This window comes from Lepidochelys kempii, chromosome 2 (assembly GCF_965140265.1).
Source record: "Lepidochelys kempii isolate rLepKem1 chromosome 2, rLepKem1.hap2, whole genome shotgun sequence".
Lineage (NCBI taxonomy): Eukaryota > Metazoa > Chordata > Testudines > Cheloniidae > Lepidochelys > Lepidochelys kempii.
The window spans coordinates 109,091,088-109,235,266 of NC_133257.1; the positions used below are offsets into that span (position 1 = coordinate 109,091,088).

Sequence of the window (144,179 nt, forward strand, 5' to 3'; positions counted from 1 at the left end):
TTATAACCAGGGTCAACTGTAATTAGAATCATTTTCTTTATATTTGACTGTGAAAAGATGTTCCTGTATTTCTGAGAAAGTGTGTACTATACTGATGCTTGCCAGTTTGGCAGAGATTTATATATTGACTATAAACATTTCCTCTGGGCTGCAACTTATATAATAAAACTGTTATCCAGGCAGGAAGTATATTTTATGAATTTTTTATTTTTTGCGTCTGTTCAGTAAATTTCATACTAAATTGTGAAAGTGCAAAACAAAATTTAAAAGTTTATCATGATCATATGTTTTGTTGTAGTCAAAAACAATTTTGTCTTTCAAAATGGAATGCTAACAGCTTATTGATGGTGAGGTTCTAGGACCTCTTGAATGGATCAGCTGAATTTTAAACAATTTGAAAATAGATATATGCATGTACAGCAACTTTTCATTGTTTTTATTCTGCTCATCTGTAGCAAATGACGAAGTCCTGAAGAGGTTAACACAAACAAGGTACACCTAGAAGTAAGACTGTTTAAACTGGGTAAGTGAGGCAGAACATTCATACAGGTAAATTACTCTGCCAGTAATGTTTAGCATTCCCATCCCTATTGTTGTAGCCATTTGTGTTTGAATGGACTTTATCTCCCTCAGCCCAGCTTTGCTTCCTTCATGATCTTGCATTGAGGTTATAGGATTGTCTTATCTATATGGGCCACTCATGTTTAAGGAACTGGAAACTGTTACATTCCCCTCACAGTTTCTTACACATTCTTCCATTTAGGTGGAACTGTTAACCACCCAATTGAAAAAGAAGGGTGTGTGGCCCCTAATGTTATTCTTTAATATCTGAAGTTGCACAGAGTCATCAACATGGAGGCCCTGTGTCTGTGCACTGATTCCTGGCCCCTCTCTGCCCAAAGTAGTCCCATCCCACCATGGTTCCTGAAAGATCCAGTCCAGTGGGTTTCCCCACTAGCCCCACAGTCCCCATTGACTTCCCATCCCCATCATAAATTGGGGAAAGGAAGTGAGTTGACACTGATACCGTCATCATTTACCTTAACTACTAAAGTTACACAGGGCTGGGAAGTCTGATGCTGCCCTCATGGCCATTTCCTCAGCAAGCTTTCTACATGTGAAGCCCATCCTCCAATTAGCCCATAGGAGCTTCAGCAGGGTCAAAGGGAAAGATGATGATGTGAATATAGCACGCTGCCCTTCTGCTCCCCTGAGGCCAGGATCTGCCATATCCTCCGCTTGTGGAAGCATAGGGTTCATTCTAGCCTGTAATCCTGCATTTCTGACGTCAGCATGTTTACACAAGATGTCACAAATGCAGCTCAATGACTCTACTGCCAGTAAGTGAAGAACAGGATACACTGTCAAGAAGGAAAAAAAATTCTGAAGAAAAGAACATGAAAAGTTAAATAGGTTTATGTTAGTCTGCTTCATTTGAAAGTTTTCTCCTCTTTAACGTTTGCAGAGGAGCTCTTCCAATCTGTTGAATACATAGAGTGATATTTATTTTTAAATGATGTAAATACATATTTAGATGATAGACTGTAGACTCTCTGAATGAAGTGGTAGCCTGTTGAATAAATAATACACTTTCAAAAAGTCTAAATATGAATTTACAAGATAAAGTGTAATGGCTTCAAAGGAGCCATTGATCTATGGAGTACATAACATGCATGTTAGAAGTCATTGAAATACTTATTTACATGACATGCTGCTCACAAGGAGCCATTATGGCCTTTAAGTAAATGGTATGCAGTGTAAAAATTGTCTAAGCAAATCATTTCTTTTATCAGACATTAGTGTATCATGTCAGCTGATAAACACATACTTTTTTGAAAAAAACAAACCCAAGGCTAAAAGGAGGTGAAATCAGAAAAACATGTCAAAGGGTGTTTCCAGCCCATCAAAGGAAGGAAAATTAGGGTATGTCTACAGTGCAATTACGCACCCGTGGCTTGCCCGTGGTAGCTGACTCCAGCTCTTGTGGCTCGGCCTAAGGGGCTGTTTAACTGTGGTGTAGACATTCAGGCTTGGGCTGGAACCTGGGTTGTTGGACCCTGCGAGGTGAGAGGGTCCCACAGCTCAGGCTGCAGCCCAAGCCTGAACATCTACACTGCAATTAAACAGCCCTCTGAGCCCAAGTCAGCTGGCACAGGCCAGCCCTGGGTTTTTAATTACAATGTAAACACAGCCGCAGAGGCAAGAGTCTAGGCTCTGCTCCTGGCCTACGCTATCCTACACAATGGTTCTTCCACCATTGTTAGGACTGGTGCTAGACCACCAGTGGAAGAATTGCTAGTATTTCTCAGTGTACACAAGCCCTATGGGCCATATTTTCCCCTTTCAAGCCAAAAGTGCAAATGGGAACACCCTCATACCAGCCACCCCCGGACTTCGTAAAAGTTACGGTACACTTGTTTTTCTTCCCGCTGATGTGTTTATCCTCTCTCTGTGTTTGTTATAAGCAGAGAGTAGGGCTACAAAAACCACTGAGGGTTAAGGATCCATGCACCAATACCCTAACTGTGCCAATCGTGGCCAGCTGTAAAAAGGGGGCCCCCTCTGGATGCCATCTTCCACAGTGACCACTAGCCATAGCAGCACAGCTGGCGTGCTAACTTTGCTGCCATTGGCTGAATGGCACACTGTTGAACTCTTTGACACCTCTGATGGGGAAAGTATTAACATACAACACATAGGACCCTATCCAAAGCCCATTAAGATAAATAGGACTCCTAGCATTGACTTCAATACGCTTTGGATCAGGCCCCTAATTTTTGCGTATAGGAGCATACCACTTAGTGGAGTTCATTCCCAGGACAATGCCCCTTTCTGTATGTTCTGTTCACTGCATGACTGTTGTGGAAGGGATTTAGCTAGTTACACAGGGGAGTGGGGGACAGCATCATACAACGCAGCTTTTTCCCCCAAACTGCTTTTTATCCGGTTTTGCTCTACTCTGCACTAGATTGGGTGGGTGATGTTGGTTGGAGCGTAGGGGCTTTTGTCCTTAAATCACCCTCTTGTGCCTAGAAACTGCAGGGTCTAAGAACAGTACCATGGATCATAAACTGTATGTAACTCCTATTTGTGGTGTTGGAAGAACAGACTTCTGTATGTACTGCACAACATAAGGGCAACAGTAAGAGTTAAGTAAGAGCAGTGTTTACCACAAGTGTCAGTCTTAACTCTTCTTGCCTTTATGCATTTAGGAGAGATCTGTAACATTAATGTGTCTTGTGGTTTTGTTACAATGTGGATCTGCTCAGTGTAAGATGCAAGAATAAATTAGGAAGGCATTTTATATAGACAAATACATTTGTGAATCTTTTTCAATTAAATGGACCAAACAGTGTTGGTTCACTGGTGTAAATCTAGAATATCTCCATTAATTTATATGTATATGCGTCAGGCATAAATTTAGCTCAGTGTGTCTTAAACAGGATATTTAATATTGCTTTGAGAATAATGTAGGTAATGGTGTCTGCATTCCTACAGAACAAACCATGAGATGGTATTGCAACTAAAATCACTGTTTTTATACCATTACTTTTTTTTGATACCATAAAGATTTAGGTAAAATTTAAACACACACAACTATTCATTCATTCAAAAAGAAATAGTAAACTAATATCTTATGTTTACATAATGCTTTTCACTCTATGATCTCAAAGTACTTTTCAAATGTTTAATTAATCTAGCATTAGAACACATCTGTAAGGTAGCTAAGGAATATATTACAAGCACTTCTTCTATGACTGAAATGCCTCAACTGTTTAACACACTACACGACAATTTAGGAAGTGAAAACAAATGCCATAGCCATCTGAAATGGCAGATAATAATTAATAAACAGGATGAATTTGACTAGAACACTGCAGTAAACACTTTCATGCTTATGAAATTGGAAAGGGCTCCTTAATGACTGCAAGTGATCAGAACTTTAATATTGCACCTAATCTAAAACACACACAGTGTGACATATCTAATAATCATTGACATTCAATGGATATTATATAAGTTAAGGATAGAAAAGACCTATGCAGTCACCTCATCTGTCCCTCCTTCCAATGCATTTTCCAGCCCCTTTTCTAATGTAGTTTTAAATGGTCTCAAGCAACGGAGAAGCAGTGTCTCGTGACTTCCCTTAAGAATCCATTCTGGAATCAATTAACTGATCCTGATAATCAGCCTAAATTTTCCTAAAGTTAATTTCCTTCCATATCTGAAACTTTTGTCTCACAGCAAGATTAAATAAATAATAATATCTAAGAGTTTGTCCATTCATCCCAATGTACTTTAATGATGTGTACTTATCTTTGTAAAGACATATAAGTGGAAAACTGAAACACAGAAAATAAGTTAGACAGCAGCTTGCTCCAGAGCAGGGAACAGAACACAGTTCTCCCGATTCCTAATCTGACAGCCACTCCACTGATCAACCATAACTTTTGTCAATGAAATGGCTCCCTTTAAGGAACAATTTAGGTACTGTCTAACAATAAATCAGACATTTTGGGAAAGATTTTTTTTAATTCTATGAATATTCATTGGGGTGTGGAGCAAGTGAAACTATGTATAGGGTTAAATAAAAGTTATTTTGTAAGAAGCTAAAAGTGGTGACAAATAAACTTTGTAAGTAAAAAAACCCCAGTAGTTAGGTGTGTACTGATGTTAATAATCCATAAACAAGCTGTTAAGTTGTCCTTGTTTACAGTTTCACACATTGCATAAGAAATAAACCAAGAACAGCATCTCCTATGTGTGGAATATTTTTCCCTTTTAACATTGCATTGAAGCCTTTAAATCTGGAGCGTTAAGGACATTTATAGAACAACAAAAGATTTCTCATGGCATTTAAAAAAATTAATTTTTCTAACTGATCTAAATTGTTGCATAGCACCATTTTTTAAAAAAGCTATGGCCAAAGCCTTGTCCCATTTAATTCCATGGGAATTTGCCTTAACGTGGCACCAGAATTTGATACTGAAGAGTGCATTCTATATTGTTAAAGAGACGTAGGGGTACAGGTTCCAGCAGGAGCTCTCCCAATAAACTCTTTATTTGTGCAAACATTACAAAGTGGTTTCATATTTTTGAGGCAGCTCGTTTTGCTTTTTCCTTCCTACTACCCCGAAGTAGCAGAACAGTGTTTAACTGGCAACAAAAAATATGACTTGAAAATTAAGTCTTGTTGACTTCTGGGGAGAAAAAAAAACATACATAGTATGTCCATCTATGTAAGATAAAATAGGTGGGCACTACAAATGCCAAATTTTAACAACAAACAACAACAAAAAAATCCAACAAACAAAACAAGCCTGTCTCACAAAATGAATGGATTAAACAACTCCATGGGGCAGGTAAAGGGTTTTTTGAATTTTCCTATTTCTGTAACATGAGAAAAACAGACTTCAGTACAAAATTCTAGTATTAGTGTTTTTATTACTTACTCTCATTGCATTATTTGAAGAAAACAGCATTAAATGTTTTTACTTCAGAGAAGCATTACTTGATATTACAAGCACTTATATTTTGTTTATTAAACTAACAGTATTACAACTTCAAAGGTGGGACTATAGGAAGTTTCAGAACCTGTTTCTTGTCTCTTAAACCAGTTTTACACGTATGAAACTCCATTGATTTTAATGGATATGCAGTGGCATGTTTGCAGATAAGTGTTTGCTGTTTTTTTGGCTTGTTTGATCTTAATGCAATTATTTTAAGAAAATATTCATCTTGTTAACACATTACCACTTTAGTTGTTAGCTAGCCACCACAGCAGTTGATTTCCTCATAAATATTTAACATAATAAAAAAAGTCCCTTGGGCCCTAACACTTTTGACACTTGTATAATCTAAAACAAATCCTCCCACTTTTTAAATCAAACAGACCATGTTACACATAGTTGGCTAACTATTTACAAAGCACCCAATTAAATTCTGCTTAATTCTCCCACTGTCTGAAAATCCCACCTCACTGATCCGTGGACTACTGATCACACAAAATGCATAACTTTCTCATAGCTTGGACATTACTTTACAGACTGTAAAACTTTATTGTACATAAGACTGCTATAAAATGAACTCATCCATTAAGCAACACGTATAAGAAAATGAAGCAATTGTATAAATTTAGAGGATTGAAGAAATAAGCAGAAGAATCACAGTACAAAGACACGTAAATCTAGTTTAATGTTCACATGTAGAATTTACACATCACAGAGATTAAACAGGATTTTAACTGTAACATAGCTGCAATGAAATGAAAGTCATTTTGTATTAGAAAAATAATCTTGATGCAGTTATCTGATTTTTGGTCTACTTAAGTTCATTTTAAGATGGATTTACATCACTGATCATAATGATTTTGCTTGTGTGCTTTTCCACAATCCCATATCAATATTCTTTGGACGAAACAGTAACTGTTCATTTGTTAATGGTTTGCCCTTTGGTTGCAAGCAGAGAACTGTTTTCACTTTTTAAAAGTAATATGCAATAAGAATGAAAGTTTGTGACAATAAGCCTTTTGTTGTTAAATGAAGTTCCACAGTAAGTTTCTTGATTTTGATGCAACAGCAGATTTTATAAAAGCTGATTAAAGACCTAAAGCATTGCCTTCAATATGAAAAAGTAGATAGAATTTGTTTTTCTAATCTCAGTAAAAAAAAAAACACTGTCTTAACACTACTTGTATATAATGCACTAAAAACCCGTGTGCCTAATTGACAAAAGTGTAGTTTCAAAATGTATAATACAATTATCAACATTTTAATCTAGATTGAAGAAAAACACGTTTGTATGGACTCAACACAAGTTTATTTGCAATTAGACATCTCATGCAATCATGCAGGACCACTAGCTATAGCTGTAACTTCCAAGTCTAAAAAGACACTGGGCAAAAACCTTAACTGTCAAGATATTTTCATATTAGCAGCTCTGTACCTGAGCTGTAAATAATGTTCTAAAGAAATATTCCCACACATTAAAAAAAACATACACACCTTTATAATATTTACAAAAAATATTTAATTAAAAATATTTTATAATTACAGTAGTCTATTAAAGCATATACTTTTCTCACTTACACTTATAGAACATCTCTATATATACACAGTATGAAATGTCACTCATTTATCTATACAATATGTAACATTCCTGCAGGGAGAAGAAAGTTCCCTGGGCCCCAATAAAATCATCTATTTTAAACAATAGATGTCAAATATATCTACAATGCTCTGGTAGATTAGTAAAGCTTCAAAATTCAGCTGCTCGGTCCCTTACAGTTATAGTTCTAAAGTTTGATTTACTCTCCATCTTCTATCCAACAGAAGAGTCACACTTTTCTGCTTAAGTTTTAAGTCTCATCCCACCAAAATAAACAAACAATTCACATCTGCTATAAAATGCACAGAAAAAAGACATGTTTAAAATGCTATGAACGTGCAAAACGGTGAAAGGTTCTCTCTCAGAAGGAAGCATGGAAACGATTCTGGGGTTGAATTATTTTTTCCTCTCATCTGATGGCTGATATTTCTTTTTCCCCCTCCCTCTCTAATGTGTTTTTCTCTGCTCCTCTGGCTCTGGGTCTGCCTGCTGCACACCTGTGGAAGAGGAATGAATAGAGGGGGTGTGTGAACCGTTTTTGCTCCAGACTGAGTGGCGCCACCAACAAAACACAAGACATGCTTGATCAACAACCCAAAACAAACCAGGTCAAACAACAACCTCAGCTCCCATGCTAGGCCAAACCAGAGGAATACACAGCTGCAAGCCCCAGTGATAAGCGCTTGACACAGGGGGTTTAAATAATAATAATAAAATAGGCTTCCAGCAAACCTTGTTTGCTCAGTCCAGACCCCATTTCTGCACTCCAGATGAGACAAAAAGGAAAGACGGTCTCAATGCTAGGAAAAGAGACTTTCTTTAGAAAAGAATGTAGGTGCACTCAGGTCAGAGAGGCACTAGTGCTTCTAGAATAATACATGATTCATGCGTTTAATGGAGAAGAAATTAACTCCTAAGGAATGCGCAAGACTCCAACCCCTTTGAAAAAAAGAGCTAGCTGAAACATTTACAGTACAAAGGGCACTGGTGTAACAATCCTACAGATGGCAGAGATGCAGCCTTTTCTCTAGATGCCCAATAATTAACTGAGACTCACCTTGAGAGTGCAGTTCAGCGGCACAGAATACTGTCCCCCTGCTTGTTAACAGCGCCAGCCTGCACAACAAAACACCAGTAAAAAAAAAAAATAAAAATGAGTGCAAATAATTAGCTTGGCCATGATACCTGTGCTTGTGTCTGGATCACGCACACGGGCAGAGACCAGCCTAGAGAGGTGACAAGCTCCACAATGGAGAGCGCAAGCCACAAGGACTGCCAGCCTGGGCCAGCCAAGTCCTACCGCCCACAGATCAGTGCACCCCACAGCAGGTTGCTAGATTCTCAGCGTGACACCTCCTGGCTCCGACACAGGCAGGGACACCAGGGGCTGCTGAGTGTCACATTCCGAGCACACAGCTGGACCCATCACCCTGGCACCGCCGGCTGGAGAGTCACAGGTTCCTTTCTGTCCCTCAGAAGCAAACACCTTCTGCTGCTAAGGGTGGATCCTGGAGAAGAAAGATCCTTCCCGCTCCCAGCCACAGCCTTTTTTATATACAGAAGGGTTTATAAAGGGTTTCAGGGTGTGTGTATACATATATACATATACCCTCAAACAGTTAAATGTGCACACTCCCCTTAAGTGTTTAGATCAGCTATAGTACCCGTAAGTGTGTCCAGAATCATTGTACGGATTCCTGTGTGTACACACATTAGCTATACTTCCCTGACTGGCTGTAACTATACAGGAAGGGGAGATGTGTGTGCGTGTGTCTATATACACACAAGCGTACAGCTCATCATTCTAAGGGGAAGCGTGTGCCCCGGTACAAAGTGTGTGAGATGCACACACTGAATGGATCACACAACGGAAGTACGCTGAACAGCGGCTATCGGTGCATTCTTGCGGACAGATCCTGCTCGCACTAAAGTCAATGGCAAGACTCCCGCTGACTCCCGATCGGGTCTCGGGCGCCCGTAGCACGAACACACGGATACCGTCCGTGTAGCACTCACACGCCTAAAGGGAATCTCTGTCGACGCCGGAGTCCGGGGTACCCTGGCCACACACCCTTCACGGAGCGCCCAGTATGAGCCCTGCAGTCCCTAGCTGGCTGGCCAACGCTACACGTACACATCCCTGCCCAGCGTGGGCAACACGGCCAGGGCAGCGCCTCGCGTTTTCCCTGCCACGGCGCTTACCGGGTCGGTGTTGAGGGCTGTAAGCGGGGTCCGGGGGGTGGCTGCGGGACAGCTCCCTGGGTGCAGCGGGGGTGGCTGCTGTTGCTGCTGCCTGAGCAGAGCCGGGTGCGTCTCCAGAGCCAGCTGCAGGTCGAGGATGTAGTCGATGACATGCTGCAGGATCTCCACTTTGCTGACCCGCTTATTGGGCGGGATGGTGGGCACTAGCTTCCGGAGCCGGCTGTAACAGTCATTCATATCGCACTGCAGGCACAGCGACGCCGGCTCCTCGCCCGACGGGGCCCCCTTGCAGCCGTGTTCGGCCAGGCAGCGCAGAGCCAACTGCCCGCCTCCGCCGCCTCCTCCGCCGCCGCCGCCTCCCCCAGCGCCGCCGCAGCAGCCCGCCTGTGCCTTCCTGCTGGGGTGGCGGATGGGGCTGACCGCTTTCATGGTGCACAGGGAGAGGTCCCCTCGGGCACCGATGCACACCGCGTACCGCCCGCAACGCAACAAGAGCAAGAGGCAGCGCTCAGCCAACGCAGCGATCCCTTCCTAACGCAACCACGCAGGGGCAGCCCGTCTCTGGATACAATCTCCGGGCTTTGCCAGAGGGGATGCCAGACCGTGCGAAGAAAAGCCACCCGCCCAGCCTAGTCATTCACTACCCTTCCCCTTCGCTCCCACTACAGCCCAGCCGCCTCTGCTCAGCCCGGCTTGCAGCGCCGCCCTATATATATAGCACGGGGTACAGACAGGCGGGGCTCGCGCTGCCCTGGCCCGGGGAAAGGAGGAGGTAAGAGGCGCGCGGGGGAGGGGAAATGTGTGCAAAGGAGAGGGGAGAAGGGGGTGCGGAGCGCCGCGTTTTGGCCAATCACCGCCGCTTCCTCCCTCCATGGAACGCCGCTCTGGCCAATGGCGAGGACGCTCCATGCCGTCAATGCTGTGGGGTCTCGGGCTGGGGAGAGTGCTGAACCCAAGGGAGCGGAGGGAGGAGGAGGAGGAGAGAGAAGTTCCTAGGAAGGAAGAACTGCGGGAATGCGAATGGAATTCACTCTGCTGCTGAATGAGGCTGCTGAATCCTGCCATTCCCATCGGCACTCACAACTGGCTGTGCCAGCAGTAGGCATCCCCTCCTCTGATCTATCCTTGAAGCCTGCAAGGAGCAATTGGAGATTGCTAATGTCATTTTACCGTACACACTTTTTTTTTTGCTGTCTATTTATTCTTCAGACTGCTTAATCATCACCAGCAAATATTTCTACAAATAACAGAGGTGGGGATGCTGTTTGCAATTTCTAGCCTCATTCAATGTATTTTTTTAACCTTTCACTGCTTTCCTCCCCCTACACGTAGACACACAGAGTCTTTTGAGGGACCTTGATTTAAAGAAAAAAAAATCCAAATTTGAGTGCGGGGGGGAGGGGTAGAAGATCAAGAAAAGCGATTGCTATGGAACATTAAATTAGAGCACATAATTATTAAAAATTCATGGAGATGGAGTATTTAAAATTCCTCTATGACATATAATATTAATCCATTTTATGTAAAATTCATACCTGTAAATTAATTTGGTCCATTAATGCATCAGATCACGTATTAGTAAATGTATCATGTTTTAAATATGATGCTAGAAACGTCCAGAGTTCTGTACTTTGAGACAGCACATTAAAATTAACAGGCACATACTCCAGAGTCCTGCCTAGGTCATTGTGTGGTGGATTGCAGCCTTTTAATTTAATCATGCCTTGCTTAAACTTTCTATTAACTCCTCATGAGGATTCAGAACAGATGCAGGTGAACTGAACATTAGAGTAAGAAATAAAAGGCACAATCTTGCAACTCATACAAACAGTCCTTACTCCTTACCCATGTAAACTGTCTCAATTATTTCAATAGAACTATTTACTTGAGTACAGTGCTGTTTGAATGAGCAAGGGCTGCAAGACTGGTGAGTAAAATTTAATAGAAGGAAAGAAATTCATAGTTAATGGTGACTGATGATTGCATTCCCCCACCACACCTAGTCACAGAGTGATGTACAAAGGATACAGAGGGAAACAGTTAAGCCTAGAACCTTGAATGGGAGGAGAGGTTGGGTCATCTTTTCATAACAGTATAAAGAGTGCATATTTTCCACCCCCTAAAAGGTACAATATCAGTCCCCAATCCTGCAAAGACTTATGCACATTCTTAACTGTACACACTATGAGTAGTGTGTACAATGGGGCTACTTACAGGGCATAAAATTAAGCACCTGTGTAAATCTTTGTAGGACTGGGATCTAAATTAGTGAGCTAAACAGTGACCATGTCATGACAGGCATATTGTCATCAGCTATATACTCTGCTATACCTTACACTGGTTTTACACCATGAAACTCCAGGAACTTCAGTGAAGTTACTCCTGATTTTCATCAGTGTGATACATCAGGCCCTAAATTATAGTTATGCCTTGTCTATTCCCCAGACTCCTGATGAGATGGACAGACGTAAGGTTTTTCATTTTCAAAAAAAATAATCTGTAGATAGTGTTAAGTATGTAGACTAAAATCTTGCTGATCTGATCTTAATTAAAATCTCTGTGAAACTAGGTACACTATAGAATTTAATTGATCTATTTGTATAGAATCAGAGCTGATTTGATCTCACTGAAAATTTGTGGGAAATCCTAGTATGTAACCATTTCTCCTGGAGCTGATCTGATGTGAACAGATGTGTATATATATAATAAACCCCATTGGCATCATGGAAATTCCATTGAGACTGATTTGGGTCCTAAAGATTAGTCAATATTTTTGGAAATTTGCGATATCTTGATATGTTACAGATCTATTTTTTCATCAGTCTACTTCCATAACACAGGAGCCAAATGGTACTGTATGGATTTTTGTGCATTGTTGCAGACTCATCTAAAATTTATGGGAAAATGTTATGTGTTCCCATTGCTGACCTATCAATATACATTGTGAAAAAAACTTGTCCTATAAATGTTCAGGGACTTCCTCTGGTAACTCCCTCTGGTAACTCCCTATAATACTAATGATACATGATAGTCTGCTGTGCATGGATGAGCAAGCAGACACCAGTTCCCTGTCAACAATTGGCCTGCTTCTGCTCTCATTGAAGTCATTGGCAGTTTTGCCATTGACTTCAATGGGAACAGGGCTGGGTCCAATGTTTTTTCTGTTTAGATTGGATGTGCCCCAGAAGTTAATTAAATTGCTCTAGTAGTGTATTGGGAACCTCAATCTGTTAGGAATCATGCATTGAGTTGAGCATAGTGAAACTCTTTATCCATACAAGAAGAGAGGGGGCAGTAACTGCTTTTCACTCCTTAGTCCTATTAATAGCAATATTTTTCAATGTTCGAATATATAGGCGTTAACTGCTCCTGTTTTGAACCATACCAATTATGGATTTATAAAAACTCCTCTGGATATCTTAAAACGAGTGGTCCCTTCCAGGTTAGCTGGAGGAGTTCTCCTCTGTTGGCTGAGTTACTCCGTGGATTAGAGTCCCAATTCCCAGTGTTACCAACTCTGGCTGTATATTTTGTGTTTGAAGTGATCATCTTATTTGAGAATGTCTAAATTCAAGTCAGATCATTAATATTAAATATAACAGTTTCTTTTGCTTTAAATATAAAAACAAAACAAGTTAAAAATGTAAACATCATTACTGGCTAATCTTCCTTGCGTGAATGGAGCCATTTAAATCAGTGAGACTTCTCTCGTGAACAAAGCAAGTTGAATTTGGTCAAACATTTCTGAATATGTGAACATATGATTCACTCCAATAGAAAAATAAACCCTTCCATTGACAGTGTATCAGGGTCACATGGCTCTTCAGGACCTCATACAGTGTCAAGGAACAGTTACAATTCTTCCAAGAGCCGAATGAATGAGACATTTCCACTGAGATCATACTTGATTCACAGGTCTTTTGTATACAATACTATGCCGTTGAACCAACTGCTGAATTGGATTGTAACATGTTATTTAAAATATTTGCAGCATATATAAATAGGGTTGCCAACCTCCAGGATTGTCCTGGAGTCTCCAGGAATTAAAGATTAATCTTTAATTAAAGATTGTCATGTGATGAAACCTCCAATGTCCAACCAAAATTGGCAACCCTATATATAAAATATTAAAAACCCCACATTTATGCATGTAGTGTGCAGTAACCGTTAAATAATTTAAGCCATTTACATTTTTTTAAACAGAAAAAGAATTGTATAGACACACAGCGAGTATTGTCTGCACACAAGATGCTGTGGGATATAGCTTTTGAAAATTGTGCAATTCTTACTTAACAAGAATTTTAAGAAGTGGCTTAGTTAACTGCTCTATTTTTTTTTTTTGACACAGTCTCTAAACAGCTCAGTGAAATCCAGAACATTATTTAGAATTATTTTGCATAAGGCTGATAAGTGGTATAATGAGTTTTATCCTGATGTGTGCCCAATCCTGCAAGGAGCTGAGCACCTCCTGCACAAGGTATCGAGAACCTCCAGTGCAAACTGACTTCAATGGGGGACGAGGATACTCAGCATCTCACAGGACTGAACATTAAAAAAGCATTATAAATCTCTGAATGGTTTATGGTTTATCAGGATAATAGCAATTGATCCCTCAGTGGTGCTATTACTGTATATTATTGCTATCACTTAAATGGCAATAATGTTGGTTATTTAACTTCAATTAAAATATCTAGCTAGTTGTGATGTCATTTATAATAACACAATAATGTGTACTGTGCTCTCCCACCCAACCCCACAGCTAATCTCCTGCTGGCAGCAGGGGTGAGGTAAAATGAAAAAAAGGGGAAAGGGGGGAAATGAAAAAAATGATTATTGGATGATTACTCCTACATGCATATATCCACTTGGATCTCCATATTAGGTGGTAAGAATGACATGCTGCCTCCTGGACTCACAAGGTGGGATCAGTGAAGATCCTTAGAATCAGGAGGAGGGCAAAGTATCATGGTACAGTACAATTGTTCACCACTTCTGCAATTCCTAAGAGACAGGTGGAATTCATCCCTTTTCTGGATACTGCTCTGCCATCCTTGCCAGAGAGATGACTCATCCCGTGGGCTCCTCAAACTACTTCTTTGAGCAAGTTTTCTGCTTCTGGAATCTGCCAGGTTACATTAACTGGAAGGTGTTTTAAAAACATGTTCTAGGAGAGGAAAACCCTGGAACACCCTGTCTCCAGCAAGTTTCTCACCTCCAGATGCCACTTTAAATTACACTAATTAAAGTCTGCTATTCTATATATGTTTCAGGAACAAAATCATAAACATAGCCAACAAACTCACTTAATATAAGTTTGTTTTCTCCTTCCCTGTTTATGGTAATAAAAAAGCTGTTTTGCCTTTAAACAAAAAACAGATTTCCAAATCCTTCACCTCTGTTCTTTATAGCATCCTCCCCTATCTCCCACCATATGCATGAAGTTTATCACAGAATAAAGAGGGAAAAAATTGTGAGAACCCCTTGTTAGAATACTGGCAACACATACCTACTGTTTCCAACCACCCATTCCACTGGTGGCATGGATACAGACTTAAAATAATATGCTTGTTCCACTTGCCCAAGATAGAATAAAAGGACAATATAACCTTGCTTTATAACTGCTTTCATATATTGCATTATATTTCCATTTTGAAAGTACTACAACATTTCAGAGTCAACAGATTTTTTTTTTGGATGATGAGGTATTTGTTCAATTTAAAGCATCCTTCCTTATCACAAATCAGAGGTGGCAGTATACTTATATACAGTCATATACCTTGTCATGTGTTTTTCCTTCAGTTTCTGTCTTCTGCAAATAGGTACAGAATAAGTACAATAAGGGTGACCATTTCAGTGAGCAGAAAAGGTAGGGGAAGTTTCCTTCACAGCATGATATTTGGACAGTTGCTTTTTTTTTTTTTTTAAAAATAGGTGGGGCTGGCAGTAACACCTATTATTAAGGTTACCTGATACTTCCTAGTATAAGATGCTGTTTTCAGTTGCTTATAACTTCACCCAAACTACTACTATTTGGGCTGAAATTTACAATCCTGGCTGTCTGCCTCGGGTTGAATTTTGGGGGAAAATTTTGGATATACATTGAAATAACTAAAAAGGTTGATTCCTTATGAGTTGATGGGATGGAGAGGAGAAAAAATTCGTAGTGGGAGTAGAATATTTTCTTCCTCCTTCTTGTTTCTTCTCTCCTTTCCTTTTCTTCTCCCATCATTTTTTGTCCTTCCATGTGACAGAATGAGCACTAGTCTAATAATTGCACAGGAATGTCCATTTCTTTAAACAATACTATTTTGTACACATTGCCTTAAAATATTGTAGTACATGAGGCATCAACATCCTTTTTCTGAGGAAATGTACTGAAAACAAATCCTTCTAAATGTCAGATATAAAATTCCAAGGTGCATGTTTTGGGGATTCAAATTAATTGAAGAGGAGAGGAAAGGAATTTAAGAGAATAGCTGAGTATTCCTAGCAACTTCTGTAAGAATAATATGCCAAATCCTAATACAAAGTAGCAGATTGAAGTTGAAGATCCAAACTTAACTTTGATTTTAATTCTTGTAGTTTTAGACCAGTCCAATGTGCTATATCATGCTACTGGTTTTAAAACAGAACTCCACAGCAAACCTATAGGAAGATCTGCTTGTAAACTGATAACATGGTATGGCCTCATTTTATTTTCATATGTTTGTTATGGGTTTGTATTAAGATTCATTTGATCACACACTTAATTCATCCTGCAGGGAGAATCTGCAAATAGCCCTAAATTAAATAAGTACCTGGATGTGTACATATTCACCTGTATATGTTATAGCTACATCAAGTGTATCAGAATCCATTTTCCTGGGAAAGGTACAGCTTTGTCAGTAAAGGCAACTAAGTTCAAGCTGCAAAAAAACTGCAGAAATAAAAATAATACTTAGCACTTATATAGCATTTTTTAAAGCTCTCTGTTAGCATTAACTTTTTAATTAATCTGTTCTCCTTGAGTATTTTACTGTTTTCTCCAGAATCTCAGCTTTCCCCCCCCCAAAAGGAAGCTTCTACCTTTACTTGACTCTGCAGGTAGGGTCCTTGAGGCATACAGGGTGTATATTACACACCATGATTTTAATCAAGTGCACAATGTTCTTGAGCTGTTGTTATGAATTGGCTCTCAGTGCCCCTTTATGTGTGTGTTTTACCAACTCACTTTCACACATTACCAGCCTCTTCTGTTTCTCCTACAACAGTTGGTGACAAGATAACCATAGTAAATCTAAAACAAAATATATTAGTAGATTTAAAACAACAAAAAGTAAAACAAAATAGTATACAGTTATCTCCTCTTTTATCTACCTGCCAAAGGTCTGGGTTTACAGTTCTGTTTTCCTGTAGAAGAGACAGCTTGTGAAGAAATGACTGAAAGAAAGCTACAATAAAGAAATGAGTGTTGCATTGAATTGTAATAGTGGTTAGTTCTCTGGTCATTGTCCATAGTCTAGATTCAGGTCACGTGAAAGTGCTGCCTCCTGAACTCATGAGCTTCCCCCATTTGTTTAAGTTAGCTGTTGTGGAGGTCATGGTTGTACAGAGAGAGAGAGAGAGAGAGAGACTCTTTCATATAGGTACGGTCAACCTCATTGGTTGCAATGTCTGCCAATACTGTTTCATTCAAATGGTCTGTTTAATTAATCAGTGACAACAGGATTGTCAAATGAAAATCTCTGTGCAGTGCAGCAGAGGTAGAAACGTGAGTGGATTAAAATCAAGTGATGCATTATAAATTAGGAGTGGTAGAATGGGAATAATAAAGAAAGGAGAAAGTGGAGAGAACGTAGGATGATATAAGGATCAGTAAACTGAGATTCTTCATAAATTAAATGTATGTACCAGATTTACCAAATTTCACTTATTAGAAGGAACATTCAGTTATTTTAATTTAAGTGTAAGGCAGGCCTCAATGTTTTCCCTTTTGTAATGAAGGATTTTGCAATGTGTTTCAAGGACACATTTGAAATTTCCTTGTCCCATAAAAAACCCTCCCATATGCAAACTGACTCCATTTTACAACTTTGACTTTATTTTCTTATAAATGATATGTATGCAGTTAGCAAATTTAAATAATCAGCCTGCCTATGTTAGATAACTAAATATTTCAAGTTATTTGCAATACCAGTGAATATTTCCACTTCATAAGTATTTTCTAAAAATCACCCTAAAGTGTTAAATGCATTGTTGTTTCAGCAATGCCTACACTCTATTAACTTGATACTTTGAGACTTTAAAGTACTGATCCTGCTCTCAATGGAGGGTTTGGCTTCTAGGGAGAGGTTGTCTTGAGGAAGCAACACAAACCCTTAGTTGGGTAGTTGTTCTTTAAATTAATGCTACTTCTTACCTGAATATGGGTCTATGAGTAAGGACTGCTCATCTGAGTAATGGTTTGCAGAATTATGTACTAAGTCATTAGCCTGTTTCAAGCTAAACACTTCAAGTAATTGTAATTATCTTAAGAGCACTTGAGAACAGTTTTTAAACATTTTCTTATATATATTCCAAAAACAAAAAAACTTAATTTAAAAGGGATTAAGATTGGTTAGGCTTGACAGCCCTCCAAGCCAAACTCTAGAAAGCAAGGAAATACCAAGTTATAGGTCCTCTCTTAACTGTACCCCAGTGCCCACATAGTGGATTTCCATTGACAGTAACAGAGTCCACATTGCTGCAAAGAGCTTTCTTCTGCCTCCAACTGATAAGAAAACATATTATATATTAATCTCCCTCAGAGTATAAATTAGTATAGTTCATTAATAGACTATTATATATACACAATCTCAATTTAAAGTACAGAATGTTTTATTTAAAACTTGCACCTCACCTCCTCCTCCTTCTTGTCCTCTAGTGTCTTCTTTTTCGTGAACGGTCTTGCACGTGTGGTATTAGCACTCCCTGTGGTATTTGATGTTTTAGTGAGGTACATTGTCTCTCCTTTCCCTCTTTTACTGTACAGTTTCATTTTGATGTGGAGAGAGATGCACGCTTATCTCCTTGCATTGTGACAAAATATACCCCATAAAGTGGGTGTCTGTTTCTTTCTCCCTCCACTGCTAAAAGAGCCAATTGCTTCAGCTAGAGACCCATGTTGCTATAACACATTTTTTAAAAGCTCACTTATGCCACTTGAAACTTAAACTGAGGTTGCATAAACAGAGCTCACAATGGTGTAGACTCTGGTTACATCATTTATTTCCAATTATTATTGATGACCTTTCATAACTTGCTCATAGCTCTACTTTGCTCTGTCACTTGTGAGCTATGAGGTCATCAATAACTCATGAAAATAAATGTCTTATTGATACTCAACACAGTGCATATCCAATATTTTGTTACACATACACACATACTCTGCAAACCATAGGGAAAAGACTTGTGATGTTATTCCTTTTATCTTTTAAAAACGGTGACTTTTAAGTAGCAAGGTGGTGGTGGTTGTTTTCCCCCCTGAATGGCATTTCACAAAGATATCTCACTAATTTATTTATAAGGGTAAGTCTTCAGAACAAGGTAGCATTACCGTGCTGGCCTAGTAGTGCCTCTATACACAAGTACATTTATAATTGATGAAATGGTCTATAGTGTTGTGGCTAGAATAAACTTAAGGTCAAATCTCTGGGAGAACAAATCTTGCCATTATTCTTGATGAGAAATAAATACATGCAGGAACTAAAAAGTGCTGAAAAGGAATAAAATCCAATGTATAAAGGCATTTTGAACAATTCATTCCTAAATGAAAGTGCTTTTACTTAGTTTTTCTTCATTGCCTTGATCTTCCTAAAACTGTTGTTGGGGCAAGTTAATGATTGACCTTTGAGGGAACCACATACCACTCTTTGTTTCCTAGCAGTCAGGATCTTGCAGAGGCTAGAAACTTTTGAGGGAGAGAATAGGATTAAACTGCTGTCTGAAGTCCAGTGCAGGTGATGGTCAATGGGAGCTGAGAAATGAGTTTTTCAGGACATTTCTACCCTCCTTCATTAGAAGGAGTTTATTTCATTTATTGTGGTTACCTGGTGGAGATAGCTGACTGTCAATGATTGTGGTCTGATTAATTTTCTTAAGTATAGTCATTAAAAAGTGCATTATTAAAATATCAAAACACTTTTAAACCATACAAATTGAATGAACAAATCATTTAGATTTAAGTTTCAAATTGATCACTAATGAAAAAGTTCCTTCTGGTATATTCTAACTTGATTCTCACATTAAAAGAAATCATATGTACATAGTTGTTTAATTGCCATTCTCAAATTCCAAAAATGAGCAGCAAACTGGAAAGATGTAAAGACTCAGTCCTGCAAAGCCTTGCTCACATGAATGGTTTCAGGTAAGCAAGGGTTTGCAGGATTAGTTCCTCAGGACCTGATTCTACAAATACTCACATGATTAGCTTTACGTATGTGAGTAGTACCACTGGTACTACTCATGATTAAGCACATGTATAAATGTTTGCAGGATCTGAGCCTTGATTGCAAACTCTTCAAGTCTGTAACTTTGGCCTTATATATAAACAAAAGTTGCACCAGTTTAACTTAAATTAGTTTAAAAACAAAGTTAGTTAAATCAGTGTACACATAAGTGTGAACATAAGAACGGCCATACTGGGTCAGCCCAAAGGTCCATCTAGCCCAGCCCAGTATCCTGTCCCAACAGCGGCCAATGCCAGGTGCCTCAGAGGGAATGAACAGAACAGGTAATCATCAAGTGATCCATCCCCTGTCATCCATTCCCAGCTTCTGGCAAACAGAGGCTAGGAACACCATCCCTGCCCATCTGGCTAATAGCCATTGATGGACTTATCCTCTATGAACTTATCTAGTTCTTTTCTTTATCCTGTTGTAGTCTTGGCCTTCACAATATCTTCTGGCAAGGAGTTCCACAGGTTGACTGTGCATTGTGTGAAAAAATACTTCCTTTTGTGTGCACATTCTTATATTGGTTTAAAAGTGGCTTATACTTTAACTGCTATAAGCTACATTTAAATTGATTTAAGAGTGTCCACACACACAGTTGTACTGGTTTAACTAAGTCAGTTTAGGATCCCTCTTTACTTTAGGCTATGTCTACACTGCACACCTTACAATGGCTGCAGTTGTGTCGTCGTAAGGTGCACAGTTTAGCTGCTCTTTATCACCAGGAAAGAGTTCTCCTGGCGTCAAAATAAACCATCTCCAACTAGGAGCCTGGCTCCTGCTGACGAAGTGCTGTCCACACCAGTGCTTTTTGTTGTTAAAATTTTTGTCGTTCAGGGGGTATTTTTTTCACACCCCTGAGCAACAAAAGTGTAGACAAAGCCTAACACTAATCAAGTTTTGTGTGTAGGGCAGGCCTTTGTCTCTTTATTGGTTATGAAGCACCTAGCACACATTTTGCATTATGGTGCTCAGCCTAAGCCCCCTGATATTAATGAGGTGACCAGATAGCAAGTTGTTCCTTTAGGAATTTATCCCATGATAAAGAGTAAGAATTACAATAAGAATTAATGATGAAAGTTATACTAAAACAAAATAAACAGAACATTGCAAGCTACTGTGCATGTTTGCAGAATCAGCCTAAATAAATATAATCAGTGTATCATTTTGAAAACCAGATTTATCACTTCACAATTAGCATTTCTTTGTGTTTCTCCCACTTTTGCAGTGATGGATGCATCTTGTTGCTAACAGGGCTCTACACTGTGGCAATCTGAAGGAGTAAAGTTTAAAAATATTGAGATTTTAAATCTAATTTAAAAAGTGAAAAAAACCCTTTATCCCATGAGTGAAATACTTTGAAAATTGTTTTTAAATTAATAAAAAATGAAGAAGTCTGCATTCAAATGATTAAGAATTGGTAGGTTTGGAACAAAAACATCCAGCAACTGACAGATTTAAAGGGGGATAAATGGTAGTGATCACTTTAAGAAGCATATAATAAACCATGAGGAACAAATTCACCTCCATTCACCACAAATAAAATAAAACCTATAATGGGGAAAAAATAACATGGGGGAAATATGCAGTGGGAAAGAAGACAAGACAATGAACCTGGGTACAATTTAGCTACTGGATGGGGAGGGATTCCCTCCTCAACTCATAAACAGAGGTCAATGTGAGTGTAAGGGCAAATTATTATTTATTATTCTGTATTGTTTAAAATGGACTAGGTGATGTGCAAACACATTATGACTGAGTATGCACTTGTGCATAACCAGTTGTAACTACATATATTTGCATTCTACACCTATGTGATATGGTCTGATATGTGCAATTGGGGAACTGTGAAGGGGCCAAATTCTGCAGTTACGTATGTGCAGTTCCAACCTGAGGCTGTGTGGCTGTAACTGAAAACAAAATTTGGCTCAGTAATGCTTTTACATGTGCAGCTAAAAGCTTAGTACCCAATCCTGCATTTCTTTACTGAGTCAAGTAGTTCATTAAAAGAAAAAGAGTACTTGTGGAACCTTAGAGACTAACAAATTTATTTGAGCATAAACTTTCGTGAGCTACAGCATCCGATGAAGTGAGCTGTAGCTCACAAAAGCTTACGCTCAAATAAATTGGTTAATCTCTAAGGTGCCACAAGTACTCCTTTTCTTTTTGTGAATACAGACGAACACGGCTGCTACTCTACATCAGCTACATCAGCCACACTATCAGAGGCTCGTTCACCTGCACATTCACCAATGTGATATATGCCATCATGTACCAGCAATGCCCCTCTGCCATGTACATTGGTCAAACTGGACGGTCTCTACGTAAAAGAATAAATGGACACAAATCAGATGTCAAGAATTATAACATTCAAAAATCAGTCGGAGAACACTTCAATCTCTCTGGTCACGCAATCACAGACATGAAGGTCGCTATCTTACAACAAAAAAACTTCAAATCCAGACTCCAGCAAGAAACTGCTGAATTGGAATTCATTTGCAAATTGGATACTATTAATTTAGGCTTAAATAGAGACTGGGAGTGGCTAAGTCATTATGCAAGGCAGCCTATTTCCCCTTGTTTTTTCCTAACCCCGCCCCCGACGTTTTGGTTAAACTTGGATTTATGCTGGAAATGGCCCACCTTGATTATCATACACGTTGTAAGGAGAGTGGTCAGTTTGGATGAGCTATTGCCAGCAGGAGAGTGAGTTTGTGTGTGTTGAGGGGACCTGGATTTGTGCTGGAAATGGCCCACCTTGTTTTTCATACACATTGTAAGGAGAGTGGCCACTTTGGATAAGCTATTACCAGCAGGAGAGTGAGTTTGTGTGTGTGTGGTTTTTGGAAAAAAAAAAAAAGGGGGGGGGTGAGAAAACCTGGATTTGTGCTGGAAATGGCCCACCTTGATTATCATACACATTGTAAGGAGAGTGATCACTTTAGATAAGCTATTACCAGCAGGAGAGTGGGGTGGGGGGAGGTATTGGTTCATGGTCTCTGTGTATATAATGTCTTCGAAGCAGGGGCCGCGGCAGCGCGTGGGAATGCGGGACGGCTAGCGACAGCCAGAGAACGCTGCGGGACACACAGCGCCTGCGGCTTCCCCGCGCGCGGCTCACCCCTCCCACCCCTCTCAGCTCCCCAGCTGATTCATTGGCTGTGACTGCCCAGACTGGCCGGCGCCGGGCGCGTGACATCATCCATTCACACTGCGGCCCAGCTGGCGCCGCCAGGGCGGTCGCCGTGGCGACGCGGACGCCAATCTCAGCACAATGACTTCCAGCTGCACGCAGCGAGCGGCGCTGGGCCCACGGCGCAGGCGCCGACGCCGCCTTCCACGGCCGCCGCTGGCGCGCGCTTTGCCCGTGCGGAAGCTTGGGGCTGCGCGCGCTCGCTGTGGGGCCCATCCCCTAGGGTCGTGCCTGCCCTGCGCCGCAACGTGCCGGAGGGACGGTGCAAAATGAGCCCCGCCCGGGGGAAGCGCGCTCACCCAGCGGCGTCGAATGTGGTGGCCCTGGCCAGGCTAAAAGGAGCGAGTGGGGTCAAAGGCGTTTGCAGCAATAATAAATAATAATGATAACGCAAATTAACTGATCTTTGCAAAGCCTTTTGGAAATGCCGAGTACGTTCCCGTGAAAGTGTGCTGCAGAGGGAAAAGGCCAACGCTTGAATCTCCTTGGAGTCTGAGGGTTCTCGCCAGCTTTTGGCCCCAAGCCACTGAAGAGTAGGAAGAAAACAGAGACTGAGTCTAGCTGCTCTTGTGGACGAAGCGCAAGGCAGACAATCCAGACCCTGGAACATGAATGCTGCAATAAAGCCAGCTGTGCCACTTGGATCCAACCAATTGTTGGCCCTCTCCTCCCAAAATTTCCATGGCACGAGTAGAGAACAGATGTAGCTGTTCCTGCTGCACCAAAACTTTTGGGCCTTGTTGCACCCAGGTGAATGAGGACCACAAAACCCCTGGAGTTGGCATCAGGTGACTGCAGGATCTTTACAACTTTTGGGCCCAAACTGTAAAACCTAAATAGAAACAAATGTAGCTACTTCTGCTTTACTGGAATAAAATCCCCTTTTGAAAATCTCAGTGTTTCCAACTTTCACAGTTTTATTGTCTTTTGTGATACTTAGTGTTTCTGTTGAAGCCCTAGATCGTGAACTCAAGTGATTGAGAACCACAGCTTTCATTTGAAAGTAGATAGTTTTCTAACCCTTGTGGTTGTGGAGAAAAGCTTGAAAACCTGATGTGACTGTAACCTAAGATTCAAAAATCAAGAGGCCAAATAAAAAGAATCCCTACTTGATTGTTCCTAAAAATCATGAGACTTTTAGCAAGCATAATCCTGTAATTTCTGGTGCCTGACTCTTTTTTCTTTTTTTAAAGGTTCAAGTCAGCAGTACTGTGACTTTCCCAAACCACTAGGAGCCTGTGTCAAATCAGGGTGTTTCCTTGCTCTTAATACTGTACTCAGCCAGCTCAAACTACTCTCTTCATCTAATGAATAGTAGTTACCTGTTGCCTTGCAATTTATTGATTCACACTTTATAACTGAAAACAACTACAAATAGTATTCTTTATTATGGGCAGCAATACTAAACTATGAGAACCCTATTTAAGAAAAAATAATTGCATTCCATGTGACTCAAAAAAATTAATAGTAGTATTTTGCACAATTTTAAAATACTGCCATTCTGATTTTTAATAAAATTGGGAATGCAGCAAAATGTTACTTTAAAAAAATTATGGACTATTTAAATTGGATTATAATTGCTCTTTTGTGTCTTTAATTTATAACATTGAAACCAAATTGTTTAGATGGGAAAGAGCCTGTCTGTCATAGTTGGCATCTTGATATAAATAGTCTGTGTATAATGATCACTGATTATCTTCTCCACATTATTTTGAGTTTGTTAAGCCCAAGGATTCAACATTTATTCAAAAGCAAACTCATGCTTACCTGTTTCAGGGTGAGGTCTGCCTGCAGGTGCTGTTGTTTACTCCTCCCTTCCTACTAAACAACTTAGTTTTCATTTAGCAGATTTCCATATGGGACACTCTCTTGCTCCCTGTGCCATTCATCACTTTTTAGCTTGCGCTTTTTTTATGTGCAACACTTGACACCTGCACTGTGCATGATCAAGCCTTTACTGTTGCTTATGCTTCAGGGGAGAGCTTCATATGGAAATCTGCTAAATGCTTAAGTGCTTTGCTGGATCAGTGCCTATGTCAGTACTTTCAAGATTAAGGCCTACAGCAGCCTGTGGTGATCTATAGCCAGGCAGCAGCAGTTGTGACTCAGTGTAATCTGGACCATTCTCCAGGAATTGAAATGATGAATATCCCGTATACAGTGTCAGGAGTCACATTTGAACTCAGCACTTCCACTGGCAGGGTCTGGTGCATAAACATGCCTATTAGGAATGTTCATGGTTTTCTTATGCTTTTTTTTCACATCCACTTAAGAAACAGTTCACATTTGCTACAACAGACTTATTCATATTATAATTATGGCAACACTAAGATAAGAAAATGTGGAAAGTGTCATATTCAGTGAGCACATTCCTTAACATAATATAGCATGGCCTATAGGATATGTTGTCTTCAAAGAGCAAGATATTGTCATTAATGTAAATATAAAAATATAGCTACATTTAAGAATGCTTAGACTTTAAAATGATTTGTTTACTGATTTGTAAACTGCTCTGTACTCATCCCAGGCATCAGTAACATCAAACAGTCACCATTATATGTTAGTGGCAGATGTCTGAGCTGGGCTAAAGATTTTCTCTCTTTATTTTTGATTTGTTTGTATCATTGGGTTTCATGTCTCATGCTTCTGATAACTGGAATGAATTCAAGCAGGTTGCCTTATCCTGATATACGTTTGTAGTTAATTTTTGTCAAGGTATCGAGGTCTTGAGTGCCAGTAAATCAAAAATTATTATTATTCTTTTATTTTGGGCTAGATTGTCACTAGCTCTACATGCCACATATAAGGGAGTAAGGCACTCCCATATTTTCATATGATGGGTTGCAGGGCAGGCTCTGCAAAGCCTCCAAATCCTCTTTTACCCCATGCAGCTGGGTGAGAGGGGGCAGAATGGGGCGTGGCCTTGGCTTTGCCACCCCTCCCCCCCCCATGTGCTGGCCAACATAGCTGTTCTGGCACACCAAGTAACTTACATGTGCCAGGTAAAGACTCATCACCATTTATATCCTCTCAGGAGTAATGAGGAGATTGTTACTCTGAGCCACAATTTGCCTCTGGGGCAGTGGAGCTAGGTGCTGCCCTTGTTCAGGGCAGATCATAAAGTGCCATCTAGCCCTTTACTAGTAAGTGCCACCCAAAATATGTTTGCCCCAAATTTTGTAGGATCCACAAGGAGTTTGCTTATTGGGTTGTAGGGAAAGATATGGGTCTGCTGTACATGGGATGTGCAACCACTGTGACGAATAGAGTTTGGCACCCCATGGTCTCGGGGGGTGCTATTGTGCAGCGGATTTGAGGTAGACAGGGCAAGGGCTGGAGGATCTGCCACTATGCTGATCTTCTGGTTCTTTCTCACTCTTGGTGGGGGGTAGCTCATGGCTGAGAAGTCTTCACTAGATTTTAGTTTGGGGGTAGTGGTTGTGCAACAGCTTCAGGTTTGATCCACAATCAGGGATGGGGGGGATCTTTTCCTTATGGAGTTCCCCAGTGACTAGCATGTGAGCTTCATGATTTCAAGGTGTCTGGCCATTAGTTGTGATTAATTCAACTGCAATTCTTTTTGTCTCAAGGTATCTTGGGTTCCGCTACCCCTTGCTCTAAAGAGTGCTTCCTCTTCACTTAGGTTGTGATCTTTTAAATTTTGCCTTGTGGGACCATGAACAAAGTTTTCACAGCCACGATAGTGTGATAGTTGCACCATTGTGAAAATACAGTGCCATCGTGAGTTAAAGATGAGTCGGCCTCAAAGTTACTTAATGTCTAGTAATATAAACTTACAAGATAGACTTGTGAAAACTGTAGAGGCCAACTTTAGAACCTTAAATCCAAATGCCTTTGAACTTTGGAGGCTCATGGGGAGTTGAATGCAAGTCCCAAAATCTGAACTTTTCACTATAGCTTTGGTTTTGGGTCAGTTTTGGGATTCTGGTTCAAATGTGACTGTATTTTTGGGAGATCATTGTGAGGACAATTTGAGGCCAAAATCTCATAATAACAGCTCCTGAATCTCAGTGCTTTCTGGCCTAAAGCCTAGATCTGACTGTACCTCAAACCCTGAAACTAACCTTAAACCTAATCAGATCTGAGTCCATATCTGAATGCTAGTCCCTTGGCTCAGTGATAGTTAAAATTTGAATGTTTAGTGTTGACCCAAAAAGACTATGCAACTAGGAATACAAATCTTTCAAAGGCCTCTCTAACCTTTTCTGTTTCCTATTATATCATCAAAGTTAAACACAAGCAGGCATACACACAAATTTCACATACTTGATAGGAGAATCATAGCTGAATTTGTTCAGATAGTTGCACAGTGTCATTTTGTTTACCTCTATTTGTGTGTGGGTAAATTTTGTGTCCATGAAATGTAATGGCTTGGATGCCCTGAAAACTGAAGCCCTCTGGTTATACATAGAAAAGATATAGCAACAGCATAAGCTTTCCCATACCCACACACCTCTGTGTCTCAGTCCTGTTCAAAAGGGACTAAGACTGAAAGGGGTAATTCAGTTTCCGTGTCCATTCCGTCCTTGGCCTCTGCTGAGACTGCCAACAAGGTTGCAATTTGTGGGGCCAGATGACTTTTAAACATAAAGCTTCCACAGGATAATGTATTCACTGGTTATTTTCCTTGCATTTCTGCCATCCACCAGATCTGGCCCACCCATTCAGGGAAGGAAATAACATTCATACTGCTCCTCTATTTAAATGATCAGGGACTGGCTGACAGTGTAAGCTCAGCTAGAGTCTTTCAGTATTTTTTTTCTTCAGCAGAGCCCTGTGGCACAAGCCACTTTGGGCACAATCCTTTCCAATACAGGTACAAATAGTTGCACAAATAAGCACAAGGTAAGCAATGATTGTGTAACCAAGCCCCTTATTTGGTTGATGAATATTATGTTTTAAGTCCTTTCTCTGCAGATCTACCCATTCTCCACCCATACGCCACTCCTCTTTTACCCTGTGAACTTATTCATAAAGGAGTTGGGTGCAGGTGATGTGAGACTTAGAACCACCCAGCAATGAGGATTGCACATAGTGCTAAATTTTATATTTGCCTTAGTAGCGTTAACTCACACTTGTCCTTAAATGTGGGGCCTCGTGCACCGTTCAAGGACTTGTAGGATCAAAGCCTTCATGGGGAGCTTGTTCTTCCAGAACAAGTAGTGTTTTATTTGAATTTTATGGCCACTCCATTAAAAATTGTATTGGACCCTTTAAAATGATTTGATTGAGGGTGGTCTGCCTATGATTTCTATATTAAATCAGCAGTAATATCCCTCTGTTTTTCACATGTTGGTTATTCTTTCACATTTTAGCGGCTCTGGTTTGACATCAGTAGATTGAGAGGTATGAAAGCCTAGATAACACTTATGGCTTGTCTTTGCGGGGAGGGATAGCTCAGTGGTTTGAGCATTGGCCTGCTAAACCCAGTGTTGTGAGTTCAATCCTTGAGGGGACCATTTAGGGATCTGGGGAGTTGGGGATTAGTCCTGCCTTGGGCAGGGGGTTGGACTAGATGACCTCCTGAGATCCCTTCCAACCCTAATGTTCTGTGATTCATGTACAGCGCTACAGTGGCGCATCTGCACTGGTGCAGTGTAGTGCTTTAGTGAAGACACTCCTTCTCCCATCAGTATAGTTAATCCACCTCCACGAGAGGTGGTAGTTATGTTGATGGGAGAAGCTTTCCTATTGACATAGCGCTGTCTACATGGGGAGGACTAGGTCAGTATAACTACGTTGCTCAGGGGTGTGGATTTTTCTCTCTCCTGAGTGACATAGTTATACTGATATAGGTCTGTTGTGTAGATCTGGTCTTAGGCTCATCTATAGTGGCTGTAAGCGTGTTCATCTTTTGCTGACGAATTTGCGCTTGGTGGGAGTTTTATTAGGTCTTGTATTTTCTTGAGTTGTTTCTTAACCTATGCTCCTCCGGGTTTCACATATTCCTGTCCAGGCCAGCTTATTCATAACATTGGATTGGGTGTCCCTTTTTGCCAAGATTCTTAAGGAATTTCTTTCTGCTGAACATTTTTTCCCCATCTGATCAGGCTAGTCTTCTGAAACAACTACTACTTCTTCTTTTTTTAAATCAGAGGGTTGAATCCCATTTTCTGTAGATAGTCTTTATATTCATCCAGGGTTGGATGAATGGCAATGGCAAAACTCCTATTGAGTTGAGTGGTGAAGAATCCGGCATCAAGGCTGTGCTGTTGTTTCTCTTTCTTCAAGAAGCCCTCTTGTTACCCCCTTAGTCAAAGTGTCATATCACCTAAATTTCAGTTTGGCTTGAAATTGGAAGCCTGGTATAATTGACAAGTAATGCACATTTGTTTTCTTGGAAGATCGTAGATTAGAATTTTTATATCCAATTTCCCCCCAAAACTTTTAAACCTCAGATCTCATTTTGCTCATACATGTAAATTTTATCAGCTAACTTTTTCTAAGGAATTATGAACATGTGTTGAATATCCGTTCCTACTGTCTGTGATTGATTTATTAGATCTTAATCTATAGTTACACTTTTGTCATCTTTAACTACTCCTTTTCTATCTAAGGCTTGTGCGGGAAATAGCTGCAGTTAAGGACTTGCAAAGAGTCCTTCTAAATTCAGATTTACTCACAAGAGGATATTTACAGATTAAGTAAACTTGTTCTTTGCTTGTGTCCTGAGCCAGACCATGAGGGACTTGGACCAGGGGATATACATCTGCTACCGATCCAATGGCTCCCTTCCTGCTCTTTGAAGACTCAGTGTATTACCAAGTTGTTGGAGAGGTTTCTTGTCGAGGCACTTTTTGCAGCTGACTGCGTCTTGATGGTCCGTAGAGACAACGACCTTCAGGTCAGCACTGACAGATTTTCTGAAGCATCCCAGCTCTTTGGCCTCACCATCAATCTCGGGAAGACAGAGGTCTTGTTCCAACCAGCACCTCATTCCAATGCCCCAGTGCCAGCCATCTTCATCAAAGGTGCACAGCTGAAAAATGTGGATCAGTTCAAGTATTTGGGCAGCACCATCTTGAGTGATGGTTCCCTTGATAAAATTTCCTCCAGAATTAGTAAAGCCATTCAGGTCCTTGGCTGACTCTGAACAAAAGTCCTTAACCAACGCAACATCCATCTCTCTGCCAAATTGAAGATCTACTGTGCAGTGGTTCTAACATCTCTCTTGTATGGATCTGAGATGTGGACTCTTTATAGACGTCACATTAAACAGCTCGAGCAATTTCACATGCGCTCCCTCTGCTCAATAATGAGCATTCGCTGGCAGGGCAGAGTGACCAATACTAAGGTCCTTGAAAGAGCAAACAACCAGCATTAAGGAAATGCTACTGAGAGCACATCTTAGGTGAACTGGACATGTCATCAGAATGGAAGACCACTGTCCCCCAAAACAGATCTTGTATGGGAAGCTGAGTCAGGGCAAAAGAAAGAAGGGTCATCCATATAAGTGTTTCAAAGATAACCTGAAGAGCGGTCTCCAATGGGCTGGCATCAGTCTCCAAGAACTTGAGCAAATGGCTCAGAACAGGACTCACTGGCAGTCTCTGATAACATGTAATATATTTGAATGGGTTCGACAAAATTATCTCCAGGCTGAATGTGAAGGGCGCCACAGAGCTACATCATCAAACATAGATACAGACTTCCCAGGCTCTGTGTGGCCGACTCTATCCATCAGGGTTTGGCCTTCAGAGTCATATGTGTAGTCAGAAATGAGAACTGCGACAATATTGTCAGCGATGGACTACCAACAAACTCTCAGCCTAAGTTTTGTAGCAGACTTTTGAGAACCTGTAAGAGGGGAGAGTATTGTAAAAATAGATACTTAGTTGTGGTGGTTAGAGGAGTTTCCCATGGAGCCCTGGTTTATAGCAGCTGTCAGCAGTAGTATGAGAAAAGTTGCTAGTCTGTAATCTGACAAAACTCACATTGAAATCAATGCGAGTTTTACCTAAGAAAGCTGTGGAGATTATAGTTCCTGACTTTTATAAAGGGCTTGTTCCTAAGAAGAAATAAGCCTGCTTCTGGTCTCACACCAGTTTTACACCATTTACCTTGGAGTTATTCCTTATTTACATCTATGAATGTGAATCAGGCTTCCTGGGTGCTCAGCAATAAGCAGGATCCAGTCTAAAATGAGTAAGTCTGGAATTTGAGTAGTCACAGGTTTTCTGTTCATTTGTCAAAACATGGGATTATTAATACAAAGCTTGCATGAATACTTTCTAAATGTGCAGAATGTGCTTTCCCTTTTGTCAGTTTTCAAAGAAGTTTAAAAAAGATGGACAGACACATTTTGGTTTCTTTAAATCAGAACATGTTTTGTTTAAAAAAAATCTATCAGAACAATTATTCTTTAATTTCCCCCCCAAATGAATTAAGGGCTTGTGAAAGATGCTGTTTTGACAGGCTTGGAGAATGAAGCCCTCTTTTTATCCACCAAATAGATACAAATGGCAATCAAAGCTTCTCCACACCACCGCACCAATCTAATGTATCACAACCCTGTCCTCAAGTCACAATTTCAAAGTTTAAACTACAATCGGAGGTGTGATTTCAGTTTGGGTAGCCATACCCACGCTGTCTTTAATCTAGCACTTCTAAGAATAGCAGTGAAGACACAGTGGCACAGACTTCAGAGTGGGCTGTACAAGCCTGCCTGGAACCCAGAACGTGTACTTGTGTTGATAGCCCATGCTTCTGCATCTTCACTGCTATTTTTAGGTGCGCTAGCTAGATTAAAGCTAGTGTTGGGTACGTGTACCTGAGCTGCAGTCACACCTTGGACTGCAATATAGACATACCGTAAGGGTAAGAGGGTATTATAGGCTACAAACCAATTCATTCTTTCTGCCGAGAATCCTAAGACAGGTCAATCGTTGTCTGTAGTGGTGATGGATATTACCTGTTTTCTAACAATTGGAGTGAGACTCCTAGCTTATTTCATATCGGCCACTGAATGGTGGTCAGATGGCAAGAACTTCAGATCGCTACTGATGTGGGTTAGAACTGAAGCAATGACCTGTCAGTGAAAGGATCAATATGAAAACACCCCGCTCTCCTTCTGCATGATGAATGTGATAGTTCTACTGCAACTCTAAATCCATAATGAACAGCAACCAACTATACATCATTTTCCCAGTTCTGTTCTTCATGTGCCTGTCATCAGCTTTGTACAGAGACTGAGTGCAATCTTGTTTAAAAACAGGAAGAAAAAAAGGAAGAAATAGCTACACGTTCATTAGAAGCAAAATCAATTATTACTTTTAAAAACTACCTGCTTTCAATTAAGTAGGAAATTATCTAACCGGTTACTTAATTTGCTCTGGCTGGTAGCCCCACAACTGCTTTATGCTGAGTGGAGCATGAAATTAAATATGCAACAACTCTCTTAATGGTTATGTTTTTAGAAACATAGGTGGAATCATAGGTATTCTGTATAGCATAAAAAAAACCTTCATAACGATAAACTGTTTTAGTGCACTGGATATCTTAAAAAAACTACCACATTTTAGATTCTTTCAATATCTGGTTTATAATAAAATGATCTTTAGTTTAACTGATGCAAATGTGCACGTGGGACTTTATATATATATTTTAAATTACTTATATAAGGGGAAGAGTGCCTCTGGTAATAGCCTGCTGATAAACCCTTTATATCGCACCATATAGAATCATGGAAGTGTGGGACTTGAAGGGACCTCAATAGGTAATCTGGTCCAGTCTTCTGTATTCAATGCAGGACTAAGTAATAACTAGAGCATTCTTGACAGGTGTCTGTCTAACCTGTTCTTAAAATCCTCCAATGATTGACATTCCACAATCCCCCTAGGCAATTTGTTCCAGTGCTTAACTACACTGATGGGAGTTTTTCTTAATGTCCAATCTCCATTTGAGAGATGGGGAAACTTAGGCACAGAAAGGCAAAGTAACTTCCCCAAGGTTACCCAGTCGTAGAGGTGGGAATAGAGCCCAGTTGTCCTGAGTCTAAGTCCTGGGCTTTATTCACTAAGCCACATGGGTATCTGATTTCAAAAAGAAGATAAGCATCTTCCTTAGCAATATTCCCAAAGATTGTTTGAATGACTTCAAGATCAGAGTTCAAAGCAGCACACTATGCAGTCACAGTTTGAGCCACTGAAGTAGTAAATGCCTCAGTGTTTGCTTCATGTCTCGACTCAATGTTCATTGCTTGCAAAATAATTTTTAAAGATTCCTCTCAAATTTGGTAGGGGTCAACTCTTCCACAAAAGTAACAGAGGACCAATAAGAGGAGCAGGCCACTGCTACAGAAGATGCATGGCTTGTAGTAGCAGCTTGCCTCTCAGCTGACCATAAAAACAGATCGGTACCTTTCAGTTGGCCATTAGCCTTCCCAGGAATCATCTGCTTTTCTTCTTTAAGGAGCCAGCATATCAAATACCCCAAAATAACAAAAACAAATTGTAACTACGTTACAAAAACTAAACTAAAACAGAGAAGGCTTGATTTTCATTTACATTAAGGTCAATTTACACAGGTCTGGCAATGAAAAGTCACCCCAAGATTCTCAAACAACCACCAGCGATACCCTTAACCAAAGCCATCGTGGCTTATACCAACCATTGGCATCAGCTCCCTTTCACCATTGTCTTCACTCAGAGTTGCTGAGAAGAACAATCACCTGCTCTCACTCAATGTCTTCCATTGAGGTTGACGACATTCTATTTGCAGCTTACCCCGACAGAACCACCGGTGCCATCTTCATTAGAGTAAAAGCTACTGGAAACACATAAAGGCGTTGGTGTAGATAGCAGGGTAAGATGAGTGTTACTGAAAAATGTTATGTGCATTCTGTTGCTATGCCTTTTAGTGTTAAAAATATCTAAATGTTATATGAGTCTGGGATCCCACTTTATTTACATAAAATATTTACACATGAAGCAAGACAATTTCACAACTTTAAAATGTATTTTCTTGTTAGATTAATCTTTTCATATGCTAACCACTTTTCAAGTAAACATTTTCATAGTCTCCTCTACATGAATATGGCTAAAAGCTTCCTTGTTATTTTATAGTTACAGCTTTTCAAATGTATCCCATTTTGACATGGTTAGGCAACCTGCCAGTTTTACCACTAAATTATAGCAGAGGAAACACTCAGAAGAATTTGATTAGTTTTCTTCTTTCTCTCTGAGTATAAGGAAGACAAATTTATATTGAAAATGGAAGTTAGATTCTGAAGAACTGCGGATATCCATATCTGTGGTGATAAAAATGTAGACACATTTTTGGAATTATAACTTATTTCTAATACTGCTTTCTATTAGTGCTGTATTTTTCATTTTTATTAACATCATCTACAGAAATGCTTGAAAAACACAAAGCTAGACAAAAGCTAAGATGTTGGGCTGTGAAGTTCAGGGAATTGGTAATGGGCAATGGAGTCTTTCCTTCACTAGTTCTATAGTGCCTTCAATCCAAGGATCTGAAATTCTTTACAAACGTTAATGAATGAAGTCGCATAAGATCCCTGTGAGGTAGGTAAGATTATTAATATTTTTACATATGGGGAAGCTGAGATATGGAGAGGTTAAGTGATCTGCACAAGGTGAAATAGCAAATCAGTGATATGAACGGGAATAGAAACTTGAGCTCCTGATCCTCAAATTTCCCTCCTATAGCTTCTAGAACAGTAGTTCTCAACCAGGGATACGTGTACTCATGTGGGTAATAGAGGTCACGGGTTACATCAACTCATCTAGAGATTTGTCTAGTTTTACAATAGGCTACATAAAAAGTCAGTACAAACTAAAATGTCATACAGACAATGACTTGTTTATACTGCTTCATATTACTATGCATTGAAATGTAAATACAATCTTTATATTCCACTTGATTTATTTTATAATTATAAATAATTATAAAAATGAGAAAGTAAGCAATTTTTCAGTAACAGTATGCTGTGACACTTTTGTATTTTTATGTTTGATTTTGTAAGCAAGTAGTTTTTAAATGAGGTGAAACTTGGGGGTATACAAGACAAATTAGACTCCTGAAAGGGGTACTGTAGTCTAGAAAGGTTGAGAGCCACTGTTCTAGAACATGATTCATCTAGGTCACCGATTTGAATTTAGTTGTTTGGTTTGGTGAATTATGGACAGTAGTGATCAAATATTGATGCTATATTAGATATTAGCTTTTTGGTAGCCTATATTCAATGAATTGATGGTCTCAGTCTATAGTCAAACACACAGATAAGTGCATCACAAAATTCACTCAATGTAAAAAAACAATAAATAGGCTATATAAAAGCAAAGTTGTTTGTATTATTGTCTCCCCACTATTCTGGGTAGTGTTTCCACCGATTTATAGGCTTTAAGGCGAGATGGGACCATTGTGATAATCTAGTCTGTCCCTGTGTACCACACAAGACAAGAAATTTCACTCAGTACTTTGTGCATCAAGCCCATACAGAGGTGCTGGAACTAGGGCTCCCACACCCCTTCGCTGGAAGTGGTTTCCATCAGATCCAGGGTTTACAGTTTGGTTCAATGGCTCGCAGCACCCCCACTATACAAATTGTTCCAGCACCCCATAGCCCATATCTCATGGTTGAGCAAGAGCTTAATTTTTAGAAGACAAGTTTAGTATAATGACCATAAGCTATACGGGACATGAACACTAAAGGGCTTGCTTGCCCTTAAATTATGTGTCCTCTCCATGTCACAATGGAGGCACAATAATTGGGTGGCGTAAAGAAGCTTGCCACTGCCTGTATTGTGTATGTTTTGTGGAAACATTTTAGTAGCTAGTGTTATCTAACACTTTAAACTTTGAGTCAAACAGCTACTTATTTTTAAATAGGAATAACAATACATATTTTCAATGTCAAAATGAATTTAAACTTTTATACACTGAAGGGTCAAGTCTCCATCTCTTATTGGCAGGGAGGAGAATGAAGTCTGTTATCTCAATTTAGGTTAAGAACGACCACACTAGGTCAGACCAGTGGTCCATCTAGCCCAATATCCTGTCTTCTGACAGTGGCCAATGCCAGGTGCTTCAGAGGGAATGAAAAGAACAGGTAATTGTCAAGTGATCCATCCCAGGTTGCCCATTCCCAGCTTCTGGCAAACAGAGTCTAGGGACACCATCCCTGCCCATCCTGGCTAATAGCCATTGATGGACCTATCCTCCATGAATGTATCTAGTTCTTTTTTGAGCCCTGTTATAGTCTTGGACTTCAGAACATCCTCTGGCAAGGAGTTCCACAGGTTGACTGTGCATTGTGTGAAGAAATACTTCACAATACAATTGGTTGATGAGTTAGTTCTGAACAATTTATAGATTGTGACATTAAAAACTGCTTTGTGTGTGAAAAACATCTTTAAAATCACAGTGTTGTCTGTTGTGCAAGATTACAAATAAGAATTAAATACAGTGTAATGAATGTGTAATATAGCCCTAAAGTACAAGATTCAGCTAGTCTGAAAAAGGTTAAATTGTTTTAGGATAGCTAATATAAGGGTTCCTCACCAGGATTCATGTGGGTGACATTTTGGAAGAGTCCGAAGCAGATGACTGAGACAGGGTTCCATGTTCATCTCTCTGTATGAAGATTTTGAAGTTTAGGGCTAGAATTTATTTACTTACCAAATCTGTTTGGAAAAAATGCTTACAAAGGCTTCAGGTGCCTGTACAAACAGTAAAACTATAAAGGATACTGTGATGGGGCACCTGCCCCACACTGTGCTCTAAGGGGTTAATAGAGCCCCCAGGAGGCTGTGCAGGAGGCAGCCTATCAGGGAAGGGCTAAGAGGAGCAGCCAATCAGGGTCAGCAGGCCCATATAAGAAGAGTTTCAGGGTAAAGCACCTTCAGTAGCTGCCTAGAGCTTGAGGAGGGAACCTCAGGCTCCTAGAAGGAGTGCTAGCACCCTGGACAGAGCAGTGCTGCTAGCAGCGACCAGAGGGGGTGCTAAAGATGGCTCTAGGTTGGCTGCAGGAATTTCCAAGCTGAGATCCTGAGGCAAGGGCAAAGACGGGGCTGTGGGGAAGTGCCCCAGGGATAGTTACTGAGAGGTTGGAGGGGTTGCAGTACATGGCTGCCATCTACAGGGTCCTTGGGCTGGGACCTAGAGTAGTAGGCAGGCCTTGATCTCTTCCCCCCACACCCTTCTTGCCATTGAGGAAGTGGCTATGCAATTGGCTGCAGTTGCCACTGAAGGAAGTGACTGGACAGTGGACTGCAGTTCCTCTGGAATGGGGGAGAACAGAGTGTGACATAGCCGGAGAGCTGTGTCATGAAGAGGATGTTGTGGTCCTGGGAGTGATGTGGGTCCTGGAGCAGAAGTGATGGCAGCGAAACACCACCAGAAGAGGCTGCACTGGCTAACAGAGCTAATCCCTGGGACAGCCAGCAGGAGGTGCCGCAGTGGTGAGTTGCACCCTATCACAGATACACACACCTTATCCCTGTCAGCAGGTTCAAGGAGTTCAGGTGGCCAGTGGAGCTGGAACTAGAGGTGCTGGGGATGTGGCAGCACCCCAACTTGAAGTGGCTTCTATCATGTACAGGGTTTACAGTTTGGTTCAACAGTTTTTTCCGTACCTCCACTATGCAAATAGTTCCAGCACCCCTGCAAGTGGCTGTTTAACTGCAGTGTAGATGTTCAGGCTTGAGCTGCAGCCTGAGCTCTGGGACCCTGCCACATCACAGGGTTTTAGAGCCCAAACTCCACTCCAAACATCTACACTGCAATTAAACAGCTCTAAGCCTGGGTGAGCCTCTTAGCCCAAGTCAGCTGGCATGGGACAGCCACAGGTTTCTAATTTCAGTGGAGATATATTCTAAGGGTCTGATCCAAAGCCTACTCATGTCAATCAGAATATTACCATTAACTTCGGTGGGCTTTGAATCAGACCCTGTCTGGGGAATAAAGTTAATGAGCAGACATTTGAGTTAAGTCATAGATTCATAGAGTCCAAGGTCAGAAGGTGCCATTGTGACCTGCATAACACAGGCCACAGAACCTCCCTAAAATAATTCCTAGAGCGATTGTTTAGAAAAACATCTAATCTTGATTTAAAAATTGTTTGTAGTTTTCAGTTGTGATGCACCAAACTTTCACATTGGGTAAATAGTACTTGTGATACACTGAGTCTTCAAACCATGTTCTTTACAGTATTTTAAAAGTTGACTATGTCTACATAGCAGTCAGTCAATAGCTAAGAAAAATATAACCCTGTCAGAAAGGAGAGAGTATGGAGGGGGTCGGTACTGTACACACAGAAATAATTATGTTTAAGCAGGACAGTAAAAATATCCACTTTTACTGCTTTTATTTATGTTATGTCATGCATCACTAGGGAAAGTGACTTGTAAGTGCCTCTTCTTTTATGTCTGCATGTTAATGTGATTTTTTGCTTCCATTGAAGTGAATAGTAAAACTCATATAGGTGTCTGTGGTGAAGGATCATGTCCTAAAGGCTGCAGTCCTACATGTAGGTAGTCCTTATTCACACATTTATTCCCACTGAGGTAAATGGGATTACTTATAGTTTGTGAGTAAGGATTTCTCACATGGGTAAGGGTTTGCTCAGGATCATAACCTAAGTGTATAACTTATTAATATGTTTAGAGAGAGTCAGGCCCTTACAGCTTTTGTGACACAGGCAGTCTTCAGTTATCCTCTAATATACTGTGTACTGAGGAGCACTGCTGTAAAAACATTACAAAATGGCATTGCATAAGAGGATAGAAAGCTACAGTAAAACTAGCCAGTCTTCTGTCCACTTTTCAAAGCACTTGTAGTTCACATTATAAAGCAGATGAACTCATAACAGATGTTAACCAAAGAAAGTTTCTCTGTAGCTAGAGCATCTTCTAAATTAATGTAGTATTCTGAGAGAACCTTGAGTTCTGTTTCCAGACTAACAGAAATACTAAGTGAAGATAAAAGTGTCTGTCTCTGTGCTGGGGTACTGGTAAAGCAGATACCCTGTAAACACGAATAGAGGACACTGATTAGCACTGTATAAGAACCTATATAGATAGGGCCCTACCAAATTCACAGTCCATTTTGGTCAATTTCATGGTCAGAGGATTTTAAAAATCGTAAATTTCATGATTTCAGCTATTTAAATCTGAAATTTAAGTGTTGTAATTGTAGGGGCCCTGACCCAAAAAGGAGGGGTGTGTGTGTAGGGGGGGGGGGCACAAGGTTATTGGGTGTGTGTGTGTGCGGTACTGCTACCCTTACTGCTGTGCTGCTGCTGATGGCTGTGGTGCTACCTTCAGAGCTGAGCAGCTGGAGAGCGGCAGCTGCTGGCCGGGAGCCCAGCTCGGAAGGCAGAGCTGCCACCAGCAGCAGCACAGAAGTAAGGATGGCACGGTATGGTATTGCCCCCTTATTTCTGTGCTGGGCCCTCAGTCAGCAGCCACGACTCTCCGCTTGCCCAGCTCTGAAGGCAGCAGCACAGAAGTAAGGGTGGCGTGTATTGTATGGTGTTGCCACCCTTACTTCTGTGCTGCTGCTGGTGGGGCGCTGCCGTCAGAGCTGGGCGTCCGGCCAACAGCCACCATTCTCCAGCCACCCAGCTCTGAAGGCAGCGTAGAAGCAAGGGTGGCAATACCGTGACACCCCTACCCCCCAAATAACTGTGACCTCCCTGCAACTCCTTTTTGAGTCAGGACCCCCAGTTTGAGAAACACTGGTCTCCTCCTGTGAAATCTATATAGTATAGGGTAAAAGCACACAAGACCAGATTTCACTGGGGAGGGAGAGACTAGATTTCAGTCTGTGACACATTTTTCATGGCCGTGAATATGGTAGGGCCCTATATATAGAATAGCATTGGACCCAATCCTACTTCCATTGACTTCAATGGGAGTTTTATCACTGATTTTCATGAGGGAAAAATTAAGACCACAGGTGTCGCATAGCAAAACAACATCTGACCCAGGGCTTTAGATCTCCCTTCCACAGTATGGTAGAATGACCATGGATCTTACCATCGTCAGGGGACCACATAAGCCTTCCTTCCTGTCTGAAACTTTCCTGCATTAAGAGCAATATTGAGAATTAAACAAAAATATTACACATCCTTGCCCTGCATCCAGGGGTTGAAGGGAGAGAAGAATCCAAAGTTCAATGGCATTTGGATTACATGTTGGATTTTTGTAATACCATAAAGTGTTTAGATACCACAAGGAATAAAGAGCATGCTTTTATTATAAAGGGTTATAAATAAAGTGAACAGACTGTTTTTTTTTTCTACTCAATTTAAATACATTTACTTTTCCTTCTATAACCTTAAAGTGATGACATCTAAACAGTTTTTTCTACCGCATGAAATGCTGTATGTAAAAATATAGAACTAGGAATATTCAGCTATGCAAGGGACTTAACTGGTTGATCATCCCTCACTGTTTATTGCTTAATCATAAAGATAGAGGTGCATGGCATTTCCTGGGGATTAATAACTGGTAGGGAGGAGTTAATGGTCTGAGGTGTGGCTGAGGGCCATTAACCCCAGCTGGTCATTAATCCTCATTATAAAGCACAGAAACTCAGCTCACCAAATACAGCAAAGGACAAACCAATCCTCTAATTATCCTTTTTGCTGCTGCCTATTCTCCTTAGATCTATTGGAACCTGTACTGTAATTTTTGGATTAGGTGCTATAGTTCTCACTGAGGCAGAACTCCAATTCATGGTAGAGTTGTCTAAATTACAATTGAGTGAGAACTGTAGGACTTGGTTCTTAATGTGTAAATGGGAGCAGAAATTAAAGGAGCAGTAGTATAGGCACTGATAAGAAGCATCTAGAAAAACTGAGCATTTAGGATGTTCCATTACTGAATTAAATGAAGAGGGGGTGAGTTAAAAAAACTAAATTACTTCAAGCTCACAAAAATAAATTTACTTCCAAATAGCTAAAATTTAATCTAGTCTCCTGTGGGCTGTAATTGTTCAGTCTAATTTCAGTTGTTGAGTTTACTGTGTGTGGGTGTGTAGATGCTAGTGGTGGTGGCCTGTGATATATAAGAGGTTGAACTAGATCATCTGTTGGCCCCTTCTGGCCTTAAACTAGAATCACTCAAATTTTGTCTGTATTTCAGTACTGAATGTATTTTAAAGGTCTCTCCTGCCTCTTTTATTCTGAGATTATAAAGCATTTTCTCTCATTAGACAGTTCCAAAAGCCACTCCTGTATGGCTTGTGGTAACTGGTATATAAAGTATCTATAATTCCAAAGTCCTTTCAGTATAACAAAATTCCAAGTGTTGCAGTCATTTTTACAATTATATAGGTAAATGTTGGGAACAAGAGTTTTAAAAGTTTGATTTGATGTATGCAAGAAATGCACATCACTGTATTGCACTAGACATGTCAAATTAATGGTAAACTCATTGGGCAGATTGTGTAGGTATGACATCTTGTATAATTTTTTTTAAAGAGACTGCAGATTCTGTGCTCTTGCATAATCTTACTTTAGTAAAACTTTGAACCTACTAAGAATATTACTTTTTGTTTTAAAAAAAAAATTCTAAAGTCCTTCACTCAGGCTCAAATTCTGTTGTGTTACATCAATACAATGCCCCATTAACCCATGGGTTTGCATAGTGAAACTGTGGAGAGAAGGTAGTCTTTAGTCCTTGGTCAGGTCAAATGAAAAGCACTGAGAATCTGATTCTTGACTGCCTTACACCTTGTGTAGTCTGATGGTACCAATCAGAATAGTATTTTTTTCTACCCACTTTGCACATATGTAAATAATTACACAAGATACATGGCAGTGGAGAATCCAGTCTTGGGGGTTTGACTTGAGTATAATTGAAGGCCTAGTCAAGTCAATTGAGGTTTTGCCCTTTAATGTGAGGATTTGGCTTCCATAGTCCTCTTTACAAAACAAAACCAACAATCTCACCTCCCACCCGGATAATGAGGATGAAAACCCATTTAGTCGGTATGATATCAGTGACAGAGGGTAATAAATTTTAGCACTTTACCTCATCAAAATGGACACTCAACTATGCATAGGTGGACTACAAGTATTTTAAGAAGGGTGTTGGAAATGGGAAGGGCCTATCCCTCTTAACTAGGGAGTACTGCTCTTCCTACATGACTGGGGTTGAATGACAAGTTCACTGTGGAGTTAGGGCTCAGTCCTGCCATCTACACTCATACAGGCTTTCACAGATAGCCTTGTATAATATGTAAATAAGGATCACAGGATCAGGCCTCTGCTCTCATCTGGCTGGGACTGTTAATCACTGTTACTGCCTTTTAAAGCCTGCTTCTCACTATGGACATTACAATTTAATACGTTTTCTGTTTCTGGGTAGGGACTCTCACATTTGGATGCCTGACCTGGTCTCTTCCTCCCCACTCTTCGTTAATAAAATTTTTTAACCCCTACCTTTATTCCGTCCCCATAAATCAAGCAAACAATACCTGCTGTTTAAAAAAAAAAAACTCAAGTAAAACAAACCGACCCTCTAAGCCGTTGCTTTTAAAGTCGCACCACGCTGAGAGCCCATTTCAGTCTGCTCTGTTTCACTGCACACACATGCAAATTATTTTGCAATCTGATGAGCTGGCCTTAAACAAAGAAACCTGCCTTAAATTCTTAGGCCAATTTTGCAAGGGGTGGGGGGAAATCCCCTCATCCCCGTTAGCTTTAGAATAAGCGAACCCCAGAAAGCGGTCTGGGATCGGTCACGCCCCTACTACAAAAAGCACGGCAAGGGGGCGGGCAGGCTGCTGCTCCCGCTGATCAGGGGGAAGTTTGAGCCTCCGCTACCTAGTCACGGCCAGAGCGAGAGGCTGCAGCCCTGGGGGAACCTAGGAGGGGCCGCTGTCGCGTGCCGGCCCAGCGCGTGCGGCTCCCTGGGAGGGGCGCTGGCTGCGCGGGAAAGGTGCGTGGGCTCCGTGGTGGCTCTGGAAGGCACCGGGAAGCTGTGAAAAGCCCCGCTCCCACCTGCTTGCCCCCTGCTGATGAGATGCACCGCTCCCTCCTTGCACGGACCGGCTCAGTGGTGTGAGGTGCTGGGCACCTTGCTGCACTCCGGCAGGGCTTGAGCCCTGGGCACCAGGTACCTCTGGCAGTCCCGGCTTCCTGCCCTGTGTGACTTCTGCCCTTCTGGTGTGGGGGCTGCACCAATACAAGCCACAGCACAGGAGTAACAAGAAGATGCCCAGTCTAGCTGGGGAGCTCCCTTGGGCAGTTGCAGGGCACAGGTGACCTCAGGAGGTGAGTGTCACTGAAAGCCTTTCTCCAGCTGATTTATCCCGAATCCCAGAGACTCATCAGATGCTGCTACAAAATAAAAATGGAGAGCCCCAGATCTACCTGCCCTTACATGGGCGTGATTCTCTCATGGAGCCTGGTCAGTGCTGAGGATGCTACCTTTGAACTCAGCAGCCCTGGGTTCAATCCCCAGCTCCTCCACTAGCTTCTTCTGTTACTTGGGGAAAATCACAACCTCTCTGGCCCAGATCCTCAAAGGTTTTTAGGCATCTAACTCCTGTTGATGTAGCACCCAAGTACTTGAGGATCTGGGCTGCTGGGCCTCAGTTTCCCATCTGTAAAAATGAGGATAAGAGGCACTTCCCTACCTCGCAGGGGTGTCCTGAGGATAGATACATTAAAGACTCAGGTGTTGTCAAAATCAGGTACATATGTGTACCTAAGATAGCTAGACTTCCATTAGAGTCATAGCTGTTTTAGTGTGGAAACCTAAATACAATTTGCCTGTTTTACCAAAGATTTGACCTGAATATTGTAAATAAAAATATAAATATTAATTTATAATTCCTATCTCTTATACACTCTGAGCAAGAGGTTAATGAACAAACTTGAGACTCCAGTGTGATGGTTTCAGGTTACCCAGGACTGAGAGTCCTTTTGTTGCCCTCTCTCCGCTGTCTCCAGCAAGAGGAAGGCTTGCTGGTGCTTAACGGGGTGTGAGCTCCATGACATGACATAACCTGTTAGCCACCCAGGCACTCTCTTATGGGCTATGCCAGCCCCTACTTTTCCTTGCAAGTTAACAATCTGTGCACCCAGTCCCTGAGTCCTTGAAGCAGTGGGGGGCAACTGCGGCCCATGGGCCGCATCCGGCCTGTCAGGGTAATCTGCTGGCGGGCCGTCAGACAAGTTTGTTTATATTGACTGTCCACAGGCACGGCCGCCCACAGCTCCCATTGGCTGGGAATGGCGAACCACGGTCACTGGGAGCTGTGGGCGGCCGTGCCTGTGGACGGTCAATGTAAACAAACTGTCTGACGGCCCGCCAGCAGATTACCCTGACTGGCCGGATGCGGCCCATGGGCCGCAGGTTGCCCCACACTGCTTTGAAGCATGCCCCTGTAGTGCTCTACCCTCTATATACTGAACACTCACAGAAATACCAGGTTTGTTGTCTTCAGGGGAACAGTGCACACATGAGCCTGTGAGAGTCAACTCAGGATCAGCACCTAGCTTAATATCACAGCACTTAAATATATTTATAGTGAAAACAATAAGTTTATTATCAAAGATTGAAGATTCAAGAGATAGCAAGTAAGAATAATGGAAACAAAATGTTATATGTAAATCAAAATAATAATATGCTTTCTAGAGACTAAACTTATCTGTTAAGCTTCCTGTCTAATGAAGTTTCTCTCACCCAAAGCTTTTTGCAGTGTTGTCTTCAACCAAGGCTGGTTGTGATTCTGTTTTCATGAATGTAAACACACTGCCTGTTTACTTCCTCGATACAGGATAAGAGGGTGTCTTCTTACCCTTCTACTTATATCCTCAAAGTTCATTGTCTGCACTCAGAGAGTGTAACTCCCATCGCTTGTTTTTACTCTTTGCTCTTCCCTATTAACTTTATATCTCTCTGTTGTAAATGTGCATCCATTGTGTTAGATTGCAATGTTTAATTTACATGCTGACAGGGAGACAGGTGAATATACATCTTTTGTCTGACAGGAAACCAGTTTCTCCATCTCTGTTGAGATACAGAAACCAAGAAGTTATTTTCAGTATTCATAATCATTCCTTATATAGTATCTGTACATACATTCATAACAATACCATTGTGACCCTGGATTTCATTTAAGACCTCACATGATATTCTGTGGTGAACCAGAATGTATATACTGGAATCAGGATATTCTTGTAACCTCCTTACTATTTGGAATTAAGGAGTTCTTGGGTCACACACTGTCCTGAAAATACTTACATGACTTCAGAGAACAACTCATATGAGTAAAGTTAGGCATGTGTTTGCAGGATCAGTACATTGAAATAACTGTAGTTTACATTTCACCTAAGACCATCCAAGCATCTTAAAACTATTACTTAATTAGGCCTCAATATATTATTGTTATAGCTGAAGAAATATACTCCCATATTAACTCTATGGGAATGGTAACTTTACTGCAGGTGGGGGGTTGAGGAGTGTGATAAGGCGCACAAGAGTGTTAAAAAGTCTAGTAGCTTTTTGTGTACACAGAAGTATTTCACTGTCGGCAGTTTGGACTGCTGTGAAGCTGCTGAATGTTATTTTTACTTTAGGAACAGTTCAGCATACTTTATTGAATGTTTTGTGGTTGCCTGGCATCTTGGGGATGCTATTTTTCTGCAGGAATGCAGGCATCCTCTCTTTTCATTCTTATTATTGTGGCTATAGTGGCTTTGGAGCAATGTCTTTCATTACATTTTCAGCGCTAGCTGTCAGCAGTACTAGTCCCATTTTATATGGTCGGGTACTTAGTGAGACCCAGTTCAGAGACTCTTTTAAGCATGTTTTTGGAGTATAAGGTATCTTGTATGAGACATGTTAGAATTACAGTATATAGGTTTATTTGTAGGCAAAATCTCTGCCTTTCCCTTCATTTCCTATAACCTTTCTTGTTTCTGGTTTGTATTTATTGCAGTTTTTGTAATTCTCGGGATTAACCTTTCATAAGTGTTCTTCTGGCCATACAAACTGTTTTATGGCAAAAAAGTGAAGTTTCTGAAATATCAGTTCACATGCAAAATTTCACTAGAAACTATTACACCCACAATAATCCTACAGCCCTTAGCTTTGTATATATGGAGAATTCTCTTTTGGTTTTGGAGATCATGCCTACCAAAGGCTGTGGGGACCTTGTGACATTTTGGGAATTACACAGATCAGCAAGGGGTTCTTACCATCTACCTTATATCTTTGGGTGCCTTAATGCTATGCTATTATGTCGCACGGCCTTGACGCCAGTAGCCAGCCTACCAACATAAAGGTCTCATCCTGGCTTCCACCAAACTAGTGGAGCCTTTTATTTTATTTAAAGTGAATTTTGTAATGTCGTATTACACCACTTTGGGTTCGACTCTGGCGGCTACAGTTTCAAGCTTAACAGTGAAAGTCACCTCTGCTACTTGCTTTAGATTTAGAATCTCTAGGAACACATAAAGACCAAGGGTAGTGACCACACATACATTCACAAGTACAAGGTTTAGTCTGTTTTGTAACTTTAATAAAAGTTACCATTGAAGTTATGATTACCCAAGCAAGTTACAAATATAATTATACTTACATCCTTAACAATAGTGTTAGGGTCTGATGCGTCTCATGGATTGATCATCAATAGAAGGATGGTTTCTGCTGGAGTTTCCCATAGGGAGCTCAGTTTTCCTGCTCTGGGGGCACTCTCGTTTATAATGTGATTCTGTCTATACCTACATTCTGCGCATGTCCATAAAAATGTCAACCTTCTTTTTCCTTATTGGTCTGATGTTCCCTAGAAACTTACGGGGCCCTGATTTCTAGGCTTGTGTAAAGGTTGCGTAGGCTCTCTTTACCCTCATTAGCACTGACACGAATCCTGTATCCTTTGGTTAAGACACATGCTGGAACAGATTACCTTTTACAGAATTTTTTTATGATTTAAAATTAATCTTCCAGCTAATTTTTTAGTACCTCTTCTCCCATAATCTTAGGGAATCTGGTTATTCTTTGGTCACATACTTATGTTAGCATTTCTTAGCTCCGAGGCCTAGTATGGCTAAGCGAAAATCTTACAGGCCTCAGCCTGTAGGCCTTGTGTTTCAGCTCTGCTTACTTAGATACCTAATACATGATTATTCCCTCTACCCATTGATCAATTTTATGCTTCTAGAATCCTACAACTCCACTCTATTTAGCATACAACTATATATAAATATGGGTTGTCAATTAATTGCAGTTAACTCACGTGATTAACTCAAATTAATTGTGATTAATCAGTTTTAATTGCATTGTTAAACAATAGAATTTATTGAATTATTAAATATTGAAATTTATTAAATATTTTTCAATGTTTCTACATTTTCAAATATATTGATTTCAATTACAACTCAGAATACGAAGTGTATAGTGCTCACTTTATACTTTGATTACAAATAATGCACTGTAAAAATGATAAATAAAAGAAACAGTATTTTTAATTCACCTCATACAAGTACTGTAGTGCAGTCTCTTTGTCATGAAAGTTGAACTTTCAAATGTAGAATTATGTACAAAAAATAACTGCATTAAAAAAACAAAACAAAGTCCACTCAGTCCTATTTCTTGTTCAGCCAATTGCTCAGACAAACAAGTTTGTTTACATTTGCAGGAGATAATGCTGCCTGCTTCTTGTTCACAGTGTCACCTGAAAGTGTGAACAGGTGTTTGCATGGCATTGTTACAGCTGGCATCACAAGATATTTACATGCCAGATGTACTAAAGATTCATATGTTCCTTCATGTTTCATCCACCATTCAAGAGGTCATATGAATGTTTAGCATATCTGGCATGTACATACCTTGCAAAAGTCCCGTGAGAACGCCTGTTCTCACTTTTTGGTGACATTGTAAATAAGAAGTGGGCAGCATTGTTTCTCGTAAATGTAAACAAACTCGTTCGTCTTAGTGATTGGCTGAACAAGAAGTAGGACTGGGTGGACTTGTAGGCTCTAAAGTTTTGCATTGTTTTGTTTGGATGTCATAAATATAAAGGGAAGGGTAAACCCCTTTAAAATCCCTCCTGGTCAGAGGAAAAATCCTCTCACCTGTAAAGGGTTAAGAAGCTAAAGGTAACCTCGCTGGCACCTGACCAAAATGACCAATGAGGAGACAAGATACTTTCAAAAGCTGGGAGGAGGGAGAGAAACAAAGGGTCTGCGTCTGTCTGTATGCTGCTTTTGCCAGGGATAGAACAGGAATGGAGTCTTAGAACTTTAGTAAGTAATCTAGCTAGGTATGTGTTAGATTATGATTTCTTTAAATGCTGAGAAAAGAACTGTGCTGAATAGAATGACTATTCCTGTCTGTGTGTCTTTTTTGTGACTTAAGGTTTTGCCTAGAGGGATTCTCTATGTTTTTGAATCTAATTACCCTGTAAGGTATCTACCATCCTGATTTTACAGAGGTGATTCCTTTACTTCTATTAAAAGTCGTCTTGTAAGAAAACTGAATGCTTTTTCATTGTTTCTAAGATCCAAGGGTTTGGGTCTGTGGTCACCTATGCAAATTGGTGAGGATTTTTACCAAACCTTCCCCAGTAAGTGGGGTGCAAGGGTTGGGAGGATTTTTGGGGGAAAGACGTGTCCAAACTACTTTTCCCAGCAAACCGAGTTAAAGTTTCGTGGTGGCAGTGGAAATCCAGGGGCAAAGGATACAATTAATTTGTACCTTGGGGAAGTTTTAACCTAAGCTGGTGAAAGTAAGCTTAGGAGGTTTTCATGCAGGTCCCCACATCTGTACCCTAGAGTTCAGAGTGGAGAAGGAACCTTGACAGGAGTGTAGTTATGTAACAAAATAAAACTCTACATTTGTAAGTTGTACTTTTGTGATAAAGAGACTGCACTACAGTACTTGTATGAGGTGAATTAAAAATACTGTTTCTTTTGTTTATCATTTTTACAGTGCAAATATTTGTAAACAAAGTATAAAGTGAGCACTGTACACTTTGTATTCTGAGTTGTAATTGAAATCAATATAATTGAAAATGTAGAAAACATTGAAAAATATTTAAATGGTATTCTATTATTGTTTATCAGTGCAATTAATCATGCGATTTAATGTTTTTAATTGTGCGATTGTTTTTAATCGCTTGACCAGCCTTAATGTGTGTGTGTGTGTGTGTGTGTGTGTATGTATGTATATAAAACATAACATGTTTGTTCATTTATTGTGTGATTTTTATAATTAACTATGAACTAAAATAATTGGCTATGCTAGTTACTCTTCTTCAGGATGATCTCAACAGTCATTCCAGTCCTGAGTCTCCCCAAAACTGTCTACTCTGCATTTTTAGCTACCAGACACTCAGACTTTACTCTTCTGATTCATCACCCTAGACAGAATGAAACCTATCCCCAGTTATCAGTTGACTTTCCACACGTACTCAACACAGTTTGCACACAGAGATCTATGTGGAGGCAAAAATAAACAAAAGATCTATTTAATAGAAAAATCAGACTCAGATGAAACAGCAAAGGAAGCAAATGTATACAAGTTACATAGAAAACAAACATGAGACGCAACTTCAGGTTTTACACTTGCATATATTGAGTACAGAGGACTGGACTAGATGACCTCTCGAGGTCCCTTCCAGTCCTATGATTCTATGATAAATTCCCCTTTTTAATACAAGTTACTTACTGCCTTTGAACAGTTTCCCAATGTGCCTTCTATCATAATGGGGATTAAGCATTTTGCAGACAGCACCCTGCCTAGATGCTGGTCCTTAGTTTTTTGGGTAACAAACACAAGTCTGCTTTTAAAAAAAAATGTTTTCTTTCTCCTAGCATGATGATGCATGGTTATTCAGAATGGGGAACACTGTCTCCCTCCTTTCTTAATTTTCTAAGACTTGGTTTTTTCTTCACTTTTAATGTTTCTATTAACTTTAATGGTTCACTTTTGTTTCTTCTTGTGTTGTATAATTCTAGGTGCTTGGAGCTAGTCTGATTTGGTTGGCGAGGCAGCCCCTCCCCGCCTGACTGCTTCACTGCCCAGCTGTGAGGTAAAGATGAATGTTGCAGCACAAATCATGAGCACAGCTCTACACATACCCAAATATATTAAACTCATAACCAGTCTATCTACATATCTCCTAATTCTTTCATAAAAGACGTTACTCAACATTTTTTATACACAATAACACTGTATACAGCCACTTGATTCAATTGCTTACTTTTTGGGGTTCAGACCCCATGTTCTCACCCTGCAGTATCTTGATTGTCACAGAGGTCACTGCAAATTAAAGCAGCTCAGTGGTGCAAGGGTGGCTCCCTCCCACCTACACTTGTCTCCTGTGAAATGTTGCACAGAATCTAGCCGACATGTTCTGATGCACCAGTTAAAAGTGGATAATATGGAGTCAATGTGGTTGAAGGAGAAGGTGGATGGTGAGAAATCCATGGATACTGCTCAGCAGAGGAACCACATCCTTTTTCTTTCCACAGAAGATATGATGTTCTCCAGCATCCCTATATGTGTAAGCCATAAAAAAAATAAGTTAATCTCGCTGTAGCTTTTGCTTCAGTTATCATTCATTGACCCATATGCTGCATAGTTCATTTTCTTCATTTCATCTTTTGGCATGACCAGTCCATTGCCTCTAGCTTTTTTTATATCATTCAAGAAAGTCTTCACCTTGGTTTGATGTTTCAGAAATTTATTTATTACCCTGAGGCAGGTCTGGATTAAGGCAGGGGCTTTAGGGGCTGCAGCCCAGGGCCCCGGCTCAAGGAGGGCCCCACAAAAATAAATCACAGACAGCGATCTACAACTCCGGGCCACTAAAAGTCCTGTGGTGCAGAGGGGCACTCAGGCAGGCTGCCTGTATGCCTGGGCCCCATGCTGCTCCCAGAAGCAGCTGGCTGCTAGCATGTCTCTGCAGCCCCTGGTGGGGGGAGAACGATGGCTCCATGCTCTGCCCCACACCCAGCACCATCCTCACAGCTCCCATTGGCAAGAAACAGGCCAATGGGAGCTACCAGGGTAGCGCTAGCAGTGCACGGAGACGCACTGTCCCCCTCCCACGCAGGGGCCACAGACTTGCTAGGAGCCAGCTGCTTCTGGGAGCAGCGGGGGCTATGGCAGGCAGGCAGGCAGCCTGCCTGAGCCCTGCTGCGCCACTGGTCGGGAGCCGCCTGTAGTAAGCGCCTCCTGGCTGGAGCCTGCAATGTGTCTTTGTCTGATTAAATACTTCAGCATGATACTTCATTTTCCAGACAAGCTTAAATATTAATATAAATGTATTTCAGGGTCCTTGCAGTACATATGTTTCTACTACTACTTCTCTTCCAGTACTTCTGAGATCACTCTTCATTCCATCCAGTCAAAGGGCTTCTCAGAGTTTAGAACACTGTTTCTTGCCCTCAGTGGTGTGTTCTATTTGGCTGTCCTTCCCAGAATATGATTGATTGGATTGTTAGCTCAATGAGCGATGTACAACTGTTTTATTATAGACCAGAATAATATTTGAATGTTGTTGTTGTTACTTCTGGACTTCCAGCTGTGCATGATTCCCACCCTCATATTTGATAGGTTTGACTGGAATGGAGTTGAGAATAGAGTGTGGGTGTGGCTCACATTTCATAAGCAAGCCCTCTTCCCAACTCAGAAAAGGTTTATTTCCTGTTTGCCCCATCCAGAGTAAAAAACTAATTAAAAAACCACCACATATTAAGAGACAAGAGACTACTGAACATGATGGGCTAAAATTCACCGCAGGAATAAGCAGACATAACTCACTGAACAACTGAATTTGGTTTGTGTTGGAAGTGAACTTGGCTGGTGGTTCCTCAGTCTGTCAGGATAAGAACTGTGAAAAATACCAGTCTTCCAGAAATGCTGCAAGGAGTCCAGATGTAAATTTGTGTCATTTGCATCAGATACAAACAAATGGTGCGCCAACACCTGTATAGTTGCAAATGTTTCAGGCATAGGAGATAGAGATCAAACTATGTGAATGAGCTGTATCCACCTATAGTATGGAAGAACTCTTAGGGAAGCACTGTGGGAAATTAAATTGATTTTTTTTTTATCTAGTTGAGTGAGGGGAGCAACTAGGGTTGCTGTATGCATTGTAGCAGATAGCTTTCAGATAAGAAAAGAAGGTAGCCTGCTTGCATTACCTCCTGAGCAGGAGTTAAAGACAATTGCAGCCTTTGTAGCTCCCGTAAGTGGAAAGATTGTTCTTGCATAATGATGCTAGTCAACCCAGAAAGTGTAGCAATGAGAGCGTGCTTCTTGCATGTCTGTTTGCTCTGGCAGAATGTCGCCTAGAATTACTGGTGATGGTATGGCTTTCACCTAATCCAGCACTAGTTAATGCATTAAAAGCACACTTGAGCCCATATATAGTTCTGAGATGACAGAGCCTGCCCTCACTTCTGATTCAGCTCTCACCTACTCCAGTATAAATCCAGTAGTTACTCTTGTGTAAAACTGAGATGAGATCAAAGTTGGATCCCAAATGCTGTAAATATTATAAGACACTAATATATTTTGTTAATTAAAATTCCAGTCACTGATGATGATAAACCCACCTCATTTATAAAGCATATCATGGGACATCTAATTTGGTAATCACCATACAGTGTATCAAAGATTCAATAGACATATATATTAGAAAATATATGTAATTAAGTGACTGGTGTCAAGTCATGTATTCATATACCATTTATTAATTGGAACTTGCATCTTCAAAACATTTTAGTCAATACACGAACTTTTCTCAGCAAGATGCAAGTTAGGTGTTTGTTTTAAATTGTGAGGCAATGCTAATGTTTCTTGTGAGAAAGATAAGAAATCAATACATGCTCCTCACTTTTGAAACCTCAAAGTAAAAGATAACCATGAAAAGCAACTGATATTCTTGTACAGGTTGAAATAGATATATAAGGAGAATGCTTCCATCTGGGGCTCTTGTATCAGCTCCAACTTTGGGCTACATCTTTGTCTCCAGCATTGCCAGTTTTACATCACCAGGTATCGGGGCAGGAAGGTATGGGAAAGCATTGTGCCAGGGCAAGAAGGAACTGGGGCAATGTGATCCTGGACCAGTGGAATGGCACTATTCTATATATTCTGTATGTATCTATAATTGAGAGACATTCTCTCATAAGGGACAGTATTATGAACATGGGAATTTAGAGATGTGCCCTGAAGGCAGGGGTTGGGAGCACCACATTGCTGTGTGCAGCAGGTCACCAGAGATGCTCTCTAGTTTGTTTTGTTAAAGTTTTTATTCCTTTCACATTCACTGGTTTGTTATTTAATGAAACCCAAGGTCGTTACATATCGCATTCAGCCCCCAACCAGTCTCATGATCAGGGCAGCAGAAAGCTGGCTTAAAACCACAATTGTCTCTCTCCATAAAGCTGTGTTGAGTATAAATTCAGCACAGCTTTTTTAGTGGCTTTTGAACCATGTGACTATAGTGTAGACAACAAGAACAACTCTTCCTGTTTTAACAGTATGATTTAGTAATGTGGGCGTACCACAGGAACTTTAATTTTGTTCTAAAAGTATCACTTGTGGCTTGAGCAACATTCCACCAGAAGTGTACTAAAATCACACTACTTATCTAAAAATGTTGTTAACAGTTCCCCAGTCTGATGGTGAGCTTATAATGAAAACCAGTCTTTACAAATTGCTGCTAAAGCTGGTCAGCAAAACTAAGGAGCACTTGAAGCAACTGGGAGTTAAGTTCCTGAATATTATGCTCTTGAATTAAATCAAAGACAGTAGAAGTTATACTTCTGAGGTAGGATTGGTTTCTAGATTAATAAAGTGTGGTTCTACTCTGAAAAGTGTGTAAAATGGCACCTTGTTACTCAGTGTTTACTCAAAATTACAGTCGCTGATGTTAGTGACAAAAATAAGATTTAACTTCTCTTTACTCTTGTTAGCACCTGCAGTGCCCAACACAACACGTGACCTGAGCTGTGATTTATTTATTTTAAATTTCATTTTATGTACTAGCAACAGGGCTAACTGAATGAAGGCTTGGGGTCTCCCAGGACATGTGACCATGTCACCTGGTACTGGAATCCATCTTAAACCTGGAGCTTTTCCATTTAGAAGGTGGAGTGGGGACCCAGAGAGACAAAAGATTACCACCTTGTGCCAAAGTTATATAAGGGGGTGGAGCAGAACAAAGGAGGTCATGAGAAATCCCCTAGCTACCACCTGAGCTGGAACAAGGACTGTACCGGGGAAAGGATTGGGCCCAGAATAGAAAGGCATCTACTCTGTGAAAGAAGCTTATTGGAACATCTCTGAGGGTGAGATTTATCTGCAATCAGTGTCTTAATGTATTAGGATTAGACTTGTGTGTTTTGTTTCATTTTGCTTGGTAACTTACTTTTTTCTGTCTGTTATTACTTGGAACCACTTAAATCCTACTTTTTATATTTAATAAAATCACTTTTGCTTATTATTGAACCCAGAGTTAGTGACTAATACCTGGGGGAGCAAACAGCTGTCCATATCTCTCTGTCAGTGTTATAGAGGGCAGACAATTTATGAGTTTACCCTGTATAAGCTTTATATCTTTGTATCTGGGTGCTGGAGACAGGAATACCTGCTAAGTGGTTTTCAGTTAAAGCCTGCAGCTTTGGGGTGTGTGGTTTAGACCCTGGGTCTGTGTTGGAGCAGACTGGCATGTCTGGCTTGACAAGGCAGGGTTCTGGAGGCCCAAACTAGCAGAGAAAATGGGCTCAGAGGTAGTCTCAGAACATCAGGTGACAGTCCCAAGGGGGTATCTATGACTGAACCCATCACAAACGCATCCTATTACACTGATATTTTAGACCTGCAGGGTTTTCCAGAGAAAGTGGAATCAGAAAACACATTATCTAATTCAGAGATGCTAGGACACAAGGCTAATCATCTTCCAAATCATTTTATTAAGACAAGGGAGTTACTTGTATTCTTTGTTGGGAGAATAGGACCCCAGGGTATGAAAGATTGTGGTGCCTCAGGACATAGGCCTTGTTGTAAGGCCTTTCTTTTGATCCTCTTGTGTTTGTGTCTGTAGGTAACTCATGGTAATCTTTTTCTGACACTTGTATTTTGGTTTTTAATGGTCATGACATATATTATGTGAAAGGTTTATAAGTAACTGTGAGCTGAGAGAACAGATGAGTTTGTTAGCAGCTTTTTAAATGGTATAGATAACATTAATGAACGTATGACGTATCCAATTTGTCAGCGTTGGGAGGGCCACAGATTTGTAATGTATGAATGCAGTCGTACATTATTTCTGATATGCAGACTCTGAGGATCTCTAGATATTTGAATTGTTTGCTGGTGTAATTGCCGTTAGACAAGATAAGGGGATAGTATGATCAGAGGCATGTCAAGAGATGAATGTATGGAAAGTATGTCAATGTTTTTTATAAATAGCATTGTTCATAGGTCATCACCTGCACAGAGCATTTACTTTACAAAACCAGTGTTTCCTACATATAACATAAGGAATGTTTCTGTTATAACTTCAATAGATGATCACAGTTGAGGGTACAAAGTAATGAGATATTCTCAATGTTTTCCTAATATAAATCCTGCACGAGAAACTCAGAAGGCAGGTTGAACCGAATTCTAGTTTCCTGAATAAGGATAGAGATCCTTACCTGAAAATAGAAATATGAGAAGCATTATTTCTCCCACTGAGTACAATGAAGCTTTCAGATTGATGAATTTTTTTAGTGCTGATACTTAAAAGGCCCAAAATATTTCATATCACTTCAATACTGATTGAAAAAAATGGAACTTCACCCTCCCCCACCCCCAAATGTCTGTGCAGTTAGAATGTTTGTCAAGTTATCAGGGTAGAGTGGAGAGAGAGTGTGTGTGAGCTTTCTCCTGGAAGCATGTTTATGCTGCAGTTAGACTCCACAAGTGGGAATCTAAATACATGATGCAATAGGAAGCAATGTGAATATGGAATGCACTGGACTCTGGAGCCAGAGTTTTTATAATCTAATATTGTACTGAATAACTTGGAGGAAATTTCTGTCTCCAGAAATTGCTATTCCCAGATAGTCTACTCTTATGGTTTACACAGAAACTGCCCTTCCAGAGGCTTTCCAAGTAGTAATGAGTCTCCTGGCCACTTCTAGCTACCTGAAAGGAAGGAAAATGCTACGGGTGGTTGGTGGTTTCACTGATTTCCACCCCCCCCTCCAATAACAAAGCCACAATAGGCAACAAGGCCTATGTCCTGAGGCACCACAATCTGTCTGTCTCTCTCTCTCTCTCTCTCTCTCTCCCTTTCTCTCTACTGTAAACTAAAGGAGTTATTATTTCTGTGGACATAATAGTCTTTTCTGCAATTATGGCAAAGGGTCCTGTGGCACCTTATAGACTAACAGATGTATTGGAGCATAAGCTTTCGTGGGTGAATATATGACATGCATCCGACAAAGTGGGTATTCACCCATGGAAGCTTATGCTCCAATATGTCTGTTAGTCTATAAGGTGCCACAGGACCCTTGGCCACTTTTACAGATCCAGACTAACACAGCTTCCCCTCTGATATTTTTGCAATTATGTTGCCACACTTTCTCCTGCTGCTTTATTAGGTTGGTCTCACTTGTAAACACTGTATCCAGGTAGTTCAATCATCTAGGCTGGCTCTACAGGAACACATTTGACCATCTTTGAACACTATGGTGAAGAACTGAGTTAGCTGACACAATGTTGACCACAATTTTGCATTTGCGAGTTAACCCTCTCCTGACACACTGCTGGACGCAAGTTGTCCTAGGCTACACTCGCTGCCAAGTGGTTTGCAACGTCTCAGCTGATGTGATTCTTCACAACTGCGTTCAGATATGGTAAAAGTAGTGAAGACAAACCCCTACCTTAAATTTCAGATATTTTAATTATAACATAGGCATCTAATTTAGCAGCTCTTTCATATATGTTGCTAGAATTGAACTTTTTACTCGCCACTTGCTTTTCACCGTCTCCCTCATTTGTTCATTCTTAATTTTTCCTGTAAAAACTTACTAGTAAGAATGTTGTCTTTAGCCCTGGTGAACCTCCTCCTCTCTCTCCATCTATTATTTTAAAAAATAGCAAGGTAATTATCTCTATTAATAGTCTGCTTGTGCTTGACTGAAATGGTGCCTGACTCTTCTATACCACTGATTTATTCCCAAGGAGCAGTTCCAGTTGTCTAAAAAGCCAACACCTTTGGACAGGCACCATCTGGTCAAGCACTTATTAACTCCCAAGATCCTACTCACTTCTACCAATGATCAGTATAATCTCCGAGAACACAACCTAAAGGATGCTGTCAATCTTGCTAGCCATCAAAATGTATCTTCCCTAAAGAAAGATAAATTCCATGCAGTATCCCTAGAGTAGGGGTAGTCAACAGGCAGACCATGGGCCAAATCCGGACCATCAGACACTTTTGAGCGGGCCCTGAAATCTTTATTTACTTTACTTTACTTTTCTCTGTAGTCTAGACCTTGACTATACCTTGAGCAAGAAATTTGGGCCATGACATAAAATTGACTACCCCTGTCCTAGAGGATACCATAGAAAGGTAATTATGATTGTGTAAAGGTAAACATAATTAAAAACAAAGACTTAAAAATCCCCAAAGTCTGTCTAAGATCTGCCTGAGGGAGGAGGAAAGGCAAAGGTGACTTCATACCATCAGTACATCTCCCCAATTTGTGGACTTGTGGGGATGCTGCTTTGGATCCAAGCACAGATCAGAGTGGTCTCAGGGCTGCTCTAATTTTTACCTGATTACCTCTGGCTCTGGCCATAGCCCATACATGCCCCTGTGCCAAGTGCTGCAAGAAGGGTGGTATACAGCCTTTATGCTCTAAGACAGTGGTTCTCAACCAGGGGTCCACAAGCAGGTTTCAGGGGGTCCGCCAAATAGGGCAAGCATAAGGCTCATGAAGGCCTAGGGCAGAAAACTGAAGTTCCACCGCATGGATCTTAAGCCAGGGTCCCTGAGCTCTGCCACTCAGAGCTGAAGCCAAAGCCTGAGCATTGTAGCTTTGTGGGAGCTTCTGTGGCATGGGGCTCAGGCAATTGCCCTTCTTGCTACTCCCTAATGCTGGCCCTGGCTTTTATATGCAGAAAACCAGTTATTGTGACACAGGTGGGCCATGGAGTTTTTATAGCCGGTAGGGGAGGCCTCAGAAAGAAAAAGGGTGAGAACCCGTGGTCTAAGGATCCCTTCAATATTGGGGGAATTCTCAGGTGACTGGATTTGCTGGCTCTTTGCCCTTAGCACCAGCATAAAGGGGTTCTGGGACACTGAGGAATCACATCCATTGACTCTAAAAACACCATCTTAGTATACCTGTTCTGAGCCCTTGAACATCCAGTGAAGATGAATCAGGTTATTAGGAGGGTATAGCCCATAAGAACCTCTACCACTGAGGTCACATGTTCAAAAAGAAGTGTAAAAGCAGAAAACCAGATCAGAAAGAATTACTTTTCTTCTTCACTGTAATGTCATCTAGAATTGCTGTTAATTAGAAGAGTGATAAAATATCAAAATCAATGACCGCTAAAGGACTAAATTCCTCCTCTAGTACATACAAGCAACTTTTGTTGATTTCATTAAAAGTTTTTTGTTGCGTGCAGCAAAACAAGAATCAAGTCTGTCCATCTAAGTTTATATGCCATGCTCATTAATGAATGCTTCCATCACAGGGAATATTAACATATTTCGTAAAGCATGAAAAAAATAAACTCACAAATGACAGAACAGAGTCTCTGAAAACGCTCCCTCCCATAACACCTCCCCTATAAATCATTTTGGGTTTAGAGAAAGCATGTGAAATTTCAGGAAATGTTTGCAGAAAGTTGTATATAAAACTAAAAGTGGCTTTATTAATTACAGCAGTGCTACTGCAACACTACAATAACTTGTTTGATCTAATCTATCTATCCTAGATTGTTCTACCATGCTTGACATTGTGGTGTCTGAGCAAGTTTTTGCATTTATAAATTCCCAGACAAAAAAACTTAAAGTGAAACTTAATATTTTTCAGATACCATTATGCCTGGTAGAGAAACACCTTGCATTTGATTTTTTTGCAGCTATTTTAATTGTAGTGCTCATTTGTTTTAAAAGGTTAAAAAGTTAATATTAGCCAAAAATGCCGTGTTTCATCTTGATGTAATCACATCAAAACATAGGATGTGTCCACAGTTAAACCCTTCTATTGTTGTGCCATGAGGCATTACGCCTGCATGGTGCTTGTTTTCACCTCTCCACACTGGAGAGGATTCATTCCGTGCAAGGAAAAAGTGTCAGATTCAGGTGTCTGCTTTTCTTTCCTCCTCCCCACTGCTTATTTTTCAAGGGGGATTTTTGCCAAGCAATGCATGTACCAGAATTTCTGGCACTTTCTCCCACTGGAGAATTAATTGTGTAACTTGCAATCACTAGCATGGTACCCACTACGAAGACAAACTGGAAGATTGACTGCAAAACAGCTGCATGTTGGTGTGATTGCCCCCAGTACAGCACTTGAAAGCTTTCTTAATATTAAAACCTAAACACGGAATAAGTGAAAACCATGGCTGAAGTGAGTGGCAATTAGCAGTCCATCTCCTAAGAGATTCTACTATTAAGGTGTTATGTAAAAAAAGTAGGACTAAAGATTATATTCTTTTGGCCATTTTTTTTTATTACCTTGCACCTTCTGTTGTCATTTGTACCTGTGCAATGTGGGCATGAAATGCTCTCGGATCAGAATGGTAATATTTTCACATTCCTTTTGCATGTAAGCAAGACAGTGAGGGAATGTGCCTTTTATTTTGAAAGGGAAAACAGCAGTTTTATGTCATTTGCTGTACAGTACTTTTTGTCCTACCACAACACATTTATGCATGAGGTATAGTGGGCCCAGTCTTACAGGCCATACATACAGGCTAGACTTCTGTTGAAGCCAGTGAGAATTTTACTTGTGTGAGTCCTGCAGGATCATGCTACAATAAGCTTGAGAAATTCAGTTATCAACTGTTATTGGCTATAGCAGCGCCGATGGGAGCTTATTGGTTTTATTTGCCAATATATTGTCTATTTTGAATTTTCACCCTTTTGTTTTCAGGGAAGCATTTGCAGATGACTGGCATGGAAGCAAAAGAACAGCAGTGAGGTTAGAATTATATCTGGAATATTCCAAATAACCAGGGGTAAGAGTGTTTGCAATGTTGCTGTAGCCATGTCAATCCCAGGTGATATCTTTTATTGGATCAACTTCTGTTGTTGAGAAAGACAAGCTTTTGAGTTTACGCAGAGCTCTTCTTCAGAACAAAATTCAGCACACAGTAAACTTAAAATATGTCCCCCCCCCTTTTTTTTTAGGATCTGTGATGTCCTCCTGTCCACAAAAGAATAATTTTCTCTCCTTCTGAGATGTACCAGTATGTTGTTGCATCATCTCCAGAACCGTGTTGGAGCATGGACACATGCTGTAGGCAAATCTGTACATTTATTTGTTGCAAAGCTCTGAGATGTAAAGGTTTAAACACTGTTTTGCTAGTTAGTATCAGCCTGCTGGTCACAGGGGAGCTAGGTCAGACTTCGAGGAGAGAATTTTGGAACAAGACACTTCCACAGAGGCTTTATTTTCATGTTTAAACCTGAGCCTGGAAGGACCAATATACTAGCAAACTGTAGGAATTCTCTTAATAGGACCTGGAAGATGTAAGATAAACTGGCCATAAGTATGTGTATTTATACTATATGGGTGTATATATAGTCCTACAAACAAAAAACATTGTTACTTTAATTGTTAAAGTACAAATCCCATCAATGGAAATCTCTGAAAATCTAGGAACTCGCCAGTTTAGGTCCCCTTCCTCTACACTTCACAGTACACATGCCACCTCTCCTTGTACTGACTAACTCCCTTCCACTACTCACAGCATGCATTCTTCCAATGGCGTCTCTTGGCAAAGATCAATTCAGTTGTGTTGTAAAAAGGGGCATAAACTTTGAATGTGTTGAATTTCAAAGTGGCTTATGTTTGAGATGTTACCACAATATGAGAGTGAAGTTTTAATTGGTGCAGAAGGGAAGCTAACAAAGTGTGAGCCAACCATGAAAAGTGAGGATTTTTGGTTTTTCCTGCATAATGTTTACAAATATTTTGCTTATTTTTCCATATTTTTTTAAATCTTCTGAATAGCTATACTGCCCAACTTGGAGTGAATCGTGTGTTTAAACGGAATGAGTTTTTTATCCTGGGTTAAGCGCAAACCTCTGTGTAATCTTAATTATGGAGTCAGTCAGTATATATACTGGTACATGCCTATACAATCCAATATGTGGCACCATATAAATCTTTGTGTGTGTGTGTAAAGGCAATCAGGCCCACAAGTCCTATCAGACTTGGGAGTCCTATAATGTTTTTACTAAACTGGTAGACTGTGAGTGGCCAATATTCATAGTGCTCATAAATTGTATCTGAAACGCTTCAATATGAAGGACAAATCTTAAGGAAAATTAAATAACACTCAAATGTTTTCCGATGGTGGGGGAGAGAGGCTAAAGAACGTGATGTCTAGTGATGGATGAATCTCCGAAGATTTGGATCAGATCAGAGTCACCCTAAAATTCAGATGATTATCTAAAACCTGAAAGATTTTTGGTTCTTTCATTCACCTACTTTCTGCTCAGTGATCCATCTTGCAACTTCTTCCACCCACACTTTATCAGCTGCCAGTATCCACACCCACTCAACAGCTAGCTCTTCCTCCATTATTCCCCCCACTAATAGGCTCCCAGCACCCTGTGCTAGCTCTCTAAACCCTGTCTCAAAGACTTCCAGCAACCTTCTAGGTTAATTCTGCTAGAATCCTTTAGCATAGGGCTCCTATGTTTCAGACCTGAAACACAGCTTTCAACTTGTTTCTTACCCAAAGAAAACAGTCTGTTAACTTGCTTGGAGTTAACTTCAGCCAATTTTTAAAGTCTTAGTTTTAGTGTCAGTGCCAGGTTTCCAGGGGCTGATCCAGAAGATGAATAAAACACACATACGTTGTTTTAGCCAACAGGTGTTGCAGCTTTTTTTAATAAAAGCAAAGCTGAATTAGACAAAATTCCTTACACTATTGTATATGTGCCAATTATGCTGACATGAACTACGTTCCCCAGTCTTCAAATAGCCTACTTTGGAAATCACCACTAAATACTTGCAGAATTGCTTTGAGTGACAATTAATTTAGAGAAGATACTGTCCTCATAGTTTCCTAGTGTTGCCATATAATTAGGCAAGATGAAAAAGAGGAGACCTATTGTGAAACACAGAAAAGGTGCTGTGCCCCTCCCTGGTCCCGTGCTGTGTAATAAATCTAGTTTAGCTTCCAGTTGTGCAGCTTCTGGCTTTCTGATCTTTTGGTACCTTTACCCAGCTGGTCCAGTTGAATTCTGACTGGGATTTTCAAGGTTTCCTCAGAAACACAGCCTGCATATATAAAGATTTCTTCCATCCCCGCTCTTCTACATTTCAGAAATCTGAATGTCATGCTCATTAATCATGTCTGCTCTACAGTACTGGACGATGAAGTTTTCAGTTTGTACAGAGTTACAAAATGGTAGGAGGCAGCACAAGCATCTTTGACTTCCCCACCCATGTGTCTCAACTCCCTTCTTTGAGGTACCCCCCGTTGAGAGAATGCTTAAATCTCTGCTCAGTCCTCCTGAGACTGCCACAGGTTCCAATAGTCCATGTTCTTATAACATGTGTGCCTTGTCCACTAGGGATTGTTCATTTCACTTATGCTACCAAATAGCCATCAGATATTGTAGTAACAGCCCAAATGCTGCATTCCTATGTCACTGCAATTGTACAGGTGTAAATGGAAGCATAATTTTGTCCAAAGACTTTCAGTAACTATTGAGCTGGGCTGAATTTGAATGACCTAAAGGTGAAAAGCTCCATATTCCATTACTAATCCTCTGAGAGATCCAATTCCCCTGATGTTTAAGGATTTATTTAAACATTCTCAAGAACACTTCTTCCATCTGTCGTCCGGATTTATGACAGTTTGTGTAACAGTTCCCAGCAGATATGGGGATTTATTAATTACAAATATCAGCTGCAGTTTTGGTAATTGCATTTCTGGTTTGAAAGGTGAGGTCTGGAGATAATCTCCCTTTTGGTAAATGGTAAACATATCAAATGCTTGTTCGTATGAGACAAAAATGCTTCTATAATTGCTGACTGTGATCTGAAATAAAATTTCAGCCATTTTATGAAATAAGTTCACTGAAGAAAAATCACTAATTCAAATTTCAGTAGGAAATGTTAACTAAATGTGTGGAGAAAAATTGCATTTCTTTGTGAATGTTGGTGACTACCTGATAGAAGTCAGTAGACTGCAATGGGTATTTCAGTTGCTCAGCACCTCTGAAAATCAGGCCACAAATTGCAAATTAGGAGCTCAGGTAGGCTCACCTTATGGAATCATAGCAATATAGGGCTGGAAGGGACCTCAAGGGGTATGTCTACACAGCAAAGAAAAATGTACAGCCGGCCTGTGCCAGCTGGCTCAGGCTTGGAGGACTTGGGCTGCAGGGCTATGTCGTTGCCGTATAGACTTCTAGGCTTAGGATGGAGTCCAGGCTCTGGGACCCTCCCACCCTGCAGAGTCCTAGAGCCCAGGCTCCAACCCGAGCCCAGAAGCCGACACAGCACTGAAACAGCCCTGCAGCCTCAGCGGGCTTTTCTTTGTGTGTAGACATACCCAAAGTCATCACGGCCAGCCCCACTGCACTGTGGCAGGAGCAAGTCAAGCTAGATCAGTAGTGGACAACCTGTGGGCCGCATGCGGCTGATCAGGGTAATCTGCTGGTGGGCCGTGAGACAGTTTGTTTACATTGACCGTCCACAGGCACGGCCAATGGAAGCTGTGGGAAGCGGTGTGGGCCACAGGGATGTGCTGGCCACCGCTTCCCACAGCTCCCATTGGCTGGGAACAGTGAACCGGAGCTGCGGGTGGCCATGGCTGCGGGTGGTCAATGTAAACAAACTGTCTCACAGCCCATCAGCAGATTACCCTGATGGGCCGCAGGTTGCGCACCACTGACCTAGATCATCCCTGACAGGTGTTTTTAAATACAGGTTGGACAAAAGCCTCCAGTGGTGAGCTTTTCACATTCTCCCTTGGAAGCATATTCCAGAACTTAACTATTTTTACAGTTAGAATTTTTTTCCTAATTTCTAACCTACATCTCCCTGGCTTCAGATTAAGCACATTACTTCTTGTCTTACCTATTTCAGTGGACATGGAGAACAATGGATCAGTCTTCTTTATAGCAGCCCTTAATGTATTTGAAGGCTGTTATCAGGTCCCCACTCAGTCTCCTTTTCCCAAGGCTAACCATGCCCGGTTTAACCTTTCCTCAGAAGTCAGATTCTCTAAACCTTTTATCATTTTTGTTTCTCTCCTCTGGACTCTCTCCAATTTGTCCACATCTTTCCTAAAATGTGGTGCCCAGATTTGAACACCATACTCCAGCTGAGGCCTAATCAGTGCTAAGTGGAGTGGGACAATTACCTTCTGTGTATTAAAGATGACACTCCTGTTAATACAGCCCAGAATGATATTAGCATTTTTTTCAGCTGCAATCACTCTGTTGATTCATATTCAATGAGTGATCCATTATTATCCCCAGATCCTTTTCCGTAGTACTCCTACCCAGCCAGTTACTCCCTATTTTGTAGCTGTGCATTTGATTTTTTTTTCCTTCCTAAGTGTAGGACTTTGCACTTGTCTTTATGAAATTTCATCTTGTTGAATTCAGACCAGTTCTCCAATTTGTCAAGTTCATTTTGAATTTTAATCCTGGCCTCCATAGCGCTTGCAACCCCCTCTCAGATTGGAATTAGCTGAAAATTTTATAAGATCACTCTCCACTCCAATAATTTTCATTAATGACTTAGATAATGAAGAGTACCGGGTCCTGGATTGACCACTGTGGGATCCCACTAGGTACATCCTCACCCAGTTTGACAGTGAACCATTGATAACTGCTCCTTGAGTACAGTCTTTCAACCAGTGATGCACCCACTTTACAGTAATTTCATCTAGACCACATTTCCCTAGTTTGCTTATGAGAATGCCACGTGGTGCTGTGTGAAAGTCTTACTGAAATCAAGATATTGAACACATTATTATGAAAAAAAGTCAAGTGTCTAAGCTATTTCAGGAGTCAGGACATTTGCTCTTCCCAAAGCTGGTAGCAGCTTGAAGATTTTAATCTGTATGTCTAGGGAGGAAAGTATACTTTGCATTCCATAGAGTATCTCCTGGCAGCTGCAGGTTCATGATGTGTGGGAGAGGAAGGACTGATAAATTATTGTGGAACAAAGCAGTTACCCTAAATGAAAGTAAAAGTCTTATGAATGCTCCTTAACCTTTCTTCATCCAGTTTGCTTGGGTCTATATGTCTAAATCTGTACTTTGGAGTTGGAGAGAGATCATATATCTGGGATTGGGTCAGGTGAGGGAGTACCTATAAGTGGAGGAGTCTCTTCTATAAAATACACATTCAAACGTTTCAAAGTCTCTGTATTTCATCAAGTTAGTGGGGGGAGAGGGAACCTTCAGACTATTATTACAATTCTTTTAGGTTATGCAAGGTATTAAGGCTCAGAAGAAGACCCAGTGCACCTGAAAATTTCAGAAATATACTCCGGAGATACCTGTTCTGCATGAACAGGGCAATATTGTAATTTACAGATAAGCATAATGTATGTAAATCCTGGAGCCTGCAATCAAGTGTACAGAGCTTATGTAATTTACACTGGCAGAATAAACACATGCCCTGGCTGACTTGAGCTCTCCATTTGACCTCCTTGCTGAGACACTTTGGAAAAAACAAGTCCTGTGATAGTCTCAGACAACCCTGCTTGAGGGTCACTTGATCTTTCATAAACTGTCCTATTTGCCCTCTGATTAACCAAAAACTACAAAGAAGCCACAGACAAAGGTCTGCATTGATTCCCTACAAAAAGTCTTAGAGCAAAGTTAAGCTGCTCGTACATATCAGTCATTTGCAAGCAAATTACTCTTCAAAATGTTAGAATTTAAAAAAATACATCTCTTCCCACCCCCACCCCCATCAACACCTGGTAAAAAACAAAAACAAACAGAAAATGAAGTGTTAAGGTTGTACTTTTCAAACAAGACATCCAAGCTACTTTATCTCTGTCCCATAGAAATGCCCACCTACTATTCTTTGCACACAAATTATAGAAAATGTGCACCACAAAACCTGGATTTATAATTTGTTTGATACATACATATCACTAGTACTAAGAATCATGATCTGAAACCATGGAGCCACTTGACATTTTTACTCTAATAGAACGATTTGGGCCTGTTAGGGTTCTATATGGGGACATGCTTGCTCTGTGTTTGATGATGTTTGGTTAATTGACACAAATGCAAGAAGCCTGGGAAACAAGCAGGGAGAACTGGAAGTCCTGGCACAGTCAAGGAATTACGATGTGATTGGAATAACAGAGACTTGGTGGGATAACTCACATGACTGGAGTACTGTCATGCATGGATATAAACTGTTCAGGAAGGACAGGCAGGGCAGAAAAGGTGGGGGAGTTGCACTGTATGTAAGGGAGCAGAATGACTGCTCAGAGCTCAAGTATGAAACTGCAGAAAAACCTGAGAGTCTCTGGATTAAGTTTAGAAGTGTGAGCAACAAGGGTGATGTCGTGGCGGGAGTCTGCTATAGACCACCGGACCAGGGGGATGAGGTGGATGAGGCTTTCTTCCGGCAACTCACGGAAGTTACTTCCGGCAACTCACGGAAGTTAGATCGCAGGCCCTGTTTCTCATGGGAGACTTCAATCACCCTGATATCTGCTGGGAGAGCAATACGGCGGTGCACAGACAATCCAGGAAGTTTTTGGAAAGTGTAGGGGACAATTTCCTGGTGCAGGTGCTGGAGGAACCAACTAGGGGCACAGCTCTTCTTGACCGGCTGCTCACAAACCGGGAAGAATTAGTAGGGGAAGCAAAAGTGGATGGGAACCTGGGAGATGGTCGAGTTCAGGATCCTGACACAGGGAAGAAAGGAGAGCAGCAGAATATGGACTTTGGACTTCAGAAAAGCAGACTTTGATTCCCTCAGAGAACTGATAGGCAGGATTCCCTGGGAGAATAACATGAGGGAGAAAGAAGCCCAGGAGAGCTGGCTGTATTTTAAAGAATCCTTATTGAGGTTACAGGAACGAACAATCCCGATGTGTAGAAAGAATAGTAAATATGGCAGGCGACCAGCTTGGCTTAACAGTGAAATCCTTGCTGATCTTAAACACAAAAAAGAAGCTTACAAGAAGTGGAAGATTAGACAAATGACCAGGGAAGAGTATAAAAACATTGCTCGGGCATGCAGGAGTGAAATCAGGAAGGCCAAATCACACTGGAGTTGCAGCTAGCAAGAGATTTTAAGAGTAACAAGAAGGGTTTCTTCAGGTATGTTAGCAACAGAAAGAAAGTCAAGGAAAGTGTGGGCCCCTTACTGAACGAGGGAGGCAACCTAGTGACGAGGATGTGGAAAAAGCTAATGTACTCAATGCTTTTTTTGCCTCTGTCTTCACAAACAAGGTCAGCTCCCAGACCACTGCACTGGGCAGCACAGCATGGGGAGGAGGTGACCAGCCCTCTGTGGAGAAAGAAGTGGTTCGGGACTATTTAGAAAAGCTGGACGAGCACAAGTCCATAGGGCTGGATGCGCTGCATCCGAGAGTGCTAAAGGAGTTGGCGGATGTGATTGCAGAGCCATTGGCCATTATCTTTGAAAACTTATGGCAATTGGGGGAAGTCCCGGATGGCTGGAAAAAGGCCAATGTAGTGCCCATCTTTAAAAAAGGGAAGAAGGAGGATCCTGGGGACTACAGGCCAGTCAGTCTCACCTCAGTCCCTGGAAAAATCATGGAGCAGGTCCTCAAGGAATCAATGCTGAAGCACTTAGAGGAGAGGAAAGTGATCAGGAACAGTCAGCCTGGATTCACCAAGGGCAAGTCATGCCTGACTAATCTAATTGCCTTCTATACGAGATAACTGGCTCTGTGGATGAGGGGAAAGCAGTGGACGTGTTGTTCCTTGACTTCAGCAAAGCTTTTGACATGGTCTCCCACAGTGTTCTTGCCAGCAAGTTAAAGAAGTATGTGCTGGATGAATGGACTATAAGGTGGATAGAAAGTTGGCTAGATTGTCGGGCTCAATGGGTAGTGATCAATGGCTCCATGTCTAGTTGGCAGCAGGTATCAAGTGGAGTGCCCCAAGGGTCAGTCCTCGGGCCAGTTTTGTTCAATATCTTCATCAATGATCTGGAGGATGGTGTGGATTGCACCCTAAGCAAGTTTGCAGATGACACTAAACTGGGAGGAGAGGTAGATACACTGGAGGGTAGGGATAGGAAACTGAGGGACCAAGACAAATTAGAGGATTGGGCCAAAAGAAATCTGATGAGGTTCAACAAGGACAAGTGCAGAGTCCTGCACTTAGGACAGAAGAATCCCATGCACTGCTACAAACTAGGGACTGAATGGCTAGGCAGCAGTTCTTCAGAAAAGGACCAAGGGGTTACAGTGGACGAGAAGCTGGATATGAGTCAACAGTGTGCTGTTGTTTTTGGGATGTATATGTAGGGGCATTGCCAGCAGATTGAGGGATAGATCCCCTCTATTCGACAGCGGTGAGGCCTAATCTGGAGTACTGTGTCCAGTTTTGGGCCCCACACTACAAGAAGGATGTGGAAAAATTGGCAAACGTCGAGCGGAGGGCAACAAAAATGATTAGGGGATTGGAACACATGAGTTATGAGGAGAGGCTGAGGGAACTGGGATTGTTTAGTCTGTGGAAGAGAAGAATGAGGGGGGATTTGATAGCTGCTTTCAACTACCTGCAAGGGGGTTCCAAAGAGGATGGACCTAGACTGTTCTCAGCGGTAGCAGATGGCAGAACAAGGAGTAATGGTCTCAAGTTGCAGTGGGGGAGGTTTAGGTTGAATATTAGGCAAAACTTTTTCACTAGGAGGGTGTTGAAACACTGGAATGCATTACCTAGGGAGATGGTGGAATCTCCTTCCTTAGAAGTTTTTAAGGTCAGGCTTGACAAAGCCCTGGCTTGGATGATTTAGTTGGGGATTGGTCCTGCTTTGAGCAGGGGGTTGGACTAGATGACCTCCTGAGGTCCCTTCAACGCTCATATTCTATGACTCCCACATAGGATTGTAGGGCCTAATCCTATTATATGTTGAACACCTCCAATAGGAGCTTAGTGCTCTCAACACCTTGCAGGATCTAACCCTTAATAAAGGCATGATTACTTTCAGTACTCTATTTTTCGAATCAGGAATTTGTAAAATTCTTGTAGGTGTATTGTGAATGTCCCAGGGCTTAATTTGTGCCAGGGCTCAGCCCTGGCACCTCTACACTTGGCAGTTCTTAGCCCCGGCACCTCTGCGCTCACTGCATCAGTTATGAATGTAAAAAAATTGCTTGAGCACCAGAACCTCTTTTATTACAAATTAAGCACTGGCATTTCTATTAAGAAAGATACCACCACAGTATGATTAAGGCATTCTTGTTTTGGTGCTCACAAATAAAAATGAAACTGTGATTCTTATGGATAGATAAGTTAATATGTCTTCTGACTCCACCAGGCATTGTTATGGAGTCATAGCTAAGATAGTTTGGATGATTTGTTTGTGAAGTTCAGCTCTAACTTTGTTTTCCAGGTTTCTGATTTGTGGATTGGAGGGGGGGGGGTAATTTAATGATATGCATTTAAGCCACTGATATGAGCCTGTAATAATTAACTTCAAGCCAAAAAAGTTTTTTGTGGAGGGATTTCTTGTTTGTTTTTTTTTTTTAACTGTTAATTCTGTTGGAGAATCCAGTTTCTGCAAACATTAGGTCAACAAGAGGGAGACCATGATCCAGAAGACCTAAGGTGGTCTAATGGGGAGAGAATACCCCAGGGCCTGTTGATGATGAAATTCTGCTTATCACAGTTCCCACCTCCCATCTGTGAAGAGGAGTCCTGGATGCTATAGACTTCCATGGTCTGTAAAAGGAGTCCCACTCTTGCAAAATATTATAAGGTCTCAGAAGCAGGGCTCTTCTGTAAAGTTTGTGAGGTGAATAAAAGTACTGCTCTGGTCCTGTCAACTTCCAAATGTCCCAAAGATGGGGGGTGTGATCCTAAGAGCTGCAGTGAGGTGCGTGAGTCTGAGAGAGAAACTTGTCTGGCAGAAACATTGGGGGTCAGCAGAACCAAGGGTAAGAACCTCTTTGTGATTTCTGCTGCTCTTCAGGCCCCATGTATGGGGTCCCAGGGAATGAAGACTCCATTCCCTGCTCCTCTGATTCCCGCAACTGAGAGGCTTAGGAGCCTTATAACTTTCTAAGAGTCTAAGAATGCTCATCAGGGCATCCAGCCCCCTCATTAACTTTAGTAGACTCCTTGGGGACTCCTTGGGGCACCCAAGGCCTCGCATGAATCCAGATCTCCAAATGAACCAAAAGCCTCTAAACCATCCTCCAACCCATATTGTCCACTTACAAGCCAGAGCAGGCTCTCTAGGACTAACAAGCTTGATAAGAGCGGCAAAGAAAACTCTTTGCTGCTTTTACCAATCCAGACTAACAAGCTACCCCTCTGAAGCTTGATAAGGTTGTGGGGAGTTGGAGGAGGCATGGTGAGCCTCCTAAGACTTGTGTGTTAGGGGGGAGGTGATGAGCCTCATCCGGCTTATTGGTTGTCCCAGGCTTCAGTAGGTGCAGAAGAATCCCCTGATATCTCCCGCAAAAGCCTCTTGTTGGTGTTGCACTACTGGAAGATACGGTGATCAACGTGGTATAAAAATGTATGTAGCATAGAACAGAAAATTTCCAACAGTTGTGTGACATGCTATACCAAGATTGCCAGAGAGGATGATCCCCAGCAGTGTTTAACATTCAAGTCAATAGCTTCAGAAACTAGACTTTAATCAACAAAATTTTGATGCCATGTGCGACATCTTTGCTGGTGAACACCACTAGTTTTAGGATGTTATAATTCAGGAACAGCACTTCAAATCTTATCGAAAAATTCTACTTTAGCCCCAAATCTAACCTACCAATGTTGAAATACTGTGACTTTTTGTGCATAGATTTTCTTTTCTTTTCTTTTTTTTTTTAGAAGGGATGCCAGGGTGGGATGGGGTGAGGTGGGCAAACTCAGATATACTATGGAAACTTAGTGGCAAACTTAACTAGTAGAGTGTATAATAGTGCCTATAATAATGGCAGGCATGCTAGCATAGTACGCACATAAGAGCACTAAATACTGCACCAGCAGGAGACTCTGGAGATTTGTAAAGTATTTGTTTGTATTTTTCCCCATAGAAGATGGTTGTCAATAAAACATACCATTTTAATCTGCCTTTCCCAATAGTATGTTACAGGATTTTAATAAGATGCCATTCAATATGAATTCACTATTTTCTGTATGAAAAGATTTTGATTTTAAAATACACTTGAGCATTTCTTTTTCTTTCTTTCTTTTTTTTTTTTTTTGACAGGAGCTACTGTAGTATTTTGTAGCAGTGAAGCAGCTCATGCACCTGTTTCACCTTTGGGCCAGGTGCATTTGTGTGCATTATATATCAATAGACAAACAGTCCTAATCCATCAAACATTCATGGAGCCTTTGACTTACTGAAGACAAGAACACCTAATGTTCCACAGTCAGAAACCTGAATTTGTAGTTTCAGTGAGTTTGTTGTAAGAACTGGGGGAATGCTAAACAATGTTAAAAATTGCAAATAATCAATTATTTTTTTCAACGAATCAGAAAGGGCAGGATCACTGCAGTAAACTCCAAGGGCCAAATTCAGTCCTCAAATGGGCTCATGCCTGTCTCCCAAGGAACTTAACAATTCACTGACCCTTCCTAAGGAAGAAGTTACACCCCTGAATGCATGTTCTGAATCCATGTTAAGTAGGGATTTAGTAAATTGCTAATATACCACAATCCAGGAGAATAGCGAGAACTCCATTCAGATATTATGTTTTTACATGTAAAGAGCAAACAGATTTTAAGATCTGGCCTTTTTATATAACACAGACAGTATAATTTAATTACTGCATCAAGCCTAAAACTTCTAGTTCACTCACTAGATCATATGTTTAGAAGGGCATCCAATCTTGATTTTAAAGAATTCAAGTGACTGAGAATCCTCCGTGGCCCAGATCTTCAAAGGTGTTTAGGCACTTACCTCCAATTGACTTCAGTGGTAATTAGGAGTCTAAATACCTTTGATCTGGGCCCACATCCCTAGGTAAGCTGTTCCAACAGTTAACTACTCACTGATAAAATGTACACATTATTCTAAGTCTGCATGTGTTTCAGCTTCCAGGCTTAGTCTTCTTAATTAAATAGCCGTTTCTAATTGTATGCTTTCCATCAGTAAGAAAAACCTTTATTTTAGATTAGGAGAACACCAGAACCAGAGAGAATAAAAGCAATGTCTTCATGAGAGCACAGAATGCGTCTTTTCTGACAGTCTGCATTGAACCCAGAAAACAAAATGGCTGCTGAAATCTTCACATAGGGAAACAGCTTAGAAATTTAAAACTGCAGTACTCAGAAAATAAAGGGCATCCTAAGTTCATAACTGTATACACCACACACATTCCAAAATAGCCAGAACTACATATCCCAGTCTACACTGACCCTGACTAATGTCTAATTCTAAGAACATCATAGGCAGTTAGGTAATAGTGAACCTGCAGAGTTGTGTGAGAGATGTTTTCCATTGGTTTAACTCTTGCAAATAAGATTCCTGCTAGAAGCTCATTGCATGGTTTGTGCATCTGGCTTCTTTGCTCTGAATGTGTATAATTGCTTCAGACCAGGTGATACAAAGAGAGACTGTCTTAGCTCTTCATGGACTGGTCTCACCCTGAATCACATGTAAGTTGTGGTGAAGTGCTGACAATCAATGTGGAACAAGCACTGTGAGAGAGGTGGATTTTTCCATGTAGTGTTTTCATTCATTAGAACCAGACACAAGAATGGGTGGCCATTGGCAGCTGGAAGAGGATAGGCAGAGAGAGAAGGTGAATTACTCTCCTTTGTTTTAACCATCCTCTACCTCTGAAGCCATGCATCACAGCTACCGTCTTGTCAACTAAGGAGTTGGATGGGACTCCCTTAGACTATCAATGCTATTGTCAGATATTCTGAATGGTTCTTGATGAGAAGTGTGCAAATCTCCCCCTTTTAGGAGCTGAATCCATTGTCCTCCAGCGTTCTGAGCATCCAGTTGCTCAGGGAGTGAATGACTGAAAATCAAATTGAGGATTCTTTATTGACATTGCATAGTATTATCACAAAGCTACCTGCTTAGTCCCTATATAGTAAGCTTGTTTATATTTCAAATACCCACATATCTGGTCATGTTGTTGGTATTGTACAAAAATAAGAGCAATGCTTGGGTACAAATGCACCAACAGTCATTAGCCATTCTCACATCAGTGGTTTTACAGTTTTGTCTCCCATCAGTTTAATTGCAGTGGAATTTAAATGCATTGCAGGCTGTTAAGAAGCTGAAATCTTTAGCTTTCTTCAGAAATCTATCTGCCTGAAGCTAAACTTCAAGGATGAAATCCTTGCCCAATTGAAGTCAGTAACAAAACTCCCACCGACTTTAGTGGGGACAGGATTTCAACCCAAGTCTTAATAGGCAAAAAGTCTGAAGTTGCCACAGCTCAGGAAGAAGAGGGCCTCTTTTGTAATCTTTCAGTACATGTTGATTTCAGAAAAAGATGTTATTTAACATCAGTTCTCGCTTTGACATTCTTCCATGAAAGTGAGAGGAAGATGCCACTTGCCAAATTCAAACTTTCAATGTCTGTCAGGGGATACAAGACCATCCTATTTTGAAATATGGGTAAGATTAAGCTCACAGGGCTATCTGTATTACATAGGTATTGCTTTCTGCAGCAACCACTAGCTCTGACACTATATCAGCAATCGCAATTCTAGAGCAAAAAGGCATATAGATATGTATTCTCCCTTTTTTTTTTTTTTTTGTGTGGAGGGCCTTGAAATTAATTAACTTCCAATGTGCTTTAATTACTAATAGACTGCGTCACTGGATTTAACAAAGTCAACAAGACTATCACTTTTACCTTAATTAGTCTAATTGAGAAATGTACTCATACATTTTGGCTTTTAGTAAACAGAGCAGCTTTCTAATTAAAAAATTTAAAGGACTAGTACATTCATAAGAGAAGCACAGACATATGCATGGAAAGACAGACAATAGCATAGATACAGGGTGAGCAGAGCACACCAGTGGATAGTCATAGCTGATTATGATGAAAATGAAATTAATATCTTCAGGGATTCTGAAAGGAAGTAACTTGAAAGAAAAGCATATTCATCTATGCTGCATGCAGGCTGCATAAAGGTGAGAGGAAGTTTGGTTGCCATTTGCACCTGATCCATGCTGGGCAGGATATGGGATAGAAAGTGATTTATTTTGGAATTGTTACTGCTGCTGTTAATTTGCCGAGAGATGAAATACTCGTGGCAGGCTGTGATTTGGCTCTCTCTTTCCATTCTTTCCTTCCTTCTGCAAAATGTCCTACGTTTGCCAAAAGGTAGCTACTCAAAGGTCGAGACCAAACCCCGTGTTCACTGGCCCTTCCTGTTGTCCTGCCTAACCTCGAAAGGTGGCAACTCTAAGAGTATAATAGTAAGTCAACAGCTGCTGGCCTTCCAGACAAATGCTTCCTTTTTCCTTCTTGATGTGCTGTTGTTTCATTTGCTGCTCTGTTCAGTTGCACCTGTTCAAAATCATGTGCAGGTAGGTGCATCCTCCATAGTCCTGGTATGTAGATGAAATGATTAGAATGCTATTTTTTAAATAGAAGGTTCTGACATCTTAAAGCAAAAATAGTCTAAAAATATTCAAGTCGATTGTATCCTTTTAAGCAAACTCTCAGAATAGAAAGCATCCTATTCATAATTTGGATTTTCTGTTTGGTTTTTACAAAGAGAATCTCACTAACTGTAGACTCTTGCTCTCATACACACACTCCTGTTATAACTACTTCACTCTCCCTGGGTTTGATAGGCGCTGGATTTAACAGCCATTCGGAGCTTGAATTTGTCTGTTAAAGCTACTGTGTAGGCCTTTTTGTAGACAGCAATGGTGGACCAATGAGTACAAGTAAACCATGTAAGCAACAGAGGAAGAGTTTACTTCCAGTTCTTTTTCCATTGACCCTTTGTTTGTGTGCAGTCTGAAAGAGAGATTTCTATTCCACATTTACCTTGTGTATTTCTTAGGAGTGAAATCAAACCAAAACTCTGTATCCAAACACCATATCTGAACTTTGTAGCTTTGTAATGCACAGATTCAAAACTCTGTGTTCAAACTTTCTTGAACCTGAGCATCAGTCAGGTTTGACTCTCAACTTTCCTACAATTTGAGTTTGGATTTGGTCCATTATAGCAATCTAAGTTGCAAACTCAGATCTTAAATTTGGATCTGAGGACTTGCTTTGGGTAAATATCTAGTATTTCTGTGTCTTCTGCAACCTGGTAAAGTTTCAGTAAAGCAGAATTCTTTAGAACATTGATCTGAGAGCTGGATATTGCTGGTAGGACTAGAGGTTAGGCACAGTACTTACACGTTTCTAAAAGAATAACAAAAACTAAAGAGATCGCAAGGAGGTGATGAATGCTGGAGTATTTATGTATGTATGTATGGTATACAAGCGGTGGATCATTCTGTTTGCCAAGAATTTTGGGGTTGAACGCTGTCATGGTTTGAATTGTATGACCAGTCAAGCTGAATATATATTTTAATGGATTTTGCTTATAAGTTAGAGTAGCTGATCCTGCAAACTTCTTTAAAAGCAAATAATATGAATGTGAAGAGTGACTTCATTCCCCAACATTTTTTAATGGATGGTGGATCAGTATAAGTAACATAATATTCTTCTCTTGAAACCAGATCATGTGATCTGAAGCTTGCCATTTCACTCAAGCAACAGACCTGGACTGAATTGCTCATGCATGGCTCCCCTTTCTTTGACACTTTCTCAGTGATGGCCCATATGTGTAGGTTGTGCAGCCACTTCTGAGATTAGTGAGTTGTATATAAGAGTATCAATGGGTGGCTGCATGTCAGAGAATTGTGTTCCATCCTAAAACCCCTTTTGTTGTGGAGTATTGGTAAAATGAGGAACCTGATCAACCTGTGATCCCAGGCAAGCTTTTAGTGCCTGAGAGCTCCCACCCCTTGGATTGAACACTGAAACAGATTTGGAACTTGCTGAAGTATTGTTAGCAACGTGTAATTGCCAAAATGTTCTCTGCTTCCAGATTGGAACTGATTTTCTTTTTCAACCAGATGTAGCTCATTTGTGACGTACGAAGAGAAAAATGGGCAAAGACAGAAAAATGCATATAGACAAGGCAGATGTTTTAATAATAATAAATACTAAGCCTAATATTAATGGGAAACATAACTGTCAATTAAACAAGGTAAATAAAACTATTTGGAAATGGCTCTTATCTTTTTTAGTAAATAACTTTTAAAGGGAGAAACATATGTAACTTGGAAAGACTCACGTGGTTGAATTGCTTTTTGTAGTAAGAAATTGTCCAAGATTTTCAAATATGGCTGCCTAAAAAAGTGGCCTGAATTTTGTGTATTAAATACCATTGATTTCAGTGTGACTTTAATGGGAGTTGTTGGGTTCAGACATTTTTTTAAAATCAGGCTATTTATTCTGGTGCTTACACAGGGATTTAGGAGACTAATTTTAGGTACCCATCAATGAAAAATCTTGGTTCTTATTCCTTATAATATGGGCATCCTGAATCAATAAAAGATCAGAAATTAACTTGTTCTAGAGTATTAAAAATTGAAGATTGTGGCATATGTAATTCAAAACGTAATTCCCATGTCTGCAGTGAGGTCTCGTATCTGACCTATGACCTTAATATTATGAGATACAGTATTATTTATACAGGCAAACATATCATATATTAATTTATTATAGCTAATTAATAACTTCCTAGTAAATCTACAGTGTAAATAGAATTCATTAGATTCTAAAATATGACTTATTTACACTGAATGTATTTATAACTGTTCATTGGCAGGCAGCTCCACTTCCATCTACCAGTGCTTAATTGTCTTGGTAACAACAGACTATTGTAATCTTTGTATTTGGAGGCACAGGGCCATATGGTACCTTCTGCTTCTATGAGTAAAGGATAGAAGAGTCCATCAGATCCAGATGCCAAAAGGGACACCGCGCCCATTGCTGCATTGTTTTCAATGTTCCTTGACTCTGCAGAGAACCTGTGAGGTATGGGATCTGTCTGTGGACAGGAGTAGGACGGAACGGCTTGGGGAATGGATGTAGAGTCAGCACTGTCACTCCAGTGAATTACTCTTTTCTATTTATGCTGTGGAAACCCCATGCCTCAGGGTAGCTGGCTCTCAGAGGTGGGGTCAGGCCCCCAACCTGTCTGTGACAGACTTAGCTAAGGAGAACAAGCCAATCCAGAATCACCTGTGAGTAGTTAATTGCCTAGGTGGCTGGGCACCAGTTAATTAGCCAAGGAACACCTGGGCCTTATAGAGGGTTATGAGATCTCAATTGGGAGGTTCTAGAAAACAGGATGCTCCTGAGGGGAGGGACTTCTCAGGAGAGCTGATTAGGCAGCTCACCAGGAAAGAAGACACACAGAAGGAAGAGGTTCTGAAAGGGAAGGGCTAAGAGTTTCAAACCGTAGGCCTAGGGAGATGTGGAAGGACCTTACTAGACAGCAGCAGGCATGTCTGATCCCAGATGAACTATACTATCAGGAGAAAAGCTGCAGTGGTTTGACCTCTGTAGGGATCCTGAACTCCAGAGAAGGAACCCTTCCTCCAGGTGGTGGTCAGAGGGCAGTCCCAGATCAAGAACACCTCGCTGGTAAGGAGCCTGGATGGAGGAGAAGGAGATGGATGGACTCAGGTGGAGAGGATGGACTAAAGTTAACTTCTTCCTTCCCCGCCCCCAAGCTAGGATATTGGGTAGAAGGCTTGGGGTAGAAGGGGACATTGTTCACTACATAAAAGCTTCCTTGATCTCACTGAAAGCCCACTAGGGGAAACTGAGGCAGGGATGTGCACACAAGTCTGCACCAGGCTGTGAGGAGGCATATTAGCCTTGACACAAGGGGGCACTCCAGGGTAGGTGTCTGCCCTAACACCCCACTTTATGGGAGCATTCCAAGCCCAACAGCTTGTAGGGGGCCCCTGGTAGCACAAATCCTGCAAGAGTCAGACTGTCAAGGAGCCAGAAGGGGCAGAAAAGAGACAAGAGTCAGGGCAGAGGCAGAAGGCCCTAAGTAGCGGCTTTCTGATTCCACAGATCCCCAAGATGTGTGTTTTCAGTGTTGCTGGCTGTTCTGCAGAGGAGCAAACTCTGTTCTCATAGAGAACAATTCATGTAAAAAACTGAGAGGAACCAGGGGTTGCTTGTGCATGGCGTGATATGTCCCATAACTTATCTGCTTCAGTACCATAGTGATTGCATGATATAAGAACCTAAACAGAACCGGTTAGGAATTGTATTTATTTTGCAATAAAAACAGCTAAGCAATTGTAATCTATTATAAATTTGCATGATAAATTGCTGAATAATTATACTTATTAAAATGGTCCCAGAAAAACAATGATCTTTCTGATTTACTTCACTTTACCCAAGCATCAATAAGGAATTAGATGAGGTGATTTCTAAAACATCTGTGGATGAAAGCTTGGGGTGTTCTCCCTGGGTATGAAAGCAAGCAGTCCCTCTAATCCCTTATTCCATTAAATCTAATAATGAACACATGCTTGCTCAAAATCTTTTCCAAGGCATAGATGGGTGGGCTACTGAGAAAAAGATTGATGACTGGCACCTGTATCTATGAGGTGGTCAGCTCATGATACAAATTCCTTCCCCTACTTCCAGAGCAGTTGTGTGCCACTCTTCCTCTGTACAAAGACCATTTGCTTTTCATGTAGTAATGAAGAACAATGTTTTAACAGACAAAGGCGCTTCTAGTTTATTATTGTGCTGTCTGACTAGCACTAGATGCTGGGAAAAATGGTAATTCACAGTGTGAATGCTTCTTGTCTACCCATATGGGTTAGGGCTGAGCATGTACAATGTATATTGCATAAGGTACAATGGTGAACACTGTGAGAATGAGAGAAGCTCAAATTACAGCTGTTTTTGATAGCCAAGGAACTATAGTCTTTTGTGGTTAAAAAAACCCAAACAAAACCCAAAATATTGTCCTTTAAACAGTGTGTTGCTGCATTCAGTTACAATATGTTAGGTTTCAGTGTTTGCAAATTAATATACAAAATCTACAGATATACTGTTGGAACACCTGTATTCTCCTATTTTCTCTTGAAAACTGATACAAGGCACAGGTGGCTCCTCGTTAACTTATTTCATGAAAATATAAATACACTGCACAATTCTCTTGCCTTAACTATATAATTACCGAAACATGATTGTTACTGATTTAATGTAATCAACATTGTAAGGGGAATATTCTGAGCCCTTTGTGAATGGCTCTATTCTGAGGGGATTTACACCCCATGTAAATCTGATTTAAATGGGAATGTGGTGGAATGTGGCTTTCCTATTTAACCTATGCAAAAATCTATATTCTCCCACCTAGACTTCTTGCTGTGCAATGGGATACTCAGCTGGTGCACAGTGGGGGAAGGGAGCGACAGAAGTCCAATAAGGATGGAGGAAGTAGGGGAGGGAATATATCAAACAAGCAAATTATACATTTTGATTCAATATTCTGATATTCTTATCAATGCTTTCCAGAATGTGACACTGACACAAACTGCAAACAATGTGGAAAAAGCAGCAAACATGTAGGTGTGTCTATGGTACTATGATTTTTTTGAAAGGACTACTGTTACAGCATAAATAAAAACCTAGAGGAAAAGCAACAGTGAACCATATTAACATTCAAAACCAGATTATTTTTAAAAATAATTTTAGTAGTGTAAAGGTATATTATCTTTCGGTTTTAATTTATTGAACGATAGCCAGATTTATTCAATTAAGATAATACACTTCAAGGTTAACTACCATTTGATGTTCACTTAGGCAAGCTATTGTACAGTTATGTAAATTTCATGAACAGAGCCACTACTCGAGTGTCTTAATTACAAGCAAAAAGTGTAATTTAAATATGAATAAGTGAATAGTTGTCTGTATTTCCTGTTTACATTTTCCTGTCATCTTAAAGACAAAAATTAACTAGCCATCTATGTTGCATCTTCTGTCTCTAAAATGAAAAATAATTCTTGTATACATTTAAAAAAGGAGAAAAAATTAGAAATGTCCCAGTCTTTACAGTGATTAACAACGTGAATTTTAATGTAGCCAGACCACAATTTGTGTGTGTATATATAGAGTATTTTTGTTTTTAACTAGTTTGTGTAGTTTGCATAATTTAAAGAAAATATAATTTCTATATAAAATACTTTAGTCCTTTTAAACTTTCAGACAAGACTATTCAAGGTTTATTTTGCATGCATATATTTAGTGCTAAGAGAGAGCATGAATTTCTTTTATATATAAACAGTGGTGGTGTTATAGTGTTCAAAATAGTTTTTTCTATATTCATTTATAACCATCATAAATGAAATTTATGTAACAAAACATTTATAGCATTATTCCCTCAATTTTTAGACCAAATTCCCTACGTTCCTATCACATGTAGACAGTCTTAAATTTCCCCCCCCCATTGTTTTGAATTTTTGTGTGTCTAAAAATGATCTAGAAATAAATCTGTTATTAATCAGTATCAACAAGGGAGGGATGATTAGTTAATAAAAAACATGCCTCATTTCTGTGGACCAAACAGCTAATTCTGGTTCTCAGTATGTACAGAAGCTCCTGAAAGAATATTCCCATCCTTCAGTGATGTAGCTGCTGCTCTCCCCCAGGAATGAGAAGTTCACTATTCATTCTGTGCTTGCATCATCCTTTCCAACATGTTCCCACTGATACATTAAAGGAATTAATTGCTCATAATGATCTCACCATCTGTTAACAGAGGTTCATACCTACAGGCTGGTGGCATGTGGTGGTCCTATTCAGAAATCAATAGGCAATGCTGGGGGAACGCTTTCCCACATTGCCTTCCATTGCACTTTGAAAAGGGGAGGAGAGCTCAGTGTTGGCCATCTGCTCCTTGTCTTTCTGTGAGAGACCTTGATGCAGTCCAGCACAGCTCTGATCTGACTCCAATCTGATTGGAATGTGGCTGATCTGAGAGCCTCTCAAAGCTGTGAAAGTGAGTCAAAAGGAGATCCCCATTGTCCAGAATGGCTGAAAGAAAATGATCACTTTAAAATTCATAACTCCCAGGTGCCTGCCATCTATTCATGGGAAAAACTCTCTGAACTTCTCTTCATTAAAAAGAGAGGGAGTTTTGCTAAAAAGAGAGAAAAGGAAGTAGTTTGTGGGAATGTGCAGGGGATTTCAGGCTAAACAAATGAGGAATGTGGATTTTTTACTCTTAGTAAAAGACCCATGTAAGGAAAGGGAAGCATTTGTAAAAGCAGGGCCTGTGTGCTAGAGGCCCTTCCCTGGGGCACTATAGCAAAATAAAAAGGGACTTTTTTTCTCTAGGGAGTTTTTTCCCCCTCTTACCTGTTTGAATGAGGATAGGAACAGTATATGAACAAAGTCTGTTCTTACTTTCTTTGACATCCAAAACTAATTCATTCTCTCTCCTCCTTCCTTTTTCCCTATAATTTGTTTTGGTTGCCTATAACGCTGACTTGACCATGGACACATGAAACATCAATATGTGTCCTTATAGGGCACTGTGCTTTTTGGCGGGTGGGGGGGAGGTGAAGGTGGCACATTCTTTCGGCCTGCCGTCAAAACTTTCCCCTCCTCCACATTTTATAATCTTTGGTGCCTGGCCTATCACAGATACCAGTGAGAAGCTCTTTGATTTCCCTCCCAGTTAATAAAACCTCCATATTGCCAAGCATTTCCAGATCCTTCCCCAATGCCCAAATACACTACATGCATTTCCAAAATCTGAACATCTTCACACAGGGCCTTAGAAAATTTCAAGTGGAATATGGTTGCTCCCTTTAGTCTGTCATAATTCTTGCTTAGGACTTTGAAACAGCTAAAGTAGAGACTGACTCCCAGAGAATAATGGGGTCAAAGGCCAGAAGGGACCATTGTGCTCATCTCATCTGACTCCTGAATAGAATCATAGAACTGAGGTCCCTTCCAGACCTACAAGAGGTCATCAAGCCCCTGTTCTGAGGCAGGATTAAGTAAACTTTGACTGTACCTCACAGATCCAATGATGGGGATTCCACAACCTCCTTAGAAGCCTGTTCTAGAGTCTAACTACCTTTATAGATAGATATTAGGAAAAACATTCTAACTAAAATCTAGCTTGCTGCAGATTAAGCCTGTTACTGCTTGTCCTGCTTTCAATGGATTACTGTCCACTTTGTAACAGCCCTTAACATATTTGAAGACTGTTATCAGGTTTCCCCTCAGTCTTGTCTAAAGACTAAACATGTGCAGTGTTTTTAACATTTCCTCTTAGATCAAGTTTTCAAAACCTTTTATTTTTTTTGTTGCTCTCCTCTAGACTCTCTCCAATTTGTCCACATCTTTCCTAAAGTGTGGTACCAAGAATTGGACACAGTACTCTAGCTGAGGCTTCACCAGTGATGAGTAGAGTAGGACAGTTACCTCTGTTTGTCTTTGTCCTGTTAGTACACCCCAGCATGATAGTAGTAGTTTTCACTACTGCATCACATTGTTTACTTATGTTCAGTTTGTGATCCACTATAACCCCCAGATCCTTTTCAGCAGTACTACCCCTAAGCCAGTTATTCCCATTTTGTAGTTGTACAATTGACTTTTCCTTCCTAAGTGTAGGACTTTGCTTTATTGAATTTTATCTTGTTGATTTCAGACCAGGTCTCCAATTTATTAAGGTAAATTTGAATTCTAATCCTGTCCTCTAAAGTGCTTGCAACACTGACCATCTTGGTGTTATCCATAAATTATATAGGCATACTCTCCACTGTATTACCCAAGTCATTAATGAAAATACTGAATAGTACTGAACCCGAGACTGACCCCTGAGGGACTCCACTAGACAAGTTTCCCCCAGTTTGACTGTGAACCACTGATAACTACCCTTTCACTATGGTCTTGCACCCAGGGTACAATCTGGACTGTTGAACAGCTGTGTCCCCTTAATTCTCTAGCCTGGGGTGCCTTTTACACGGTTTTGTTGTCAGAACCTCCACTCCTGGCCTGTTTCCACAGCCTTCAGCATGCAAAACTACTCCCAGGTATGTTACATTAATGCTTTGACCAATCACTTATGAATTACATACAGGGCCACATCTGCAAATTCCTAATCCCAGCCTTGTCCCCCAGAAATGTGCATCTTGTACTGATCAGTATGATTCTGAACAGTCAAGCTCATAGAAAGTTCATAATTTCAAGGAAAATCATATGCACCAGCCTTATTATCCCAAATGGAGTTTCCCACACACCTTAATCCAAATATGCTGTTTAAAATAAAAAAATGTAAATTTATTAGCTACAGAAAGATAGATTTTAAGTGGTTACAAGTAATAATGCATAAAAGCCAGGATTGGTTACAAAAGAAATATAAGATAAAACACAAGCTAATGGCTAACTTAACAAACTAACAGTACCTCTCACCTTGATTAAAGAGTTCCTAATAACCTGAAGCACAAATAATTAAGCTATCCTGGGGTAAGGGTACAAGCTTGAAACCTGGGGCACTTGGTTTCAGTTCCCTGCTCTACCACAGCCTGTCTGTGTGACCTTGGACAATTTTAATTGTTGTAAGCCTCAGTTCCTATCTGTAAAATAGGGACAGTAGCACTTCTGTATCTCATAAGAACATAAAAATGGTCATACTGGGTCAGACCAAAGGTCTGTCTAGTCCAGTATCCTGTCTTCCAACAGTGGCCAATGCCATGTAACCCGGAGGGGATGAACAGAACAGGTAATCATCAAGTGATCCATCTGCTGTCACCAATTCCCAGCTTCTGGCAACCATCCTGCCCATACTGGCTAGTAACTATTGATGGACCTATCCTCCATGAACTTATCTAGTTCTAATTTGAACCCTGTTATAGACTTGGCCTTCAAAACGTCATCTGGGAAGGAGTTCCACAGATTGACTGTGCGTTGTGTGAAAAAATACTTCCTTTTGTTTGCTTTAAACCTGCTGCCTATTAATTTCATTTGGTGACCCCTAGAAGGAGTAAATAACACTTCCTTATTTACTTTCTCCACACCAGGAATGAGTTTATAGACGTCCATCATATCCCCCGTGAGTTGTCACGTTTCCAAAATGAAAAGTCCCAGTCTTATTAATCTCTCCTCATATGGCAGCTGTTCCATACCCCTAATCATTTTTGTTGCCCTTTTCTGAAACTTTTTCAATTCCAATATATCTTTTTTGAGATGGGGCGACCACATTTGCATGCAATATTCAAGATGTGGGCATACCATAGATTTATAGGGGCAATTTATTTTTCTGTCGTCTTAGCTATCCCTTTCTGAATGATTCCTAACATTGTTTGCTCTTTTGACTGCCGCTGCACACTGCGTGGATGTTTTCAGAGAACTATTCATAATGACTCCAAGATCTCTTTCTTGAGTAGTAACAGCTAGTTTAGGCCCCATCATTTTGTACGTATAGTTGGGATTATGTTTTCCAATGTGCATTACTTTGCATTTATCAGAATTGAATTTCATCAGCCATTTTGTTGCCCAGTCACCCAGTTCTGAGAGATCTGTTTGTAGCTCTTTGCAGTCTGCCTGGGACTTAACTATCTTGAGCAAATTTGTATCATCTGCAAATTTTGCCACCTTACTGTTTACCCCTTTTCCCAGATCATTTATGAATATATTGAATAGGACTGGGCCCAGTACAGACCCCTGGGGAACCCCACTATTTACCTCTCTGCATTCTGAAAACTGACCATTTATTTCTACCCTTTGTTTCCTATCTTTTAACCAGTTACCAATCCATGAGAGGACCTACCTTCCTTATCCGATGACAGCTTAAGAGCCTTTGGTGAGGGACCTTGTCAAAGGCTTTCTGAAAATCTAAGTACACTATTTCCACTGGATCCCCTTTGTCCACATGCTTGTTGACCCCCTCAAAGAATTTTACTAGATTGGCGAGGTATGATTTCCCTTTACAAAAACCATGTTGACTCTTCCCCAAGAAATTACGTTCATCTATGTGTCTGACAACTTTGTTCTTCACTATAGTTTCAACCAGTTTGCCCAATACTGAAATCAGACTTCCCTGCCTGCAATTGCCGGGGTCATCTCTGGAGCCCTTTTAAAAAATTGGTATCACATTAGCTATCCTCCAGTCATTTGGTACAGAAGCTCATTTTAAATGATAGGTTACAGGCTACAGTTAGTAGTTCTGCAATTTCACGTTTGAGTTCCCTCAGAACTCTTGGACCTTACAGGAGTATCATGAAAATTAATCCATTAAAGATTGTGAGGTGCTCAGATACTATAGTAATGGCAATCATATAGGCACTTAACTAGATTGTAAGTTCTTTAGGGCAGGGACCATTTTTTTGGTAAAGAATCTAGCACAACAGGGTCCTGGTCCATGAGTATGGTTCATAGACTCTATGGTAATAATAAGTAGAAATGTCTGAAGAGTTGGGGATGCTCTCACAGTATCTCACTTGAAATTTGCTAGTGCCAGTGCTGGAATGCTAGTTTTACATTAGCCTTAATGTTAAAATGGATGACTCTCAAAGACAGTGAGGTCCACAGACTGGAGGATACAGAGGAAAAATGCGAGAAACTCAGCCCTGGTCTACACTATGAGTTTAGGTCAAATTTAGCAGCATTACATGGATTTAACTCTGCACTTGTCCACACAATTAAACCATTTTTGTTGACTTAATGGGCTCTTAAAATCTATTTCTGTACTCCTCCCCGACAAGGGGATTAGCGCTGAAATAGACATCACTAGGTCGATTTTGAGGTAGTGTGGATGCAATTCGATGGTATTGGACTCCAGTAGCTATCCCAGAGTGCTCCATTGTGACCGCTCTGGACAGCACTCTCAACTTGGATGCACTGACCAGGTAGACAGGAAAAGCCCTGCGAACTTTTGAATTTAATTTCCTGTTTGGCCAGCATGGCGCGCTGATCATCACAGGTGACCATGCAGATCTCATCAGCAGAGGTGACCATGCAGTCCTGGAGTCACAAAAGAGCTCCAGCATGGACTGAACAGGAGGTATGGGATCTGATCGCTGTATGGGGAGATGAATCTGTGCTATCAGAACTCCGTTCCAAAAGGCGAAATGCCAAAATATTTGAAAAAATCTCCAAGGGCTTGAAGGACAGAGGCTATAACAGGGACCTGCAGCAGTGCTGCATGAAAGTTAAGGAGCTCAGGCAAGCCTACCAAAAAACCCAAGAGGCAAATGCCCACTCGGGCTCAGAGCCCCAGACATGCCACTTTTATGATGAGCTGCATGCAATTCTAGGGGTGCCCCTACAACTACCCCACACCTGTATGTGGACTCCTGCAAGGGAGTCTCACACAATAGGGCTCCCGGACCTTGAAGGTGGAGAAGGCACCTCTGGTGAGTGTACTTTCGTAAATATAATACACGGTTTATATGCAAGCGTGTTTAAGTATTAATTTGCCCCGAAGATTTGGGATGCATTTGTGGCCAGTACAGCTACTGGAAAAGTGTGTTAACGTGTCTGGGGATGGAGCGGAAAGCCTCCTTGAAGCTCTCCTAGAGGTACTCCCAAAGCCTTTGCAAAAGGTTTCTAGGGAGGGCAGCCTTATTGCATCCTCCATGGTAGGACACTTTACCACGGCAGGCCAGTAGCATGGAGTCTGGAATCATTGCATAAGAAAGCATGGCAGCGTGTAGTCCCGGTGTCTGCTGGCATTCAAGCAACATCCATTCTTTATCTCTCTGTATTATTCTCAGGAGAGTGATATCATTCATGGTCACCTGGTTGAAATAGGAGAATTTTATTAAGGGGCCATTTAGAGGTGGCCGTTCCTGCTGGGCTGTTTGCCTGTGGCTGAAAAGAAATCATCCCTGCTGTTAGCCACACGGTGGGGGGAGGGGTGAAGCCATCATCCCAGAGAATTGGGTGTGGGGGGGCAGGGGTTAGTTGGGTTTGTGCTGCACGTTAAAGCAAAAACATCAGTCCCTCCTTTTAAATGGCAATGTGTCTTTTTCAATTTTACTCTCCCTTTTTTTCCTCCCGCAGCTGCAAATGTTTCAACGCTGCCACTAGCATCTCCGGGCCAGAGGCTAGTGCAGATCAGAAGGTTGAAAAAAATGCATGTGCGATGAAATGTTCTCTGAGCTCATGCAGTCCACCCAAACTGAAAGAGCCCAGCAGAATGCGTGGAGGCAGAGTCCAGGAAAGCACAAAATGAACGTGAGGACAGATGGCTGGAGCAACAGGAGAGGTGGCAGCAGTGTGATGAGAGGAGGGAGGATGCAATGCTGAGGCTACTGGAGGATCAAACTGATATGCTCCGGCATATGGTTGAGGTGCAAGAAAAGCAGAGACCGCCACTGCAGCCCCTGTGTAATCAACTGCCCTCCCCAAGTTCCATAGCCTCCTCACCCAGCCACCCAAGAAGGTGGGGGGGAGGGAGAGGGCTCCAGGCACCCAACCACTCCACCCACAGGACTGCCCAAGCAACAGAAGGCTGGCATTCAATAAGTTTTGAAGTGCAATGTAGGCTTGTCCTTGCCTCCTCCCCCACCCCTTCCAGGCTACCTTGGCAGCTATCCTCCTATTTGTGTGACAAATTAATAAAGAATGCATTAATTTGAAACAACGATGACTTTATTGCCTCTGCAAGCGGTGATCCATGGGGGGAGGGGAGGGTGGTTGGCTTACAGGGAAGTAGAGTGAACCAAGGGGGCGGCTTTTCATCAAGGAGGATGAAACAGAACTGTCACTCTGTAGCCTGGTCAGCCATGAAACTGGTTTTCAAAGCTTCTCTGATGCGCAACATGCCCTGCAGTCCTCTTCTAACCGCCCTGGTGTCTGGCTGTGCATAATCAGTGGCCAGGCAATTTCCCTCAACTTCCCCCCCCACCATAAACGTCCCCCCCCTTACTCTCACAAATATTGTGGAGCACACAGAAAGCAGTAATAACAATGGGAATATTGGTTTTGCTGAGGTCTGACCGAGACAGTAAACTGCACCAGCATGCTTTTAAAGGTCCAAATGCACATTCTACCACCATTCTGCACTTGCTCAGCCTATAGTTGAGCAGCTCCTGACTACTGTCCAGGGTGCCTGTGTATGGCTTCATGAGCCATGGCATTAAGGGGTAGGTTGGGACCCCAAGGATAATGATAGGCATTTCAACATCCTCAATGATTATTTTCTGGTCTGGAAAATAAGTTCCTTGCTGCAGCTGTTCATACAGATCAGAATTCCTGAAGATGCAAGCGTAGTGTATCTTTCCCGGCCATCCCACGTTGATGTTGGTGAAACGTCCCTTGTGATCCACCAGTGCTTGCAACACCATTGAAAAGTACCCCTTTCGGTTTATGTCCCCGCTGCCTTGGTGATCCGGTGCCAAGATAGGGATATGCGTTCCATCTATCGTCCCACCACAGTTAGGGAATCCCATTGCAGCAAAGTCATCCACTATGACCTACACATTTCCCAGAGTCCCTACCCTTGATAGCTGCAGCTCAGTGATTGCATTAGTCTGGTCGGTCCTGCGCTTTTCTTGGCAGGGAGCTAAAATGCCACCCTTTGCCCCTGCTCTTGGGTGCTGAGGGTCCCGCTAGTAGCCCAGGAAGGTGGTATAGGAGGGAAGCAGGGGAGGGGTCTGGGTTTGCTCCTCACTCTGAGTCCCAGCCCCTTTCAATACCTGAGGGTTTCTTACCCTTGTCCCCCTTAGGTGGGGTTACCATCGGTCCTTAGAAGCTGTGGGGAAGGGAGTCTCCCTGTCCTGCTGGGGCAGGGTCTCCCTTACTTCAGTACTCAGGTCTTCCAAATCTCTCAACACACCTCCAAGCTCCAGTCCTCTCTCCTTCCTCCTCCTCCTCCTCCTCCTCCTCCCCTGTCTGCCTGAAGCAGAGGGTTTTATTAGGTTCCTAACAGGGCCTTGATTGACTGCAGGTGCTCCAATTAACCTGCAGCCACCTTCCCTAGTCTACAGGGGACCATGCCTTAATTAGCTTTGAGCTTATATATTTCCCCTCTAGCAATCTCCCACTGCTCCCTGGCCCTCCTGTATCACTCCTTGGTACTGTGGATGCACTCTGCTGACTTAATGCGCTTAGTGGGGGACACACACAATTGACTGTATAAAATAGCTTTTTAAAAAAATCGACTTCTATAAATTTGACCTAATTTTGTAGTTTAGACATACCTTCGGTGACTTTGCTTTATAGGGTCCTTCAGGTTTTTTCAGTCTTGTATATGAGATTCACATTGGATTCCAGGTTTAAATGAACTCCACAGAAAACATTTTTCCCTTGTTTAGGTCAAGACCATGTACAATTTCTAAATTTCCCCACTACTCTCTATACTGGTCTCTGTGTGTGTGTGTGTCTCTCTCTCTCTCTCTCTCTCTCTCTCTCTTGCTGTTTTATGTGCTAGGAGGGGTAGTGGCCTGCCAACCTCTTCTGATGTTTCTGACAGCAGGTGGTTGTTTGCCTCCTCTCCCCCTGTTCTTTGTGGGATGTTGATTGATCTCCTTCCTCTTCCTGACATCATTGGGGAGGAGAGTGGCTGACCCTGCTCTTCCTTCTTGAGGTGTTTGAATTGGGAGGAAGTCTGAGAAGGTCAACTTGTTCACTCACCACAATCACCCCACAGATATCATAAGAGGAGTGGGCTATCACTCCTCATCATACTAGTCCAATTGAGTAGTACTGGAAATCTCAGTGAAGAAATCACACAGAAATGTAGGGCTGGAAGGGACCTCAGAACTCATTTAGTCTGTCTCCCTTGTACTGAGACAGGACCAATAAACCTAGATCATCCATGACAGGTTTTTTTATAATCTGTTCTTAAAAACCTCCAATGACAAGAATTCTACAACCTTCCTTGGTAACCTGTTCCAGTGCTTAACTATTCTTTGCTATTAGAAAGTTTTTCCTCGTATCTAACTTGAATCTCCCTTGCTACAAACAAAGCTGATTACTTCTGGTCCTACTCTCAGTGGACATGGAGAACAATTGATCACCATCCTTTTCCTTTTTAATATTGGAGGATTTCATCCTGGGCCCTCCTCAGCCTTCTGTTCTCCAGATTAAACATCCTCAATTCTTTCAATCTTTCCTCATAAGTGATTTTTCCCTAAACCTATTTTTGTTGCTCTCCTGTAGACTCTCTTCAATTTGTTCCCTTTCAGTTAACTGAGGTTTCATTTGTTTTAACTTGTTTTTCTTAGCCAACTCAGCAGAAGTAAGTTCCTCAGAGGAATTTGAATACAATGAGATTTTATTTGAAAAAATTGTGAAATTCAGTTAAATCTGCCCCTTATATATTTACATGTTGATAGTGGAATTAATATCATGTGCACAACATTAATTTTAGAATTTCTGGAATTTTGAATGTCCCCATAACATTCTCTTAGGAAATTTCATACAAAAGAATTATGTTAAGTCTCTTTAAAAGAAAAGGATAAAGGGGAGGCAGGAGAGAGAAAGAAGAAAACATAAAAAGGAGTTTCACCCTCTCGGACTCCAGAAATTTTCTGGTCTGTGTAAATATCACAGAGTGGAACTCTATGGTCAGATACCACCAGACCACCCTATTCAGTTCGCCTTTTGATGTCTGCAGGAGGGAGGCTCTGTCCTGTATATATCTCGGGAAGTCCTCAGCAGAGGACTCATCTCCTGTGATCTTCAGCAGCTGTGCAAGTAACTATGAACCAGATTTAAATGTTTAAAGATGTAGACTAGGCAGCTAGTGGGACTTTCAAAAACATCTAAGCAGGTTAGGTGCCTACTTCCCTTTGTGCCATATTTTTAAAAGTGTCCACTAATCTTGAGTGCTTCCATTTTCATGTACCCAGTTGAGACAAGTAAGGCTTAATATTCAGAGGTGCTGATTGCTCACAGGTCCCACTGACTTCAGTTGTCTGAAAGGCGGGCTCTTGGCCAAAACTTTCAAAGGAGGCTGTTGGTTTTGGATGGCTCAACTTCTGAGTGCCCAGTTTTAGAGTCTTGTGGCTGATATTTTAAGGTGCTGAGTATCCACAACTCCAACGGACGTGAATGGGAATGGCAAGTACTTATCTCTGAAATTTAAGTCTAGGTTTTCTGAAGCTGAAGCACCTAAAATTAGCAGCCTATGTGAAAATTTGCACCTTTGTGTCTTCCTCATCCATGCACCTCCTAAGGCACTTCACAGCTTACAGTGTAGGCAGCAGCACTACCTAACTCTTTCACATCCTTTTATTCTTCCCTAGCTGCACGCTTCATGAGCTGTGAAAATGTGTTGCATATTCTTGGTACATGATTTTCAAAGGGTCATAACTTGGTCAAATCAAAACCAATTTTGTCTGGTACACACAGAGGTATTCCGCCATCACATTTCAATTTTCAATCTCAAGCCATTTGTCAGCTGTCATGATTCTTATCACAAGTCTCATAGTGATTTGGTGGTTTTCTTAAATCCCCAAAGCTTGGAGTCGCATGATTATTTGAGAATCTCAGCTTTCATTTTTTAATTTCTAACCTGTCAAGGTTATGGAGAAATGCTTGCAAATGCAAATCCTAAAGTCACACCAGAAGATTTATAGTAACATCCAACTTATTAAACAAAAATCTCCTGATTTTTTTTTAATCCAATCTGGTTTTTTTGGGGGGGGGGCCTGATTTATGATATTTTTATTTTATGTTAATGCTTTGATTTGTCAATAGGGTGTTTTGGCTGTGAAGCTGTGTAACATGCTAGTAGTATTTGCCTTGCCTGAAATACACCACCCAGTTAGCAGATGTTGATCCTGCTGGGAGAGGGTTTGGTAGGTTATGGCAACTCCCCAGGTAACTCATTAACTCTATTAAAGATAAGGAGAGGAAGTGGTTCTTTAGGGTGTGGGCTCTGCAGTTCCGCAGGAAGACTCTAAGAACAGCTAAACTTGGGCAGAAGACTATTTTTGTTTCTTATAATAAAGCCAAACCCTAGGGAGGGGATGTGTTTGGAGTTTAATAACTGTATGTGCTGTGTTTTTAAGAGCAGGTTGAGAAAGCTGCAATCTGTTTAAAAAATAGTTGAAATAATTTTTTATAATGGGGAAAACTATTTTCTTCTTATTCAATCTGTTGAACCATTTTTTGCCCATACTTCTGGAAAAAATCAACCTGGGCCAGACATAAAATCTACAAAAATAATAATAAATAATAATTAATCCACTTGAGTGATAAAAGTTTCAAAAAGTTATAAGCAAATGAAAACATGAGGTTAGACTGTAAACATTTTTATAAACCTTAACTAGGAGACGCCACTGACATTTGTGCTCTTTACACTTTTCTATAGTATGTTGGGGCTGGGATGAGGGGCCACTGATGCTATTGCTATTGACCCCATTCTTCTTATTTTTTGGGACAAGTGCAAAGAAATCATATTCATTCCAGACAGAATGAACTATGAAAGATTCTTAGGCCTCTGTTTATTTTTGGGCTGTATCAGTGAGGAGACTGGCAAAATACAATGATGATGCTAATTTCAATTTGAAGATTCTTCTTATTCTGTATTATGATTGTGCTAGATGTTGTTCAAACATAGGGCCAGCTTGTGACCTGCTGTACATGTCTATGCAGGGGCTGGCAACATATGTTGGGAGTAGGAGAGTGGGAGGGAGAGTAGCCTGTGTGGGACTGCTCCTTACCTTCTGGTACAGATGGGCAAGGAATGCGTGGAGATTTGTTTCCATCTTCCACAATGTGCCAACCAGCATAGCTGAGCTAGCACAGAGAAGGAAGCAATCTGTGCCAGTCATAGGTCTGGAACTGATTACATCTCTGCCCCATTCCAGAGCAAGGCTGGGAAACAAGGGATCTGAATTCTTGATTCAAAATCTGGTTCCTGGTCTTCTCTTGGGAGCTATGCACTCTGCCATACTTGGGACTGATGCCAAAGCCACAGTTGAGCTCGTGATTAGACACAGTCCCTGCCCCAAAAGCTTAGAGATGGAGAGGAAAAGTGATGGATGAAGGGTGGAGGAGAGGAATAGAACATGCAATCACCACTTAAACAGATATATAACCATCCCCAACTGGCCCCCTCCTGAACCACTGTTAGTTGGTTAGATTGTGTAGTCTTCCTGGTAGAGTTTGGTTGTTTGGGAGGATTTAGAACAAGTGACCTGCCTTGTTTCCTAGTTTATAGAGGGTATTCCATGCAGGAGGGGCAGTGTGGAAGAAAGCATGAAGACAGTTATTGGAGGAGAAGACAAACAGGATGTTGTGGGTCGGAGGGAACAAGGCTTGCAGAAGTGGTGAAGCAGAGGGAACTGTGGGAACACAAAAGCAAAATTATCCTGTCTCAATTCCTACATTGTTTTCCTTCCTAACTACATAGGGCAGTGGGCCAATGTCTGCTATGGGTTGCACATGGATATAACTGAGGGAAGAATTTGGTCCAATGATTTTGTGTATGAAGATTTATTACAAATGTACACTATATAGTTTTGTTTTGGAAACTGAAATTTCACAGAGAGGCTGCACTTAGCTGATTTCTGTGAATACTTGCCTGCAACTGTTATGATGGCTCCTCCCAATCACATGGGGTAGACTTGGCCAATCGGGGATCAAGAATAATTACTGTGTGATTTGTACTCAGTCTCTAATGATTTACATCTGTCTAGTAGAGCAAAATGTTCCAGTAAAAGGTTTACAAGCTCAGATAAGTATAAATAACAAGCTAGCTTGATATTTGTGTGTGGGTTTTCCTTAATTTAGACTGTAGCAATGAACATTTTGTATATCTCTAGAACAGACAGTGTAGCCCTGAATTTTTGTTCTATATACATATACATAATAGAACTATAGAAATTAGACATGGAAAATTACTTTGTCCAGTCCATCTTCCTGCAAATGTAGGATTGTTCTTTGCATTATCCAGACTCCCTCTTATCTTTGGCTTGCTACAGGTTCCTGAGTTGTGCAAGAACTTCAATTCTATTCCAAGTGCCTGATTCTCAGCTGTTTTGTACTTTGATTAGGCATTCTCACCTGTGCCAAATTCTGATTTAGCAGCGTTTTACAACTGCTTTGCACCAATGTAAACGATGGCCCCAATGTGCAAGGTGGTAGAAATTCTGGCTTTGACTCTAGGTGCTCTGTGAATTACGTGTTGTTTTTAAGGCAATGGGGGTATGACTGAGTCAGTAATTAAAAAAATAAGCCTTTTGATTCAGATATAAAGCTGTATACAGGTACAACATTAGCCAACTAACCCTTCAGCAAAAAGGTAAACAAACACCCCCTCACTCCCAAAGCCCCAGTGAAAAGCTAAGTTTTGCTGCATGCCTTGAAGGTCAATAAGACTGGCCAGTGTTGGCTTAATGGAGGGAGCAAGTTCCAAAGTCAAGGAGACCCTATTGAGAGAGCCCTGCCAGCAGCTTCCTTTTTCTTGAACTGATGATACTCCAGCTTGAGTTCTTTCTCTGACCTCAGCTGCAGTAGTATATTACAAGTATAGAGCAAAGCATATTGGGGATGGTTCTATATAAAACATAGCTTTCACATCAACTCACTTTGGGAGATCTGGCAAGAGGCAGTCCTGAGGTGATATAGCAGGATATGTGCCAGTTTTTGCCTATGGGTTACTGTGGTATTTATATGAATTTATGGTTACTGCACTATTTACATGCACTTGTTAGTGTGATGGCCTAGGGTAATTTTGTGACAAGAGGAGTCTTCTTAAAATGCGTGTATGTTTGTTTATGCTTCATTTATATCTATTAAAGAAAATCAGTGGCAGATTTAGAACTATATCTTCCAAATTTGCTTTTGTTCTATAACCGGTTTCCACAGACCCTCATTTGAGCAATGAACATTTCTCTTTATTAGGTTTTCTTAGGAAACTTTATTTTCTTACAATTTCCCCTTTGCAGATTAATATATTCCTGTTAGAATAATATATTCTTGTTAACTCTATACTGGTTAATTATTGTGTCTTGGTTCTGTGCCTCTGAACTGAACAGTGACCTATATTTCTGCTATCAAAAAGTGTTCTGTAAGAATAATTTTCAAACTGATTTTCTTGGGCCTTCCTCTTTTAGACTACAGATAAAAATGCAATTTATTGGGATGGGGGGAGAGGCTCAAATGTGTATCAATTAAATTTAGTTTTGCATTTCTTGCATTATGAAAGACAATGAGGAAATAATAATCAGTGTCTTATGTGGTACTCGAGTTAACATTTGCACCAGTCAGATTTTCAATTAGCACTGCCTTAGAAACCGTTCTCCAGCTTTTGTCAATGTGGTGTAGAAGAAGAAGAGCAAATAGATTGGAAATGCCCTGTGTCTCAAGCTCCTGGGAAAATGTAACAGGTGTTACAGCTCAGCTGGGTATGAGCTTTATGAAAAAAGCCCACTCAGACTTTACCCATAGAATTCCCCTTTCTTACTAGAGCTTCAAGTAGGAAGAAACTAATGACTTCATTACCATCTCAATTCTGGGAAATGCTTGGTCCAGACCTGAATCATTAAAGGAAAGGTATAGCACTCTGTGTGACCTTACAAGATCAAAATGTTATTTAGAGCAATTCCATTAGTCAAGGCTATAAACCTGAAAGAACACACCCCTTTTGCGCCAGTTCTTAGGTCATAAAATGGGGATGGGGAGGAGAGAGAGAAGAAAAAACATATTCTGAACTCATTGTGCTGCACGATTTCCTCTGCTTTCTTTGAAAACCCTCCACTTCCAGCACTTCTTCCCTTCACTCTGTGTTGTGACATATTTAGTGGCTCTCGTTGTTTTCACTCTTCCAGGGAACTATAATTGGGGGGATGATGCTGGAGCCAAGAATGATGTCAAATTTTCAAGCGGTACAAGATAAAATAAATCTCTTCACTATTGTAGTAATTAGCAGCAACTCTTTTTATTATTAGATAATTACATCTGTTAATAATCAAAAATGGGGAAAAACTTAACCTATGAGAGACTGGCTCCTGGTTCGTTTATCGTTCCATCTATTGCTGCTTTTGTAACTGTAAGCAAAGAGACCTTCATTAGTGAAAATGTGTTTTCAGCAGCTGTCTCTCAAATCAATACAGGTATGTCTTTAAATGGCATTAACAGAGGAGTCCCTCCACTGAATCATTCTATTGTACTTAAAAAATATAGTCTTTAGACTTTTTTATGGGCATATTCAAGAATACATGTAAAATGTATTTCTTAAACTATAGTTAAAGCACATCTGTTACAGTAAAATATAACAATCATACAGTCAAATGAAATAATATTTAAAAAAACGGCAAAATTATGCCTCCTGTCAGGTATGGATATGTTAAGGAGGGGAAGGAAGTACAATACAGTGGTTCCTTTGGAAGCATTATGGCCTAAAGGGGCAATGCACCCACCCGATTGACTACTGCTCCTGCCTGGGTGGAGGTTGTATAAAGATGCATACACACACGTTTTGTGAGCAACTTTGCCTGATTTGTGGGCATTGGGACAATTATGTACCTGATTCAGGTGTAGGAAATTAATGCATGCACCTTTTTTGTGCAATTTTTTGAAAATTTGGATCTGTGACTTTTAAAAGGCACAATGACTCCCACAGGTGCTGGGGACAGCATGGTGGGAAGCAGAATTTTGTCATCCCCCTGGAAAAGGTGTGCTCTTGACAGTACGAGGTAGCTCAGCTATGCTGTGCGTGACATGGCTCTTCTCCCAGACACATCTCCTCTGGGGCTGTTAGAGAGACAGGCAGTGCAACAGCCCTGAAGCCCATTTATGGCTGCCTCCTGCATTTTTGTGCAGAAGGGAGAGGCTCTTTGCGCAATGTGTTTTTTTGCAAGTGCCACTATTACAACGTCATAGCCATACTGTACTGTAGCTTTAAAACAAAACAAATGGTACTTTTCTGTCGCTACACTAGTGTTATTCTTTTTGCTATAGCTTAATACAAATATTGCTAAATAAAACATGGATTTATTTATCTTTCATAGTGTTAGTAAAGAGACTCTCTTGTGTGTCCCCTCCCCAGTTACAATCCTATGGAGAATTCCCTGTTTCCTTCAAAATCATATGGACCTCCTCCTTTCCCATTTGCAGTTGCGTAACTTTCATTGTCATCCAAAGTAACAACTCTGCCTTCATGGAGAATGTGCTGTTCTTTGATACATAGGGTAAGAGCTGTACCTGTAAGGGCTGGAGCAAGCTGAGCCTCCTTCTCTCTGTTGAAGATCTTTGTGATCCTTCTCAGGCTCCAGTCCTAACCTGTCTTCCTTCCAAGCAGGGCTGAATTAGGCCATGTGGGGCCCTAGATGCACCATAGTTGGGAAGCAGCAGTTTAGGACCCTTTCTCAGGAGCAACATGGGGCAGCATCATCATTAGGGCCCCACCCAATACTTAACTTAGCAGCTATGGTGTATCTGAATAGGTGGGTCAAGTATGCTAGCATATCTGGTCCTCTGCTGAAGACCCGATTGCAGCAAACCTTGGAGTAAACACATACATAGATGCATGGACAGTTCCCACCTTTCAGTGCTGTGGTTTCAGGCTGTCTGTGGACCCAGGCTGACATCTCTGCTTTGGTTACATTTAGGTCACATTTTCTAGGTTTTCTTTGCAACCATGATGGCAGACACTCTCTTTAATGAAAGCTGAGATTCTGATGTAATTGCCTGACTCCATGAGCTGGAGCCCTAAACATGGTGCTTATGCCTTAACAGGCTCTGTTTATAGGTTCTTGTCTCTAAACACATTGTATTTATGGAATCGCTTGTGTTACTAATAGGGCTGTCAAACGATTAAAAAAGTAATCATTATTAATTGTGCAATTAAAAAAATTAATAGCTATTAATCGCGCTGTTAAACAATAATAGAGTATCATTTATTTAAATATTTGTGGATGTTTTCTACATTTTCAAATACATTGATTTCAATTACAATACAGAATACAAAGTGTACAGTGCTCACTTTATATTATTATTTTTATTACAAATATTTACACCGTAAAAAACAAAAGAAATAGTATTTTTCAATTCACCTAAGAAAAGTACTGTAGTGCAATCTTTGTCATGAAAGTTGAATTTACAAATGTAGAATTATGTACAAAAATAACTGCACTCGAAAATAAAACAATGTAAAACTTTAGAGCCTACAAGTCCACTCAGTCCTATTTCTTGTTCAGCCAGTCGCTCAGACAAACAAGTTTGTTTACATTTGCAGGAGATAATGCTGCCTACTTCTTGTTTACAATGTCACCTGAAAGTGAGAGCAGGCATTCTCATGGCACTCTTGTAGCCGGCACTGCAAGGCATTTGTGCCAGATATGCTAAACATTTGTATGTCCCTTCATGCTTCGGCCATCAATCCAGAGGACATGCGTCCATGCTGATGACCCTCATTAAAAAAAATGTGTTAATTAAATTTGTGTGTAAATTCCTTGGGGGAGAATTGTATATCTTCTGCTCTGTTTTACCTGCATTCTGCCATATATTTCATGTTATAGCAGTCTCAGATGATGTTGTTCATTTTAAGAACACTTTCAGAGCAGATTTGACAAAACACAAAGAAGGTGCCAATGTGAGATTTCTAAAAATAGCTACAGCACTCGACCCAAGGTTTAAGAATCTGAAGTGCCTTCCAAAATCTGAGAGGGATGAGGTGTGAAGCATGCTTTCAGAAATCTTAAAAGAACAACACTCTGATGCGGAAACTACAAAGCCTGAACCACCAAAATAGAAAATCAACCTTCTGCTGGTGGCATCTGACTCAGATGATGACAATGAACATGCGTTAGTCCGTACTGCTTTGGATTGTTATCACGAACAACCCGTCATCAGCATGGATGCATGTCCTCTGGAATGGTGATTGAAGCATGAAGGGACATATGAATCTTTAGCGCATCTGACATGTAAATATCTTGCAACACTGGCTACAACAGTGCAATGGGAACACCTGTTCTCACTTTCCAGTGACACTGTAAACAAGAATCGGGCAGCATTATCTCCTGCACATGTAAACAAACTTGTTTGTCTGAGCAATTGGCTGAACAAGAAGTAGGACTGAGTGGACTTGTAGGTGCTAAAGTTTTGTTTTTAAGTGCAGTTATGTAACAAAAAAATCTACATTGTAAGTTGCACTTTCATGATAAAGAGATTGCACTACAGAACTTGTAGGAGGTGAATTGCAAAATGCTGTTTCTTTTATCATTTTTACAGTGTAAATGTTGGTAATAAAAAAATAGTGAGTAGTGTACATTTTGTATTTGGTGCTGTAATTGAAATCAGTATTTTTGAAAATGTAGAAAAACATTCAAAATATTTAATAAATTTAAATCGGTATTCTATTGTTTAACAGTGTGATTAAAACCGATTAATCACAATAAAGTTTTCTAATTGTGATTTAGTTTTTTTGAGTTAATCGCATGAGTTAACTGCGATTAATCAACAGCCCTAGTTACTAATATGCCAACCACATGTTGTTGTATGATCTTCAATGAACTGTGAGGAAAGGAGTCTGGAAAATCTTCTGTCTGCCTGAAACCTTCTGGCATGTCAACTTTCAAGCTGAGAGCTTTCTGTTGTAACATGTATACTCCCACCAGCTCTACTGTCAATCAATGAGGCTAAGAGGTCTTGTCATTTTTAAAAAATGTTTCTGTGCTCTTGCTGGTTACTTTTGTCTATTTATGAATAACATGAATTCTGAGGTTTCTGTGTGCCCTAGTTTATAAATGAGAGGGTTCAAAAAAAGAGTTAAGACTCTCAGTTTGAAAATCTGGGGAAAGTGATTTTTGTTTGTTTATTAAAAAGGAAGTAGCTTAACAAGTACATAACATTTCCACCCAAATGTACCCTTCAGAAAATTCAAATATGTGAAGATTTACCATTTCCAGTACTTGTCTTGATTATTGTTTGGAAAAAAACGTTCTAGAAAATTGCAAAGCTTCCATTAAGGGGAAAATGCTGGTGCACCCTTAATTATGGAGCCACTCTTGGCACCTCCATGTGACATTGTGCATATATATATATAGTAGCTTTCATACAGGCATTTCTGGGACTTTCCAAACAGGAATCAGTTAACCCTCTCAGTGCTACTATATGGTACGTGTTGGGACAATTTTACAGATAGTTAATTGGTGCACAAAGAAATTAAAACCCAATACTCTGATTTTTCTGAAATAGTGAACACACAATGCCCATAACTTCTGTCACATTGCCTATGGAAATATATTTTGAAATGTAGTGGCTTGAAATTATACACTATATTAAAGAGGCCAGTTTTCAAGGTTGAAATCCTGTTCCATTGACTTCAGTGAAGATTTGGCTATTGATTTCAATGGAGATAGGGTTTCACCCTAAATGCTTATCCACTATGTAACATTCAATAAAGCATGTAATACACATTGTACAGTACTAGGTTTTTAGCTACTATGAACATGGTATCAAGGACATAAATAGAAGAGAAAAACAGAATGGAAACAGCAGTAGTTGTACTGAATAGGATTTGGCTGATTCATTTCACTATTTTAAAAAATAATATCCATGCGGTAATGGCTTGTTGTTTTCATTGATGTACTAGAGGGGGCACTTGGGGAAAGCCTTGTCAAAACTTTACCTCCAAATTGAATAACACATTGAAATGATTTCCCTGCCTCCAACTATGTTCATCTCCTCTCTTTAAACTGCTTAATCATCCCTGCCAGAGATGACTCACCTGGGGCTCATAAAATATTTCTAAAGAGCAAACTTTTCTTCCGATGGAGTGCAACAGATTGTTTGAAAATTAACTGCCATTTGGTGCAATTTCCCTAGGGAGAAAAGCCATAAATAGGCCTAAGATTTTTACCTCTCACTCCTCCAAGCACTTTGAATGGCACAGGTTTGAACACTGCTTCACAATCAATGATCGCTGTATTGTCTCTGTTCAAGGCTAAAGTAACCAACAGAGCAGTTGAAATGTTTGCTTCTTCAAAGGTGCTGCTTCTCTCCTTGGTTTGAGTATGAGAGAGTGGCAATACAAATGAATACATTGATCACTCTCTCAGCCCTTCTCCTCTCTGCAGCTCATACATCCCTAATACATAAGAGTTAGTGCTAGGCCAATGGCACATTTTTCTTCTTGTTGTTCTGGGAGTCCCTTTTTAAAATACGGGCAGCATGACAGTAGGTATTTTGCTGCTCCATGATCTTCCTTTGGCTTCCTGGTATGTGTGCATGAAAGCCTAGAGCGGTCACTGCTTTAGGGGTATTTTTATTTTTATTTTAGGTATTTTTTCATATTCTCTGTGTGAGCTATTACCAGCAGGATAGTGAGTTTGTGTGTGTGGTTTTTGGGAGGGGGGTGAGGGGGTGAGAGAACCTGGATTTGTGCAGGAAATGGCCCAACTTTATTATCATGCACATTGTGTAAAGAGTTGTCACTTTGGATGGGCTATCACCAGCAGGAGAGTGAATTTGTGTGGGGGGGTGGAGGGTGAGAAAACCTGGATTTGTGCTGGAAATGGCCCACCTGATGATCACTTTAGATAAGCTATTACCAGCAGGACAGTGGGGTGGGAGGAGGTATTTTTTCATATTCTCTGTGTATATATAAAGTCTGCTGCAGTTTCCACGGCATGCATCTGATGAAGTGAGCTGTAGCTCACAAAAGCTCATGCTCAAATAAATTGGTTAGTCTCTAAGGTGCCACAAGTACTCCTTTTCTTTTTGCGAATACAGACTAACACGGCTGTTACTCTGAAACTTGCTTTAGGGGTGGTTGGTTGATGTGCAGGTTTTGTTGAGGAAATTCTCAATACTTTAAACATATTATACATGGAAGTTTAAAGCCAATACTTTTTTCTGTGCCTCTCCGGGTGGAGTATTCCTGTTTGGCATGAAGTTCTACAATGTAAAAAGAAAAAACAAACAATAGTGTTTGTTTTTAATTAAGAAATGCAAATCGAAAAAACAGGTGGAGCTGGTCTGAAACACAGACATTTTTTCCAAACGTAAGAAGAAATATTTCTTTAGAGGAGGTTGGTGTTTGAATTTACCATTTTCCCTTCATCTGGTGGTGCTGGCTGTTTGCATTTCCTGACACCAGAAGTTCATTCTATTTAATAACCAACTTCCTATTGCATTAGCAAATTTCCATCTGGTTGGAAAGGTACGTGGTTGCATTACTACTTGTCTTCACAGCTATGATGCAAACTGTAATTTGCTTATAGCCTCATAAATATGGCTAATGCAATGATATACATATATCACTGCAGCAAGGTTTTGCTTTGTGCAGCATACATCTACATTTGTGAATGTAGTGTGGATAGAGAGAGGAGGGAAACATAGGAAACAGCAACTGTCCTGTAAAACCTATGTTCTCCCCAGATTTTACCAATGGTTCATATGGAAAATCTAGAGGAAACCGCAACTAGAGTTCCTTTTGTAAATGATAGGACAGATACTGAATGTGTGTGTGTGTGTGTGTGTGTGTGTGTGTGTGAGAGAGAGAGAGATCATTCCTAAAACTCAGAACTTGGCAAAGAGTGAGATTTCTGGAGAGGATGCCCTTCTCTGGAAGGCTAGAACACGCATTGGGTGGGATGATGAATGTCTCCCTAAAATATTTCTACTTAACAAATTATAAACTGGAAAACTTCTGGGCCTAGAATTAAAGTTAATTGCATTTTCCTACTTACCAGGTTTGTTGACTGCTCCGAAGAGATGGCTACTTTATGCGGTGATATCTGCTTGTGCATTTTTATCATATCTACTGCCCAGCTAATGAAACTGACCATAACAATCTGATTTGAGGGCTACCAAATGGCTAGTGTTTGAGATAATGGGTGAAATATGAAACAAATGGGGCCAGGTTTTTACTCCTATTAAATTTTCATCTAGAGGCCTCAGCAAGATCAATCAACCTTAGGTACTTTATCTCCATTTCCATAGTATCTGATCTCCTTGCAATCTTTTAGTGCATTTATTCTCACATCCTTGTGAGGTAGGGAAGCGCTATTATCCTCATTTTACAAATAGCCTCTCTGTGCCTCAGTGCCCTAAGAAAGATGCTTACAGTCACACATGAAGTCTGTGACAGACAGGGAATGAAGCCCGGTCTCTCAAATCTCAGACTAGCTCCCTAATCACTGCACCATCCTTCCTCAGAATCCTGTTATGCGGAGTGTGTAATGAGAAACAGTCCCAAAGAGCTTACAGCCCACAAATACAAGGAGTAGAAGGGGAAACAGAGGCAAAGTGACTTGCCCAAGGACAAACAGGGCAGCAGCAGAGTCAAGAATAGAATCCTAGGTTTCGTGACATCCAGTACAGCATCCTGTCCCCTGGACCATGCTGCCTTTTCTCTGAAGGATTTTATGGTAAATACACCATAATGAAAGATATTATATTGCTTATGCACATACTGTGCTTCCCTCTTCAAAGTAAAGAAACGGATATTTTCCTTTTGGACCCACATTATGTATGTGGCAAATCAGACCAGGTTATATAATACCACATGACATGAGCCTGAGCCCTCAATCATACAAACACAATTTGTGGCTTCTCTATGTACATTTTTAGGTGCATAAATACTTTTTAAAAACCTGGCCCTACGTCAGGCACTTTTGAAAGTTTTATGCTAGGTGTGTAAAGTTAGGACCCTAAATCCACACTCAAAGGCAGTGAGTACATGCCTTTGTACATGCCACTAACTCCAGTGGGAGCTGGGGTTGCTCAGCATCTCTGAAAATCAGTAGATTTTTATTTAGATACATAGATATGTATTTAGGAGCCTAATTTTAGACACCCATATTTGAAACTTTTGGCTACAATTTGCCTGTTTTTAAGCTAGTTTTCACAAAAGTGCTTATCTCTGCACGCTAATGAGATACTGTACAAGATATTGAGTTACAACTATTAATGATACAAATGACTATATGGGTGAGTGAGTGATGCCAGATAAAGCCTATTTAGATGGCCTTAGTCCCATGTGTTGGAAGCAGCAAGACACACTGCAATAAATTGGTATCAGAAACTGGATATATTCTTTAACTCACTGTTAACAAGCAGACATATCAAGGAAGTAACCATGTAGCATAAAGGCAAGCATCTCCTCATGAAAGGAGAAAGGCCTGTTCTCTAATGAGTGGAACTATACCCAAAGTGTTTCTCTCTGTCTCTCCCAGAGAAGGACATTTCTCCTGATGGATATGACTTTCCTTATAGTGTTGATAGGAAAATAGAGCACTTTGAGTTGTGTGAGAGATTAGACAAGCTTGAGTCATGCTGTAATTCCAACTTTTTGCAATATTCTGTATGTTTGGTGCCTGTCTATGATGTCGTGTTCATCAAAGCATGTTTGTGCTTAACTATCTCTTATTTCATGGTGTTTCTGTAAAGCTACCATAATGACGTCTTTAGATTAAGATAAACCAAACTGGGCATTTGTTAGGTTTGTAAGCAGCTGGCTAATGCATCAGGGGAAAACTGATCTCAGGCCTTAAAGGAAACAGAGGATGGAGTAGGCGACTCCCAAAGTAACAACATCAATGGCATTGAGGAGACTGGGTCTTCATCTAAAGCAAGTACCGTGGGGAGCTGGTGGGAAGCTGGCGGTCACAAAGAGGGCTGTATGTGACAGAGACACTCCTTTATTGCATGAGCTACTGTAGAGGCTTGTGTTTTTGGGACTGATGGTCCTTGCAGTTTGGCTTGCGATCACGTTTTCTCAATGGACATAGCCATGGATCCATTACACTATGTCCAGTGAAGTAACACTGAGCTGTATTTGGTTCAGAAGTTAAATCATTTCCCTTTTGTCAAAAAGTAGACACAGGCACCAAGTAAAATAAAAGGCTTTATTAGTAACCAAATGGACAGCTAACCGGCAGCACCTCACCCTACAGCTGGCAGAAACAATATTATACAGTTAGGGTCAGAACTAGAGAACAATGACAAGAAGTGAGTTCTTAAGAAGAAGGGGTTAACAATAGCTCATGGTTTAACCCTGTATTAACCAAATAAAATCTTCTCTAGTGAAAGCATGAGTAGACTTATAAATGCATTATTCAGTCAAAAGTTACAAATGGAAAATGTCTATTAAGTCATGCAGTCCATCTCTTTGGAAAACTTACTCTCTTGAAGGTCTTCATAGGAAATTGAATCAACCCTAGAGAAGGTAAGCTCTCATACTCTGGGTGAGACTCATTCCCTAAGACCAACAAGCCAGCTACAGTAAGACTTTGGGTTCTCAAATCCTTTGAACTCTAAAATCCAGCTGTGTCTAAGTTGGATCTTGACAGCTGCAAGTAAAGCACATGACCGTTCCCACCTATTATGATTGGATTCCCCCCCCCCCTTTGGTGATAGTTTCACAAAGCTTGAGTGAGACCAAGAGAGATCATTTTACAATCCTGTCATATCCAGAATTCTTTGAGAATCCCATAGGCAATGAGCAAATGATAAAAGCACCAGTAATGTGGAAATTTTGACACTATCTGGTATTCTGTATTTGTATAATCTTAAAGTGTGCATAATCTGAGACATAATATGATATACATACTTTGAGGGTAATATCATTTATCATGCACATGAGAATCAAAGGTTAAATGCAATTTTCAGTGAAGCAAAGACCTTGATACTGGAGTATAATGTGTTCAGTAGAGATTGTTGGAAAGGATTATTTCCCAGCAAAAAAGGGCTCAGATCATGTAATTCCCTATATTCTGCATATAAATACGGAGAATCTGTATGTCAATTAGATTTGGTCAGAAACCTTCATTTTTGCTTTGTTACCGTGTGTGTGTGTGGGGGGGGGTTGGGGGGAACAGAGTTTTATGAAAAGTAATGAATTTGACTCAGGTCCCAATGCAAATAGCTAAATTTTGTACTTGGGCTACTACCCCAGCTCCAATTGTGTCCCCCCGTCAAAAAATCCCCCCCCCCCGCAAAATAAACACAGCTAAGCAGGATCCAGGTACCTTCTTGTCACTGTAGGTAACATTCTCCCCTATGTAGAGAGCCAGCCCATTTCTGTGCATCACTTAAGTCCCACTTAAAACTTCCCATTAGAGTTCAAGTGGGATTTAAGTGGTCTGTAGATCCTTGCACAGGGATGACTTTCACTCTGTATGTCCAGACCCAGAGATGATGATGATTAATACAAATCAACCTGTTTGATCCTCTGGATTTCCTGGTGTGTTAATGGAGTATTTGTGGCTATTGGGGTTTCCAGCAGCCTCAGGGAATTTTCTCAGAGGCCTTCTGGCCAATGTCTCTCTTGCTTTATATTTATACTGCCAAGCAGTGGAGTATGAGGAAAATTTAAAACTGGAGTAAAATAGGAAAATAAAAATCCTCTCCTACAGAAGGTGATAGTAATTTTATTAAAATTATTCTCGAACCTTTATATTTAATTGAAAATAAAAAGGGAAATTGATTAAAGAAAATGAGTACCCTGAGATTCTAGTAACACCATAAACTGCTCATCTGGTTTATGATGAGCTAGAAACCCTCACTGGAATTACTTCCTGGTAACTTAGTTACTTGTATTAATTTTGGCTGTGAGGAAATGTGTTGTGATGCCTTTCTTTAGTAACTCAAAAACATAGCACCAAATTCTCCCCTGGCATAACTCCAATGACTTCAGTCAGCAGAGAAATTTGGCCCATATTATGAGGAAGGTTGTCAGTTTTGTGTTTTCTCCAGTTACATTCTTAGCATAATAATTTGAAATATTTTTTCCCTGAACTCAGCTTTGTCTTTAGATGAGTGTACCTGAGAAATCAGTAGACCCCAGTCATAAATGAACTGATCCTCATGCAGAGTTGGTTGAAAAATGGGAATTTTGGAAGGGGGGATATTTGTCCCTGTTTTTGCTGTTGAAAACTTTTGTGCAAATGTGAATGAAAATTTTCTCCCTCATTTTGTGTATTAAAAAAGAGAGAGAGAGAGAGAGAGAATTTTGGAAATGATCAACTTGATTCAACCTCATGTTTCCATAACTCAGAGATAAACATCCCGTTTCCCAGGAGCATATGGATGGGCATGAATGCTCCTTCTTGTGTGTGTACGTACACACACACGCATATGTGTGTACCCACACACCTCTTCAGCTTCAGAACAGCCAAGGAAGACATCTTAACTTGCCATTTCAAGTGTGCAGTCTCTGAAGAAATCAGGCTTTGAACTCTAGAATATCCTGAGAGAAAAATACAACAAAACATAGATGCATCTTGCATTGCTCAACTGGCCCACAGTTTTATCTACATCTCCACTCCCTCTCTCTCATCCCCTGCTCTCTTACATCTTGGAACACAGTCTTCCCTCCCCTATAGGAAGTCCCATTCATTCATGTTTTGAAGGAATTTCTTAATTCTCTTTCAGCAAGATTACCGCCATCCATGCCCCTTTTCCTCTTTTTCTGCCTTTGCCAGAGAGAGAGAGAGAGAGAGAGAGAGAGAGAGAAGCAGAGCCTGCCCAGATGGTTAAGGACCAAAAGGAAGGAACATTTTCTCATGCTTTTAAAAAGAGCACTTTCTTTCCTGCCTAATATTTAGCTCCTTCAAATGCAAATGGAGAGGTTTCGCTCCAAGGTTAGCATAACAATTATGGGAAAGCTTTAAATCTGAAGCATTTGTTTACATGATGAAAGGAGTCCACAGTCCAAAAGCTCTGAGGCCAGGGCTTTTCAGGAGCTATTTTCTAAGTAGTGAACTGCAAGTCAATTTTAGAACACAAAGAAAACCAATTTATATCACCGTGTAAGCTAATTTTGGAGGGAGTTGTACACTATAAATGATGTGGGGTTTTTTAAGTGTTACTGAAATAAAGTAGTGATTTTTTTCCCCCATTGCATCTTGATGTTTAATGAGACTCCTGAACTCTTTGATTTTCCTGATCATTCAGCAAGGCCTTTATAGCTAGGGACAGACAAAGACAATGTAGCTCTAGTATTACGTGTGTGGATTTTTCTCCAAACTCGGTATGAGTGTGTCAGGAGGGAACCCCCCCAAATCAGCAGAATTCCCAAAAGAAGTATTTTTTTCTGTCTTGTTTTTTCTGGTTTACTTGCTTCTCCGTCCATGTCTCTCTCTCTCTCTCTCTCTCTCAGAGAAAATAAATTCATTGAAGTGCATTTTGTGCTGGTGAAACACGTTAGAGTGATAGGCCTGGAGATAGAAATATTTCATTTCAGTCTTAGAACTGGTCCAGCATGGACAGCAGCTGTGCATGTTTCTCCAGTACTGTTCTGCCAATGCGTCTCAACCTTGAAGCCAAATGAACACTGTGCGTTACATAGTACCATTTAGCACCTAAGTGCTTTTGAAAATCTCCCCTGCAAAGTGATAAGGGATTTAGATGCGCAATTCCCATTGACTTAAATCACTTAGGCAAATTTGAAAATCTTGCCCTTTGTCATACATATAGCAACAATGAAATGCAGCCACTTCTGGGATAGAAAACAGTAGCTACCATTCAGTGTGCATTGTAATATGGGTGGTGTAATTTTGGCCAAGGATAACCAGGCAAAACCTATTCTTATGAAAAGTGCCATGGGATTTCAACAACAGAAACCAGACAGGGCCTCTGTGTTTTTTTTTTGTTTGTTTGTTTTTTTTTAGATTTTGTCTTGCTTAGTATTAATTTATCAGAATGAAAAAAGGCAGTGGTTTGAATCACTAGTTTCAGGGAATCTAGGTATTCCAAACTTATGCTCAGGACACTAGGACATCCCCTTAAACTATCACTGTAATAAGATACAAGAAGCTTTAAAATGTTTATTTATTAATTAGAGACTGCTTATGCTCATAGGAAATTCTACATGCTGTTCTTCATGCCACAAACCAGAGGATGGGAGTCCCACACTTATTAGCTTACAGTTCCTAAATTATCAGGAGAGTAGCAAATATCTCAGATATCCAGATAATAACTGAAATGATATTTGACTACTGTGCAGTCCTCATCCTGAATGATGATTTGACTTGCCCACTCTGATGGAAGTAGACACATGTTGAATAAGTCAACCCCTGACTACCAGAAGTTATTAATACAATGTGTTCCTAAACTGTATTCAACTACCTGAAAGAGGGGTCCAAAGAGGATGGATCTAGACTGTTCTCAGTGGTAGCAGATGATAGAACAAGGAGTAATGGTCTCAAGTTGCAGTGGGGGAGGTTTAGGTTGGATATTAGGAAAAAATTTTTCACTAGGAGGGTGGTGAAGCACTGGAATGGGTTACCTAGGGAGGTGGTGGAATCTCCTTCCTTAGAAGTTTTTAAAGTCAGGCTTGACAAAGCCCTGGATGGGATGATTTAGTTGGGGATTGGTCCTGCTTTGAGCAGGGGTTTGGACTAGATGACCTCCTGAGGTCCCTTCCATCCCTGATATTCTATGATTCTTTGATTCACTTTTTTATTAAGAACATAGGTTTGACCCAGAATGGCCATTCTTATGATTCATTGAGCCCAGTATCCTCTCTTCTGACAGTGGCCGGTGCCAGATGCATCAGAGAGAATAAACAGAACAGGGCAATTATTGAGTAATCCATTCTGTCGCCCAGTCCCGGCTTCTGGCAGTCACAGATTATGGGACATCCAGAGCATGGGGTTGCATTCCTGACAGTCTTGGATAACAGCCATTGATGGCCTAATCTCCATGAGCGAATCTAATTTTTTTTGAACCGTTATACTTCTGGCCTTCACAACATCCTCAGACAACCAGTTCCATGGGTTGACAGTGTATTGTGTGAAGGAGTACTTCCTTATGTTTGTTTTAAACCTGCTTCCTATTAATTTCATAGGGTGACTTCTGGTTATTGGGGTAACACTTCCTTATTCACTTTCTCCACATCATTCATAATTTTCTAGATCTCTATTACAGTGGCTCTCAACCTTTCCAGACTGTACTTCTTTCAGGAGTCTGAATTGTCTTGTGTACCCCCAAGATACACCTCACTTAAACTACTTGCTTACAAAATCAGATGTAAAAATACAAAAGCGTCACAGCATACTATTAGTGAAAAATTGCTTACTTTCTCATTTTTACCATATAATTATAAAATAAATTAATTGGAATATAAACATTTTACTTACATTTCAGTATATAGAGCAGTATAAACAAGTCATTGTATGTATGAAATGTTAGTTTGTACTGACTTTGCTAGTGCTTTTTATGTAGCCTGTTGTAAAACTAAGCAAATATCTAGATGAGTTGATGTACCCCCCAGGAAGACTTCTGTGTACCCCTAGGGTTATGCATACCCCTTGTTGAGAGCCACTGCTCTAGCATAGCTCCCTGCTCCCCCCCCCCCCCCCGCCCCAGTCATCTTTTTCTAAGATGAAAAGAACCAGTCTTCTTACTTTCTCCTTGTATGGAAGCCATACCCCTAATAATTTGTGTTGCCTTTCTCTGTACCTTTTCCAATTCTAATATATCCTTATTGAGATTGGATGACCAGAACTGCACACAGTATTCAAGGTGTGGGTGTACTATTGATTTATATAGTGGCATTATGATATTTTTCTGTCTTATTATCTATCACTTTCCTAATGGTTCCTAACCATTGTTTTGACTTCCACTGTATATGAAGCAGTGTTTTCAGAGAACTATGCTCTATGATTCCAAGATCTTTCTTGAGTGGTAACACCTATTTTAGACCCCCACCGTTTTATATATACAATTGGGATTAAGTTTTCCAATGTGCATTACTGTGCATTTATCAACATTGAATTTCATCTGCCATTTTATCACCCAGTTTTGTGAGATTCCTCTGTAACTCTTTGCAGTCTGCTTTGGACTTAACTATTTTGAGCAATTTAGTATTTTCTGAAAACTTTGCCATTTCACTGTTTGCCCGCTTTTCTAGATAATTTATGATTGAACAGCTCTGGTCCCAGTACAGATCTTTGGGAGACCCCACTATTTCCTCTCTCCATTGTGAAAACTGACCATTTTATTCCTACTTTTTGTTTTCTATCTTTTTAACCAGTTCATGATCCATGACAAAATCTCTTATCCCATGACTGTTTAAGCAAAGTAAGAATCTTTGTTGGGGGACATTGTCAAAGGCTTTCTGAAAGTCCAAGTACACTATATTAACTGGATCACCCTTGTTCATATGCTTGTTGACACCCTCAAAGAATTCTAATATAATGGTGAGGCACGATTTCCCTTTACAAAAGCCATGTTGACTGTTCCCCAAAGTATTGTGTTCATCTGTATGTCTGATAATTCTATTCTTTACTAGAGTTTCAACCAATTTACCTTGTAATGAAGTTAGGCTTACCAGCTTGTAACTGCCAGGATCACCTCTGGAACCTTTTTTAGAAATCTGCATTACAATAGCTCTCCTCCAGTTATCTGATACAGAGGCTGATTTAAGTGATAAGTTACATACCACAGTTAGAAGTTCTGCAATTTCACATTTGAGTTCCTTCAGAAGTCTTGGGTGAACATCTAGTGATTTATTACTGTTTAATTAATCTATTTGTTCCCAAACCTCCTCTATTGACACCTCAATCTGGGACAATTCCTCACATTTGTCTCCTAAAAAGGATGGCTCAAGGGTGGGACACTTTCTCACATCCTCTACAGTGAAGACAGGTGCAAAGAATTCATTTAGCTCCTGTGCAACAACCTTGTCTTCCTTAAGTGCTCCTTTAGTTGTCCTGTGGCTCCATTGATTGTTTGGCAGGCTTCCTGCTTCTGATGTCCATATATATTTAATATATTGCTGTTTTGTATCTTCTGCTAGTTGCTTTTCAGATTCTTTTTTTGGCGTGCCTAATTATACTTTTACACTTGACTTGTCAGAGTTCATGGTCCTTTCCATTTTCCTCAGTAGGATTTGACTTCAGATTTTTAAGGATGCCTCTTTGCCTCTAATGGCCTCTTTTACTCTGCTGTTTAGCCTTGGTGGCATTTTTTTTGCATAAGTTGCTTTTAAAATAAACAATATACAAAGTAATGCAACACTTAGAAGCTACAGTACATTAATAAAAGATGGATTCATTTAGTAGCCATAGAAGACCAGGGAAACAGCATGTAATGAACAGTGAAATAATAAAATGGGAAAATTGTTAGCAAACCTGTTCCAGTTTACACCTGTTAACTACTGACAAGCTTAGAGAAATCACTAGGGGCCAGATTTTGCCTTGGTATAAACAGGTGCAATTCCCGTTGATTTTAGTGTGAGTTGTCCTTGGATGAGCCCAGGGCTGAATTTGTTGATGTTTATTCATTTATCCACTGTCTGTAGTCATTGTAATGAATCTGTCAATCATCCCAATTAAGTAGATGTGTCATTTATCAGGGGAGTGGCTATTTGGATTTTTCTATACAGTATCCGTACATATGAAACCTGCAGCTGTATTCCTACGGCACTTTAATTTGAATGAATTCAGCAACTGGATGTGATAGGTACCTGGCACGTAATTGTATAAATGCATTTGCTGGGTGTTTGTCAATTGGCAATGAAAGGGACAACAGTAGTAGCATTTATGTTGTTATGATTAGGCTTTGCTGTTAACAACCCATTAAAATGACTGTGGGAAGTTCATTCCATTCTTAGTGCTTTTGTTTCAGTACTTGAGAATAAGAAGGAATGGACATAATTTCTCTTAAGTGCAAGTCCCAAGCCTGCACAGTAAATCAAAACATTGAAAAACTCAACAGTAAAATCTGCAGGAAGATCCTAAATCAATGGATTTCATGGAGTTTTCTATGCTGATAGATTTCTCCAAAGCTGCAACTGACTGCTTTGGTACAAATAAATGTTAAATTCTCCAGTTTGTTGTAGTGTAATGATTAGTAAAGTCACACCTGCAATTCTGATTACTATGATTATAAATAAAGGTGTAGGCCAATTTTTAAAAGGATGAACAAGTGCCTATATTTAGGCATGTAAATAAATGGCTTGATTTTTTTTTTCAAAATCACTCAGCACTTCTGAAAATCAAGCCACTTATTTAGATGCCTAAACAAAGGTTTAGGAGAATAAATTTAAGATCATATTTTTAAAAAGTCTGGTCTGTTATTACTCCATCTACCCCCAGAGTTAGTTACTTTGGGATAATTCTTTGTGTACAGTAAACAGGCTTCACTCCTGAGGTAAGATTAAATTAATACATTCAGTCATTGACGTCCTAAAGCAGTTGTAATCTCGTTTTCTTCTTCACACATGAATTTTTTGGGGAGGTGATTGGATGAAGCATTCTCATGTCTGAGTAGTGATTGCAGTTTCATGGAGCATTAAGTTGACTGGGAGGTTGGAGAGGTACATCCCCTTGTCAGGTAATAGGGGCAGGCAGTAGTATGCAAATAGAAGCAGCTGGGAGATGATGTATGCCAGCGAATAATGGGAGGACTGAGACAATGGAGGGGTAGAGTATGATGGCTGGATCACTGGTGCCTGTCTGGTGCAGGGTTGAGGCAGGTTGGGATGCGAAGTTAGATTAGGATGTGTAATTGGGCTGAATCCTGAGTACAGAATGTGTGTGGTGCATTGGCTTGAAGGGGTTAACTGTAGCTTTCCTCTTTGTTTTTGACTTGGGTTATAAAGGAGCTACTTCCAGATGTGTCTTGAATAGCTTGTTGTTGAATTTGTTGTGATGAGCATGTCCAGAAGTCCTTCAGAAACATTCTAACATGTTCCTCGTTTTTTTGTTTTTTTGTTTTTTTGTTTTTTTTTAAAGACCTGGAGAAAATTGCAAGGAATTATTTTAACACACCTTACTTTTTTTTTTCTTGTTAAAAAAAACCTTTCCCCCTTTGTTTTTTCTCTCTCTTCTTCTCAGACACGTGTGTGTGTGTGTGTGTGCGTGTGTGTGTGTGTGTGTGTATCTATATCTATATATATCCCTTTTTGATCTGAGTGGCTAGTCAAAATACAGGGCCATGGGGATGTTCCAGCTGGAACCAGAAGTTGATGGAGTCTGGTATTTTCTTTGATGCACTTTTGTTTATTTACAAAGGATGTACAAAGTCCTGTGTCTCTGAACACAGAAGGAAGGCCCAAGAACAAAAGGAGCAGTTATAGTTTACAGCCTCCAAGCCTCCCCAGTGAATACCAGCTCTAAGAGCTCACTCTAGGTTTTTGCAAGGTCACATTGTGCTCATAAGCTATTGCTAGCCTTTCCTGCCCTTTTCTTCCTCCCTTCCCCACATCTCCCCAGCTCTTGGTCAAAGTACCCACTCGAACCCTCCATCCCCTGGATGCTAGTTTCCAGACAGCTCTATTAGGCTTTTAGATTCATAGATTCATAGATATTTAGGTTAGAAGGGACCATTATGATCATCTAGTCCGACCTCCTGTGCAACGCAGGCCACAGAATTTCACCCACCACTCCTGCAAAAAACCTCACACCTATATCTGTGCTATTGGAGTCCTCAAATCGTAGTTTAAAGACTTCAAGGAGCAGAGAATCCTCCAGCAAGTGACCCATGCCCCATGCTACAGAGGAAGGCGAAAAACCTCCAGGGCCTCTTCCAATCTGCCCTGGAGGAAAATTCCTTCCCAACCCAAAATATGGTGATCAGCTAAACCCTGAACATATGGGCAAGATTCATCAGCCAGATACTACAGAAAATTCTTTCCTGGGTAACTCAGATCCCACCACATCTAATATCCCATCACAGGCCATTGGGCCTATTTACCATGAATGTTTAATTACCAAAACCATGTTATCCCATCATACCATCTCCTCCATAAACTTATCGAGTTTAATCTTAAAGCCAGATAGATCTTTTGCCCCCACTGCTTTTCTTGGAAGGCTACTCCAAAAGTTCACTCCTCTGATGGTTAGAAACCTTCGTCTAATTTCAAGTCTAAATTTCCTGGTGGCCAGTTTATATCCATTTGTTCTTGTGTCCACATTGGTACTGAGCTTAAATAATTCCTCTCCCTCTCGGGTATTTATCCCTCTGATATATTATAGAGAGCAATCATATCTCCTCTCAACCTTCTTTTAGTTAGGCTAAACAAGCCAAGCTTTTAAGTCTCCTTTCAGAAGACAAGATTTCCATTCTTCGGATCATCCTAGTAGCCCTTCTCTGTACCTGTTCCAGTTTGAATTCATCCTTTTTAAACATGGGAGACCAGAGCTGCACACAGTATTCCAGGTGAGGTCTCACCAGTGCCTTGTATAACGGTACTAACAGCTGCTTATCCCTACTGGAAATACCTCTCCTGATGCATCCCAAGACAGCATTAGCTTTTTTCACGGCCATATCACATTGGCAGCTCATAGTCATCCTATGATCAACCAATACTCCAAGGTCCTTTTCCTCCTCCGTTACTTCTAATTGATGCGTCCTTAGCTTATAACTAAAATTCTTGTTATTAATCCCTAAATGCATGACCTTACACTTCTCACTATTAAATTTCATCCTATTACTATTACTCCAGTTTACAAGGCCATCCAGATCCTCCTGTAGGATATCCCTGTCCTTCTCTAAATTGGCAATACCTCCCAGCTTTGTATCATCCGCAAACTTTATTAGCACACTCCCACTTTTTGTGCTGAGGTAGTAATAAAAAGATTAAATAAGATTGGTCCCAAAACCGATCCTTGAGGAACTCCACTGGTAACCTCCCTCCAGCCTGACAGTTCACCTTTCAGTATGACCCGTTGTAGTCTCCCCTTTAACCAATTCCTTATCCACCTTTCAATTTTCCTATTGATCCCCATCATATCCAATTTAACTAATAATTCCCCATGTGGCACGGTATCAAACGCCTTACTAAAATCTAGGTAAATTAGATCCACTGCGTTTCCTTTGTCTAAAAAATCTGTTACTTTCTCAAAGAAGGAGATCAGGTTGGTTTGGCACGGTCTACCTTTTGTAAAACCATGTTGTATTTTGTCCCATTTACCATTGACTTCAATGTCCTTAACTACCTTCTCCTTCAAGATTTTTTCCAAGACCTTGCATACTACAGATGTCAAACCAACAGGCCTATAATTACCCGGATCACTTTTTTTCCCTTTCTTAAAAATAGGAACTATGTTAGAAATTCTCCAATCATACGGTACAACCCCTGAGTTTACAGATTCATTAAAAATTCTTGCTAATGAGCTTGCAATTTCATGTGCCAAATCCTTTAATATTCTTGGATGAAGATTATCTGGGCCCCCCGATTTAGTCCCATTAAGCTGTTTGAGTTTCGCTTTTACCTCAAATATGGTAATGTCTACCTCCATATCCTCATTCCCATTTGTCATGCTACCATTATCCCTAAGATCCTCTTGAGTCTTATTAAAGACTGAGGCAAAGTATTTGTTTAGATATTGGGCCATGCCTAGATTATCCTTGACCCCCACTCCATCCTCAGTGTTTAGCGGTCCCACTGCTTCTTTCTTGTTTTCTTCTTATTTATATGGCTATAGAACCTTTTACTATTGGTTTTAATTCTCTTTGCAAGGTCCAACTCTACTTGACTTTTAGCCTGTCTCACTTTATCCCTACATGTTCTGACCTCAATAAGGTAGCTTTCCTTGCTGATCCCTCCCTTCCACTCCCTGTATGCTTTCTGCTTTTCTCATGTGTGGGCCCTTAAGTTTGTCTTACAACTTTCTTAAATGGGGGTGGGGTGGGGGGGAGGCTTATTCACACATCAGTTTGAACAAGATTTTAACTCAGCCCATAACGAGGTTTCATCTAGCTCCTCATAATAATGTTCTGTGTCCTTTCTGCTGTCTGGTATCAGTGCCCTACTCCATGCAGTGAAGAACTAAAATTCTAGTCATCTTGACAACTGAGATCATTAGAGTCAGTCAAGGCACCACGTTTTGTTCTTTTCTGTCCGGGATGAGTATTTTGTGGCACAGCTCACTTTCCATCATTTCTTGATTTAAGAAAATAACATTTTGCACTTTTATTGGGCTTTACATATAATAATTAATTGAGCCTCACGATATGCCTCTGTGGGATGTAAATACAATGAGTGGGATCAATGAGGCATTTGTCAAGCTGGAGTTGCTCAAGTGTGGGTACCACCCTCAAGGCAGATGGTTAAGCAGCAGGGCACCAAACCGGTTGTGAATTCTATACTTAAGTTTACACTTGATACTTAGTTGGTGAAATCTGTGTGCTATAACAACCTAACCCTGGAGTCACAGACAGTCCCTTTGGGTACTCTGATCTCTCTTTCCTCCTATGCAAGCTTGCCTTTATGATAGATGGTCTCTTACGCTTAAAAAAAAAAATCACAATAATATTCAGGTTACTCCCAGGCCCAAAGGACCAGTCACTTGCCTCAGGTAGATTGCACTTCAGATCTTACACCAAAGACACTTGTAGCCAATCCCATAATAAACTTTCTAAAGATGTATTAATTGAAAAGGAAATGAATTGTTTACAAGGTTAAACCAGGTAAACATACACATTCAAATGAGTTAGAATTGGGTTCCAAAAGGTGGTAGAAGCTTCTATAATAAGCAACCTCTATATATCTTTTAAGGGTAACTCAGGCCAAGCACTGCGGACCTTGTGCTTAGTAATCTTTGCCCTCAGAGTCCAAGCAACACAAAGTTTCTTCCTGTCAGGAATTTTTATTCCCTTCCCCCAGCGTTGAAGCTGACAGGATGAGTCCCAATGCATGTTGCCTCTTTGTGGGTGTCGGGGAGCAATCAAAGTCTTTTGTCCTTTGATGTTCCACAGTAGTTTGTCTGGTGTCTATGGACCTTCTTTTGATGGGCAGGAGATGACCCGTCCTGTGGCAAACTAATATTTCACACTTGGTAATGCATCTCTCCTGACTGGTGGCTTACAGTTACAGAGCAAACACTTAAATATTACCTTGTAACATGGGATACAGATATTATAAGTGAGATTAATGCATTCAGCAACTTACAAGCATTTCATAGTCTAAACATTTTCATAAACCTACTACCTATTTTAACAATACTAACACACAAGTGAGCCAGTCTGGTTTCCAGCTATGCATTTGTCAGTGTTCAGTTGAAGGCCATGGCATGACCTGGCACCTGGTATGCCAGCATCACATTATTTACTTGCCTAACAGGGCCGGTTTAACCCATAGGCTGATAAGGCTATAGCCTTAGGCCCTCCTACTTTTAGGCTCTACTTTAGGCCCTTATTTTTAGGCATTCCTATTTTTAGGCCCTACTGTAGGCCCTCCATTCCATATTGGACATTGCTTTGTACAAATTAATCCATCAAGACTGTTAATTCAATTTATGGTGGTTGTGATTTTTGTCTTTGTGGGCTACGTAAGCATTTGTAGGCCCAAGCAATATTGAACTTTGTACACAGTAGGCCCACACTGGACAATAGAAACCATTCTGAAGAAAGGAGGATGGCAGAAATTGAAGGAGGCCAAAGAAAGATGGCAAAGACAAGATGTAGTGCAGTCTAAGCTTGCAAAGTGCTCAAAGTGACCTTTCCACTTCTGTAAACCAAATGAGTTTTGGAACTGTTCTTCAACAAATGCGGGATAGTTTTGATGAGTATGAAATTCAGGGGACTGCAAGGACTGATAACTATAAGTCAGCCAAACGCCACAAAAGACAGAATACATGCAATGATGCAACTGCCCACTCATTCGGTGACAAGGAACCTTTCAAAGCTAATACTTTCATCATAATCATCAACAAACTGAAGAGTTCATTAGCACATCGGATTGAGGCTTACGAAAACATGGACAAAACCTTTAGTAGGCAAAAAAATTGTCAGTACAACATTTCAAGTTCCAAAGTCAGTGAAGGTATCAAACGTCTGTGTCAAAAGTACCCAGACAATCTCGCAGTAGATTTTACTAAAGAATTTCTTCCATTTGTTGAATTCATATCAATCTGATACAGAGAGAAAAGATGATGAAAGCAAATCTATTTGGATGTACTGAGTTATCACTGAATCCAATGTGATAGAATGTTTCCCAAATATTGAAACTGCATTAGAGCTGTATTTGTCACTATTGATCACTAACTGTAGTGGAGAACGTTCCTGCTCTCTTCTAACAAGGGTCAAAAATGTCCTCTGATCCACCATGACTCAAGAGCATCTCAAAGCTTTGTCCCTCTTGAGCACTGAGAATGAAATTGTCAGGTCTTTGAATTACCATGACATCAGTCATGACTTTGCCACAGCTAAAACTAGGAAAAAAAAAGAATTGAGTGTAGTGAGAGTAGAATAAACTTGTTAATTTTATATAAATAAATATGTATGTATATAAATGTTTGACTTCATAATTTCCCCCCCCCCCCCATTAGCCTTAGGCCCCTCATAACCTTAATTTGGCCCTGTTGCCTAAGGTCACTCATTGAATAAAGCCTGGTCTATACACAGTGCTTGTACTCATGGACGGCGGATATCGTAGACAAGGGGAGGCTGTGCCTCCCCAACAGCCTACTGTTGCCCCGCCCCCAGGCCAGTGTGCCTCCTGCAGGGACTTGGGGCCGCCAGGGCGGCTGGTGCTGAGTCGCACTGCCTGCCCTGCGCTCCAGGACTAGCCGCCTGAGCACCAGGACTGGGGGCTGCCGGAGCCCTGGGGCTAGGGGGGCGCGGTGACCATGCTGCCTTGCTACATGGCCACCTGACCCCCCGGGGCTGGGGGCCGCCTGGAGCCCTGGGCCCGGGGGCATGGCGTCCATGCTGCCCACACACCCAGAGCTTTCATTTATCACACTCAGCCTGCAAAGCACAGTTAATCCTTTTGAGGCTGGTGTGGGGTAGGGATACCCCATCACACTCCCCACACTCAGAACTCCTGCTGATGAGCCCCACTCCCCCTGCACCTGGACCACCCTGACGAGCCACCCGGATCCCTACTGCATCAAACCCCAACCAGCTGCACCTGGATCCCCACCCCACTAAGCCTCACTCACCCAGCATCTGGGCCCCCCACACCCAGACCCCCCTGTCAAGCTCTATTCTCCCCCCTCCCAATGAGCCCAACCACCTTCACCTGGACCTCCCTGCAGAGTCCCATTACCATTGCACCCAGAACCCCACAACAAGCCCCTGTGCATCTGGATCCCCCACTGAGCTGCCCGCACCCAGATTGCTCTACAAAGAATTCTCTCAACCCACACCTGGACCCTCTCCCCAAGCCCCTCCATACTTGGATCCCACCTTGCTGAGCTTGCCTGCCCACACCTGGTGCACCTGGCACAGAGGGGCCGGGCCCTGGGTGTTTCTGGGGCAGGGCTGGTTCTTGTGCTGTGTCAGGGTTGGGTGCAGCCTCACCGCTGAGTCTGTGTCACAGGGACTGTAGGGGGGGGTGGAGCTGCACAGTGATTTCTTACCTCTGTGCTCCCCAAGGCTATGCTGGAGCTTCCACATTTATTTGACCAATATAATTTGCAAAATTTTTCAGAATTTTAAAATATAGTGCGCAGAATTTTTTGGGGGGCGGCCCCAGAATTTCTGTTTGTTTGTTTGTTTGTTTTGGCACAGAATGCCCTCAGGAGTAAATAGCCTATTGCACCACATCTTGTTTAATTCCACAGATTGCTAAACAGGATTTAATGTTATTAAAGGGTCTCTGGCACTACTACTACTGAGCAGCCATGGCGGGGGGACCCAGCCAATGGCAGTATGACTCCAGGAGGAGCTATGTTACTACGGGGAGTGGAGTCAGTGGAGGGAGGAGTTGTCCACAAAGATGACTGCTGCCTCAGTGGATATGGTATTGAGGAAAGGGGGATTTCCTCAAGGTGGGACAGGGGCCTCAAACTCCCAACTGCTTAAGGATTCTTGGGAGGAGACTCTGCAAGGAGAACCAGATGGTGTTTCCTTGGGGTCCCACTTCTGTGGGTTCCTCTGTGGAGGGGGCAGTCTGGCTCCCAGTTTTCACCACAGGGCTTTATTCTGAGCATAGTTTGGACCCTGCAGTGCTCTGTCTGCAAATCAGAAAATTCCTCCAGTCAGGAAATAAAGAAGCAACACACTATTTTAGAAAAACATATTGCCCCTTAATAATGTGTTACCAATGACATCCATGTATTCAGATGCCAGTGTAGCATCTGCCATTTAACTTGGCTTTGGATAACTTACAGGCAATCAGTCAAAAAGTCATGTTTCTCTTTTATGTAATTCACTTGTTGTTCCCTGTACCATTTGCTAGTGTGGCATTATTCATACGCAAATATAGCAAAGTGGGAGTTTGATATTTGCATAGAAGAAATATGCCCATTTATAGCAAGGAAAAAAATAACTAGCTGATAAGTGTTTATCTCTAACACTGAAAATTGTTGTACACTTTTATTTGTGGCACGGCAAAGTGTTTTTATTAGATTTTGTTTCTTTTATTAAAAGTGTGACAAATAAGAATTTGGTGTAATGATCAGCAGCAATCCAATAAAAAAACCTCATTTGTAGTCTAAGGGAAGTGGGTACAAAAAAAGTGCTGAGTTGGAGTAAAATGTGTTTTTTTTGTTGTTGTATGTGGTAAAACAAAAGGGAAGGTGAGTGTGTGGGAGCTTTAAACAATTTTTTAAGATCACTAAGGGCCAGATTCTGCCAACCTTATTCACAGTCAGTAATATGTTACTCTGCAAATACCAAGTATTTATCAAGTACCATTGATTTCAGTTGGACGACTCAAGGAGTAAGGTACAACTTGTGCAAGAGTATCACGATCTGGCCCTACAACTGTATTATGATATATAGGTAAAAAAAATCCTATTTAATCTTGCATCTCTGTGGCCTCTCAAGGTCCATTCCAGCCCTACATTTCAATGACATAAAAGATATAGAGTAAAATTGTCAAAAGTACCTAAGTTCTAATTAAAAAGTCTAAATGTGTCTTTGCACTTAAACCGCTGTTGTGGCACAGCGGCAGTGCTTCAGTGGAGATGCTGCCTGTGCCATGGGGAGGGGTTCTCCTACCCATGTAGATAATAGATACTATCGACCCGTGTAGATACTACCTCCTCGAGAGGCAGTAGCTAGGTTGATGGAAAGAGCATGGTCTACAATGGGAGTTAGGTCGGCCTAGCTATGTCTCTCAGGGGTGTTGATTTTTCACACTCCTGAGAGATGTAGCTAGGCTGATGTAAGTTCCCAGTGTAGATCAGCCCTTAGGTGCTTAAGAGCCTAAAGACTGGTCTACACTGAAAAGTTACATTGGCATAGCTGCTTTTGTCAGGGGTGTGAAAAATCCACATCCCCCGAGACACACAGCTATGCCGACCTAACGCCCAGTGTAGACAGTGCTATGTCAATGGAAGAATTCTTCTGTTGATCTAGCTACTGCCTCTCCAGGAGGTGGGGATTCACTACAGGGACAGGAGAGCCCCTCCCATCGCTGGAGAGAGTGTTGACACTGAAGCACTGCAGCTTTGCTGGTGTAGCATTTTATGTGTAGTCATGGCCTGAATCTCACTGAAAGACAATGGAACTTAGGCTCCTAGGTCCAGGTATTCAAAGATATTTAGGCTCCTAACTTCACTGAAATCAGTGTAAATACTTTAAGGATCTGGGCCCTAAATCACTTTTGAAGAGGGGACTTGGGCTCCTAAGACAAGTCATTTAGGTGTTTTTCAAAATTTTACATAAACTATGTATCTGCTGTTCATGTTCTTATCTTCTATGTGATATAATATTTACATAATTGATTCCACTGAAGTATTAACTGGCTAATCAAATGTAAGCATATTTGCAGGTGATAATATATATAATGCTTTTTCATTTTTTATGAGAGCCCACTGTTTTCTTGTTGCTGCTGAGTTCAAATACTTCCGCCTAAGCTCTTCATGCAAGACCCATCTTCGTTATTTGTTTGTACAGTGCCAAAGACAATGGGACCTTGTCCCTGATTGGGGTCCCTGAGTGCTACTGCAATGCAAATAACTAATAATAATACCTAAGTGTCTGTGATCCTCCTTTAGGTACTTACAGTGACTGCAATGAGATCCCAACCCCTCTAGTCTCATCTTCTCTCAAGGCAAGTTCTTAATCCTGTTATAAGACCCCCTATACCTGGGATCAATTTAGCATTTCTTTTCTGGACCTTCTCCAGCATTTGTAGATTGTAATGGCTCCTTAGGAGCAATGATGGTTTGTCACATCAATGATCTCTAAGTTAAGGGTCTGTAACTGTATGCATTGACTCACTAGACAGAGACATTATAGCCTATCATGTAAATGACTCATGGGCTATAAGGGTATACATTTCATTATGATCTTTTTATTCTGTCAGATTACTTTTAGAAAAAACAGAGGAAGCTAGTGCACACAAAACGTATCTTTAAAGTAATGCTTAGTGTCTGACTTTAAATTGGCCAAACCAAGGACAAACTTATTTAATGTTTTTTTGCCCTAACCTACCCCGTTGTGCCTTTGATTGCAGCAGACCACAGAAAGTTACCTACTACAGGACAGGCCTAACAAAGAAAATAACAGAACGCCACTAGCCGTCACCTTCAGCCCCCAACTAAAACCCCTCCAACGCATTATTAAGGATCTACAACCTATCCTAAAGGATGACCCAACACTCTCACAAATCTTGGGAGACAGGCCAGTCCTTGCCTACAGACAGCCCCGCAACCTGAAGCAAATACTCACCAACAACCACATACCACACAACAGAACCACTAACCCAGGAACTTATCCTTGCAACAAAGCCCGTTGCCAACTGTGCCCACATATCTATTCAGGGGACACCATCACAGGGCCTAATAACATCAGCCACACTATCAGAGGCTCGTTCACCTGCACATCCACCAATATGATATATGCCATCATGTGCCAGCAATGCCCCTCTGCCATTTACATTGGTCAAACTGGACAGTCTCTACGTAAAGGAATAAATGGACACAAATCGAATGTCAAGAATTATAACATTCATAAACCAGTCAGAGAACACTTCAATCTCTCTGGTCACACAATCACAGACATGAAGGTCGCTATCTTAAAACAAAAAAACTTCAAATCCAGACTCCAGCGAGAAACTGCTGAATTGGAATTCATTTGCAAATTGGATACTATTAATTTAGGCTTAAATAGAGACTGGGAGTGGCTAAGTCATTATGCAAGGTAGCCTATTTCCCCTTGTTTTTTCCTACCCCCCCCCGCCCCAGATGTTCTGGTTTAACTTGGATTTAAACTTGGAGAGTGGTCAGTTTGGATGAGCTATTACCAGCAGGAGAGTGAGTTCGTGTGTGTATGGGGGTGGGAGGGTGAGAGAACCTGGATTTGTGCAGGAAATGGCCCAACTTGATCTTGTTTGCTGTTTGCTTATGCACCAACTTGATTATCATGCACATTGTGTAAAGAGTTGTCACTTTGGATGGGCTATCACCAGCAGGAGAGTGAATTTGTGTGTGGGGGGGTGGAGGGTGAGAAAACCTGGATTTGTGCTGGAAATGGCCCAACTTGATGATCACTTTAGATAAGCTATTGCCAGCAGGACAGTGGGGTGGGAGGAGGTATTGTTTCATATTCTCTGTGTGTATATAAAGTCTGCTGCAGTTTCCACGGTATGCATCCGATGAAGTGAGCTGTAGCTCACGAAAGCTCATGCTCAAATAAATTGGTTAGTCTCTAAGGTGCCACAAGTACTCCTTTTCTTTTTGCGAATACAGACTAACATGGCTGTTACTCTGAAACCTGTCAGAAAGTACAGTGTGGTTTTTATTACCCTGGTGGTGCATTCTAGGGTGTGGTGCAAGGCTGGTGTGAAAGATGAATGTGGGTTTAAGTGAGCCCCTTCATATTACTTTAACACAGGTTTTTTGTGTTAATTCTATAACAGTAAAATCAAGAGAGTGCTGGCATTCAGTATCAGCTAGTACCAGCTCAGTTCACCTCCTGACCATAATGAATGTAAAATGCTGGTAGTAATAGATTGAAATTTAAGAAAACCCGTCATCTTGGCATGTGATAGATTTGCAATCACATTTTGATTCTTAGAGTGCTGCTTGATTGGAGATTAATGTGTGGGTGGATTGACCTTTCTTGCAAGAGCTGTTGTTTTTGCACTAAACGTGTGAAAAACAAATTTCAAATAGATGGCTTATTGCACTTTTCTTGCAATTCATATTTATTACCCCTTTAGGTTTTCAGTAGCAAAAGCCCTGATGAGTTTAATAAGTGCCATTATTCCTTTGCTTTTCTTGTATGTGGGTGGATTTTGCTACCAACAGCAAGGTCAACTTCTTCTCATTCCCTGTGCCATCACAGAACATGACATTTCTTGATGGTTTTGTTTTAGGATTGATAATTTGTACTTTGCAAAGCAAATGGAAGCTTTTTCTGTGTTTAATAAGTGCCCTGAGCCCCAGTAAGTGCCTCCGGGGACAGAAGCCCTGAGCTCTGGTAGGTGTGTCCCAGCACATGAACTTCTGAAGATTGTCTTATGAGGCTCAGAGGGTCAGTAAGTTTGGCCACACCTGATCTATTCTATTTTATTCCTTTTTAAGTAAATGTATGTAGGCAACAGTTTAGACCATCCTATACTGCATAATAAACTAATCTTTAAATCGCTTTTTGAGCTGAAACTTCACAAGTCTGATTTGTTTTTATTACAGCTTTGTGTACTATGAATGAAATTCACCCATGTGCAGTGGGCAAGGAAAATTTACACATGTTCTGCTTAAATCTGATTTAAACCCTATTTTTAGGGTTTAAGTAGGACTTGAGTCATGCGTAGATCTACTGCTGGCCTTCTCCATGGTGGTGATTTCTGTCTCACTATCCAGACTTCTTCCACACACACAGCATCACCGTCAGCATCCCCCGTCTGTAAGTCTGGATAGGAGAAGAGGAGGAAAAGATGAAGTTGCCCAAATATAAGGCATTAAAAAATCAAATGAATCATATTTGTGGATTGAAGTACTGGTACCTTATATTCAGAAAGCCCAAATTCCAGCCAGGTTAGTGCTGAAATTAGGGTATCTCATCTCTTGGAAACCTCTCATAGAAAGTTCACTCAACCTTCTTACTTAAAGGGATGGTCAAAATAAAACAAGCAAAGAGAAAACTTATGTATTAGATTCATTATGAAACATATCTTTAGATATCAGTGATTTGAACCACTTTAAAGCAATAAAAACAAATATATGTATTTCTCCTCTGTTGTTAATAATACTACAGATCATAAAAACTGAAAGAATTTTAAAACTTGTTTTCTTTTTGCTGTATTTGCTGAGTACGTTTTACATTTCACTCATCTCACTTGAACCCTTTTCTCTCTAGTCAGTTTTACTTTCTGGTTCTGATGCGCTAGCACGTAGTTGTGTTTGGGTTTACAACACTGTAGGGCAAAGTGTGAAGTGTCTTCAGAGAAATTTAAAAAAAATTGGAAAATGTTTCGGTTCGCCTTAGGCTTTTTACATAAAGTTTTTAAAAACTCAGGCTATGGGTAGTTGACAGTGAACTTTTAATGAGGGTATATTACCCATTCTGCATTTTTTAGGATTTTTCCAATTTTAATAGGGTCATCCCATATACTGCAAGTATTGCTTAAGGGATGTGTGCCAAATTATTGTATTTACTATTTCTTTATAAGAAAATATTTCTGATTATGCGTGTCCTCTTGTCTGATTATGCATGTCCTCTCTTGCCACCAAACAAACAAAATATTTTAATGAACAAACTCAGATATAGGTCCAGATCTTGGCTGCAGCCAAGGAGCACACTGCACAATTCTCAATGGAATGTATGTGCAAAAGTAGCTGTGAGCCTGTAAGCTGCTGGCCTATCTCCCCAGCCCAGGAAGGACTCACTCGCACAACCAAATCTTTTTCAGGACACAAGTTTATTTTTCAAATATAAAACAGACAAAATATCAAATCAAAAGCAGCCCCCTGTTCACCTTGGGTTTTCCCCTTGAGCTTCTCAGCTTGGAAAGGAGGACATACCCTTGCCTTCAATTCCTCTGGTCCTGGGCCTACTGCAGGAAGCCATCTCCCACCTGCAATATTTCTCAGCTGAGCCTCTTGCTGGCTTTTATAATCATTTGCTCCCTTCCCAGTGGGGTCAGAGAATTGAACAGGGCTGGCTGGCCTCAGGCTCCCTAACCCTTTAAGGAGCAGACTGTCCTGTTACGCAGCCATCTTTGCACTTCCCCCACATCCTGGCAGCTTACACTAGCTGCCAGGGGTCCCAAGGAGCTGTTATGGCAGCTAGGGATTGGTAGTGCACAGAGAAGCCCCAGCCTCTTTCCTTGGCTATACCTGCTATGCCAGCTGCATGGATGTGGATGGTATAAGAAACCTTACAACATCCTCTCTCTCTTTATTTCAGCTGAGAACCAGAAAAGAAGTCTGTATACAACCTCTGAGCACCTTGCCACTTACATTAAATTACAAATCAAATATAAATTCATAGAATCATAGAATCATAGAATATCAGGGTTGGAAGGGACCCCAGAAGGTCATCTAGTCCAACCCCCTGCTCAAAGCAGGACCAATTCCCAGTTAAATCATCCCAGCCAGGGCTTTGTCAAGCCTGACCTTAAAAACCTCTAAGGAAGGAGATTCTACCACCTCCCTAGGTAACGCATTCCAGTGTTTCACCACCCTCTTAGTGAAAAAGTTTTTCCTAATATCCAATCTAAACCTTCCCCACTGCAACTTGAGACCATTACTCCTCGTTCTGTCATCTGCTACCATTGAGAACAGTCTAGAGCCATCCTCTTTGGAACCCCCTTTCAGGTAGTTGAAAGCAGCTATCAAATCCCCCCTCATTCTTCTCTTCTGCAGGCTAAACAATCCCAGCTCCCTCAGCCTCTCCTCATAACTCATGTGTTCCAGTCCCCTAATCATTTTTGTTGCCCTTCGCTGGACTCTCTCCAATTTATCCACATCCTTCTTGAAGTGTGGGGCCCAAAACTGGACACAGTACTCCAGATGAGGCCTCACCAATGTCGAATAGAGGGGAACGATCACGTCCCTCGATCTGCTCGCTATGCCCCTACTTATACATCCCAAAATGCCATTGGCCTTCTTGGCAACAAGGGCACACTGCTGACTCATATCCAGCTTCTCGTCCACTGTCACCCCTAGGTCCTTTTCCGCAGAACTGCTGCCTAGCCATTCGGTCCCTAGTCTGTAGCTGTGCATTGGGTTCTTCCGTCCTAAGTGCAGGACCCTGCACTTATCCTTATTGAACCTCATCAGATTTCTTTTGGCCCAATCCTCCAATTTGTCTAGGTCTTTCTGTATCCTATCCCTCCCCTCCAGCGTATCTACCACTCCTCCCAGTTTAGTATCATCCGCAAATTTGCTGAGAGTGCAATCCACACCATCCTCCAGATCATTTATGAAGATATTGAACAAAACTGGCCCCAGGACCGACCCTTGGGGTACTCCACTTGATACCGGCTGCCAGCTAGATATGGAGCCATTGATCACTACCCGTTGAGCCCGACAATCTAGCCAGCTTTCTACCCACCTTGTAGTGCATTCATCCAGCCCATACTTCCTTAACTTGTTGACAAGAATACTGTGGGAGACCGTGTCAAAAGCTTTGCTAAAGTCAAGAAACAATACATCCACTGCTTTCCCTTCATCCACAGAACCAGTAATCTCATCATAAAAGGCAATTAGATTAGTCAGGCATGACCTTCCCTTGGTGAATCCATGCTGGCTGTTCCTGATCACTTTCCTCTCATGCAAGTGCTTCAGGATTGATTCTTTGAGGACCTGCTCCATGATTTTTCCAGGGACTGAAGTGAGGCTGACTGGCCTGTAGTTCCCAGGATCCTCCTTCTTCCCTTTTTTAAAGATTGGCACTACATTAGCCTTTTTCCAGTCATCCGGGACTTCCCCGGTTCGCCACGAGTTTTCAAAGATAATGGCCAATGGCTCTGCAATCACAGCCGCCAATTCCTCCAGCACTCTCGGATGCAACTCGTCCGGCCCCATGGACTTGTGCACGTCCAGCTTTTCTAAATAGTCCCTAACCACCTCTATCTCCACAGAGGGCTGGCCATCTCTTCCCCATTTTGTGATGCCCAGCGCAGCAGTCTGGGAGCTGACCTTGTTAGTGAAAACAGAGGCAAAAAAAGCATCGAGTACATTAGCTTTTTCCACATCCTCTGTCACTAGGTTGCCTCCCTCATTCAGTAAGGGGCCCACACATTCCTTGGCTTTCTTCTTGTTGCCAACATACCTGAAGAAACCCTTCTTGTTACTCTTGACATCTCTGGCTAGCTGCAGCTCCAGGTGCGATTTGGCCCTCCTGATAACATTCCTACATGCCCGAGCAATATTTTTATACTCTTCCCTGGTCATATGTCCAACCTTCCACTTCTTGTAAGCTTCTTTTTTATGTTTAAGATCCGCTAGGATTTCACCATTAAGCCAAGCTGGTCGCCTGCCATATTTACTATTCTTTCGACTCATCGGGATGGTTTGTCCCTGTAACCTCAACAGGGATTCCTTGAAATACAGCCAGCTCTCCTGGACTCCTTTCCCCTTCAAGTTAGTCCCCCAGGGGATCCTGGCCATCCGTTCCCTGAGGGAGTCGAAGTCTGCTTTCCTGAAGTCCAGGGTCCGTATCCTGCTGCTTACCTTTCTTCCCTGCGTCAGGATCCTGAACTCAACCAACTCATGGTCACTGCCTCCCAGATTCCCATCCACTTTTGCTTCCCCCACTAATTCTACCCGGTTTGTGAGCAGCAGGTCAAGAAAAGCGCCCCCCCCCCTAGTTGGCTCCTCTAGCACTTGCGCCAGGAAATTGTCCCCTACGCTTTCCAAAAACTTCCTGGATTGTCTATGCGCCGCTGTATTGCTCTCCCAGCAGATATCAGGAAAATTAAAGTCACCCATGAGAATCAGGGCATGCGATCTAGTAGCTTCCATGAGCTGCCAGAAGAAAGCCTCATCTACCTCATCCCCCTGGTCCGGTGGTCTATAGCAGACTCCCACCACTACATCACTCTTGTTGCACACACTTCTAAACTTAATCCAGAGACACTCAGGTTTTTCTGCAGTTTCGTACCGGAGCTCTGAGCAGTCATACTGCTCCCTTACATACAGGGCTACTCCCCCACCTTTTCTGCCCTGCCTGTCCTTCCTGAACAGTTTATAACCATCCATGACAGTACTCCAGTCATGTGAGTTATCCCACCAAGTCTCTGTTATTCCGATCACGTCATAGTTCCTTGACATCACCAGGACCTCCAGTTCTCCCTGCTTGTTTCCAAGGCTTTGTGCATTTGTATATAAGCACTTGAGATAACCTGTTGATCGCCCCTCATTCCCAGTATGAGGCAGGAGCCCTCCCCTCACAGACATTCCTGCCTGTGCTTCCTCCCAGTATCCCGCTTTCCCACTTACCTCAGGGCTTTGGTCTCCTTCCCCCGGTGAACCTAGTTTAAAGCCCTCCTCACTAGGTTAGCCAGCCTGCTGGCAAAGATGCTCTTCCCTCTCTTCGTAAGATGGAGCCCGTCTCTGCCCAGCACTCCTCCTTCATGGAACACCATCCATGAATTCCAATCAAATCACCCCTTCACCAATGAGCACCTAAATATAAGGCCTGATTGTCAAGGGCATGGCTGGCTACGTTGGCTTTAGGGCTGCTCTGTTCGGTGTAAAGTGGCCCTAACGTGAGGGAGAATCTGGGCCATAAAATGGGAACCAGAAGGAATAAAAGGGAATTCTCAGGGTATTTTCTGTCTCATGAGAGGCAGCAGTCATTGATCAGACTATTTAGGGCACATTTTGGTACTACATAAAAAGATCATTTCACATGGGATTTTAGCAGAATTTTATTCCCTGCTGTAGAGAGGGTCCAGCACTGACAAAAGGATTATGCACCACATAAGAGAGTTTGTAAATGTGATTTAAGTGATACATAGACCTTATGCAGACCCTTGGCACAGAGATGAATTCCACCTGGAATGGGTAAAAGGATGAAGCAGAATTGATACCAGTCTCAGCTAGGTAATAGCTCCTTCTATCCTCAAATGCATATGAAGCTTAGTCATTGTAGTGTCTGGGAATATTTATTTTTCCCAATTCCTCCAGTTTTTTGTGGCTTGAATACAAAGGGCTTGATCAAGACCAAACAAGTCAATGAGAATTTTTCCATTTTTGTTTTTTACCAAGTGTTAAATTTTGGCCAGTTTAGAGAAAGAGACTTTTTTCTTCACATTCTCAGGGATGTGAAGAAAGGCTGAGTAGAACACTGAATAGGAGTGAAGAACAAATCTTTTTTTACTCCCCAGAGTGTAGAACTTTCAGTACTAAAAATCATGAAGGAAGTAGATCCTGCAATTATTGCTATTAAATTAATCATTTTCATGAGCTTCAGACACAACTAGCTCCTTGCTCTGCAGTTTGGCAGTATCACTTTTTTCCTGTCTCATTGCTCCATGGAGACTCTGCTCACATGCCACAAGGAAAGGTCTCTATCTCAAAACCACCAAGAAAATGTTGTTTCCATTAAAGTCACTGAATTCCTACATTCCAAACCCATGAGAGCCCTTGTATTATGAATCACTTGGGGTGGGTTTTAATGATGTCAATGAAACAAAAGATTCATGATTTTTTGGTATCCCATGACAATGTGTAATGACATAACATCTAGGAAGTCTTCCATCTGCAAGGTACATGTGAGAAGTTCAGAAATTTGCATCCTGCATTTGGCAGACTGTCCATGCTTGGGCTATGTATTCTGAGAGAGCTGAATTCCCAGTTCTACTCTTTGGATGTCCAGGTCTATTTCTGAGTGAGCCTGGTCTTCTAACAAGTGAGAGAGACTCACAAAGAGAATCCTCATGTAAGGATCTGAATGACCTGCAAGAGCATATCACTATCTATTATGGTTTTAAGTTACTACTTTGCAATCAGATGATAAGTTGATATTTAGTGCAGAAGCATTTTACGATAAATAGGTCAGAAAAATATAAGTGAAATGGTGCTGGATAGGAGTATAATGTTTCCGCAACCAATCAGCTACTCAAAATCTCTCCAGGCCTCCTTCTCTGATATCATCCACTCCAAAACCTGGATTTCAGACAGGGAAATGTATAGCTAATTTCATGCCTGCCCTAACATTTTATTAATAACTAGAAGCACTTATACTGTACATATTGATTTTTAATCTTCAAAGCATTTTACAAACTAATCCATTCTCCCAGCCCCCTCTAAATAGGAGGAGATAATACTGTAGGGTACGAGTTATCTCCTCCCATTTTATATATGGGGAAACTGAGGTACAGAGGTTGATGGACTTGCCCCAGGTCACAGAAGAAGTCAGCATCGGAGCTGGAATTAGAATTCAAGGCTGAGATTTTCAAAAGTGACTAATGATTTTGAGTGTCTTTGACTTTTTAATGCCCAATTTGGGGCATCTTAATTGGGCCTGATTTTCAGAGGGCAGATGCTCAGCACCGTTTGAAAATCAGGTCCCTTTAAGGTATCTCATGTATGGAACCTAAAATTATTAGTCACTTTTGAAAATCTAGTCCTTTCAAGAATTTCAGGCTCCCAGCCTTGTGCTCATTTCTCTGCATCCCTGAGTCTTTAGACCATTCTCTGCTTCACCCCCTACGCCATATTTTTAAAAAGCATTGCTGTGGCACTATGCCCCATATTCTTCGTAGAGATATGCTTATGATATGAATATGGCATAACAAAGATGTATTTTATGCAAAATGGGCCATGTGAGATATCATTAGAAAGGTTATGATTTACTGAATGTGATTATCCTATTTGGATGCGTGTATCATTTCTGTACCCGAAGTTAGGAATATTAACTATGTATTAATTACAAAAGTCTTTGCACCTGGGGAACACCCACCAGACTAAATGGAATTAGTCTGGCTGGTTAATCAGTGAACCATTAGGAAGAACAATTTATTGAACTAAAAATATTTTGCAGATATGTTTTGGGTTCCATGAACTTTTTTTGTGGAATCACAGACAGATTTCTAACAGAAACCTGCCTGGTTTCCTGCCAGCTCACCTTGAGGGCTGCTAGGTGGTTCAGGTTTCCAGGTTCTGTGTCACAAGGGCATCCCAAACTTGCAGACTGCCTAAGGGCTGGGGACCCAAGGTCTTTCAGATTCCACAACTCTGGAGCAGAAGTGTCATATCAGGGGTTCCAGGTTCCTTCCCATGCAGCTGGGAACCTGAAAGCCCTGGGTGTTTCAATCACAAAATGTGTAAAGCTTAATGCAGTTTAAGTTGAACAAGTGAAACTTTATTAAACGCTATGATCTGCTTTGTCCATGTGGCTGAGTTGCTTTCATCCTAACTGCTGTGTTCTCTGTTTTTCTGAAATAACGGTCCCTCCAGAGAACATGGGCTCTCTGACTCCAGTTCCACTGATCATGTTACATCCTCCCTATTTTTACAAACATTTTTAATAGTAACATTAAAAACAAATAATTGATGGCTAGAGGTTGCTAGCACATAGCCCAGTTGCCATTTTGTCTTTATCAGAGGCTCAGTTGGTTACATAGTCTCTGAGGCAGTTTGGCCTCCTCAGTAGGTGACCATACCAAGTGGTCTATCTCCTGTCTCTGGCCTCTGTCTCAGAGTCTAGCAAATTATCTCTCTGTGAAGTCTTCTCTCTCCCTGTGGAGTTGGCCTGCAGATGGTTCTGTTGTGACATCTTTATCTCTGTGGACTTTTTCGGTGTTGTCTGCTGGCTTGTAGGTGCCTCCTGACTTCAGACTTGTCCCTCTTGCAGTCACCTCATATGATCTGGATGTCACTGCCCCCATCCCCAACTCCTTTAGTCCATTTCTTCTGGGGTCTTTACAATGACTGGATCCTCACAGGAGTGCCCATCTCCTTGGCTGGTACATCCTTGGCTGACCTGTGATACTCTAGTGCCTCCTTTCTCTCCATCCTTCTGGCTGAAACAGGTCTCCCCTCATTGGTAGCAGAGTTTTTGTCCTTTGTCTCATCAGTGACTGTGATGGACTGTTTTGACACCCCTGTGATGGGTATTCCTGTGTGCCAAGAATGCTTTACAAGGGATCTGAACCAGAAGAGACAGCCTGCTATAACAGTCTCTTGGCTGTTTTCACAGATGATTCTACCTTGCCATTACTCTGGGTGTGCTGGGAAGGAGATGTGGTGGTCAAACTCCCATTTATGTGCAAATCCATTGAAATCTGAGGCGTGTTGAAGTCTGTTGTCCATGAATACAGTGTCTGGGATACCATATCATAAAGTGGGCCCTCAGTTTGCCAGTCACTGACTTGCTTCTTGTATCAGGCCAGCCATTACCTTCCCAAAAACTTGAGTAATGGCCTAGTACTGCTTTTCCTTAAAAGTAAATAAGTTTGCTTTCACCTTTTCCCATGGCTGAGTGGGCAGCTCATGTGGCTGATGGTTATCATATGACTGGCAGAACCGTGTATTCATTTCCAAACAGTAAACATGCTTCTGAGCCCGACTGAGCTGTCAGTGCCCATGTGTGAGGCATGTATTTTTTTCCCCCCCATGACATCCTTACATAATGAAGGTGGGAGGACGGGACATCTCTCCAGCCTCAAAGTTATTACATCCTGTCTATCTTTAATTTGAAAATATGGTTCTTTTTGTATCTCTACTTGGCTTTTGTCTTCTGGCCACCCCACTAGCATGGCTCTCTTGACTACCAGGAGTTGGATGTCCTTTTCCATTGCCTTTAGCTTTCTGGGTGGAAAGCTTTGATGTCCATCAGCTTTGCTGCTGAAGCTGGGACACTGAATCCATTCACATGGTGAACTATCATGGTGGTAAAGGCACCTCCTTCTCACCATACTCACTGATGCTGGGTATATACGCCTTGTTGAGGGCATCTGCTAACATTATTAATCATCCTGGTCAATATCTGATCTCTTCCTGGTAGCACTGGAGGCGCATCAACATGTGCTGCAATCTCTTTGGAACACTAAGAAGGGGCTTTGCCACAATTGTCTCTAAAGGTCTGTGGTCTGATTGCTCTGTTACTGGGTAGACATAAGTGTACTGATAGAATTGCTCCACTCCAAGTACCAGAATCAGAAGCTCTTTTTCTATTTGGGATATCCCTTATCAGTCTCTGACAAGGTTGTGCTGGCATAAGTGACCAGCTGCTCCTCCAAAAGAGCTATGCCCAATCCTTTCTTTGGTGCATCACACTGGAGTGTCAGTGGGTCTCCTGGCTGGTTGTATTTCAAGGGCTTCAGTTATCCTTTGTTTCAGCATGTCAAATGCTTGCTGTTGGGACCTGCCTGTTCCCATTCAACATCTTGTTTTGTCACCTAATCTATGGATTTGACTACTGCAGCCAGGTGTGGACAGAATTTGGACAGAAAAAGTATCATTCCTATGAAGTGCTATACCACTTTCACATCCGCTGGAGCTGGCATTTCTCTGACTGCTTTGATCTTGTTGGGATCTACTTTCAGTCTCTCTGCTGTGAGTAGATGTCTAATGTATGCCACCTCATGCTGTTTGAGTCACTTCCCTCTCCCCCCCTTTCCCCCCCCCGGGTTCAGTTGCATGTTCTTCTCCCTGCAGAGGTGACCTATGTCTGCCAATAGTGTGGGGGGAGGGCAGAGTGAAGGTAGCTGGCTTCAGCTGTGTTACTGAGAATGCTCAGTCCATGTGAGCATGCTCAGTCTAAGCCAAGCAGCAAATTTGGGAGGGCATGTGACCCAGCATGGTCGTCTCCGCCCCCCCTCCCCATGCATCACGTCTGTCTCCCTGCATCACCGTAGAAAAGCTTGTAGTTTTCTGTCCGTCTCATTCAGCTTTTGTATCATTGCTCCCTTCACCTATGATGAAGATATCACCTGCAATTATTTGCACCCTAGGCAACTCTTCCAGCACTCAGGTGAGTCTTCTCTGGAACACCTCTGGTGTTGGGTTTATGCCCATAGGCATGCAAAGTCATCTGTGGTGACCAAATAGTGTTGAAAAGGTTGACATCATGCTGGACTCTTTATCCAGGCATATGTACCAAGCCCATTCCACAGATCGTAAAGATTTTGGCTTTGGAAAGTTCTGGCAAGATGTCATCAATTGTGGGCAGTAGATAGTGGCATCTTTTCAATGCCCAGTTCATTGGGTCTATCCAGATGTGTGATTTGCCTGATGCTGCCTTTACCTCCACCATTCTGCTTATCCAGCTGTATGGCCTCTGCAGTGGCTATGATACCACAGCTCTGCAGACTTTCAAGCTCCTTACGTAATGCCACTGGAATTTTCCTTCGTGATAACTACACAGGTTCCACTGTGGGGTCTACTTCCAGTCACAGCTTTCATTCAAGGCAGCCCTCTGTTGCTTTTGAAAACATCCCCATATGCTTTTAAAATGGTCTCTGTTGTCCTTGGGACTCCCTCTTTTGTATCTTGTACTGCAGCTATAAAATTCTGACTCCGTACCCTGATCCAGTGAATGGCTTTTTATGGCTGTATTCCCCAAGAGGGATCTGTGGTGCACACATGTTCCACCACCACAAACTTCAGTTGGCACCATCTGTTATTTTTTGGGTTAGTTACTATGACATCACATGTTCTTATGGGCTGCATTACATTCTCATACCTTATTAGATTGCACCTGCTTTCTGTAGTGGATGTGTTCAAGTCTCATTCATCCTGAGGAATCACACTGCAGAAGGTCCCACTCTCTAGCTGAAATCACACTGGGTGTTTCCCTATTAACATTGTTGGATGCCTGGAGATTGGTATGGTCCCTTTTTGCTTTCCTGTCCTGATAACCTGAACCTGAAGTGCTCTCTGACTCCAGAAGAGAGGCATAATCTCGTCACCGCTGTCTGATGTGCCATCCCCTTCTTGTACAAGTGTGACTGAATCTTTCTGAGACCTTTCTTGACTCTTGCACATTGCTAAAATAGTTCAACTTGCCACATTCCTTGCTATGCTCTGCTAGTGCCAGGCTTTTCTCTTTCCATTCGTGCTGTCTTGCTATGGGTATGGAACCCTAAACTCCTGCTTTCCATTCTTGTTGTCTCACTGCATGTACTTTAGGGCATTTTTTGCCTCTTAGGGCTTTCATCCGTCCTCTTGAGGCTTCCATTACATGTCCCATGTCTAAGCACCTGTCTAACGTGAAGTCATGTCCCCAAAGTAGCCACTTCTGCAGGTGTTGATCCCAAGTGCCACAGACTTTCCTGTTCATAAGGCAGTAACACAGAGGGGTCTATCCCTTCCCCTATGGGTTGGTCTCTAGTGAAAAACCTGTGTCGCTCCACCTTTTTGTTCTGCTTTGTGGAGCAATAGTTCCCAGGGCTCCTAGCACTGTTGTGAGGCTTGAGGTAAGGATCAGCTTCAGAGTGCTGCAGACCTCTCTACCTTGTTCCCCAATAAGATATAGTAACAGGTTTTTTTACTTTTCTGCTGTCTTCCTCCTGCATGGCCAGGTCTGTGTACAACTCGAACTCCTCCTTCCACTGGGTCCCTTGCTGGGCTAGGTTTGTGTGTGCAAAATCCAAGGCTCCAGGGGTCTTCAGACCAAGTTCCATGGCTCATACTACCAGCTGCTGCACAGAAATCACAGCTCAGATGCTGCCACTATGTTTCACTCACAAAACGTGAAGCTGAGCACAGGTTAAGTTGAACAAGGGGAACTTTTATTAAAACCTCAGCACTGCTCTGTCCATATGGCTGAGTTACTTTCAGCCTGACTCCCCGTGTTCTTAGTTCCACTGGTGTCCCCTCAATAACAGTCCCTCCAGGGAACAAGGGTCAGTTGTAGGATTACCAGATAGCAACTGTGAAAAAATGGGATGGGGTGAGGGGTTATAGGCGCCTATATAAGAAAAAGTCCCCAAAAACGGGACTGTCCCTTTAAAAATGGGACATCTGGTCACCCTAGTCATCTGACTCCAATTTCACTTGATCAAGATACACTGGGGACTTCTAGGGCTCCTAGGCTCACTGCCAACTGCTTGGAGCCCTGGGATCCCTGGTCTCAGGGCAGCCCACATGGCAGGGCTGCCTGGGATAGTAGGAGTCTGGATAGTAGCTGACTGAAATTGGCAAGACTTGTGTCAATTTCAGTCAGCCCCTCAGAGGTGTCTTAGAGAGCACTTTCCCTTGTGGAAATACTGTGTTGGTGTTTCTGAAATCATTTTTTTTTTTGGCAATTTCTAGTTTGTAGGAAATTGCCAAAAATTTGGATTTGTTCCAAATCGGACTGAAACCAAATTTTGAAACATCAAAAAAAAATCCCTATAAACTAGAAATTCTGTATTTCTGCCAGCTCTAGATGCAACATAAGAAGTGGTGGAAGCCATAGGCGCCAACTCCCTGGGTTCTCCGGGGCTGGAGCACCCACGAGGGAAAATTGGTGGGTAATCTGCACCCACCGGCAGCTCCCCACCCCCACCCCAGCTCACCTCCATCTCCTCCCCTGAGAATGCTGCTGAGTCCGGCTTCTCCCCCCTCCCTCCCAGTGCTTGCACCACGAAACAGCTGTTTTGCGCAGCAAGCACTGGGAGGGAGGGTGGAGGAGGAGGAATGCGGTGCACTCGGGGAAGAGGAGGGGCTGGAGTGGGGATTCGGTGAGGGGCAGGGCCGGGGCTGTGGGGGGGGTGGAAGTGCCCTCTGGCGCCAAGGAAAGTTGGCACCTGTGGTGGAAGCTCCCTAAAAGTGGGGAGACCACCGGTGCCCGAACCATGGCCCTTCCCTCCCGCCATGCTACCCTTTCCCCAGAGTCCCCCCCCGTGCTGCCTCTTTTCAGCTCCCCTCCCCTATCACTCACCCTTACATCTGGTAAAAAGTGATGAGGCCATGGCTATCTGGCTTCCCCTGTTCTGGCACCCCTGCATTACATTCTTATTTTAATATTTTAACCTTTTTGAAGATCCTATAGGACATATGCTCAATCAAAAGGAACCCACTTTGCTAGAGTTTTTTTGCATATCAAACAAGTAGTATTAAATATCACTAGCGGTTAAAAGAGAGCTATTCTAGCATTCATGCAATATGAATAATCCCTATAATGGAGACCTGCTATCTGTTGTAAAGACAGGGTGGGCAGCAATCGATCCAGTGGAGGTCGATTTATCGCGTCTAGCTGCTGAGCGCTCTCCTGTCAACTCCGGTACTCCACCAGAATGAGAAGCACAAGCAGATTCGACGGGAGAACATCAGCTGTTGACTTATCACAGTGAAGTAGAACTAAGTATGTCAACTTCAGCTATGCTATTCACGTAGCTGAAGTTGCATATCTTAGATCGACCCCGTGCGGTAGTGTAGACAAGCCCTCAGTGTAAAGATCTTTTTTAAGGTAACGTTGGCAGGTCATCTGTATTCCAAGTGAACAGACCCTGGAGACAAGTAGCTTGTCTGGATAACGAGTCACTATGAAAAAAAGTAGTTTACTTCATAGGACTACAATTTGCCTCCAGCCTTTCTCTCCAAATAGGCACTTCTATATTAAAAAGAAAAAAAAAAACCTCTGATTTAGCAGAGTGGGAACTTTGTTCCCTGATTCCATCCTGGCAAGATGTTCTGATGTCCATTTCCCTCCCCCTCTCCTTTTTTTTTATTTTTTAAGCAACTTTTTACTTTCTGTGCTTGCACAGCAATATCTTTGATTATTGGTCTCTTTCACTGAATTGGAATTTTGGCTCCATCCTGTCAGTAGGTAGAGAGTTTTAAACCCTTCATGGTTTTCTCAGGGTAAAGCAGAGCTGAAAAGCATTAATATGTTCCAAGTTAAGAGAGGCAAGTCCTTTGCTGCGTTCAAGTGGGTCTTTTTTCCCCACTCCCCTCGTTCTTCTGTTAAGGGCTCAGCGACAATGAAGCTTTAATCAGCTTCATTGATTTAAAGCTAATTTGCACTTGGCTTCAAGGCTAAGGTCTGTAGCACAAGCTGAAGACCTTTAAATCAGAAGTCAGAATGAAAAGCCTTAGGTATATCATATTGTGTGCTGGGCAAAAGAGTGACAGCTTCTGAAGACTGCAAATTAACTATAGAAAAAAGCACAAAGCAGTGTATTCTTCTGTGTTAATGTAACCTTTGCTTGCTGAGTTACACAAGCTTTGCTATCAACATTTCTGCTTCATCATGTAAATTAATAGGGTTGGCTGAATGTTTCAGCTCTGTGATGTTTTCTGTGCTTAAATTCTGGTTGGTTTCAGTTGGATTTAACCTAATTGCCAAACTGATTCCCATCCGTAATAAGTTTTAACATTTATTTTTCCCAGAGGAGAAAGTTGTCTTGTCTGTATTCTGCAATTAAGAAGGTGATGAAATATTCAGTATATGGCTCCACTCTGACTAAATTCTTTTGTTAACTTTATCAGATAAATGATAAAATATTAACCAGCTTGCTGCCTGAGCATGTGCGAGCTGTATAATGTTTATCAGGCATATTTTGATGTATTTATAATTTTTCAACTTGACTTAACCATGGAAAGGATCATTTTATTTTCCCTCCTCAGAATCAATGGAAAATCAATACTTTTGATTGCATGTGGAGTACTAGAACATGAGTTTGGAATTTTTTAACATAACAATATTTCATTCATACTGGCCCATAACAGTCATCATGGCAAATCCCAAAGGGATGTGGCCTCCTTGTGAGCGCCAACTGGATCGATCGCTGGCTAGGCCCTAAAGTGGCTTAGCTGTCTGTTCAGTTTGTCCCCACTGTCAATCTTACTGGGCCACCAAAGTTTTTGGTGCCATGTGATTGCTGGGCATGGAGCAGCATTCCTTGGTGCACAATCCTCAGAATTTTTGGGTTTTCCATTCTAATGTGTCCATACCAAAAAGCGAGTGGAAACTGAAACAGTGCTGATGGAAGTTGTTGCTTGGTTTGGCTTAGAATATTTTCATTTCTAATCTTGTCCTGCCATTTTGACATGAAGCAGCTGATAAAGATGACTAAAATTAAAAACAAGCCGATAATAGTATATATATATATATATATATATATATATATATAAAATGCAGCAGAAATAATGCCCCATCCATTTGCAGTTTGACATTACTTTCTGAGCATAATCCATGGTATACTACAATATATTCAATCTGCACACAAACACGTTTATATACTATGTTCCTGTCTTCTTTTTTTATAAAAACGTGATGTATTCATACAAATTAGGAGTCTGTGCATGCACAACCATTTGGATGCCTATCTGGGTGTGTGCAAACAGGTTTTTTTGTTTGTTTGTTTTTGTACATGCATATGAGCTATTTGCATGCTAAACCTAGATGTATGCAAATGTATGTGCAGAATCATATGTGCCTACCTTGAATATCTGTCCCTTTGCTTTTTTCAGTGTTTTACTATAAATGTTTAGAAACATAGCACAACCTTAATTTTCTGAAAGGTATTGGCCTTTCAAATGTGTGTGACTTTTGGATAAGTAAGAGGGCAAGTCACAGGGCTCATTACAGTATCCATTAGGAATGTTTCTGCTTTTCTTTTTAAACCTGTCGGTACATTGACTGCACAGCTATGGTAGATTCATGTACTGGAGCATTAAAGCAAAGCCACTTTTTAACTTGAGTTGTTAGTCTCTATTAGAAATTGAATGGTGCCCTTTTCCTAATTTGGCATTGTATGTGTTTTAGACAGAATCAGGGTCAAAAGTTGTGTTGTGCTATTAAAAATACAGCAATTAAGAGCACCTGAAAAACACTGGATATTGGTACAGCATGAAAGATTAAAAATTGACCAGTGGGGTGTGGAACGCTACTGGAGGGTGAAGCACTGCCTGCTGAGATGTCTGCAGCAGATAGGCATAGAATTCCTCACCCGCACTGCACATTTACACCAGTGTGATGGATCTGTATAGAATATGTCATGTAGGGCATTGAAAAGCTTTTTATAAGCTTGGGCCATTAGTGCTTGTGAATAGCAGAGGCACAAGTGAATGAAGCAGGTCTTCCCAAACAAGCAGCAATAAAAACTTACATCACATATTTTATTTATGCAACATATTGTTGTTTTTTGGGGGGCACTGTCATATAGTCCCCTTTTGCAAATTAAGGGCAGTATATATGCCCCTCTGTGAGGTTGCTGCATATAACCTTTGTAATTCATTTGATAGTGATATAGCATAGTTCAGAGGACTGAAGACTGTACTAGAATTTTTGTAAGGTTTTTATTCTTCAGAGTGAACTGTATCCTTCTATCATATAAGACAACTGAAAATAAGTAGGTAGAGACAAACTTAACTGGATAGGACAAGAACACCTTTCAGGAACATATAGTAGGAGCAGCACAGGCTACCAAGAGGCTCAGGAAGCTTGGTTGTGCTTTTATATAAGCATCTGAGTAATGTATACTTATCTGAACCCAACCTCTGAGCCTCTTTGAAGTTCCCTCATCACTAAAAATTAAAATAGATAAATATTTTTGCATTACTCGCTGGATATTTTTCTGGGGCTAGCTGCCGTGTGATAAGACAATCTACATTTTAAAAGAACGTGCACAGATGTTTTTACTATCTTTGGCTGAACCAACTGTTCCACTTATAAGATTATTGATATGATACAGGCTGTGATGTTTTGTAACATACAAACAGAAGTTAGATAAAACCATAAAATACTTTTGCTGGAAGGTTACAGGAAGGTTGCAATGTAACACTACTTTATTTCTTAGAATTCAGAATGATAAACCCATAGGAATCCCACAACAGAGAGAGACAAAACAGGCTGCTCCCTAAAACAGAGAGGCACAATTCCATTTCATCTTACTCTAGCCTGTCTGTCTGCAGACTGACTGCTGCTAAGACCAGATCACCTTTCCTTCCCTATGCAGCCTGTTAGCTTGCAGGCAAGACAAGGAAAAACCCCTGAAATTTAAAGTGACAGTTTACAATTTTAACAGTTTTCAATACAGCTCAGGCTGTCTAACCTGAAGTAAATATGTCCATAACACTGAAATAAAGGCATAGGAGCAGCAGCTTAAAAACTCATTTATTTGCCTGAGACTGCTCTGGCATAGTCTAGCTTGGATGATGTGTTATTTTAAGGCTTGGTTTTTGCTTTTGGCATTAGTCCTCAGAGATAAAGGACCACAACCAGCAAATACTTACTTTGAGTAACTTGCCTTGTGTGACTAGTCCCAGTGCCTTCCATGGTATTGCTTCTGGGAGCAAAGTAATTAACACGTTTGATGTTTGCAGAATTGGGCCCCATTACATTTCAGTACAAGTCCAGTGCTCTATCTCTCCTGTGAAGCACCAAACTCACTTTGGGGGCACCTTTAAGTCATCATAATAATATAAACTGGGAGATTTAGTTTTGGTTAGCTGATGAATAGCTCTGAGGATACTATGGATTTGTATCATAATATTCAGGAATGTACATATGTCATTCCATGTGGATCAAGATGAGAGCATTTACCCCCTGAGGGACTCAGATGTGCTACAAGGAAAACTGTGGGATAAATACTTAGATGGATAAACTCTAAATTTCATGACAAAGCCCTTCTTAGAAAGTTAGGACAAGGAGCCAATAACATGAGTTCCTGGTAGCATGTTTGGCTGTCACTGCCCAATTAAAGCAGTATTGTGTGGTACTTCGTAAATTGTATCCAGAATTAAGTGTCACAAAATTTGGAAAAAGGGAATCAGACACATGCATTCTTAGAAAAGTTCTTTATGAAAATTCAGACATATCCATAATTTGTCTAACAAATGTTGATAACAATGAACAATACTTGAGCATACTCCTCCCTAAATACCTGAATTATTTTTAGCAAACACAAATAAGCATAATTAGTAATTTTGCACTTAAGACAAAGAAGGCTCAACTGAAGGAAAACATTTAACTAAAACTTTTTCTATTCTTTGATCCATTTCTTTTATTCCCAGAAAATATTAGCTTTTTAAGTGTGCACTGAATGCAAACTGACACCAGCCAATCACTGTGTGCTCAGTTATAATGGACCAAATTCTGCAGTCAGTAGGAACTCCCTGCATGAAACAACTGTAGGACTGGGCCTAAGATCAAGATTAAAGCAAAACCTGACCTAAATGTATGAGTA

At 41.1% G+C, this 144,179-nt stretch overlaps 1 protein-coding gene and 1 long non-coding RNA gene across 2 annotated transcripts; one reads left to right on the forward strand and one right to left on the reverse strand.

Moving 5' to 3' along the window:
• Positions 1-6,181: 6,181 nt before the first annotated feature.
• Positions 6,182-10,049, reverse strand: ID4 (inhibitor of DNA binding 4). Its single transcript, XM_073331897.1, has 3 exons — positions 9,310-10,049; positions 8,165-8,223; positions 6,182-7,604 (listed from the first exon to the last, which is right to left on the reverse strand). The coding sequence occupies exons 1-2, from the start codon at positions 9,736-9,738 to the stop codon at positions 8,179-8,181; spliced, it is 474 nt and encodes a 157-aa protein (XP_073187998.1). The 5' UTR covers positions 9,739-10,049; the 3' UTR covers positions 6,182-7,604; positions 8,165-8,178.
• Positions 9,428-87,980, forward strand: LOC140906939 (uncharacterized). Its single transcript, XR_012157298.1, has 4 exons — positions 9,428-10,081; positions 49,934-50,007; positions 85,161-85,328; positions 87,419-87,980. It is a non-coding gene; the product is annotated as an uncharacterized lncRNA (long non-coding RNA).
• The last annotated feature ends 56,199 nt before the right edge of the window (positions 87,981-144,179 follow it).

Bases quoted from the DNA above. Each gene is read 5' to 3' on its own strand.
- ID4 (XM_073331897.1), bottom strand. From the start codon at position 9,738: ATGAAAGCGGTCAGCCCCATCCGCCACCCCAGCAGGAAGGCACAGGCG. The intron at 8,224-9,309 runs GTAAGCGCCGTG...TTTGTTGTGCAG, and splicing joins CAGCCCTCAACACCGACCCG to GCTGGCGCTGTTAACAAGCA.